The sequence below is a fragment of the Mesoplodon densirostris genome, chromosome 2 (genome assembly GCF_025265405.1).
Source record: "Mesoplodon densirostris isolate mMesDen1 chromosome 2, mMesDen1 primary haplotype, whole genome shotgun sequence".
Lineage (NCBI taxonomy): Eukaryota > Metazoa > Chordata > Mammalia > Artiodactyla > Ziphiidae > Mesoplodon > Mesoplodon densirostris.
Genome location: NC_082662.1, coordinates 168,240,982 through 168,385,160, shown reverse-complemented (window position 1 = coordinate 168,385,160; position 144,179 = coordinate 168,240,982). Strand labels below are relative to the sequence as shown.

The 144,179-nt window shown below is 43.2% G+C and overlaps 1 protein-coding gene and 1 non-coding gene across 3 annotated transcripts; one reads left to right on the top strand and one right to left on the bottom strand.

Annotated features, from left to right (window-relative positions):
• The first annotated feature begins 69,995 nt into the window (after positions 1-69,995).
• UCK2 (uridine-cytidine kinase 2) lies at positions 69,996-139,458 on the top strand. 2 transcript variants are annotated; one of them, XM_060091322.1, is made up of 7 exons: positions 69,996-70,370; positions 120,802-120,961; positions 121,795-121,891; positions 128,560-128,702; positions 134,997-135,094; positions 137,364-137,412; positions 139,023-139,458. In XM_060091322.1, the coding sequence occupies exons 1-7, from the start codon at positions 70,272-70,274 to the stop codon at positions 139,160-139,162; spliced, it is 786 nt and encodes a 261-aa protein (XP_059947305.1). In that variant the 5' UTR covers positions 69,996-70,271; the 3' UTR covers positions 139,163-139,458. The 2 variants fall into 2 exon arrangements, with proteins under 2 accessions (XP_059947305.1, XP_059947304.1); XM_060091321.1 differs by lacking the exon at positions 69,996-70,370 and adding an exon at positions 70,470-70,655.
• Positions 110,258-110,329, bottom strand: TRNAE-UUC (transfer RNA glutamic acid (anticodon UUC)). Its single transcript has one exon. It is a non-coding gene; the product is annotated as a tRNA-Glu (tRNA).
• Positions 139,459-144,179: the final 4,721 nt, after the last annotated feature.

The following is a 144,179-nucleotide window of genomic DNA, read 5'->3' as shown; positions in this document are numbered from 1 at the left end:
TGAGAACAGAAAGGAGGTGCGTTTAAAGGTAAAAAATGAGCTACCATATGATCTGCTAGGCCCACTACTGGCTCTATCACCTGAGAAGACCAGAATCAAACAGACACAGGCTGACAATCCTGCACTGCAGCACTATTTACCCTAGCCAAGACTTGGAACAACCAAACTGTCCATCAACAGATGAATGCACAAAAAAGAAGTGGCCCATGTACACAATGCAGTATTACTCCGATAAAAAATATAACTTAAATATTAAAAAATACACAACTAAGGAGACATAAGCTTTGTGTGTTTCTCCGGGCACATTCCAATCTAATTTACACCCAAGGAACACTACTTCCAGGAAGGTACTCTTTCCCCACGGACCAGAGTAGGGAATGTAGAAATGCTGCCGCCCTGTGGCCGTGGGCCGCAACAGCAGTTTTACAACCCGTGCTAAAGGTCCCTTCATATGCACAAGGACTGCAGGGCAATAAATGACACCTGCCAACAAAATGTGTTGAGGCAGGTAATGGCCAAAATATTCCAAATATGCCGCATACTTCAAGAAACTATTTGAATAGGTAAGCTGTACTCACTCTTTAAAAAACAATAAAATATACATGGCTAGAAGCTCAATGTAAGGAATTATTAAACATATGCAAATCCAGCCACAAAATGGTATCAGCTCACACCAGACAGAATGACCCTCAGCAAAGAAATACAAACAATAAATGCTGAAGACGTTGTGAGGAAATGCACTCTCAACTTTAAGTGGCTCGTAAACTGGTAAGTGCCACTAATGAAAACGGAATGGAGCAGCCTTTAAAAGGTAAACACTGAGATACCTTATGACCCCGCAGGCCCACTCCTTGGCCTATAACCTAGGAAGACACAAATGGAATGACACATTCAGGCAAACCTGCACTGCAGCAGTATTACAATAGCCAAGACATGGAAACAACCAAACAGTCCATCAAGAGACGAATGGACGAAGAAGAACTGGTACGTGTACACATGGAATAGGAGCCACGGAAGAAACATGAAACAATGCACTTTGCAGAACCCTAGATGGCTCTGGAGGTAATCACACAACTCGAAGTATGTCACAAAGCGAAAGACACACATCCTATGCTATCAATTATAGGTGTTACCTAAAAATTGATACCAATGAAGATATTTCCACAGATAACAGGAATCACAGATTTATTAAACAAACTGATGGTTAACCAACTGGAAAGTTGTCAAGACTGGATATGTTAGGATGTTGGGCTTAACAGAGATATACAAACACACGTGAAATATATAATCACCAAAGACCTACAGAATTCCAAGAGAAGACTACTCAATACTGTGTCATAACCTACATGGCAAATGGATCCCAAGAAGAATACATATATGTCTTGGTGTAAAAAACAAACACATCTTGCACACCTAGAACAAACCAAAGATTACAATCAAATTTGCTATCATAAAAGATAAAAATTATATTTAAAAAACGAACAAGAAATAATGGGGCATAAAATTATGGGGGTTCTTCCTGGCTCAAGCCATTCTAACTTCCAGCCTTGGAACACAGCTTCCAGGAAGGCTCTGTTGACCTAGTAACCAGATTTGAGAATGGAGAAATCCTGCAGCATTTTGGCCTCCCTCCAACAGCAGTTTTAAACCCAGTGATAATGGTCAGTTAAAATTCACCTTAATTGCAGGCCTGTAAAGGACACCTGCCCTCACAAAATATTCTGGGGTCGAAAATCGACCAAAAACTTCAAAAGAGGCAACCTTGCAAGAAGACAATTTCAAAAGGCATATTTTACACACATTTTGTCTTTTCTTTCTTTCTTTCTTTTCTTTTCTTTAAACAGAAAAGGGGCATGAAAAAATGCTCAACATCAGAAATTAATGAAGACATGCAAATCCAATCTGTGACAACGTTCACCTCACAACAGTCAGAATGATCATCAGCAAAACAGTCCACGAACAATACATGCTGAAGGGGTTTTAGAGAACTGTGTGTACCCCGTAGCTGCCGGTGGGATGTAAACTGGTAACAGCCAGTAGTTAGAACAGAAAGAACATGCGTTTCTAGGTAAAAATTGAGCTACCATATGATCTGGTAGACCCACTGCTGTGCCTATCACCTGAGAAGACCAGATTCCAAAAGACACAGGCTGGCAATCCTACACTGCAGTTATATTTACCACAGCCAAGACTTGGAAGCAACCAAAATATCCATCAACAGATGAACGCACCAAGAAGAACTGGTCCGTGTACACAATGGAATAGTAGCCATGGAAAAGCATGAAACAGTGCTGTTGGCACCACCATAGAAGGACCTAGAGATAATCACACACCTTGAAGAGAGAAAGAAACCGAAAGAAAGACATCCTATGATATCACTTAGACGTGTTACCTAAAACATCATACCCAAGACCTTATTTCGAAGAAAAGGACACTCATGGGTTGAGAAATCAAAATTATGTTTAACCAAATGGGAAGGTGGGAGGAATGGATAAATTAGGATATGGGGGCGTCAGACCTATACTAATACATATGAAACATATAATCACCAAAGACCTATGGAATACCAAGAGAGGTCCACTCAACACTCTGGAATAACGTCCATGGGAAAGGAGGCAAAGATGAATAGATAGATACCTAGATATAATGAACCAGATTCTGTACACCTAGAACATACACAACATTTTTATCTAAGTTGCTCTGAGAAAATAGAAAAATTAAATTAAAAAGCCAACAAGAAGTAAGGAGATATAAGCTGTTGGGGGTTTGCCTTGGCACATTCCACTCTAATTTACAGCCTACTAACACGATTTCCAGGAAGGCTCTGTTGCCCAAATACCCTGAGTTGTAAATGGAGAAATGCTGCCGCCTTGTGGCCGTTTCCCGCAAGAGCGGCTTTAAACCACGGCCAATGGTCACATAATACTCACAAGGACTCCGGGCTGTAAAGGACACCTGCCCTCAGAAAAATGTTCTGAGGTAGGGAGTGGCCAAAAAACTTAAAAGAGAGCAAAGTTTTCAAGAAGATCGTATGAGAGGTAAGTTTTACACACTCTTTACAAATGAAAAGGGAAATGGATAAAAGTTCACCATCAGGAATTATTAGACTCATGCCAATCTAATGTATGAAAAGGTTTCAACACACACCACTCGAATGACCCTCAGCAAAAAGTCTACAAACAATGAATGCTGAAGAGGTTTTAGAGAACTCTGTACCCTCTAGCTGCTGTTGAGGTGTAAAGAAGTAAGAGCCAATAATGAGAACACAAAGGAACTGTGTTTCAAAGTAAAAATTGAGGTACCATTCAATCCAGCAGGCCCACCGCTGGGCCCTGCACCTGAGAAGACCAGAGTCGAGAAGACACAGGATAGCAAAAGTGCACTGCAGCAATATTCACAAAAGCCAGGACATGGAAGCAAACAAAATGCCCATCAACAGATGAATGTTCAAAGAAGAAGTGATCCATGTACACAATGGAATATGAGCCGTGCAAAAGACTGAAACACTGCTCTTTGCAGCACCATAGATGATCCTAGAGGTAATCACAGAACATGAGGTAAGTCGGAAAGCAAAAGACAAATATCTTATGATATCATTTCTGGGTGTCATCTAACAACTGATACAAAGGAACTTATTTCCACAGAGAAAGACACACACTTCGAAAACAACTATGGGTATCCAAAACGAAAGGTGGGCGCAATGGGCAAATTAAGATTAGGGTTACCATACGAATACACATACATATTTAATACATATATATAAAACACTGACCATAGAGCAAGGGAGGTCTACTGAACACTCTGTATTAATTTATATGGGAAGAGGATCTGTACATGAGTATATATATGTATCTATATATATTATACATGTGTATATATTATTCATCTACCTATATAATGTACAAATGAATTAGATTGTGTACAGCTAGAACAAATAATATTCTAATCATTACCCTGATTTTAAAAAATTAAATTATAACAATGAAGAAGATGTACTGAGACATAAAGTTATGCGGTTCTTCCCTGGCACATTCCATTCTAATTTACAACCTAGGAACACGAGTTCCAGGAGCGCTCTGCTGCCCTAGTAACAAGATTTGGGAATGGAGAAACGCTGCCGCCGTGCAGCCGTTTCCCACAACAGCAGCTTTCAACCCAGTGCTAACGGTCACTAAATATTTACAGCAATTGCAAGCCTGTAGGTGACACACTCCTTCAAAAACAATCCTGGAATCGAAAGTCGACCAAAAATTTCAAAAGAGGGCAAGGTTTCATAAGACAATTTCAAGAGGTATATTTTACAGGCACCCTTTTTTCTTTTTAACAACAACAAAAAAACCGTGGAAAAATGCTCATGATTAGGAAATGTTAAATATATGCAAATCCAATCTTCAAAGTTGTGTCAACTCACACCGGTCAGAATGACCATCAGCAAAAATTCTGCAAACAATAAATGCTGAAGGGGCTGTGGAGAAATGCATACCCTCATCTCAAAGTGGGACGAAACTGGAAAGAGCCACTAATGAAAACAGAATGCAGGTGCCTTTAACAGGTACCCATTGAGGCACCGTATGATCCAGCAGCCACACTAATGAGCCTATGACCTAAGAAGACAGAATTACAAAGACACAGGCAGGCAAAACTGCGCTGCAACAGTATTACAATAGGCAAGACATGGAAGCTACCAAAAAGTCCATCCAAAGATGAATGGAAAAGAAGAACTGGTACATGTACAGATGGAATAGTAGCCAAGGAACAAAATGAAACAATGCCGTTTGCAGCACCATAGATGAGTTTGGAGGTAATCACAACATGAAGTAAGTCACAAAGCGAAGGAAACATATACTATGATATCACGTAATGGTGTTACCTAAAAATGGATACCAATGAAGATTTTTCACAGAGAAAGGCAATCAAATATTCGATCAACACACGTACGGTTAACCAAACGGAAAGGTTTGAGGACTGGATACATTAGCATATTGCGGGAAACAGAGCTATACCAACTCATGTGAAAGATATAAGCACCAAAGACCTACGGAATACCAAGAGAAGACTACTCAACATTGTGTCCCACCCAACATGGGAAATGGATCTGAAGGTGAACAGATAATATGTATATGTGTAAAAGAACCACATCTTGCACACCCAGAACAAACAGAACATTATAATCAAATTTGCTGTGATAACAAATTAAAATTAAATTAAGAAAACCCACAAGAAGTAATGAGACATAAACTTCTGGGGGTTTTTCCTGGCCCATTTAATTCTAACTTACGAGTTGGAACATTACACCTAGGAAGGCTCTTCTGCCCTAGTAACCAGGTTTGGGAATGGAGCAATGCCGCAGCTTTGTGACCGTCTCCTGCCAAAGCAGCTTTAAACACAGTGCTCAGGGTCACTTAATATTCACAAGAATTGCACCTCTGTAAATGACACCTGCCCTCAAAAAATCCTAGGTTCGAATATCGACGAAAAAACTCAAAAGAGGGCAATCTTTCAAGAAGACAATTTCAAGAGGCATATTTAACTCACATTCTTTTTTAAATTTTTCGTTTAACAAAAAAGGCCATGGAAAAAGCTCAACATCGGGAATTACTAAAGACATGCAAATCCAATCTACAAAAACGTTTACGTGACAACAGTCAGAATGATCATCAGCAAAAAACCTCTAAACAATAAATGCTCAAGGGGTTTCAGAGAACTGTATAGCCTCTAGCTGCTGCTGGGATGTCAAACAGTAACAGCCAGTGGTGAGAACAGAAAGGAGGTGCGTTTAAAGGTAAAAAATGAGCTACCATATGATCTGCTAGGCCCACTACTGGCTCTATCACCTGAGAAGACCAGAATCAAACAGACACAGGCTGACAATCCTGCACTGCAGCACTATTTACCCTAGCCAAGACTTGGAACAACCAAACTGTCCATCAACAGATGAATGCACAAAAAAGAAGTGGCCCATGTACACAATGCAGTATTACTCCGATAAAAAATATAACTTAAATATTAAAAAATACACAACTAAGGAGACATAAGCTTTGTGTGTTTCTCCGGGCACATTCCAATCTAATTTACACCCAAGGAACACTACTTCCAGGAAGGTACTCTTTCCCCACGGACCAGAGTAGGGAATGTAGAAATGCTGCCGCCCTGTGGCCGTGGGCCGCAACAGCAGTTTTACAACCCGTGCTAAAGGTCCCTTCATATGCACAAGGACTGCAGGGCAATAAATGACACCTGCCAACAAAATGTGTTGAGGCAGGTAATGGCCAAAATATTCCAAATATGCCGCATACTTCAAGAAACTATTTGAATAGGTAAGCTGTACTCACTCTTTAAAAAACAATAAAATATACATGGCTAGAAGCTCAATGTAAGGAATTATTAAACATATGCAAATCCAGCCACAAAATGGTATCAGCTCACACCAGACAGAATGACCCTCAGCAAAGAAATACAAACAATAAATGCTGAAGACGTTGTGAGGAAATGCACTCTCAACTTTAAGTGGCTCGTAAACTGGTAAGTGCCACTAATGAAAACGGAATGGAGCAGCCTTTAAAAGGTAAACACTGAGATACCTTATGACCCCGCAGGCCCACTCCTTGGCCTATAACCTAGGAAGACACAAATGGAATGACACATTCAGGCAAACCTGCACTGCAGCAGTATTACAATAGCCAAGACATGGAAACAACCAAACAGTCCATCAAGAGACGAATGGACGAAGAAGAACTGGTACGTGTACACATGGAATAGGAGCCACGGAAGAAACATGAAACAATGCACTTTGCAGAACCCTAGATGGCTCTGGAGGTAATCACACAACTCGAAGTATGTCACAAAGCGAAAGACACACATCCTATGCTATCAATTATAGGTGTTACCTAAAAATTGATACCAATGAAGATATTTCCACAGATAACAGGAATCACAGATTTATTAAACAAACTGATGGTTAACCAACTGGAAAGTTGTCAAGACTGGATATGTTAGGATGTTGGGCTTAACAGAGATATACAAACACACGTGAAATATATAATCACCAAAGACCTACAGAATTCCAAGAGAAGACTACTCAATACTGTGTCATAACCTACATGGCAAATGGATCCCAAGAAGAATACATATATGTCTTGGTGTAAAAAACAAACACATCTTGCACACCTAGAACAAACCAAAGATTACAATCAAATTTGCTATCATAAAAGATAAAAATTATATTTAAAAAACGAACAAGAAATAATGGGGCATAAAATTATGGGGGTTCTTCCTGGCTCAAGCCATTCTAACTTCCAGCCTTGGAACACAGCTTCCAGGAAGGCTCTGTTGACCTAGTAACCAGATTTGAGAATGGAGAAATCCTGCAGCATTTTGGCCTCCCTCCAACAGCAGTTTTAAACCCAGTGATAATGGTCAGTTAAAATTCACCTTAATTGCAGGCCTGTAAAGGACACCTGCCCTCACAAAATATTCTGGGGTCGAAAATCGACCAAAAACTTCAAAAGAGGCAACCTTGCAAGAAGACAATTTCAAAAGGCATATTTTACACACATTTTGTCTTTCCTTTCTTTTTTTCTTTTCTTTTCTTTAAACAGAAAAGGGGCATGAAAAAATGCTCAACATCAGAAATTAATGAAGACATGCAAATCCAATCTGTGACAACGTTCACCTCACAACAGTCAGAATGATCATCAGCAAAACAGTCCACGAACAATACATGCTGAAGGGGTTTTAGAGAACTGTGTGTACCCCGTAGCTGCCGGTGGGATGTAAACTGGTAACAGCCAGTAGTTAGAACAGAAAGAACATGCGTTTCTAGGTAAAAATTGAGCTACCATATGATCTGGTAGACCCACTGCTGTGCCTATCACCTGAGAAGACCAGATTCCAAAAGACACAGGCTGGCAATCCTACACTGCAGTTATATTTACCACAGCCAAGACTTGGAAGCAACCAAAATATCCATCAACAGATGAACGCACCAAGAAGAACTGGTCCGTGTACACAATGGAATAGTAGCCATGGAAAAGCATGAAACAGTGCTGTTGGCACCACCATAGAAGGACCTAGAGATAATCACACACCTTGAAGAGAGAAAGAAACCGAAAGAAAGACATCCTATGATATCACTTAGACGTGTTACCTAAAACATCATACCCAAGACCTTATTTCGAAGAAAAGGACACTCATGGGTTGAGAAATCAAAATTATGTTTAACCAAATGGGAAGGTGGGAGGAATGGATAAATTAGGATATGGGGGCGTCAGACCTATACTAATACATATGAAACATATAATCACCAAAGACCTATGGAATACCAAGAGAGGTCCACTCAACACTCTGGAATAACGTCCATGGGAAAGGAGGCAAAGATGAATAGATAGATACCTAGATATAATGAACCAGATTCTGTACACCTAGAACATACACAACATTTTTATCTAAGTTGCTCTGAGAAAATAGAAAAATTAAATTAAAAAGCCAACAAGAAGTAAGGAGATATAAGCTGTTGGGGGTTTGCCTTGGCACATTCCACTCTAATTTACAGCCTACTAACACGATTTCCAGGAAGGCTCTGTTGCCCAAATACCCTGAGTTGTAAATGGAGAAATGCTGCCGCCTTGTGGCCGTTTCCCGCAAGAGCGGCTTTAAACCACGGCCAATGGTCACATAATACTCACAAGGACTCCGGGCTGTAAAGGACACCTGCCCTCAGAAAAATGTTCTGAGGTAGGGAGTGGCCAAAAAACTTAAAAGAGAGCAAAGTTTTCAAGAAGATCGTATGAGAGGTAAGTTTTACACACTCTTTACAAATGAAAAGGGAAATGGATAAAAGTTCACCATCAGGAATTATTAGACTCATGCCAATCTAATGTATGAAAAGGTTTCAACACACACCACTCAAATGACCCTCAGCAAAAAGTCTACAAACAATGAATGCTGAAGAGGTTTTAGAGAACTCTGTACCCTCTAGCTGCTGTTGAGGTGTAAAGAAGTAAGAGCCAATAATGAGAACACAAAGGAACTGTGTTTCAAAGTAAAAATTGAGGTACCATTCAATCCAGCAGGCCCACCGCTGGGCCCTGCACCTGAGAAGACCAGAGTCGAGAAGACACAGGATAGCAAAAGTGCACTGCAGCAATATTCACAAAAGCCAGGACATGGAAGCAAACAAAATGCCCATCAACAGATGAATGTTCAAAGAAGAAGTGATCCATGTACACAATGGAATATGAGCCGTGCAAAAGACTGAAACACTGCTCTTTGCAGCACCATAGATGATCCTAGAGGTAATCACAGAACATGAGGTAAGTCGGAAAGCAAAAGACAAATATCTTATGATATCATTTCTGGGTGTCATCTAACAACTGATACAAAGGAACTTATTTCCACAGAGAAAGACACACACTTCGAAAACAACTATGGGTATCCAAAACGAAAGGTGGGCGCAATGGGCAAATTAAGATTAGGGTTACCATACGAATACACATACATATTTAATACATATATATAAAACACTGACCATAGAGCAAGGGAGGTCTACTGAACACTCTGTATTAATTTATATGGGAAGAGGATCTGTACATGAGTATATATATGTATCTATATATATTATACATGTGTATATATTATTCATCTACCTATATAATGTACAAATGAATTAGATTGTGTACAGCTAGAACAAATAATATTCTAATCATTACCCTGATTTTAAAAAATTAAATTATAACAATGAAGAAGATGTACTGAGACATAAAGTTATGCGGTTCTTCCCTGGCACATTCCATTCTAATTTACAACCTAGGAACACGAGTTCCAGGAGCGCTCTGCTGCCCTAGTAACAAGATTTGGGAATGGAGAAACGCTGCCGCCGTGCAGCCGTTTCCCACAACAGCAGCTTTCAACCCAGTGCTAACGGTCACTAAATATTTACAGCAATTGCAAGCCTGTAGGTGACACACTCCTTCAAAAACAATCCTGGAATCGAAAGTCGACCAAAAATTTCAAAAGAGGGCAAGGTTTCATAAGACAATTTCAAGAGGTATATTTTACAGGCACCCTTTTTTCTTTTTAACAACAACAAAAAAACCGTGGAAAAATGCTCATGATTAGGAAATGTTAAATATATGCAAATCCAATCTTCAAAGTTGTGTCAACTCACACCGGTCAGAATGACCATCAGCAAAAATTCTGCAAACAATAAATGCTGAAGGGGCTGTGGAGAAATGCATACCCTCATCTCAAAGTGGGACGAAACTGGAAAGAGCCACTAATGAAAACAGAATGCAGGTGCCTTTAACAGGTACCCATTGAGGCACCGTATGATCCAGCAGCCACACTAATGAGCCTATGACCTAAGAAGACAGAATTACAAAGACACAGGCAGGCAAAACTGCGCTGCAACAGTATTACAATAGGCAAGACATGGAAGCTACCAAAAAGTCCATCCAAAGATGAATGGAAAAGAAGAACTGGTACATGTACAGATGGAATAGTAGCCAAGGAACAAAATGAAACAATGCCGTTTGCAGCACCATAGATGAGTTTGGAGGTAATCACAACATGAAGTAAGTCACAAAGCGAAGGAAACATATACTATGATATCACGTAATGGTGTTACCTAAAAATGGATACCAATGAAGATTTTTCACAGAGAAAGGCAATCAAATATTCGATCAACACACGTACGGTTAACCAAACGGAAAGGTTTGAGGACTGGATACATTAGCATATTGCGGGAAACAGAGCTATACCAACTCATGTGAAAGATATAAGCACCAAAGACCTACGGAATACCAAGAGAAGACTACTCAACATTGTGTCCCACCCAACATGGGAAATGGATCTGAAGGTGAACAGATAATATGTATATGTGTAAAAGAACCACATCTTGCACACCCAGAACAAACAGAACATTATAATCAAATTTGCTGTGATAACAAATTAAAATTAAATTAAGAAAACCCACAAGAAGTAATGAGACATAAACTTCTGGGGGTTTTTCCTGGCCCATTTAATTCTAACTTACGAGTTGGAACATTACACCTAGGAAGGCTCTTCTGCCCTAGTAACCAGGTTTGGGAATGGAGCAATGCCGCAGCCTTGTGACCGTCTCCTGCCAAAGCAGCTTTAAACACAGTGCTCAGGGTCACTTAATATTCACAAGAATTGCACCTCTGTAAATGACACCTGCCCTCAAAAAATCCTAGGTTCGAATATCGACGAAAAAACTCAAAAGAGGGCAATCTTTCAAGAAGACAATTTCAAGAGGCATATTTAACTCACATTCTTTTTTAAATTTTTCGTTTAACAAAAAAGGCCATGGAAAAAGCTCAACATCGGGAATTACTAAAGACATGCAAATCCAATCTACAAAAACGTTTACGTGACAACAGTCAGAATGATCATCAGCAAAAAACCTCTAAACAATAAATGCTCAAGGGGTTTCAGAGAACTGTATAGCCTCTAGCTGCTGCTGGGATGTCAAACAGTAACAGCCAGTGGTGAGAACAGAAAGGAGGTGCGTTTAAAGGTAAAAAATGAGCTACCATATGATCTGCTAGGCCCACTACTGGCTCTATCACCTGAGAAGACCAGAATCAAACAGACACAGGCTGACAATCCTGCACTGCAGCACTATTTACCCTAGCCAAGACTTGGAACAACCAAACTGTCCATCAACAGATGAATGCACAAAAAAGAAGTGGCCCATGTACACAATGCAGTATTACTCCGATAAAAAATATAACTTAAATATTAAAAAATACACAACTAAGGAGACATAAGCTTTGTGTGTTTCTCCGGGCACATTCCAATCTAATTTACACCCAAGGAACACTACTTCCAGGAAGGTACTCTTTCCCCACGGACCAGAGTAGGGAATGTAGAAATGCTGCCGCCCTGTGGCCGTGGGCCGCAACAGCAGTTTTACAACCCGTGCTAAAGGTCCCTTCATATGCACAAGGACTGCAGGGCAATAAATGACACCTGCCAACAAAATGTGTTGAGGCAGGTAATGGCCAAAATATTCCAAATATGCCGCATACTTCAAGAAACTATTTGAATAGGTAAGCTGTACTCACTCTTTAAAAAACAATAAAATATACATGGCTAGAAGCTCAATGTAAGGAATTATTAAACATATGCAAATCCAGCCACAAAATGGTATCAGCTCACACCAGACAGAATGACCCTCAGCAAAGAAATACAAACAATAAATGCTGAAGACGTTGTGAGGAAATGCACTCTCAACTTTAAGTGGCTCGTAAACTGGTAAGTGCCACTAATGAAAACGGAATGGAGCAGCCTTTAAAAGGTAAACACTGAGATACCTTATGACCCCGCAGGCCCACTCCTTGGCCTATAACCTAGGAAGACACAAATGGAATGACACATTCAGGCAAACCTGCACTGCAGCAGTATTACAATAGCCAAGACATGGAAACAACCAAACAGTCCATCAAGAGACGAATGGACGAAGAAGAACTGGTACGTGTACACATGGAATAGGAGCCACGGAAGAAACATGAAACAATGCACTTTGCAGAACCCTAGATGGCTCTGGAGGTAATCACACAACTCGAAGTATGTCACAAAGCGAAAGACACACATCCTATGCTATCAATTATAGGTGTTACCTAAAAATTGATACCAATGAAGATATTTCCACAGATAACAGGAATCACAGATTTATTAAACAAACTGATGGTTAACCAACTGGAAAGTTGTCAAGACTGGATATGTTAGGATGTTGGGCTTAACAGAGATATACAAACACACGTGAAATATATAATCACCAAAGACCTACAGAATTCCAAGAGAAGACTACTCAATACTGTGTCATAACCTACATGGCAAATGGATCCCAAGAAGAATACATATATGTCTTGGTGTAAAAAACAAACACATCTTGCACACCTAGAACAAACCAAAGATTACAATCAAATTTGCTATCATAAAAGATAAAAATTATATTTAAAAAACGGACAAGAAATAATGGGGCATAAAATTATGGGGGTTCTTCCTGGCTCAAGCCATTCTAACTTCCAGCCTTGGAACACAGCTTCCAGGAAGGCTCTGTTGACCTAGTAACCAGATTTGAGAATGGAGAAATCCTGCAGCATTTTGGCCTCCCTCCAACAGCAGTTTTAAACCCAGTGATAATGGTCAGTTAAAATTCACCTTAATTGCAGGCCTGTAAAGGACACCTGCCCTCACAAAATATTCTGGGGTCGAAAATCGACCAAAAACTTCAAAAGAGGCAACCTTGCAAGAAGACAATTTCAAAAGGCATATTTTACACACATTTTGTCTTTCCTTTCTTTTTTTCTTTTCTTTTCTTTAAACAGAAAAGGGGCATGAAAAAATGCTCAACATCAGAAATTAATGAAGACATGCAAATCCAATCTGTGACAACGTTCACCTCACAACAGTCAGAATGATCATCAGCAAAACAGTCCACGAACAATACATGCTGAAGGGGTTTTAGAGAACTGTGTGTACCCCGTAGCTGCCGGTGGGATGTAAACTGGTAACAGCCAGTAGTTAGAACAGAAAGAACATGCGTTTCTAGGTAAAAATTGAGCTACCATATGATCTGGTAGACCCACTGCTGTGCCTATCACCTGAGAAGACCAGATTCCAAAAGACACAGGCTGGCAATCCTACACTGCAGTTATATTTACCACAGCCAAGACTTGGAAGCAACCAAAATATCCATCAACAGATGAACGCACCAAGAAGAACTGGTCCGTGTACACAATGGAATAGTAGCCATGGAAAAGCATGAAACAGTGCTGTTGGCACCACCATAGAAGGACCTAGAGATAATCACACACCTTGAAGAGAGAAAGAAACCGAAAGAAAGACATCCTATGATATCACTTAGACGTGTTACCTAAAACATCATACCCAAGACCTTATTTCGAAGAAAAGGACACTCATGGGTTGAGAAATCAAAATTATGTTTAACCAAATGGGAAGGTGGGAGGAATGGATAAATTAGGATATGGGGGCGTCAGACCTATACTAATACATATGAAACATATAATCACCAAAGACCTATGGAATACCAAGAGAGGTCCACTCAACACTCTGGAATAACGTCCATGGGAAAGGAGGCAAAGATGAATAGATAGATACCTAGATATAATGAACCAGATTCTGTACACCTAGAACATACACAACATTTTTATCTAAGTTGCTCTGAGAAAATAGAAAAATTAAATTAAAAAGCCAACAAGAAGTAAGGAGATATAAGCTGTTGGGGGTTTGCCTTGGCACATTCCACTCTAATTTACAGCCTACTAACACGATTTCCAGGAAGGCTCTGTTGCCCAAATACCCTGAGTTGTAAATGGAGAAATGCTGCCGCCTTGTGGCCGTTTCCCGCAAGAGCGGCTTTAAACCACGGCCAATGGTCACATAATACTCACAAGGACTCCGGGCTGTAAAGGACACCTGCCCTCAGAAAAATGTTCTGAGGTAGGGAGTGGCCAAAAAACTTAAAAGAGAGCAAAGTTTTCAAGAAGATCGTATGAGAGGTAAGTTTTACACACTCTTTACAAATGAAAAGGGAAATGGATAAAAGTTCACCATCAGGAATTATTAGACTCATGCCAATCTAATGTATGAAAAGGTTTCAACACACACCACTCGAATGACCCTCAGCAAAAAGTCTACAAACAATGAATGCTGAAGAGGTTTTAGAGAACTCTGTACCCTCTAGCTGCTGTTGAGGTGTAAAGAAGTAAGAGCCAATAATGAGAACACAAAGGAACTGTGTTTCAAAGTAAAAATTGAGGTACCATTCAATCCAGCAGGCCCACCGCTGGGCCCTGCACCTGAGAAGACCAGAGTCGAGAAGACACAGGATAGCAAAAGTGCACTGCAGCAATATTCACAAAAGCCAGGACATGGAAGCAAACAAAATGCCCATCAACAGATGAATGTTCAAAGAAGAAGTGATCCATGTACACAATGGAATATGAGCCGTGCAAAAGACTGAAACACTGCTCTTTGCAGCACCATAGATGATCCTAGAGGTAATCACAGAACATGAGGTAAGTCGGAAAGCAAAAGACAAATATCTTATGATATCATTTCTGGGTGTCATCTAACAACTGATACAAAGGAACTTATTTCCACAGAGAAAGACACACACTTCGAAAACAACTATGGGTATCCAAAACGAAAGGTGGGCGCAATGGGCAAATTAAGATTAGGGTTACCATACGAATACACATACATATTTAATACATATATATAAAACACTGACCATAGAGCAAGGGAGGTCTACTGAACACTCTGTATTAATTTATATGGGAAGAGGATCTGTACATGAGTATATATATGTATCTATATATATTATACATGTGTATATATTATTCATCTACCTATATAATGTACAAATGAATTAGATTGTGTACAGCTAGAACAAATAATATTCTAATCATTACCCTGATTTTAAAAAATTAAATTATAACAATGAAGAAGATGTACTGAGACATAAAGTTATGCGGTTCTTCCCTGGCACATTCCATTCTAATTTACAACCTAGGAACACGAGTTCCAGGAGCGCTCTGCTGCCCTAGTAACAAGATTTGGGAATGGAGAAACGCTGCCGCCGTGCAGCCGTTTCCCACAACAGCAGCTTTCAACCCAGTGCTAACGGTCACTAAATATTTACAGCAATTGCAAGCCTGTAGGTGACACACTCCTTCAAAAACAATCCTGGAATCGAAAGTCGACCAAAAATTTCAAAAGAGGGCAAGGTTTCATAAGACAATTTCAAGAGGTATATTTTACAGGCACCCTTTTTTCTTTTTAACAACAACAAAAAAACCGTGGAAAAATGCTCATGATTAGGAAATGTTAAATATATGCAAATCCAATCTTCAAAGTTGTGTCAACTCACACCGGTCAGAATGACCATCAGCAAAAATTCTGCAAACAATAAATGCTGAAGGGGCTGTGGAGAAATGCATACCCTCATCTCAAAGTGGGACGAAACTGGAAAGAGCCACTAATGAAAACAGAATGCAGGTGCCTTTAACAGGTACCCATTGAGGCACCGTATGATCCAGCAGCCACACTAATGAGCCTATGACCTAAGAAGACAGAATTACAAAGACACAGGCAGGCAAAACTGCGCTGCAACAGTATTACAATAGGCAAGACATGGAAGCTACCAAAAAGTCCATCCAAAGATGAATGGAAAAGAAGAACTGGTACATGTACAGATGGAATAGTAGCCAAGGAACAAAATGAAACAATGCCGTTTGCAGCACCATAGATGAGTTTGGAGGTAATCACAACATGAAGTAAGTCACAAAGCGAAGGAAACATATACTATGATATCACGTAATGGTGTTACCTAAAAATGGATACCAATGAAGATTTTTCACAGAGAAAGGCAATCAAATATTCGATCAACACACGTACGGTTAACCAAACGGAAAGGTTTGAGGACTGGATACATTAGCATATTGCGGGAAACAGAGCTATACCAACTCATGTGAAAGATATAAGCACCAAAGACCTACGGAATACCAAGAGAAGACTACTCAACATTGTGTCCCACCCAACATGGGAAATGGATCTGAAGGTGAACAGATAATATGTATATGTGTAAAAGAACCACATCTTGCACACCCAGAACAAACAGAACATTATAATCAAATTTGCTGTGATAACAAATTAAAATTAAATTAAGAAAACCCACAAGAAGTAATGAGACATAAACTTCTGGGGGTTTTTCCTGGCCCATTTAATTCTAACTTACGAGTTGGAACATTACACCTAGGAAGGCTCTTCTGCCCTAGTAACCAGGTTTGGGAATGGAGCAATGCCGCAGCCTTGTGACCGTCTCCTGCCAAAGCAGCTTTAAACACAGTGCTCAGGGTCACTTAATATTCACAAGAATTGCACCTCTGTAAATGACACCTGCCCTCAAAAAATCCTAGGTTCGAATATCGACGAAAAAACTCAAAAGAGGGCAATCTTTCAAGAAGACAATTTCAAGAGGCATATTTAACTCACATTCTTTTTTAAATTTTTCGTTTAACAAAAAAGGCCATGGAAAAAGCTCAACATCGGGAATTACTAAAGACATGCAAATCCAATCTACAAAAACGTTTACGTGACAACAGTCAGAATGATCATCAGCAAAAAACCTCTAAACAATAAATGCTCAAGGGGTTTCAGAGAACTGTATAGCCTCTAGCTGCTGCTGGGATGTCAAACAGTAACAGCCAGTGGTGAGAACAGAAAGGAGGTGCGTTTAAAGGTAAAAAATGAGCTACCATATGATCTGCTAGGCCCACTACTGGCTCTATCACCTGAGAAGACCAGAATCAAACAGACACAGGCTGACAATCCTGCACTGCAGCACTATTTACCCTAGCCAAGACTTGGAACAACCAAACTGTCCATCAACAGATGAATGCACAAAAAAGAAGTGGCCCATGTACACAATGCAGTATTACTCCGATAAAAAATATAACTTAAATATTAAAAAATACACAACTAAGGAGACATAAGCTTTGTGTGTTTCTCCGGGCACATTCCAATCTAATTTACACCCAAGGAACACTACTTCCAGGAAGGTACTCTTTCCCCACGGACCAGAGTAGGGAATGTAGAAATGCTGCCGCCCTGTGGCCGTGGGCCGCAACAGCAGTTTTACAACCCGTGCTAAAGGTCCCTTCATATGCACAAGGACTGCAGGGCAATAAATGACACCTGCCAACAAAATGTGTTGAGGCAGGTAATGGCCAAAATATTCCAAATATGCCGCATACTTCAAGAAACTATTTGAATAGGTAAGCTGTACTCACTCTTTAAAAAACAATAAAATATACATGGCTAGAAGCTCAATGTAAGGAATTATTAAACATATGCAAATCCAGCCACAAAATGGTATCAGCTCACACCAGACAGAATGACCCTCAGCAAAGAAATACAAACAATAAATGCTGAAGACGTTGTGAGGAAATGCACTCTCAACTTTAAGTGGCTCGTAAACTGGTAAGTGCCACTAATGAAAACGGAATGGAGCAGCCTTTAAAAGGTAAACACTGAGATACCTTATGACCCCGCAGGCCCACTCCTTGGCCTATAACCTAGGAAGACACAAATGGAATGACACATTCAGGCAAACCTGCACTGCAGCAGTATTACAATAGCCAAGACATGGAAACAACCAAACAGTCCATCAAGAGACGAATGGACGAAGAAGAACTGGTACGTGTACACATGGAATAGGAGCCACGGAAGAAACATGAAACAATGCACTTTGCAGAACCCTAGATGGCTCTGGAGGTAATCACACAACTCGAAGTATGTCACAAAGCGAAAGACACACATCCTATGCTATCAATTATAGGTGTTACCTAAAAATTGATACCAATGAAGATATTTCCACAGATAACAGGAATCACAGATTTATTAAACAAACTGATGGTTAACCAACTGGAAAGTTGTCAAGACTGGATATGTTAGGATGTTGGGCTTAACAGAGATATACAAACACACGTGAAATATATAATCACCAAAGACCTACAGAATTCCAAGAGAAGACTACTCAATACTGTGTCATAACCTACATGGCAAATGGATCCCAAGAAGAATACATATATGTCTTGGTGTAAAAAACAAACACATCTTGCACACCTAGAACAAACCAAAGATTACAATCAAATTTGCTATCATAAAAGATAAAAATTATATTTAAAAAACGAACAAGAAATAATGGGGCATAAAATTATGGGGGTTCTTCCTGGCTCAAGCCATTCTAACTTCCAGCCTTGGAACACAGCTTCCAGGAAGGCTCTGTTGACCTAGTAACCAGATTTGAGAATGGAGAAATCCTGCAGCATTTTGGCCTCCCTCCAACAGCAGTTTTAAACCCAGTGATAATGGTCAGTTAAAATTCACCTTAATTGCAGGCCTGTAAAGGACACCTGCCCTCACAAAATATTCTGGGGTCGAAAATCGACCAAAAACTTCAAAAGAGGCAACCTTGCAAGAAGACAATTTCAAAAGGCATATTTTACACACATTTTGTCTTTTCTTTCTTTCTTTTCTTTTCTTTAAACAGAAAAGGGGCATGAAAAAATGCTCAACATCAGAAATTAATGAAGACATGCAAATCCAATCTGTGACAACGTTCACCTCACAACAGTCAGAATGATCATCAGCAAAACAGTCCACGAACAATACATGCTGAAGGGGTTTTAGAGAACTGTGTGTACCCCGTAGCTGCCGGTGGGATGTAAACTGGTAACAGCCAGTAGTTAGAACAGAAAGAACATGCGTTTCTAGGTAAAAATTGAGCTACCATATGATCTGGTAGACCCACTGCTGTGCCTATCACCTGAGAAGACCAGATTCCAAAAGACACAGGCTGGCAATCCTACATTGCAGTTATATTTACCACAGCCAAGACTTGGAAGCAACCAAAATATCCATCAACAGATGAACGCACCAAGAAGAACTGGTCCGTGTACACAATGGAATAGTAGCCATGGAAAAGCATGAAACAGTGCTGTTGGCACCACCATAGAAGGACCTAGAGATAATCACACACCTTGAAGAGAGAAAGAAACCGAAAGAAAGACATCCTATGATATCACTTAGACGTGTTACCTAAAACATCATACCCAAGACCTTATTTCGAAGAAAAGGACACTCATGGGTTGAGAAATCAAAATTATGTTTAACCAAATGGGAAGGTGGGAGGAATGGATAAATTAGGATATGGGGGCGTCAGACCTATACTAATACATATGAAACATATAATCACCAAAGACCTATGGAATACCAAGAGAGGTCCACTCAACACTCTGGAATAACGTCCATGGGAAAGGAGGCAAAGATGAATAGATAGATACCTAGATATAATGAACCAGATTCTGTACACCTAGAACATACACAACATTTTTATCTAAGTTGCTCTGAGAAAATAGAAAAATTAAATTAAAAAGCCAACAAGAAGTAAGGAGATATAAGCTGTTGGGGGTTTGCCTTGGCACATTCCACTCTAATTTACAGCCTACTAACACGATTTCCAGGAAGGCTCTGTTGCCCAAATACCCTGAGTTGTAAATGGAGAAATGCTGCCGCCTTGTGGCCGTTTCCCGCAAGAGCGGCTTTAAACCACGGCCAATGGTCACATAATACTCACAAGGACTCCGGGCTGTAAAGGACACCTGCCCTCAGAAAAATGTTCTGAGGTAGGGAGTGGCCAAAAAACTTAAAAGAGAGCAAAGTTTTCAAGAAGATCGTATGAGAGGTAAGTTTTACACACTCTTTACAAATGAAAAGGGAAATGGATAAAAGTTCACCATCAGGAATTATTAGACTCATGCCAATCTAATGTATGAAAAGGTTTCAACACACACCACTCGAATGACCCTCAGCAAAAAGTCTACAAACAATGAATGCTGAAGAGGTTTTAGAGAACTCTGTACCCTCTAGCTGCTGTTGAGGTGTAAAGAAGTAAGAGCCAATAATGAGAACACAAAGGAACTGTGTTTCAAAGTAAAAATTGAGGTACCATTCAATCCAGCAGGCCCACCGCTGGGCCCTGCACCTGAGAAGACCAGAGTCGAGAAGACACAGGATAGCAAAAGTGCACTGCAGCAATATTCACAAAAGCCAGGACATGGAAGCAAACAAAATGCCCATCAACAGATGAATGTTCAAAGAAGAAGTGATCCATGTACACAGTGGAATATGAGCCGTGCAAAAGACTGAAACACTGCTCTTTGCAGCACCATAGATGATCCTAGAGGTAATCACAGAACATGAGGTAAGTCGGAAAGCAAAAGACAAATATCTTATGATATCATTTCTGGGTGTCATCTAACAACTGATACAAAGGAACTTATTTCCACAGAGAAAGACACACACTTCGAAAACAACTATGGGTATCCAAAACGAAAGGTGGGCGCAATGGGCAAATTAAGATTAGGGTTACCATACGAATACACATACATATTTAATACATATATATAAAACACTGACCATAGAGCAAGGGAGGTCTACTGAACACTCTGTATTAATTTATATGGGAAGAGGATCTGTACATGAGTATATATATGTATCTATATATATTATACATGTGTATATATTATACATCTACCTATATAATGTACAAATGAATTAGATTGTGTACAGCTAGAACAAATAATATTCTAATCATTACCCTGATTTTAAAAAATTAAATTATAACAATGAAGAAGATGTACTGAGACATAAAGTTATGCGGTTCTTCCCTGGCACATTCCATTCTAATTTACAACCTAGGAACACGAGTTCCAGGAGCGCTCTGCTGCCCTAGTAACAAGATTTGGGAATGGAGAAACGCTGCCGCCGCGCAGCCGTTTCCCACAACAGCAGCTTTCAACCCAGTGCTAACGGTCACTAAATATTTACAGCAATTGCAAGCCTGTAGGTGACACACTCCTTCAAAAACAATCCTGGAATCGAAAGTCGACCAAAAATTTCAAAAGAGGGTAAGGTTTCATAAGACAATTTCAAGAGGTATATTTTACATGCACCCTTTTTTCTTTTTAACAACAACCAAAAAAAGCGTGGAAAAATGCTCATGCTTAGGAAATGTTAAATATATGCAAATCCAATCTTCAAAGTTGTGTCAACTCACACCGGTCAGAATGACCATCAGCAAAAATTCTGCAAACAATAAATGCTGAAGGGGCTGTGGAGAAATGCATACCCTCATCTCAAAGTGGGACGAAACTGGAAAGAGCCACTAATGAAAACAGAATGCAGGTGCCTTTAACAGGTACCCATTGAGGCACCGTATGATCCAGCAGCCACACTAATGAGCCTATGACCTAAGAAGACAGAATTACAAAGACACAGGCAGGCAAAACTGCGCTGCAACAGTATTACAATAGGCAAGACATGGAAGCTACCAAAAAGTCCATCCAAAGATGAATGGAAAAGAAGAACTGGTACATGTACAGATGGAATAGTAGCCAAGGAACAAAATGAAACAATGCCGTTTGCAGCACCATAGATGAGTTTGGAGGTAATCACAACATGAAGTAAGTCACAAAGCGAAGGAAACATATACTATGATATCACGTAATGGTGTTACCTAAAAATGGATACCAATGAAGATTTTTCACAGAGAAAGGCAATCAAATATTCGATCAACACACGTACGGTTAACCAAACGGAAAGGTTTGAGGACTGGATACATTAGCATATTGCGGGAAACAGAGCTATACCAACTCATGTGAAAGATATAAGCACCAAAGACCTACGGAATACCAAGAGAAGACTACTCAACATTGTGTCCCACCCAACATGGGAAATGGATCTGAAGGTGAACAGATAATATGTATATGTGTAAAAGAACCACATCTTGCACACCCAGAACAAACAGAACATTATAATCAAATTTGCTGTGATAACAAATTAAAATTAAATTAAGAAAACCCACAAGAAGTAATGAGACATAAACTTCTGGGGGTTTTTCCTGGCCCATTTAATTCTAACTTACGAGTTGGAACATTACACCTAGGAAGGCTCTTCTGCCCTAGTAACCAGGTTTGGGAATGGAGCAATGCCGCAGCCTTGTGACCGTCTCCTGCCAAAGCAGCTTTAAACACAGTGCTCAGGGTCACTTAATACTCACAAGAATTGCACCTCTGTAAATGACACCTGCCCTCAAAAAATCCTAGGTTCGAATATCGACGAAAAAACTCAAAAGAGGGCAAATCTTTCAAGAAGACAATTTCAAGAGGCATATTTAACTCACATTCTTTTTTAAAATTTTCGTTTAACAAAAAAGGCCATGGAAAAAGCTCAACATCGGGAATTACTAAAGACATGCAAATCCAATCTACAAAAACGTTTACGTGACAACAGTCAGAATGATCATCAGCAAAAAATCTCTAAACAATAAATGCTCAAGGGGTTTCAGAGAACTGTATAGCCTCTAGCTGCTGCTGGGATGTCAAACAGTAACAGCCAGTGGTGAGAACAGAAAGGAGGTGCGTTTAAAGGTAAAAAATGAGCTACCATATGATCTGCTAGGCCCACTACTGGCTCTATCACCTGAGAAGACCAGAATCAAACAGACACAGGCTGACAATCCTGCACTGCAGCACTATTTACCCTAGCCAAGACTTGGAACAACCAAACTGTCCATCAACAGATGAATGCACAAAAAAGAAGTGGCCCATGTACACAATGCAGTATTACTCCGATAAAAAATATAACTTAAATATTAAAAAATACACAACTAAGGAGACATAAGCTTTGTGTGTTTCTCCGGGCACATTCCAATCTAATTTACACCCAAGGAACACTACTTCCAGGAAGGTACTCTTTCCCCACGGACCAGAGTAGGGAATGTAGAAATGCTGCCGCCCTGTGGCCGTGGACCGCAACAGCAGTTTTACAACCCGTGCTAAAGGTCCCTTCATATGCACAAGGACTGCAGGGCAATAAATGACACCTGCCAACAAAATGTGTTGAGGCAGGTAATGGCCAAAATATTCCAAATATGCCGCATACTTCAAGAAACTATTTGAATAGGTAAGCTGTACTCACTCTTTAAAAAACAATAAAATATACATGGCTAGAAGCTCAATGTAAGGAATTATTAAACATATGCAAATCCAGCCACAAAATGGTATCAGCTCACACCAGACAGAATGACCCTCAGCAAAGAAATACAAACAATAAATGCTGAAGACGTTGTGAGGAAATGCACTCTCAACTTTAAGTGGCTCGTAAACTGGTAAGTGCCACTAATGAAAACGAATGGAGCAGCCTTTAAAAGGTAAACACTGAGATACCTTATGACCCCGCAGGCCCACTCCTTGGCCTATAACCTAGGAAGACACAAATGGAATGACACATTCAGGCAAACCTGCACTGCAGCAGTATTACAATAGCCAAGACATGGAAACAACCAAACAGTCCATCAAGAGACGAATGGACGAAGAAGAACTGGTACGTGTACACATGGAATAGGAGCCACGGAAGAAACATGAAACAATGCACTTTGCAGAACCCTAGATGGCTCTGGAGGTAATCACACAACTCGAAGTATGTCACAAAGCGAAAGACACACATCCTATGCTATCAATTATAGGTGTTACCTAAAAATTGATACCAATGAAGATATTTCCACAGATAACAGGAATCACAGATTTATTAAACAAACTGATGGTTAACCAACTGGAAAGTTGTCAAGACTGGATATGTTAGGATGTTGGGCTTAACAGAGATATACAAACACACGTGAAATATATAATCACCAAAGACCTACAGAATTCCAAGAGAAGACTACTCAATACTGTGTCATAACCTACATGGCAAATGGATCCCAAGAAGAATACATATATGTCTTGGTGTAAAAAACAAACACATCTTGCACACCTAGAACAAACCAAAGATTACAATCAAATTTGCTATCATAAAAGATAAAAATTATATTTAAAAAACGAACAAGAAATAATGGGGCATAAAATTATGGGGGTTCTTCCTGGCTCAAGCCATTCTAACTTCCAGCCTTGGAACACAGCTTCCAGGAAGGCTCTGTTGACCTAGTAACCAGATTTGAGAATGGAGAAATCCTGCAGCATTTTGGCCTCCCTCCAACAGCAGTTTTAAACCCAGTGATAATGGTCAGTTAAAATTCACCTTAATTGCAGGCCTGTAAAGGACACCTGCCCTCACAAAATATTCTGGGGTCGAAAATCGACCAAAAACTTCAAAAGAGGCAACCTTGCAAGAAGACAATTTCAAAAGGCATATTTTACACACATTTTGTCTTTTCTTTCTTTCTTTTCTTTTCTTTAAACAGAAAAGGGGCATGAAAAAATGCTCAACATCAGAAATTAATGAAGACATGCAAATCCAATCTGTGACAACGTTCACCTCACAACAGTCAGAATGATCATCAGCAAAACAGTCCACGAACAATACATGCTGCAGGGGTTTTAGAGAACTGTGTGTACCCCGTAGCTGCCGGTGGGATGTAAACTGGTAACAGCCAGTAGTTAGAACAGAAAGAACATGCGTTTCTAGGTAAAAATTGAGCTACCATATGATCTGGTAGACCCACTGCTGTGCCTATCACCTGAGAAGACCAGATTCCAAAAGACACAGGCTGGCAATCCTACACTGCAGTTATATTTACCACAGCCAAGACTTGGAAGCAACCAAAATATCCATCAACAGATGAACGCACCAAGAAGAACTGGTCCGTGTACACAATGGAATAGTAGCCATGGAAAAGCATGAAACAGTGCTGTTGGCACCACCATAGAAGGACCTAGAGATAATCACACACCTTGAAGAGAGAAAGAAACCGAAAGAAAGACATCCTATGATATCACTTAGACGTGTTACCTAAAACATCATACCCAAGACCTTATTTCGAAGAAAAGGACACTCATGGGTTGAGAAATCAAAATTATGTTTAACCAAATGGGAAGGTGGGAGGAATGGATAAATTAGGATATGGGGGCGTCAGACCTATACTAATACATATGAAACATATAATCACCAAAGACCTATGGAATACCAAGAGAGGTCCACTCAACACTCTGGAATAACGTCCATGGGAAAGGAGGCAAAGATGAATAGATAGATACCTAGATATAATGAACCAGATTCTGTACACCTAGAACATACACAACATTTTTATCTAAGTTGCTCTGAGAAAATAGAAAAATTAAATTAAAAAGCCAACAAGAAGTAAGGAGATATAAGCTGTTGGGGGTTTGCCTTGGCACATTCCACTCTAATTTACAGCCTACTAACACGATTTCCAGGAAGGCTCTGTTGCCCAAATACCCTGAGTTGTAAATGGAGAAATGCTGCCGCCTTGTGGCCGTTTCCCGCAAGAGCGGCTTTAAACCACGGCCAATGGTCACATAATACTCACAAGGACTCCGGGCTGTAAAGGACACCTGCCCTCAGAAAAATGTTCTGAGGTAGGGAGTGGCCAAAAAACTTAAAAGAGAGCAAAGTTTTCAAGAAGATCGTATGAGAGGTAAGTTTTACACACTCTTTACAAATGAAAAGGGAAATGGATAAAAGTTCACCATCAGGAATTATTAGACTCATGCCAATCTAATGTATGAAAAGGTTTCAACACACACCACTCGAATGACCCTCAGCAAAAAGTCTACAAACAATGAATGCTGAAGAGGTTTTAGAGAACTCTGTACCCTCTAGCTGCTGTTGAGGTGTAAAGAAGTAAGAGCCAATAATGAGAACACAAAGGAACTGTGTTTCAAAGTAAAAATTGAGGTACCATTCAATCCAGCAGGCCCACCGCTGGGCCCTGCACCTGAGAAGACCAGAGTCGAGAAGACACAGGATAGCAAAAGTGCACTGCAGCAATATTCACAAAAGCCAGGACATGGAAGCAAACAAAATGCCCATCAACAGATGAATGTTCAAAGAAGAAGTGATCCATGTACACAGTGGAATATGAGCCATGCAAAAGACTGAAACACTGCTCTTTGCAGCACCATAGATGATCCTAGAGGTAATCACAGAACATGAGGTAAGTCGGAAAGCAAAAGACAAATATCTTATGATATCATTTCTGGGTGTCATCTAACAACTGATACAAAGGAACTTATTTCCACAGAGAAAGACACACACTTCGAAAACAACTATGGGTATCCAAAACGAAAGGTGGGCGCAATGGGCAAATTAAGATTAGGGTTACCATACGAATACACATACATATTTAATACATATATATAAAACACTGACCATAGAGCAAGGGAGGTCTACTGAACACTCTGTATTAATTTATATGGGAAGAGGATCTGTACATGAGTATATATATGTATCTATATATATTATACATGTGTATATATTATACATCTACCTATATAATGTACAAATGAATTAGATTGTGTACAGCTAGAACAAATAATATTCTAATCATTACCCTGATTTTAAAAAATTAAATTATAACAATGAAGAAGATGTACTGAGACATAAAGTTATGCGGTTCTTCCCTGGCACATTCCATTCTAATTTACAACCTAGGAACACGAGTTCCAGGAGCGCTCTGCTGCCCTAGTAACAAGATTTGGGAATGGAGAAACGCTGCCGCCGTGCAGCCGTTTCCCACAACAGCAGCTTTCAACCCAGTGCTAACGGTCACTAAATATTTACAGCAATTGCAAGCCTGTAGGTGACACACTCCTTCAAAAACAATCCTGGAATCGAAAGTCGACCAAAAATTTCAAAAGAGGGCAAGGTTTCATAAGACAATTTCAAGAGGTATATTTTACAGGCACCCTTTTTTCTTTTTAACAACAACAAAAAAAAGCGTGGAAAAATGCTCATGATTAGGAAATGTTAAATATATGCAAATCCAATCTTCAAAGTTGTGTCAACTCACACCGGTCAGAATGACCATCAGCAAAAATTCTGCAAACAATAAATGCTGAAGGGGCTGTGGAGAAATGCATACCCTCATCTCAAAGTGGGACGAAACTGGAAAGAGCCACTAATGAAAACAGAATGCAGGTGCCTTTAACAGGTACCCATTGAGGCACCATATGATCCAGCAGCCACACTAATGAGCCTATGACCTAAGAAGACAGAATTACAAAGACACAGGCAGGCAAAACTGCGCTGCAACAGTATTACAATAGGCAAGACATGGAAGCTACCAAAAAGTCCATCCAAAGATGAATGGAAAAGAAGAACTGGTACATGTACAGATGGAATAGTAGCCAAGGAACAAAATGAAACAATGCCGTTTGCAGCACCATAGATGAGTTTGGAGGTAATCACAACATGAAGTAAGTCACAAAGCGAAGGAAACATATACTATGATATCACGTAATGGTGTTACCTAAAAATGGATACCAATGAAGATTTTTCACAGAGAAAGGCAATCAAATATTCGATCAACACACGTAGGTTAACCAAACGGAAAGGTTTGAGGACTGGATACATTAGCATATTGCGGGAAACAGAGCTATACCAACTCATGTGAAAGATATAAGCACCAAAGACCTACGGAATACCAAGAGAAGACTACTCAACATTGTGTCCCACCCAACATGGGAAATGGATCTGAAGGTGAACAGATAATATGTATATGTGTAAAAGAACCACATCTTGCACACCCAGAACAAACAGAACATTATAATCAAATTTGCTGTGATAACAAATTAAAATTAAATTAAGAAAACCCACAAGAAGTAATGAGACATAAACTTCTGGGGGTTTTTCCTGGCCCATTTAATTCTAACTTACGAGTTGGAACATTACACCTAGGAAGGCTCTTCTGCCCTAGTAACCAGGTTTGGGAATGGAGCAATGCCGCAGCCTTGTGACCGTCTCCTGCCAAAGCAGCTTTAAACACAGTGCTCAGGGTCACTTAATACTCACAAGAATTGCACCTCTGTAAATGACACCTGCCCTCAAAAAATCCTAGGTTCGAATATCGACGAAAAAACTCAAAAGAGGGCAAATCTTTCAAGAAGACAATTTCAAGAGGCATATTTAACTCACATTCTTTTTTAAAATTTTCGTTTAACAAAAAAGGCCATGGAAAAAGCTCAACATCGGGAATTACTAAAGACATGCAAATCCAATCTACAAAAACGTTTACGTGACAACAGTCAGAATGATCATCAGCAAAAAACCTCTAAACAATAAATGCTCAAGGGGTTTCAGAGAACTGTATAGCCTCTAGCTGCTGCTGGGATGTCAAACAGTAACAGCCAGTGGTGAGAACAGAAAGGAGGTGCGTTTAAAGGTAAAAAATGAGCTACCATATGATCTGCTAGGCCCACTACTGGCTCTATCACCTGAGAAGACCAGAATCAAACAGACACAGGCTGACAATCCTGCACTGCAGCACTATTTACCCTAGCCAAGACTTGGAACAACCAAACTGTCCATCAACAGATGAATGCACAAAAAAGAAGTGGCCCATGTACACAATGCAGTATTACTCCGATAAAAAATATAACTTAAATATTAAAAAATACACAACTAAGGAGACATAAGCTTTGTGTGTTTCTCCGGGCACATTCCAATCTAATTTACACCCAAGGAACACTACTTCCAGGAAGGTACTCTTTCCCCACGGACCAGAGTAGGGAATGTAGAAATGCTGCCGCCCTGTGGCCGTGGGCCGCAACAGCAGTTTTACAACCCGTGCTAAAGGTCCCTTCATATGCACAAGGACTGCAGGGCAATAAATGACACCTGCCAACAAAATGTGTTGAGGCAGGTAATGGCCAAAATATTCCAAATATGCCGCATACTTCAAGAAACTATTTGAATAGGTAAGCTGTACTCACTCTTTAAAAAACAATAAAATATACATGGCTAGAAGCTCAATGTAAGGAATTATTAAACATATGCAAATCCAGCCACAAAATGGTATCAGCTCACACCAGACAGAATGACCCTCAGCAAAGAAATACAAACAATAAATGCTGAAGACGTTGTGAGGAAATGCACTCTCAACTTTAAGTGGCTCGTAAACTGGTAAGTGCCACTAATGAAAACGGAATGGAGCAGCCTTTAAAAGGTAAACACTGAGATACCTTATGACCCCGCAGGCCCACTCCTTGGCCTATAACCCAGGAAGACACAAATGGAATGACACATTCAGGCAAACCTGCACTGCAGCAGTATTACAATAGCCAAGACATGGAAACAACCAAACAGTCCATCAAGAGACGAATGGACGAAGAAGAACTGGTACGTGTACACATGGAATAGGAGCCACGGAAGAAACATGAAACAATGCACTTTGCAGAACCCTAGATGGCTCTGGAGGTAATCACACAACTCGAAGTATGTCACAAAGCGAAAGACACACATCCTATGCTATCAATTATAGGTGTTACCTAAAAATTGATACCAATGAAGATATTTCCACAGATAACAGGAATCACAGATTTATTAAACAAACTGATGGTTAACCAACTGGAAAGTTGTCAAGACTGGATATGTTAGGATGTTGGGCTTAACAGAGATATACAAACACACGTGAAATATATAATCACCAAAGACCTACAGAATTCCAAGAGAAGACTACTCAATACTGTGTCATAACCTACATGGCAAATGGATCCCAAGAAGAATACATATATGTCTTGGTGTAAAAAACAAACACATCTTGCACACCTAGAACAAACCAAAGATTACAATCAAATTTGCTATCATAAAAGATAAAAATTATATTTAAAAAACGAACAAGAAATAATGGGGCATAAAATTATGGGGGTTCTTCCTGGCTCAAGCCATTCTAACTTCCAGCCTTGGAACACAGCTTCCAGGAAGGCTCTGTTGACCTAGTAACCAGATTTGAGAATGGAGAAATCCTGCAGCATTTTGGCCTCCCTCCAACAGCAGTTTTAAACCCAGTGATAATGGTCAGTTAAAATTCACCTTAATTGCAGGCCTGTAAAGGACACCTGCCCTCACAAAATATTCTGGGGTCGAAAATCGACCAAAAACTTCAAAAGAGGCAACCTTGCAAGAAGACAATTTCAAAAGGCATATTTTACACACATTTTGTCTTTTCTTTCTTTCTTTCTTTTCTTTTCTTTAAACAGAAAAGGGGCATGAAAAAATGCTCAACATCAGAAATTAATGAAGACATGCAAATCCAATCTGTGACAACGTTCACCTCACAACAGTCAGAATGATCATCAGCAAAACAGTCCACGAACAATACATGCTGAAGGGGTTTTAGAGAACTGTGTGTACCCCGTAGCTGCCGGTGGGATGTAAACTGGTAACAGCCAGTAGTTAGAACAGAAAGAACATGCGTTTCTAGGTAAAAATTGAGCTACCATATGATCTGGTAGACCCACTGCTGTGCCTATCACCTGAGAAGACCAGATTCCAAAAGACACAGGCTGGCAATCCTACACTGCAGTTATATTTACCACAGCCAAGACTTGGAAGCAACCAAAATATCCATCAACAGATGAACGCACCAAGAAGAACTGGTCCGTGTACACAATGGAATAGTAGCCATGGAAAAGCATGAAACAGTGCTGTTGGCACCACCATAGAAGGACCTAGAGATAATCACACACCTTGAAGAGAGAAAGAAACCGAAAGAAAGACATCCTATGATATCACTTAGACGTGTTACCTAAAACATCATACCCAAGACCTTATTTCGAAGAAAAGGACACTCATGGGTTGAGAAATCAAAATTATGTTTAACCAAATGGGAAGGTGGGAGGAATGGATAAATTAGGATATGGGGGCGTCAGACCTATACTAATACATATGAAACATATAATCACCAAAGACCTATGGAATACCAAGAGAGGTCCACTCAACACTCTGGAATAACGTCCATGGGAAAGGAGGCAAAGATGAATAGATAGATACCTAGATATAATGAACCAGATTCTGTACACCTAGAACATACACAACATTTTTATCTAAGTTGCTCTGAGAAAATAGAAAAATTAAATTAAAAAGCCAACAAGAAGTAAGGAGATATAAGCTGTTGGGGGTTTGCCTTGGCACATTCCACTCTAATTTACAGCCTACTAACACGATTTCCAGGAAGGCTCTGTTGCCCAAATACCCTGAGTTGTAAATGGAGAAATGCTGCCGCCTTGTGGCCGTTTCCCGCAAGAGCGGCTTTAAACCACGGCCAATGGTCACATAATACTCACAAGGACTCCGGGCTGTAAAGGACACCTGCCCTCAGAAAAATGTTCTGAGGTAGGGAGTGGCCAAAAAACTTAAAAGAGAGCAAAGTTTTCAAGAAGATCGTATGAGAGGTAAGTTTTACACACTCTTTACAAATGAAAAGGGAAATGGATAAAAGTTCACCATCAGGAATTATTAGACTCATGCCAATCTAATGTATGAAAAGGTTTCAACACACACCACTCGAATGACCCTCAGCAAAAAGTCTACAAACAATGAATGCTGAAGAGGTTTTAGAGAACTCTGTACCCTCTAGCTGCTGTTGAGGTGTAAAGAAGTAAGAGCCAATAATGAGAACACAAAGGAACTGTGTTTCAAAGTAAAAATTGAGGTACCATTCAATCCAGCAGGCCCACCGCTGGGCCCTGCACCTGAGAAGACCAGAGTCGAGAAGACACAGGATAGCAAAAGTCTACTGCAGCAATATTCACAAAAGCCAGGACATGGAAGCAAACAAAATGCCCATCAACAGATGAACGTTCAAAGAAGAAGTGATCCATGTACACAGTGGAATATGAGCCGTGCAAAAGACTGAAACACTGCTCTTTGCAGCACCATAGATGATCCTAGAGGTAATCACAGAACATGAGGTAAGTCGGAAAGCAAAAGACAAATATCTTATGATATCATTTCTGGGTGTCATCTAACAACTGATACAAAGGAACTTATTTCCACAGAGAAAGACACACACTTCGAAAACAACTATGGGTATCCAAAACGAAAGGTGGGCGCAATGGGCAAATTAAGATTAGGGTTACCATACGAATACACATACATATTTAATACATATATATAAAACACTGACCATAGAGCAAGGGAGGTCTACTGAACACTCTGTATTAATTTATATGGGAAGAGGATCTGTACATGAGTATATATATGTATCTATATATATTATACATGTGTATATATTATACATCTACCTATATAATGTACAAATGAATTAGATTGTGTACAGCTAGAACAAATAATATTCTAATCATTACCCTGATTTTAAAAAATTAAATTATAACAATGAAGAAGATGTACTGAGACATAAAGTTATGCGGTTCTTCCCTGGCACATTCCATTCTAATTTACAACCTAGGAACACGAGTTCCAGGAGCGCTCTGCTGCCCTAGTAACAAGATTTGGGAATGGAGAAACGCTGCCGCCGTGCAGCCGTTTCCCACAACAGCAGCTTTCAACCCAGTGCTAACGGTCACTAAATATTTACAGCAATTGCAAGCCTGTAGGTGACACACTCCTTCAAAAACAATCCTGGAATCGAAAGTCGACCAAAAATTTCAAAAGAGGGCAAGGTTTCATAAGACAATTTCAAGAGGTATATTTTACAGGCACCCTTTTTTCTTTTTAACAACAACAAAAAAAAGCGTGGAAAAATGCTCATGATTAGGAAATGTTAAATATATGCAAATCCAATCTTCAAAGTTGTGTCAACTCACACCGGTCAGAATGACCATCAGCAAAAATTCTGCAAACAATAAATGCTGAAGGGGCTGTGGAGAAATGCATACCCTCATCTCAAAGTGGGACGAAACCGGAAAGAGCCACTAATGAAAACAGAATGCAGGTGCCTTTAACAGGTACCCATTGAGGCACCGTATGATCCAGCAGCCACACTAATGAGCCTATGACCTAAGAAGACAGAATTACAAAGACACAGGCAGGCAAAACTGCGCTGCAACAGTATTACAATAGGCAAGACATGGAAGCTACCAAAAAGTCCATCCAAAGATGAATGGAAAAGAAGAACTGGTACATGTACAGATGGAATAGTAGCCAAGGAACAAAATGAAACAATGCCGTTTGCAGCACCATAGATGAGTTTGGAGGTAATCACAACATGAAGTAAGTCACAAAGCGAAGGAAACATATACTATGATATCACGTAATGGTGTTACCTAAAAATGGATACCAATGAAGATTTTTCACAGAGAAAGGCAATCAAATATTCGATCAACACACGTACGGTTAACCAAACGGAAAGGTTTGAGGACTGGATACATTAGCATATTGCGGGAAACAGAGCTATACCAACTCATGTGAAAGATATAAGCACCAAAGACCTACGGAATACCAAGAGAAGACTACTCAACATTGTGTCCCACCCAACATGGGAAATGGATCTGAAGGTGAACAGATAATATGTATATGTGTAAAAGAACCACATCTTGCACACCCAGAACAAACAGAACATTATAATCAAATTTGCTGTGATAACAAATTAAAATTAAATTAAGAAAACCCACAAGAAGTAATGAGACATAAACTTCTGGGGGTTTTTCCTGGCCCATTTAATTCTAACTTACGAGTTGGAACATTACACCTAGGAAGGCTCTTCTGCCCTAGTAACCAGGTTTGGGAATGGAGCAATGCCGCAGCCTTGTGACCGTCTCCTGCCAAAGCAGCTTTAAACACAGTGCTCAGGGTCACTTAATATTCACAAGAATTGCACCTCTGTAAATGACACCTGCCCTCAAAAAATCCTAGGTTCGAATATCGACGAAAAAACTCAAAAGAGGGCAATCTTTCAAGAAGACAATTTCAAGAGGCATATTTAACTCACATTCTTTTTTAAAATTTTCGTTTAACAAAAAAGGCCATGGAAAAAGCTCAACATCGGGAATTACTAAAGACATGCAAATCCAATCTACAAAAACGTTTACGTGACAACAGTCAGAATGATCATCAGCAAAAAATCTCTAAACAATAAATGCTCAAGGGGTTTCAGAGAACTGTATAGCCTCTAGCTGCTGCTGGGATGTCAAACAGTAACAGCCAGTGGTGAGAACAGAAAGGAGGTGCGTTTAAAGGTAAAAAATGAGCTACCATATGATCTGCTAGGCCCACTACTGGCTCTATCACCTGAGAAGACCAGAATCAAACAGACACAGGCTGACAATCCTGCACTGCAGCACTATTTACCCTAGCCAAGACTTGGAACAACCAAACTGTCCATCAACAGATGAATGCACAAAAAAGAAGTGGCCCATGTACACAATGCAGTATTACTCCGATAAAAAATATAACTTAAATATTAAAAAATACACAACTAAGGAGACATAAGCTTTGTGTGTTTCTCCGGGCACATTCCAATCTAATTTACACCCAAGGAACACTACTTCCAGGAAGGTACTCTTTCCCCACGGACCAGAGTAGGGAATGTAGAAATGCTGCCGCCCTGTGGCCGTGGGCCGCAACAGCAGTTTTACAACCTGTGCTAAAGGTCCCTTCATATGCACAAGGACTGCAGGGCAATAAATGACACCTGCCAACAAAATGTGTTGAGGCAGGTAATGGCCAAAATATTCCAAATATGCCGCATACTTCAAGAAACTATTTGAATAGGTAAGCTGTACTCACTCTTTAAAAAACAATAAAATATACATGGCTAGAAGCTCAATGTAAGGAATTATTAAACATATGCAAATCCAGCCACAAAATGGTATCAGCTCACACCAGACAGAATGACCCTCAGCAAAGAAATACAAACAATAAATGCTGAAGACGTTGTGAGGAAATGCACTCTCAACTTTAAGTGGCTCGTAAACTGGTAAGTGCCACTAATGAAAACGGAATGGAGCAGCCTTTAAAAGGTAAACACTGAGATACCTTATGACCCCGCAGGCCCACTCCTTGGCCTATAACCCAGGAAGACACAAATGGAATGACACATTCAGGCAAACCTGCACTGCAGCAGTATTACAATAGCCAAGACATGGAAACAACCAAACAGTCCATCAAGAGACGAATGGACGAAGAAGAACTGGTACGTGTACACATGGAATAGGAGCCACGGAAGAAACATGAAACAATGCACTTTGCAGAACCCTAGATGGCTCTGGAGGTAATCACACAACTCGAAGTATGTCACAAAGCGAAAGACACACATCCTATGCTATCAATTATAGGTGTTACCTAAAAATTGATACCAATGAAGATATTTCCACAGATAACAGGAATCACAGATTTATTAAACAAACTGATGGTTAACCAATTGGAAAGTTGTCAAGACTGGATATATTAGGATGTTGGGCTTAACAGAGATATACAAACACACGTGAAATATATAATCACCAAAGACCTACAGAATTCCAAGAGAAGACTACTCAATACTGTGTCATAACCTACATGGCAAATGGATCCCAAGAAGAATACATATATGTCTTGGTGTAAAAAACAAACACATCTTGCACACCTAGAACAAACCAAAGATTACAATCAAATTTGCTATCATAAAAGATAAAAATTATATTTAAAAAACGAACAAGAAATAATGGGGCATAAAATTATGGGGGTTCTTCCTGGCTCAAGCCATTCTAACTTCCAGCCTTGGAACACAGCTTCCAGGAAGGCTCTGTTGACCTAGTAACCAGATTTGAGAATGGAGAAATCCTGCAGCATTTTGGCCTCCCTCCAACAGCAGTTTTAAACCCAGTGATAATGGTCAGTTAAAATTCACCTTAATTGCAGGCCTGTAAAGGACACCTGCCCTCACAAAATATTCTGGGGTCGAAAATCGACCAAAAACTTCAAAAGAGGCAACCTTGCAAGAAGACAATTTCAAAAGGCATATTTTACACACATTTTGTCTTTCCTTTCTTTTTTTCTTTTCTTTTCTTTAAACAGAAAAGGGGCATGAAAAAATGCTCAACATCAGAAATTAATGAAGACATGCAAATCCAATCTGTGACAACGTTCACCTCACAACAGTCAGAATGATCATCAGCAAAACAGTCCACGAACAATACATGCTGAAGGGGTTTTAGAGAACTGTGTGTACCCCGTAGCTGCCGGTGGGATGTAAACTGGTAACAGCCAGTAGTTAGAACAGAAAGAACATGCGTTTCTAGGTAAAAATTGAGCTACCATATGATCTGGTAGACCCACTGCTGTGCCTATCACCTGAGAAGACCAGATTCCAAAAGACACAGGCTGGCAATCCTACACTGCAGTTATATTTACCACAGCCAAGACTTGGAAGCAACCAAAATATCCATCAACAGATGAACGCACCAAGAAGAACTGGTCCGTGTACACAATGGAATAGTAGCCATGGAAAAGCATGAAACAGTGCTGTTGGCACCACCATAGAAGGACCTAGAGATAATCACACACCTTGAAGAGAGAAAGAAACCGAAAGAAAGACATCCTATGATATCACTTAGACGTGTTACCTAAAACATCATACCCAAGACCTTATTTCGAAGAAAAGGACACTCATGGGTTGAGAAATCAAAATTATGTTTAACCAAATGGGAAGGTGGGAGGAATGGATAAATTAGGATATGGGGGCGTCAGACCTATACTAATACATATGAAACATATAATCACCAAAGACCTATGGAATACCAAGAGAGGTCCACTCAACACTCTGGAATAACGTCCATGGGAAAGGAGGCAAAGATGAATAGATAGATACCTAGATATAATGAACCAGATTCTGTACACCTAGAACATACACAACATTTTTATCTAAGTTGCTCTGAGAAAATAGAAAAATTAAATTAAAAAGCCAACAAGAAGTAAGGAGATATAAGCTGTTGGGGGTTTGCCTTGGCACATTCCACTCTAATTTACAGCCTACTAACACGATTTCCAGGAAGGCTCTGTTGCCCAAATACCCTGAGTTGTAAATGGAGAAATGCTGCCGCCTTGTGGCCGTTTCCCGCAAGAGCGGCTTTAAACCACGGCCAATGGTCACATAATACTCACAAGGACTCCGGGCTGTAAAGGACACCTGCCCTCAGAAAAATGTTCTGAGGTAGGGAGTGGCCAAAAAACTTAAAAGAGAGCAAAGTTTTCAAGAAGATCGTATGAGAGGTAAGTTTTACACACTCTTTACAAATGAAAAGGGAAATGGATAAAAGTTCACCATCAGGAATTATTAGACTCATGCCAATCTAATGTATGAAAAGGTTTCAACACACACCACTCGAATGACCCTCAGCAAAAAGTCTACAAACAATGAATGCTGAAGAGGTTTTAGAGAACTCTGTACCCTCTAGCTGCTGTTGAGGTGTAAAGAAGTAAGAGCCAATAATGAGAACACAAAGGAACTGTGTTTCAAAGTAAAAATTGAGGTACCATTCAATCCAGCAGGCCCACCGCTGGGCCCTGCACCTGAGAAGACCAGAGTCGAGAAGACACAGGATAGCAAAAGTCTACTGCAGCAATATTCACAAAAGCCAGGACATGGAAGCAAACAAAATGCCCATCAACAGATGAACGTTCAAAGAAGAAGTGATCCATGTACACAGTGGAATATGAGCCGTGCAAAAGACTGAAACACTGCTCTTTGCAGCACCATAGATGATCCTAGAGGTAATCACAGAACATGAGGTAAGTCGGAAAGCAAAAGACAAATATCTTATGATATCATTTCTGGGTGTCATCTAACAACTGATACAAAGGAACTTATTTCCACAGAGAAAGACACACACTTCGAAAACAACTATGGGTATCCAAAACGAAAGGTGGGCGCAATGGGCAAATTAAGATTAGGGTTACCATACGAATACACATACATATTTAATACATATATATAAAACACTGACCATAGAGCAAGGGAGGTCTACTGAACACTCTGTATTAATTTATATGGGAAGAGGATCTGTACATGAGTATATATATGTATCTATATATATTATACATGTGTATATATTATACATCTACCTATATAATGTACAAATGAATTAGATTGTGTACAGCTAGAACAAATAATATTCTAATCATTACCCTGATTTTAAAAAATTAAATTATAACAATGAAGAAGATGTACTGAGACATAAAGTTATGCGGTTCTTCCCTGGCACATTCCATTCTAATTTACAACCTAGGAACACGAGTTCCAGGAGCGCTCTGCTGCCCTAGTAACAAGATTTGGGAATGGAGAAACGCTGCCGCCGTGCAGCCGTTTCCCACAACAGCAGCTTTCAACCCAGTGCTAACGGTCACTAAATATTTACAGCAATTGCAAGCCTGTAGGTGACACACTCCTTCAAAAACAATCCTGGAATCGAAAGTCGACCAAAAATTTCAAAAGAGGGCAAGGTTTCATAAGACAATTTCAAGAGGTATATTTTACAGGCACCCTTTTTTCTTTTTAACAACAACAAAAAAAAGCGTGGAAAAATGCTCATGATTAGGAATTGTTAAATATATGCAAATCCAATCTTCAAAGTTGTGTCAACTCACACCGGTCAGAATGACCATCAGCAAAAATTCTGCAAACAATAAATGCTGAAGGGGCTGTGGAGAAATGCATACCCTCATCTCAAAGTGGGACGAAACTGGAAAGAGCCACTAATGAAAACAGAATGCAGGTGCCTTTAACAGGTACCCATTGAGGCACCGTATGATCCAGCAGCCACACTAATGAGCCTATGACCTAAGAAGACAGAATTACAAAGACACAGGCAGGCAAAACTGCGCTGCAACAGTATTACAATAGGCAAGACATGGAAGCTACCAAAAAGTCCATCCAAAGATGAATGGAAAAGAAGAACTGGTACATGTACAGATGGAATAGTAGCCAAGGAACAAAATGAAACAATGCCGTTTGCAGCACCATAGATGAGTTTGGAGGTAATCACAACATGAAGTAAGTCACAAAGCGAAGGAAACATATACTATGATATCACGTAATGGTGTTACCTAAAAATGGATACCAATGAAGATTTTTCACAGAGAAAGGCAATCAAATATTCGATCAACACACGTACGGTTAACCAAACGGAAAGGTTTGAGGATTGGATACATTAGCATATTGCGGGAAACAGAGCTATACCAACTCATGTGAAAGATATAAGCACCAAAGACCTACGGAATACCAAGAGAAGACTACTCAACATTGTGTCCCACCCAACATGGGAAATGGATCTGAAGGTGAACAGATAATATGTATATGTGTAAAAGAACCACATCTTGCACACCCAGAACAAACAGAACATTATAATCAAATTTGCTGTGATAACAAATTAAAATTAAATTAAGAAAACCCACAAGAAGTAATGAGACATAAACTTCTGGGGGTTTTTCCTGGCCCATTTAATTCTAACTTACGAGTTGGAACATTACACCTAGGAAGGCTCTTCTGCCCTAGTAACCAGGTTTGGGAATGGAGCAATGCCGCAGCCTTGTGACCGTCTCCTGCCAAAGCAGCTTTAAACACAGTGCTCAGGGTCACTTAATACTCACAAGAATTGCACCTCTGTAAATGACACCTGCCCTCAAAAAATCCTAGGTTCGAATATCGACGAAAAAACTCAAAAGAGGGCAAATCTTTCAAGAAGACAATTTCAAGAGGCATATTTAACTCACATTCTTTTTTAAAATTTTCGTTTAACAAAAAAGGCCATGGAAAAAGCTCAACATCGGGAATTACTAAAGACATGCAAATCCAATCTACAAAAACGTTTACGTGACAACAGTCAGAATGATCATCAGCAAAAAACCTCTAAACAATAAATGCTCAAGGGGTTTCAGAGAACTGTATAGCCTCTAGCTGCTGCTGGGATGTCAAACAGTAACAGCCAGTGGTGAGAACAGAAAGGAGGTGCGTTTAAAGGTAAAAAATGAGCTACCATATGATCTGCTAGGCCCACTACTGGCTCTATCACCTGAGAAGACCAGAATCAAACAGACACAGGCTGACAATCCTGCACTGCAGCACTATTTACCCTAGCCAAGACTTGGAACAACCAAACTGTCCATCAACAGATGAATGCACAAAAAAGAAGTGGCCCATGTACACAATGCAGTATTACTCCGATAAAAAATATAACTTAAATATTAAAAAATACACAACTAAGGAGACATAAGCTTTGTGTGTTTCTCCGGGCACATTCCAATCTAATTTACACCCAAGGAACACTACTTCCAGGAAGGTACTCTTTCCCCACGGACCAGAGTAGGGAATGTAGAAATGCTGCCGCCCTGTGGCCGTGGGCCGCAACAGCAGTTTTACAACCCGTGCTAAAGGTCCCTTCATATGCACAAGGACTGCAGGGCAATAAATGACACCTGCCAACAAAATGTGTTGAGGCAGGTAATGGCCAAAATATTCCAAATATGCCGCATACTTCAAGAAACTATTTGAATAGGTAAGCTGTACTCACTCTTTAAAAAACAATAAAATATACATGGCTAGAAGCTCAATGTAAGGAATTATTAAACATATGCAAATCCAGCCACAAAATGGTATCAGCTCACACCAGACAGAATGACCCTCAGCAAAGAAATACAAACAATAAATGCTGAAGACGTTGTGAGGAAATGCACTCTCAACTTTAAGTGGCTCGTAAACTGGTAAGTGCCACTAATGAAAACGGAATGGAGCAGCCTTTAAAAGGTAAACACTGAGATACCTTATGACCCCGCAGGCCCACTCCTTGGCCTATAACCCAGGAAGACACAAATGGAATGACACATTCAGGCAAACCTGCACTGCAGCAGTATTACAATAGCCAAGACATGGAAACAACCAAACAGTCCATCAAGAGACGAATGGACGAAGAAGAACTGGTACGTGTACACATGGAATAGGAGCCACGGAAGAAACATGAAACAATGCACTTTGCAGAACCCTAGATGGCTCTGGAGGTAATCACACAACTCGAAGTATGTCACAAAGCGAAAGACACACATCCTATGCTATCAATTATAGGTGTTACCTAAAAATTGATACCAATGAAGATATTTCCACAGATAACAGGAATCACAGATTTATTAAACAAACTGATGGTTAACCAACTGGAAAGTTGTCAAGACTGGATATGTTAGGATGTTGGGCTTAACAGAGATATACAAACACACGTGAAATATATAATCACCAAAGACCTACAGAATTCCAAGAGAAGACTACTCAATACTGTGTCATAACCTACATGGCAAATGGATCCCAAGAAGAATACATATATGTCTTGGTGTAAAAAACAAACACATCTTGCACACCTAGAACAAACCAAAGATTACAATCAAATTTGCTATCATAAAAGATAAAAATTATATTTAAAAAACGAACAAGAAATAATGGGGCATAAAATTATGGGGGTTCTTCCTGGCTCAAGCCATTCTAACTTCCAGCCTTGGAACACAGCTTCCAGGAAGGCTCTGTTGACCTAGTAACCAGATTTGAGAATGGAGAAATCCTGCAGCATTTTGGCCTCCCTCCAACAGCAGTTTTAAACCCAGTGATAATGGTCAGTTAAAATTCACCTTAATTGCAGGCCTGTAAAGGACACCTGCCCTCACAAAATATTCTGGGGTCGAAAATCGACCAAAAACTTCAAAAGAGGCAACCTTGCAAGAAGACAATTTCAAAAGGCATATTTTACACACATTTTGTCTTTCCTTTCTTTTTTTCTTTTCTTTTCTTTAAACAGAAAAGGGGCATGAAAAAATGCTCAACATCAGAAATTAATGAAGACATGCAAATCCAATCTGTGACAACGTTCACCTCACAACAGTCAGAATGATCATCAGCAAAACAGTCCACGAACAATACATGCTGAAGGGGTTTTAGAGAACTGTGTGTACCCCGTAGCTGCCGGTGGGATGTAAACTGGTAACAGCCAGTAGTTAGAACAGAAAGAACATGCGTTTCTAGGTAAAAATTGAGCTACCATATGATCTGGTAGACCCACTGCTGTGCCTATCACCTGAGAAGACCAGATTCCAAAAGACACAGGCTGGCAATCCTACACTGCAGTTATATTTACCACAGCCAAGACTTGGAAGCAACCAAAATATCCATCAACAGATGAACGCACCAAGAAGAACTGGTCCGTGTACACAATGGAATAGTAGCCATGGAAAAGCATGAAACAGTGCTGTTGGCACCACCATAGAAGGACCTAGAGATAATCACACACCTTGAAGAGAGAAAGAAACCGAAAGAAAGACATCCTATGATATCACTTAGACGTGTTACCTAAAACATCATACCCAAGACCTTATTTCGAAGAAAAGGACACTCATGGGTTGAGAAATCAAAATTATGTTTAACCAAATGGGAAGGTGGGAGGAATGGATAAATTAGGATATGGGGGCGTCAGACCTATACTAATACATATGAAACATATAATCACCAAAGACCTATGGAATACCAAGAGAGGTCCACTCAACACTCTGGAATAACGTCCATGGGAAAGGAGGCAAAGATGAATAGATAGATACCTAGATATAATGAACCAGATTCTGTACACCTAGAACATACACAACATTTTTATCTAAGTTGCTCTGAGAAAATAGAAAAATTAAATTAAAAAGCCAACAAGAAGTAAGGAGATATAAGCTGTTGGGGGTTTGCCTTGGCACATTCCACTCTAATTTACAGCCTACTAACACGATTTCCAGGAAGGCTCTGTTGCCCAAATACCCTGAGTTGTAAATGGAGAAATGCTGCCGCCTTGTGGCCGTTTCCCGCAAGAGCGGCTTTAAACCACGGCCAATGGTCACATAATACTCACAAGGACTCCGGGCTGTAAAGGACACCTGCCCTCAGAAAAATGTTCTGAGGTAGGGAGTGGCCAAAAAACTTAAAAGAGAGCAAAGTTTTCAAGAAGATCGTATGAGAGGTAAGTTTTACACACTCTTTACAAATGAAAAGGGAAATGGATAAAAGTTCACCATCAGGAATTATTAGACTCATGCCAATCTAATGTATGAAAAGGTTTCAACACACACCACTCGAATGACCCTCAGCAAAAAGTCTACAAACAATGAATGCTGAAGAGGTTTTAGAGAACTCTGTACCCTCTAGCTGCTGTTGAGGTGTAAAGAAGTAAGAGCCAATAATGAGAACACAAAGGAACTGTGTTTCAAAGTAAAAATTGAGGTACCATTCAATCCAGCAGGCCCACCGCTGGGCCCTGCACCTGAGAAGACCAGAGTCGAGAAGACACAGGATAGCAAAAGTCTACTGCAGCAATATTCACAAAAGCCAGGACATGGAAGCAAACAAAATGCCCATCAACAGATGAACGTTCAAAGAAGAAGTGATCCATGTACACAGTGGAATATGAGCCGTGCAAAAGACTGAAACACTGCTCTTTGCAGCACCATAGATGATCCTAGAGGTAATCACAGAACATGAGGTAAGTCGGAAAGCAAAAGACAAATATCTTATGATATCATTTCTGGGTGTCATCTAACAACTGATACAAAGGAACTTATTTCCACAGAGAAAGACACACACTTCGAAAACAACTATGGGTATCCAAAACGAAAGGTGGGCGCAATGGGCAAATTAAGATTAGGGTTACCATACGAATACACATACATATTTAATACATATATATAAAACACTGACCATAGAGCAAGGGAGGTCTACTGAACACTCTGTATTAATTTATATGGGAAGAGGATCTGTACATGAGTATATATATGTATCTATATATATTATACATGTGTATATATTATACATCTACCTATATAATGTACAAATGAATTAGATTGTGTACAGCTAGAACAAATAATATTCTAATCATTACCCTGATTTTAAAAAATTAAATTATAACAATGAAGAAGATGTACTGAGACATAAAGTTATGCGGTTCTTCCCTGGCACATTCCATTCTAATTTACAACCTAGGAACACGAGTTCCAGGAGCGCTCTGCTGCCCTAGTAACAAGATTTGGGAATGGAGAAACGCTGCCGCCGTGCAGCCGTTTCCCACAACAGCAGCTTTCAACCCAGTGCTAACGGTCACTAAATATTTACAGCAATTGCAAGCCTGTAGGTGACACACTCCTTCAAAAACAATCCTGGAATCGAAAGTCGACCAAAAATTTCAAAAGAGGGCAAGGTTTCATAAGACAATTTCAAGAGGTATATTTTACAGGCACCCTTTTTTCTTTTTAACAACAACAAAAAAAAGCGTGGAAAAATGCTCATGATTAGGAAATGTTAAATATATGCAAATCCAATCTTCAAAGTTGTGTCAACTCACACCGGTCAGAATGACCATCAGCAAAAATTCTGCAAACAATAAATGCTGAAGGGGCTGTGGAGAAATGCATACCCTCATCTCAAAGTGGGACGAAACTGGAAAGAGCCACTAATGAAAACAGAATGCAGGTGCCTTTAACAGGTACCCATTGAGGCACCGTATGATCCAGCAGCCACACTAATGAGCCTATGACCTAAGAAGACAGAATTACAAAGACACAGGCAGGCAAAACTGCGCTGCAACAGTATTACAATAGGCAAGACATGGAAGCTACCAAAAAGTCCATCCAAAGATGAATGGAAAAGAAGAACTGGTACATGTACAGATGGAATAGTAGCCAAGGAACAAAATGAAACAATGCCGTTTGCAGCACCATAGATGAGTTTGGAGGTAATCACAACATGAAGTAAGTCACAAAGCGAAGGAAACATATACTATGATATCACGTAATGGTGTTACCTAAAAATGGATACCAATGAAGATTTTTCACAGAGAAAGGCAATCAAATATTCGATCAACACACGTAGGTTAACCAAACGGAAAGGTTTGAGGACTGGATACATTAGCATATTGCGGGAAACAGAGCTATACCAACTCATGTGAAAGATATAAGCACCAAAGACCTACGGAATACCAAGAGAAGACTACTCAACATTGTGTCCCACCCAACATGGGAAATGGATCTGAAGGTGAACAGATAATATGTATATGTGTAAAAGAACCACATCTTGCACACCCAGAACAAACAGAACATTATAATCAAATTTGCTGTGATAACAAATTAAAATTAAATTAAGAAAACCCACAAGAAGTAATGAGACATAAACTTCTGGGGGTTTTTCCTGGCCCATTTAATTCTAACTTACGAGTTGGAACATTACACCTAGGAAGGCTCTTCTGCCCTAGTAACCAGGTTTGGGAATGGAGCAATGCCGCAGCCTTGTGACCGTCTCCTGCCAAAGCAGCTTTAAACACAGTGCTCAGGGTCACTTAATACTCACAAGAATTGCACCTCTGTAAATGACACCTGCCCTCAAAAAATCCTAGGTTCGAATATCGACGAAAAAACTCAAAAGAGGGCAAATCTTTCAAGAAGACAATTTCAAGAGGCATATTTAACTCACATTCTTTTTTAAAATTTTCGTTTAACAAAAAAGGCCATGGAAAAAGCTCAACATCGGGAATTACTAAAGACATGCAAATCCAATCTACAAAAACGTTTACGTGACAACAGTCAGAATGATCATCAGCAAAAAACCTCTAAACAATAAATGCTCAAGCGGTTTCAGAGAACTGTATAGCCTCTAGCTGCTGCTGGGATGTCAAACAGTAACAGCCAGTGGTGAGAACAGAAAGGAGGTGCGTTTAAAGGTAAAAAATGAGCTACCATATGATCTGCTAGGCCCACTACTGGCTCTATCACCTGAGAAGACCAGAATCAAACAGACACAGGCTGACAATCCTGCACTGCAGCACTATTTACCCTAGCCAAGACTTGGAACAACCAAACTGTCCATCAACAGATGAATGCACAAAAAAGAAGTGGCCCATGTACACAATGCAGTATTACTCCGATAAAAAATATAACTTAAATATTAAAAAATACACAACTAAGGAGACATAAGCTTTGTGTGTTTCTCCGGGCACATTCCAATCTAATTTACACCCAAGGAACACTACTTCCAGGAAGGTACTCTTTCCCCACGGACCAGAGTAGGGAATGTAGAAATGCTGCCGCCCTGTGGCCGTGGGCCGCAACAGCAGTTTTACAACCCGTGCTAAAGGTCCCTTCATATGCACAAGGACTGCAGGGCAATAAATGACACCTGCCAACAAAATGTGTTGAGGCAGGTAATGGCCAAAATATTCCAAATATGCCGCATACTTCAAGAAACTATTTGAATAGGTAAGCTGTACTCACTCTTTAAAAAACAATAAAATATACATGGCTAGAAGCTCAATGTAAGGAATTATTAAACATATGCAAATCCAGCCACAAAATGGTATCAGCTCACACCAGACAGAATGACCCTCAGCAAAGAAATACAAACAATAAATGCTGAAGACGTTGTGAGGAAATGCACTCTCAACTTTAAGTGGCTCGTAAACTGGTAAGTGCCACTAATGAAAACGGAATGGAGCAGCCTTTAAAAGGTAAACACTGAGATACCTTATGACCCCGCAGGCCCACTCCTTGGCCTATAACCCAGGAAGACACAAATGGAATGACACATTCAGGCAAACCTGCACTGCAGCAGTATTACAATAGCCAAGACATGGAAACAACCAAACAGTCCATCAAGAGACGAATGGACGAAGAAGAACTGGTACGTGTACACATGGAATAGGAGCCACGGAAGAAACATGAAACAATGCACTTTGCAGAACCCTAGATGGCTCTGGAGGTAATCACACAACTCGAAGTATGTCACAAAGCGAAAGACACACATCCTATGCTATCAATTATAGGTGTTACCTAAAAATTGATACCAATGAAGATATTTCCACAGATAACAGGAATCACAGATTTATTAAACAAACTGATGGTTAACCAACTGGAAAGTTGTCAAGACTGGATATGTTAGGATGTTGGGCTTAACAGAGATATACAAACACACGTGAAATATATAATCACCAAAGACCTACAGAATTCCAAGAGAAGACTACTCAATACTGTGTCATAACCTACATGGCAAATGGATCCCAAGAAGAATACATATATGTCTTGGTGTAAAAAACAAACACATCTTGCACACCTAGAACAAACCAAAGATTACAATCAAATTTGCTATCATAAAAGATAAAAATTATATTTAAAAAACGAACAAGAAATAATGGGGCATAAAATTATGGGGGTTCTTCCTGGCTCAAGCCATTCTAACTTCCAGCCTTGGAACACAGCTTCCAGGAAGGCTCTGTTGACCTAGTAACCAGATTTGAGAATGGAGAAATCCTGCAGCATTTTGGCCTCCCTCCAACAGCAGTTTTAAACCCAGTGATAATGGTCAGTTAAAATTCACCTTAATTGCAGGCCTGTAAAGGACACCTGCCCTCACAAAATATTCTGGGGTCGAAAATCGACCAAAAACTTCAAAAGAGGCAACCTTGCAAGAAGACAATTTCAAAAGGCATATTTTACACACATTTTGTCTTTCCTTTCTTTTTTTCTTTTCTTTTCTTTAAACAGAAAAGGGGCATGAAAAAATGCTCAACATCAGAAATTAATGAAGACATGCAAATCCAATCTGTGACAACGTTCACCTCACAACAGTCAGAATGATCATCAGCAAAACAGTCCATGAACAATACATGCTGAAGGGGTTTTAGAGAACTGTGTGTACCCCGTAGCTGCCGGTGGGATGTAAACTGGTAACAGCCAGTAGTTAGAACAGAAAGAACATGCGTTTCTAGGTAAAAATTGAGCTACCATATGATCTGGTAGACCCACTGCTGTGCCTATCACCTGAGAAGACCAGATTCCAAAAGACACAGGCTGGCAATCCTACACTGCAGTAATATTTACCACAGCCAAGACTTGGAAGCAACCAAAATATCCATCAACTGATGAACGCACCGAGAAGAACTGGTCCATGTATACAATGGAATTGTAGCCACGGAAAAGCATGAAAAAGACATATTCACCGCAATGTTCACTGCAGCAGTATTCACAGTAGCCAGGTCATGGAAGTAACCTAAATGCCCATCGACAGACGAATGGATAAAAAGATGTGGTACATATATACAGTGGAATATTACTCAGCCATAAAAAGGAGCACAGTTGGGTCTTTTGTAGAGACGTGCATGGATCTAGAGACTGTCATACAGAGTGAAGTAATTCAGAAGGAGAAAAACAAATATCGCATATTAAGGCATTTGTGTGGGTCCTAGAAATATGGTACAGATGAACTGGTTTGCAGGGCAGAAATAGAGATACAGATGTAGAGAAAAAACGTATGGACACCAAGGGGGGAAAGTGGCCGGGTGGGGGGGATGAACTGGGAAACTGGGATTAACATATATACATTAATATGTATAAAATAGATAACTAATAAGATGCTGCTGTATAAAAAATAAATAAAATAAAATTTTTTTAAAAAGAAATATTTCTTCCCTTCCCATAGACGTATTTTTATGAATGAATTATTTCTATGCTTATATCTACAAATACAAAAAAAAAGGAATAAAACCTACCTTGAGGGCTTCCCTGGTGACGTAGTGGTTGAGAGTCCTCCAGCCAATGCAGGGGTCACGGGTTCGTGCCCCGGTTCACGAAGATCCCACATGCCGCGGAGCAGCTGGGCCCGTGAGCCGTGGCTGCTGAGCCTGCACGCCCGGAGCCTGTGCTCTGAAATGGGAGAGCCCACAATAGTGAGAGGCCCGCGTACCACACACACACAGAAAAAAAACTTACCTTGAAACAAAAAAAGAAAAAAAAAAAACAGAACCCACCAGTTATACAGAGGAAAACCCTATCAGGGCACTTGCTCCAGTGGTAAACAATTCTGAAGTTGGTCAGAGGTGGGGTATGGTCCTCCATGCAGCCAGCAGTCCCCAGGCAAGGAGCGTCCTCATTGCAAAGCTGGGGGACCATGAGGAGGCGTCTCTGAGTAAACATAAGCTGAGCCCCAGGCCAGCTGCTCCTGAACTGTTCCCACCCTTCCCAGGTAAAACACCTGAATGTGTGCAAGGACTCGAAAGCCTAGAGGAAGGGCCGTGGAGCCACACCAGTGACAGCACGCAGGCCGACTTGGTGCCTGCAGGCCAGCCAGGATGGTCCTGGCCCCGGGCGCTCTTCTGGAAGCTTTCCATTTCCCTGCCTGAGGTACCCCTTCTGTCCCGGCCCCCACTGCTTTTTTCCTTCCTCACCTCTGCCCGGGGAGAAATTCCAACGGCCGGTATGGGTGACACATCATCTTCTTTAGCAGGTAGCAGACTGGCAACTCCTGAAGAAAGTCCAGCAGAGCCCCACTCACACTGGGCCACCCACAAAGCCGTGGGCCCTCACTCCCTCCCACCAGCCTAGCACCGAGACTGCTGACGGGGAAGAGAATATGGCGTCAGGCACAGCTTCAGGGGCTCTCGCTGCCTGGAGGGGTGTTTATATAGACCTCAACCCAGGCACACCTGGGGAGGGCGGGCCGGCCGGGTCAGGCTGCCCAGGTCAGCCAATCCTCGCCCCTCAGGGGCTCACAGCTGAAAAAAATGGGCCTTGCCGCACTGGCCAGGTACAAGGAACAGGTGTGGGCTCCTGAGAGTCAGGATAAATAAGGGGCTGCAGCTACGGCTTGTTTTCTAATCATTTTATCTGGTCCATGAGTGGGAGACAACTTCAAGAAGACCCTCTCCTAATGAGAGGAACCCAGGAGTCAGGGAGAGGAGGGGTGGTGGGTGGAGACAGAGGCCTAGTGCCCCAGCTGCAGTGGAAGCCTCTGGAAGACCAGGTGGAGTGAGGCGGCCCAGAGTGAAGTCACAGACCTGTCGGAGCTGCTGTTTGGTAGTTCAAGTCCTGCTCTGAGGTGCTCTGGGTCAGCTCTGACCAACAGATGAGCTGGAGGTGCTCTCCAATGAGGGCTATGTGCACAGTTCCTGTGTGCCCAGCCCTGCCGGGTTACCTGACCAGGTGAGCTCCGTATCCTGCAAGGGGCCTGCCCATGAGAGCCCTGTGGGCTGCTGGGTGCCAGCCCAGGTGAGCTCCATATCCTGGGGGGGGGACCTGACCACGAGAGCCCCGTGGGTTGCTGGGTACCTGGTAAAGGGCGTCAGGACAGTCAGTGAAGCCACCGAGGATATACATTCAGTAGTTCCTAATTCCTACACACATCTCTTCATTCTACTATCCACTAGCACCTGGTATTCTGTATTAGACTTAAAAGATGCCTTCTTCTGTATTCCATTAGTCCCAGAGTCACAAGAAACTTTAGCTTTTGACTGGCAGGACTCAACATACAACAAAAAGAATACTGCTGGGCCGTCCTACCACAAGGGTTCAAAACTTCCCCCACCATCTTTGGGGAAACTTTAGCTAAAGACCTAAAAGATCTACCTCTGGAGAAGTGAACCCTCCTTCAATATGCAGACGACATTCTGATCGCCAGCCCTACTAAGGAGGTCTCTGAACTACCCAGCCAATAAAGGATAGAAGGTGTCCAAGAAAAAGGCTCAAATATCTCAGACTAAGGTGACTTGCTTGGGCTTCATTCTCACAGAAGGTCGGAGAAGCCCATCCCAGGAAAGGGAAGAAGCCATTTGCAGCCTTACCCCTCCTAAAACTAGAAGACAGCTTAAGGGTTCCTGGGGAGGCCAGGGTTTGCTGCATCTGGATCCCTAACTACAGTCTAATAGCTGGGCCTCTATATGAAACATTGAAAGGAAAAGATGATGATCCTTTTGAATAGAATCCAGAAGCGGCCTTTCAAGAATTGACAGAGCAGTTAATTCAGGCCCTGGCCCTCCCAAATTTAGCTAAACCCTTTGACCTACATTCCCAGTAGAAGGTGAATCGCCCTTGGAGTATTAGTGCAAAAGCTGGGACCACTTAAAATGGAGCAACGCAAGTATGCCATCCAGGTAGGAGAAACTACAGAAACCAAGGCCTGGGCCCGCTGCCCCATCCGGCCAGGATACTGGGGGTATCTAAAAACCTGGAAATCAGCAGCCTGCAAGGCCAGCTCCCTCCTAAGGGAAAAGAACCCCACTTGGTGATCCTAACCACCCACCATGCCCTGAAGTTTCAGGGATCGCTCCGTGGGCACACAGACCTCGAGTGAGGAGGCCCTCAAGCTCCAACCTCCAGTGAGACAACCTGGGGCAACCGGCCCCCATGACGACTCATGTGACCATCACTTGACCTGGAGCTTCTCTCAGAAAACAAGAGTGTGCCCCAGAAGAGCAGACTACTGCTTGCAGGACTTACTGCACCCACAGGGGAGCTAATAAGCTTGGCGGGGGAACCGTATATAACACTGTCACCATAGAAAAGCCAACAGCCACCGCGGTGACGGTGACCAATGAGACCGGCTGGACTCCAAGCTACTTCAAAAGGCCGTTGACTCAGTGGCCGTCATGGTCCTGGATCACCACCGGCCCTGGACTGTCTGGGAGTTGAGCGGGCAGGGCGCTGACACCTGGTGCTGTTTTTAAGTTAATTCAGTGGCCTAATTGAACAAAGGGCAGACTACTGGTCAGAGCATCTAGGCTGGCAGAAACTGTCAGCCTAAGGTGGCCAAACAACTGTGGGGTGGGGTAAAACCGGCCCCCCCAGTGTCTCTGCGCATCTCTTTTCTGGACCCTTAAAGGTCATTAGAATCTATAACACTTCCAATGCTGGTGCTCAGGCAGATGAGCAGTGAGTCAGGAGCCCGGGGGACAATCAACCTCACCTGGAGGCTGCTGGGGAGAAGTTCTGCCCCTCCCCCTGGCTATGAGGACTCCCAACTCAGCACGAAGCATTTACAGAAGAGGGGTCTGCATACTCAGCGCCCCAAGAATGAGGAATGGGACAAAAGGCAGGGGAGGGGGTTGTCACCAGTAAAGCCCATTAAAAATTCCTGGGAGATAAAAATAGAATCTGGGCAATAAAATAAAGTCTAACCTTTTTTTCCTTTGTGCTTTGTCTGATTTCACTTGCTCCTAGAGTTCCGCAGACAGAGGCCTCACACCCGGCACTGCAGACCCGATTTCCTAGTGCAAAGTGGCTGGACCGACACCTCAGCTCGCGGGGCCCCGTGCAGACTCCATGACATAGAGCCTGAGCTCCAGCCAACCTGGCCCTCAAGAGCTCCGCCCCCTCCCACCTGCTGACACTGACGGGATCCCTACACAGCAGCCCGGCCCACAGCCCACGGGGGAGCGCACGCTCTCACCTCTCCATTCTCTGATCATAATATAAGGTGTTCCTTTGCTTCTGAACCAAACTCAGTCTCGTTCTGTTGGCTCCAATGACACTGGGCAGGGGGACCCTTGTTGGGGCCCACTCTGGAGGATCAGTAACAGAAATTGAGAACATTGTAACTTCAGTGAACAGATGTGTGAGCCAAACTGTAATTAACATAGAGCAGTGTATAAGGCTCGAGTAAAATAAGATGTTTCTAACACTTCCATCTGATATTTCCATACTTTATTATAAGCAAGTTCAGTGGCAGGGTTTGTCTTATTAGTCAGGTCAACATTAGAGAAATGAAGTGATTTCTTTCCAAGGACGTACGTCTAATAATCTTGGCTGAAGCTTCAGTCTTGTTTTGAATGCTTTTCCATTGAAAATGATACCTCTCTTTCAGCTCCCCCATTTGTGAGAAGTATAAAATCTTATAATTTACTATTACCAAAGGGGAAAGGTGGGAGGAGGGAGAAATGAACAGTTTGGGATTAACACATACACACTGCTATGTATAAAATACATCATCAACGAGGAACTACTGTATAACACAAGGAATTACACTCAATATTTTGTAATAACCTATAAGGGGAAATAATCTGAAAAAGAATAGATATCTGTATCAACATCTTCTATCAACGACAGATAAAATGTAACCTAAGGGAGGCCGATGGTGAGCGCTTCTGACCGTGAAGACTTCAATCATCTAAAGCTCGGAATCTGACTACTGCCCAAGGCCCTTAATGAACAAACATGTACCCGTAGCTTAAAAATTTCCCAGTTTCTAGTTCGGGGAGACACTGATTTGAAAAATCCCTGGTGTTCTCCTTGTAAGGAGAACTTGCAGGGAACTCTTCCTACAGCTTAAACGTGCCTGTGACACCCAGAAGATGGTACACCGTTTGATCGGAAAGAATTTGGAAAAGACACGTCATCTCTTCATATTCTGGTAGTTGGGTTCACCCCTCCAGCCTCTTTCCTAACAAGCTCCCCACTTGAAGAATCAGCACCTGTAACCTCCTGTTTTGTACAGTTTGCAATTTTTCCGAGGATGAACGGGAAGAGGGGGAACCAATGAGAGACAACCTCTAGGTGTTTGGACCGGCACCTGTCACTCTAATTTCCAATCAGGAAGAATTAACCAAAGGCTCAGCTTGTTCCCCGTAACCAGAATAGGGCCTGAAGCAATCCTGCGGTTTTGTGGCCAGCTCCCAAAAAAGCGAGTTGAAAAATGGAGCTCAGGGGCACTGCAACTCACAAATCTGCGGAGTTATAAATGATAACTATCGTCCAAAAATATATTGAGGTAAGGCAACGAAAAGGATTTGAAAGCAAGGCAGAATTGCAGGAAACAGTTTTCAAGAGGTAGATTGAACTCACCTTGCAAGCACATGAAAAGTGGCAGAACTTCGCCAATGATGCAGTTGGCCAAAAAGGGAGTATGTGTTTTTCCTGAATAAAATGGTATATATATATACTATTTTAAAAATGTTTTACCATTTCTAAAACCTAAAATAAATGGTAAGCAGGAGGAATGGAATGAGGTGGGAATATTCTTAAATTACCAAATTCAGGTTAGAAAAGTATTTAAATATGTGTTTGTTACATGTATACATAGAAACATGTAACAGTTTAAAAATATTTTTTCTAGGTCTTCATCTACCTGAAGGTTTACATATTGTGCATTTCAAGTTGTCCTAAGGGTCACAGATACATAAAAATTGGATAGGATTGAACAGTTACCCTTTTTATTTTTTAAAATGATTTCCACATTCTTCATCATATAATTTGTCTTTTCTGATAGAAACTTGTACCTCTGGCCACACTAAATTTTGTTTCTGTGGCTTTTTTTCCATCGTGGGTTTTACTGTGCTGTTGCACACATAACCTAGAAATATGCTAAAATATCACAGATTAAATGCTCTGTATATGACTCCTTCCTAAAGCATAGCAGACTTTGTCAGTGCCCTACCTAACCTCAGGTCTGACTGTTGTACTTACTCCACCAACGTCCAGCTGCCTGAGGTTTTCTGGCATCAGGAGCTTCTGTTTCTCTAGTGAGGTCACTGGAACCTAAATTAGTTTAAATTTTAAAAGCAATTTAGTAGGATGCATCAAAGGGCTTAAAAACGTGCATACCCTTTGATCCAACAAGAGGAAATAATCAGATAGATGGGTCAAGAGGCATATTTAAGGATGTTTTCACATTCTTACCTAATTAAAAAAGCAGAATATCTAAATGTTAAAAAAAGAGGACCGTTAAACAAATTATAACAAATTTATGCAATGGAATACTGTTCAGTACTTAAAATGATATAAATGTATATTGATGGCGTTGAAAGTTCACAATATATCATGTGACTATATTGGTTCATTGGTAAATATATGTTAGGACAATCTTTGCTTTTTAGTGCAATCTCTTAACTGTGGGTACTTGGCTAATGAGATCTTGGCTAAAAAGGACCACTTTTTAAAAAGTTACATATATATATGCACACTCACATACCACATAGGAAAACATCGAGAATATTGACAATAACTTGTAATTTATTGTCAGTATTCTAGATCTTGCATAGGGTGGTAAATGTTTATTAGCTTATTAATAAATAATAAAGAGGGTCAATGATGAGAATGTGTTACAAAGTAAGGGTTATGATTATTTCAAATTTGTACAGTTGAAGTACATTAAAGAAAGGAAAGAAAGGAAAGGGGAAAAACATCTAGGACGTTATACTCTAAACTGTTAATGGGAGTTATATCTGACTGGAACTTTAAGGGTGATTGTTTTCTTTTTTACTCATTACAAGTTTCTAAATATGACTATAATTCTATATTATGTATATAATGGAGAAATAATAAAAGTCAAAACCATTAAATTTAAGACTAAAAATATACAACAATAGCAACAGTGAAGCTTTACTCTCTTAAATACACAAAAGACTATTGTGTGTGTTGGCCAATTATGTTCCTTTGTAGCAAATGCATTACACTGATTTGTGGGGCATCCCATATAGAATACAGACAAAACATTTCTGTAAACAATGCATAAAGTATATTGGATTTGATTCATTTCACCTATGTCCGGCCACTTTTCCACAATACTTGGAGAAAATGTCAGGTTGTTTATCAACTAACACAAAAAAGAAAAGAAGCTACTCGGAAATATAAAGACATTTGGAAAACACTCCCCTGGGTTGTAAGGTGTTATTGATATGAAGGTGCCTGAATGTAGCTACTTTTTTAGGGAAAGGAGAATTTCTAAATGTTACTACTTAAATTACCTTATCTTAAATAAAGGAGAACTGCAGATGTAATTTATTTAAACATTCATAGTTTCAAATAGTGAAGTCATTTTAAAAAATTGAGGTTGCTTTGGGACTTGGTTATATGTCTCTCCTAAATATTCCCTACTACTTTCCCTAGGATTACATTTTATTGTCTTGGAGTGTTCAAATACCTGTCTTTCTATATTGTAAGCGCAATAAGAATAGGAATGATATCTGTCTTACTGGCACATTAATAGGAACTTAATATTTTTTTAAAAATGAAAGAATGTATAAGTGAATGAGTGGATAGAGTTGTGATTTTTTAAAAAAAATTTATTGGGGGGCTTCCCTGGTGGCGCAGTGGTTGAGAGTCCGCCTGCTGATGCAGGGGACACGGGTTTGTGCCCCGGTCCGGGAAGATCCCACATGCCGTGGAGCGACTGGGCCCGTGAGCCATGGCCGCTGAGTCTGCGCATCCGGAGCCTGTGCTCCACAACAGGAGAGGCCACAACAGTGAAAGGCCCGCGTGCCGAAAAAAAAAAATTATTGGAGTATAGTTGATTTACACTGTTGTATTAGTTTCTGCTGTACAGCAAAGTGAATCAGTTATACATTACATATACAGTTATACATTACATCCACTCTTTTTTAGATTCTTTTCCCATATAGGTCATTACAGAGTATTGAGTAGAGTTCCCTGTGTATACAGTAGGTCCTTATTTGTTATCTATTTTATATATAGTAATGTGTATATGTCAATTCCAATCTCTCAGTTTATTTCCCCCCCCTTTCCCCCTTGGTAACCATAAGTTTGTTTTTTACATCTGTGACTCTATTTCTGTTTTGTAAATAAGTTCATTTGTACCATTTTTCTAGATTCCACATATAAGCAATATCAGATGATATTTGCCTTTCTCTGTCTGACTTACTTCACTCAGTATGACAATCTCTAGGTCCATCCATGTCGCTGCAAATGGCATTATTTCATTCTTTTTTATGCCTGAATAATATTCCATTGTATGTATGTACCACATCTTCTTTATCCATTCCTCTGTTGATGGACATTTACATTGCTTCCATGTTCTGGCTATTGTAAATAGTGCTGCAATGAACATTGGGGTGTACGTATCTTTTTGAATTATGGTTTCCTCCAGATATATGCCCAGGAGTGGGATTGCTGGATCATATGGTAGCTCTATTTTTAGTTTTTTAAGGAACCTCCATTCTGTTCTCCATAGTGGCTGTACCAATTTACATTCCCACCAACAGTGTAGCAGGGTTCTCTTTTCTCCCACCCTTTCCAGCATTTATTGTTTGTAGATTTTTTTGATGTTGGCTATTAGGGTTGTAATTTACAGCTAGGAAATAAAGGGTTGGGGTTTTAAAAAGCACAATAGAGATGGTTACTTACACACTGATGCAGAAGTGTATGTTACATTAAGATTTGAGAATTTAAGGTAAAATATTTACATCTGTAGTTGACACTAACCAACTGTAGTAAATGAAATGCCAAGATAGAAATATAGTGCTAAAAGTTCCTATGAGGTGTAAGAATGTAGAGAAAAATGGTAGATAAGCTACAATATCATAATTATATAAATTCAGAGCTGGGAGGGAACTTAAAGCACCTAAAAGTCAATGCTTTCATTTAATATATGAATAAATTAAATAACTTACAAGGTTACATAGCTCATTATTGATAATACCAGACCATGGGCAAGGACTCCTGACTTGCTGTTTCCACCAAACCTAAAGAAGGATTGACTATCATCTAAACCAAGGAAAGGGGGGTGGTCAGAGACAATCATCTTGTTCATTGAACATGCTGGTCCAGACTGGTTCTTCAGACACAAAGAGCAACAAAAATGTGGGGTCATTAGGAATGGCATTGTAAAGGAAACAGAAGAGTTCACATTCAGAATACAGTATGTAGTTCTGTGTCCACACTGGAGGAAAGATACATTAAAGCTAGAGAAAGAACCACAGGAGGAAATGAAACTGATCTGAGAGCTGGAAGAATAGGATAAAAACACTGACATTTCAGTCTGAGCCGTTAAAAGAAAATAATTGTTGGAACTGGACCTGAAACGTTTGAAGTTGTCAGCATAGAGGAAAATGAGACACTTCCACAAAATAGCCCTGGACGCCACTGTCAGACGTTGTCATGAATTAAATGACCCATAAGACTGATCCAGTATGATAATTACTATGGCCTTATTTACAAAACCCTTTTCCTTGTCATTTCAATTCCCACTTCATCCCTAGAAAGGCCACCAATGGAAAGGGGACAATGAATGCCTAGTTTCCCTTGGTGACAGTGGTGCTTCAGGTGTCAACAGGATGACACTTACTTGGAGTCCCTCCTCTGTTGACCTTCATTTCATTCCAAATCCTGGATTATTGTGAATGAGAGACATCTCCTCCCCATCAATCATAACTGTCAAGTACTGATGTCTTTTATTATTATTTTTTTTTTGCAGTACGCGGGCCTCCCACCACTGCGGTCCCTCCCTCCGTGGAGCACAGGCTCCGGACGCACAGGCCCAGCAGCCATGGCCCACGGGCCCAGCCGCTCCGTGGCACGCGGGATCCTCCCGGACCGGGGCACGAACCCGCGTCCCCTGAATCGGCAGGTGGACTCTCAACCACTGCGCCACCAGGGAAGCCCTACTGATGTCTTTTATCCATTTTCTCTTGTTGGCGTAAACAGTAATTTCATGCCTGTGAATATTTTCCTGTGTAAGTATGGCCTGATTTGTAATAGCCATAGTGAAAACTGTTTTTTACGAAACTGTCAGAGCATTCAAAAGATAAGTGTTTTGTGTATCCAGAAATAAATAAATTATCCCTTTGTTTCCCATCTTTGGTGTGTTCCATTTCTTGCTTCAAGTTAATCAGATGTCACAGTCATCGGCTTTCTTTTCCTAGGGATTTTTCCTTCTTTTATCTTCCCTTTTGTATTTAACTTTTAATGTTCATCTTTTGTATATAGTTTTTAAACTCTGATATTTTCATATTTATTTGAAAGCTTAGAGGTTTTAATGGTATTAATGTGTGCATTTTCATTAGATAGCAAAAACTGACCAAATTCTCTGCTAGTGAGCAATTATTGTAAAAAACTTTGCAAAAATTATGAATTTTAAAAACTGAATAATAATACTAAACTGCTAATAATGATGATCTCTAAAGGAGGGGGTTAAGGAGAACTTTAACATTCTATATCAAACTTTTCTGCATTGCTTGATTTTTATACACTAAACATCTATAACTTAAGTGAGAAAACAATTATAATAAATTATTAATAACTGAATATTAAACATGAGATATTGAGCTAACAGAAAGCTGAAGTCAATAAATATCTTTCTCAATGTAAATAGGTCTCTTAGGACCTCTTCCAAGCTAGCAAAATACTATTTAGTTCCTGGTAGGAGATAATTTGCTATATGGACCCTTGGTTACTATAGACAAGCATTTCTTAGGATGAGCTCCACAAAATACTAGCTCTGCCCCTTAGTAATAGGCATATAGGAAAAAAAAGGATTCTGTGCTTTGGTAACTTTGGTAAAACACTGGTTTAAACAAACATAAATAAGTTTCTTCACTGCAGTATTTCTCAGGATGTTTAATATGCTAATGCACAAGTGGGAACAGAGGGTATTACACAGGTTTTTCCAAACTTATTTGTTCCCAATACCTTTGTTCCTCCCAGAACTACTGTTCCAAGGCACATATTTTGGGAAACACTGCTGTAGGGTGTTCAAGAAAGAGTTCATTTCATAGTGATAGGTAACGAAGGACCCTACCCCTCCTTATTTATCACAGGATTTATCCATATATAAAGATACCCTTACTGAATGAAGTAAGTCAGACAGAGAAAGACAAATATCATATGATTGGCTTACATGTAGAATCTAAAAAAATGGCACAAGTGAACTTATTTACAAAACAGAAATAGAGTCACGGATGTAGAAACTAACTTATGGTTATCAAGGGAGAAAGGGGGCGGGAGGGATAAATTGGGAGATTGGGACTGACATATACAAACTACTATATATAAAATAAACAACTAATAAGAACCTACTGTATAGCACGGGGAACTCTACTCAATACTCTGTAATGACCTATATGGGAAAAGAATCTAAAAAAGAGTAGACATAGGTATATGTATAACTGATTCACTTGGCTGTACAGCAGAAACTAACACAATGTTGTAAATTAACTATACTCCAATAAAAATTAATTTAAAAATAAAGTTACCTTGTTTGTTGCATGTCATTTTTGAGCCAGATCTAGAATATTGAAGGTATAGATTTTTCCAATATTAAACTAATACATTTTTTTAAAATAAACAAAACTTGTTTGTGATGGATTGTCCTTTTTATGTATTGATGGATTTAAAATTGTGGTTTATGTTCAGGATTTTTACATATTACGCTTATAAGAGAGACTAACCTTTAATTTTCCATTCTTGTAACATGTCAGGTTTTGGTGTTAAAGTTCTGCTGGTCTCATAAAATGAGTTGTTTAGTGTTCCATCTTTTTTCTTCTCTCTGGTAGAGCCTGTGAAATCTTGTTATTAACTCTCCTTTGAATGTTTGGTATAATTCACTAATGAAAGTATCAGAGCCTGGAATTTTATCTTGCTGTGTTTTATTTCAGTCGATAGTTTTCAGTTTTGCAAGAGAATCTCACTTCTGCAAGAGAAGTCAGACCCCATTCAGTGTAGTGGCCACAGTCCCACAGCCTTGCCAGCAATAAGCAGTGGACTTATTTGGGCGCAAGGGAAATGCTTCAAGCAGCTCTGCCAGCTTGAAGATGAGGTTCAGGTTCAGAGCAAGTGGTGAAGCAGCCAGAAATTTAACAGGGTAATTCTGGAAATGAGACAGGCATAGAATAGCTGAGATAAGCTCCTCATACATCCTTGGCTGACTGAGACACTACACATGGTTAGAGAAGATCCAAGAGACCTCGGAGAGCCCAGCAAAAAGTAAAAGATGAGGGACACTTGAGCACAGGCTGAAACTTTGAATGCATTCCCCAGTCCACACACGTATCAGTCAGCAGAGGGTAGGAGCCTAATTGGCTCAAGATGTTTGAGTACAACCTCTGCCCAAAGCATTGACTGACCAGTAAGCTATGAAGTCACAGAGGAAATCACTAGGGAGCCAGTTTAAGCAAAATAACAAACTAACAAACAAATATAAAACAGCAGAGACATCAGTGGCTGCACGTCAGGGAGATAGATTCTGCAGTTTAAATCTAGGCATGTTATTAAACAAAAAAGCAAAAAATCCAACAACCCTCAAAAATATAAAATGGAACTCAGAGTGGCTACAATCTATTATCTAAAATGTCCATTTTTTTATCAAAAACTACTAGATATGCAAAAAAAACCAGAAAACTTCTACCCATACACAGAGAAAAAAGCAGTTAGAAGAAACTATGAGTGGGCCCAGCTTTTAGCTTTAGCAGGGAAGCACTCCAAAGCAGCTATTATAAATATGTTCAAATAATTTTAGAAATGCTAACAATGAATCAACACAAAGCAAATCTCAATAAGGAAACAGTATAAAAAAGAACCAAATGGAAATTCTAGATTTGAAAAGTATAATAACTCAAATGAAAAATTCACTAGATGGTCCCAGCAGCAGATTTGAGATGACAGAAGAAATAATCAGTGAATCTGAAGATAGACTAATAGAAATTATCCACTCCAAAGAACACAGAAAAAAGAGGATTGAAGAAAAATAAACAGCGTCTTAGAAAACTTGGAGTCAAGCATTCCAACTTAAATGTAATGGGAGTCCCAAAATGGGGAGAGAGAAAGGAGTAGAAAAAATATTCCAAGAAATAATGGCTGAAAACTTCCCATATTTAATGAAAAATTTTAACTTACACATCCAAAAGCTCAATGAAATTTGAATAGGATAAACTAAAAGAAAACCACACCTAGACATATGAGGCAAATTTCTGAAAGCCAGGGACAGAGAAAAATCTTGAAAGCAGCAAGAGAAAATGACTCATCATATATAGGGGGAAAACAACTAACTAACTAACTTCTAACTTTTCGCTAGAAATAATGAAGGCCAGAAAGACAGTGGAATGACTTATTAAAAGGGCTGGGGAAGACGTAGAGAATGGACTTGAGGACACGGGGAGGAGGAACGGTAAGCTGGGACGAAGTGAGAGAGTGGCATGGACATATATACACTACCAAATGTAAAACAGATAGCTAGTGGGAAGCAGCCACATAGCACAGGGAGATCAGCTCGGTGCTTTGTGACCACCTAGAGGGATGGGATAGGGAGGGTGGGAGGGAGATACAAGAGGGAGGAGATATGGGGGTATATGTATATGTATAGCTGATTCACTTTGTTATAAAGCAGAAACTAACACACCATTATAAAGCAACTATACTCCAATAAAGATGTTAAAAAAAAAGGGCTGGGGAAAAAATACCATCCTCTTAACCAAGAATTCTATATCCAGTAAAACCATTCTTTGAAAAAGAAATTGAAATAAAGATATTACCAGACAAGCAAAAGCTGAGAGAAGATGTTACTAGCAGACTTATATTATACTGTTAGATCTACTACAGATTGTCAGGCTATATAAAGAAGCAAGATCCAACTATATACTGTTCACAAGACACACACTTTAGATTCACAGACACAAAGAAGTTAAAACTAAAAGATGGAAAATGATATACCATGCAAACAGTAATCATAAGAGAGCTGGAGTTGCTTATTAATGTCAGACAAAATAGGCTTTAGGGCATAGAATATTCCTAGAGATAAATAGGGCCATTTCATAATGGAAAAGGATATGTATATCCTTTATATATATCTATATATATATATGACCACTCATAAATTTACATGTACTTAACAAAAGAGCCCCAACATACATGTAGCGAAAAGTGATATAACTGAAAAGAAAAATAGATACTTCAACAATTTTAGTTAGAGATTTCAACACTTCACTCTCCACATGTGGTGGCCAGGAGAAATGCCTCACAGAACTCCACCCACAAGGAACAGAACTGACCAAGAGCCTCAGCTAATGTGCTGCATTTGCTTCCTGACTGTGCTTCCCATAGGCTACTGCCAGCCAGCTGGAATACTCCATGTCACTGGAATACTAAGGCAGGTCCATTCCTAGGAGAGATGAGGCTCTTCTGATTGTTAACTTTAACTTGAGGACTCCCAACAGCTTGGCTGAACCTTTCTTAGTCTGCACAGTAGTCTGGCATGCTTCTGCCCAATCTTCCTTACCTCTCTCCTTCACTCAGAGCCAGGTCTGTATTGCAGTCTGAGGTCTCTTCCAAGTTTTTCCAGACCCCTCTTTCCTTTCACAGTCATTTCCCCTAATCTTCATGTGTTTAATCCCATCTTGGCATCTGCTTTTTAGAGGACCCAGATCAGCACCACTGGTACCAAGAGTGGTCCAAGAAAATAGGTGGTCAGACAGAGATTTGGACTGGCTCTCTTACTGCCCAGCAGAGGAAGAAGATGCTGTCCTGGTTGGGGAATGGGACATGGCACAAGATGGTGCCTCAGTTGCTAAAGGTTTCACTGGTGATGGCCTGTGAAAATGTCCTGGTGGTGGAGAAAGCCGTGGCAGGAGCAATATTTCAGGCCTTTCAAAAAATATGGGGGACCAATGCCTACAAAGACCGGAGTTGGCTGGTTGCTGCTAAGTTGTGACATGCTATTGTTAGCAAGCAGTTAATGGTTAAGTGTGAGAGTCAGAGAACCTCTGGTAGCTTACAAAGAGGTCCTGATCTTTTGCAGTAGAAGTGCAGGCACATTTGAGCAGCAGGCTGAAGACCTAATTGTTAGAGGCTTAGAGCTCAATAGTTGTTTACACTGGTCAGCCAAGGCAGGACTGGTAGGAAAATGTCAGGGCCTTGGTGATAAAAACCTAGGATCCTAAAATATGGGTGGGGACATCTGGATGGGTGCCTTTGAGGATATTTCCTCGGCAACCACCATGCCCCTGGGCCCTCTGTGCTCGCAGAGGTGGCCCATATTCCTTAAAAAGAGATTAATACTTCCATTGTGCTGGCAATAGGCGCTCTCCTCAGAAGCTGTCCTCACCCCCACCACCTCCCCTGGCCACCAGGATGAAAACTGGGGCTATGTCAGGCCTGAGTAAATTATACTCAGAATTCTACTTGTGTGTGTATGTGTGTGTGTTCCTGGGGAATCGCCTGCTTTTTTTAGTTTTCTCAGTCTCTGACTAAAAATATTTCTGAAACACTAGGTTCCATCTCTCAAAGCCTTAGGCCACTTTGCCACCAGAAACAGCTGTAATTTCATTATGAAGCAGATTTGAACTAATTTTCTCTCCTAATGATCTGGGGAGAGGTTGCTTCGAGATACCAAAGTAACTTTTCAGCAACATACCATTTGAACTCTGAGCAAAAACTAACCTGCTAAATCTGCAATCTCATTTAGCCTCCAACACCAATTAGCACCTCAGTCCATCACCCTGAGGACAGTGAAACCTGCCATCCTTGGCCACCAGTCTAAATACAAGCCAAGCCACCAGACTAAATGTAGCTACTGCTCTGAGGTTGATGCCATTAGCTGTAATGTCCTCTGCTTCTCCTGTTGACAATTACCAGGGCCGGGACTCGGGTGAGGCCAGGAAGGGGTCTAGAGCAAACACGTAAAGAAGACTTCTCTTTAAGGCCCATCCTACGCTAGCACTTCCTCCATCCAAGAGTCAGAGCCTCCTTACATTTTGCACCCTAGGGATCTCCCTTGTGTCATGCTAGTCCCCAGCCCTGTACATCACCCACCACGATGCATCCATTACCGTGTAATGGACAGAGCATCAGCCCCAGGGTGGAGGGGGAAGGGTAGAAGTAGAAGTAGATTAATTACAGAGAAAGTGACCTTGTAGCTAATTGAGGAAGGTGAAGGAATTCATTGTAGAAAAGTGGGATGGGCAGGGTGGTGATCTGGTGATAGGAAAAGAAGCAAAGGGTCAGAGGCAGGTCTGGGATAAGACCTGGGAACAAAATGAAGCTAAATGGCTTAGAACAAGGAGAGTGAACAAAATAGTGATGCTGGGAGCTGGCTGGGCAAGACAACTGAACTCCTTATTTTATTTCAAGTCTTATTTTCATAGAATCACACTAGAAAATCCTGTTATAAGGCAGGGAGAGAAAATCAGAAAATCCCTGTAGAACTAAAATCTATATGTTAATGTTTTCAAAGTCTGGGAAGACTTCTGTGGGCATGTGGGATTTCTGAAGTTGGGCCAGCTAAAATTTAAGGGCCCTTGTATGACTGTTATCTTTCTGAGGAAAGGGAAGAGCATATGTGCAAAAATCAATACATATTGAATTTAACAAAATTAACGACTTGCATTTGGGTACTGTTTTATAGGTTACAAAGTCCTCTGACCATTGTCTTTTTAGTTCTCAGTCTTTTTTCTGTGCCTTTGCCATTTCTGTTCCCAATTCTGAAAAATCTCTTCCCCCTCCTAGACTGCAGTTTGAGACCTAATTTTTGAAACTGCTTTGAGATATAATTTACATACCATACAACTCACCAACTTAATGATTCAATGTTTCTTAGGCAAAAGTTGTGCAACCATCATGACAATTAATTTTAGAACATTTCCATTACCCTAAGAAAGAGATCCTGGACCCATTAGTCGCCACTCCCTATTTATCCCCCAACTTCTCTAGTTGTAGGCAAGCTCTACTTGTAGTTACCTATTCTGGACATTATATTTCATTTTTAGTTTAAAGTGTCCTTGGGAATTAGGAGTCCTTACATTTGGAATTCCTAATCTCTAAATGGTATGACTCTTGCAATAATCAGGGACCTGTGACAGAAATAGGAGGGAAAGAGAAATAATATTTAACAACCACTATATGCATACCAATATAGATTCATTATTTTCACAACCATCCTATGAGCCAGGTACCATTTAACAGTTGAAGAAACCAAGGATTATAGAAAGTAAGTAACTTGCCAAAGGTTACCAAGTTAGTAACAAAGCAAGGATGTAAAGCTTGTTTTTCTGACTAGAGCTCACACTGTCTTTGTTCCACTAAATCAGTAGTTCTCAAACTTTGGTGGGCACTAGAGTCAAGTGGAGGGTTTATGAAAGACAAATTGCTTGGCCCCTTCCACACAGAGTTTCAGGTTTACTACCTCTGGGGTGGGGCCCATGGATTTGCCTTCAGAGGCTGCTGATGCTGCTCTTTCTGAGACTGTGCTATATCCTGTTCCTTAACAGTATCCCAGAACGGGATTGATTAAGGTCACAGAGCCAGATGTTGAAGTAGTTTTATATCATCTGGTCATCTTTTCAGAACAGTACTTATTTTGTCAAAGTACTTATTTTGTCAATTGTCAAAGCAATTGCTGACTGATAAAAGGCAGGAGGTAGTTGGAAAGGCAAAACAGGGAACTAACATGCTGCAGAAGACATACTGAAGTGTGAGAATATTTTTTTCTGGTTGGGAAATGTGATAAGCAATTAGAGAGTTAGCTATGGTGCATGAAGCACCTAGAGGTAGCATTTGTCAGTTTGAGGCAAAATGTACGGTTGCTTGTCTGGTTCAGAACTATAGCTGCTTTAAGGAGAGAAGGCAGGCAGATAGAGGACTGTCAACAGCAAGGTCTTTCCTCCTTCTTTGGCTACAGCTATAGTTGCACACTCATGCTGACTTCATTCCCAAATGTTAACTAGGCCAGAGCTTGATCAGACTGAAATCTGAATTTGTATTAAAAAAATTCTCACAGATACTGAGAAAATGTGTTCCCTTGAATCTGTTCTAGCTCTGGATTTTATTGAAAATGTTTGATTTTTTTTCTTAGTGGGAGGGGAAGGAGGGCATCTGGAAATCACTTAATCCAGAATCTGCAGTGTAATTGCTAGAGGAGGCTCAAACATGTTTTGAACATCCCTAGCTGTGGGATCTGGTGACCAGGCTCCCAAGAGAGGATGACACAGCACAGGGAATAGCACAGACAGCCTGCCTTGCTTTTTAGAGAGCAAAGATGCAAAAGTCCTTGCTCAGGTCACCAGTGCTGAGAATACTCTTAATAATTTAAATGGACGAGGGGAACTTCCTTATGTGTAGGTGAGCCTGCCCTAGAGACAGAATAGAGAAAAAACAGCAAAGTGAAAACAGGGAGTGCAGAGTGCAGCTGGATTAGGCCTTTATATAGATAGCTTTTGGTTTTTTTTGAGCACTTTTTTAAAAAAGTTATTTATTTATTTATTTTTGGCTGCGTTGGGTCTTCGATCCTGCACTCGGGCTTTCTCTAGTGGTGAGCGGGGGCTACTCTTCATTGTGGTGTGCAGTGGCTTCTCTTGTTGCAGAGCACAGGCTCTAGGCACGCGGTCTTAAAGTAGTTGTGGCTCGCGGGCTCTAGAGCTCAGGCTCTGTAGCTGTGGTGCACAGGCTTAGTTGCTCCGTGGCATGTGGGATCTTCCCGGACCAGGGATGGAACCTGTGTCCCCTGCATTGGCAGGCAGATTCTTAACCACTGTGCCACCAGGGAAGTCCCCAGAGCACTTTTATGTATATTAATTCATGTCAAATATTATTATTATTAAACAGGGTGCAGACAAGTGTAATGAGTTAGCTCAGTTAATGAGTTAGTTTAACTAGTTAATAGATGCATGTACTAGGATTAGAGGTAGACAGTTACTTGGAATGCCAGGAAAACAAAACATTCAGAAATAACAGTAACCACATAAATGCAATCTAGGGAAAACCACATTTCCTTCCAAAGTGGTGGAAGTAAAGTTTACTTGTTGGTATTTTCTTACCTCTTTCATATTTGTTCATTCATTCATTCATCCATTCATTCAACAAACATGTATTGAGTGCTTCCTATTTCCAATTATTCTGCTCTGTGGGCCTTAGGAATGTAGAAATGAGATATGGTGTCCATTCATTCAACAAATATTTATGAAGGTCCTACTATGTCTCAGAAACTGTTTTAGGTGCTAGGGATATAGTAGTTAAAAACAGACAAACAGGGGCTTCCCTGGTGGCACAGTGGTTAAGAATCCACCTGCCAATGCAGGGGACATGGGTTCGAGCCCTGGTTGGGGAAGATCCCACATGCCGCCGAGCAACTAAGCCCGTGTGCCACAACTACAGAGCCTGCGCTCTAGAGCCCGCGAACCACAACTACTGAAGCCCTCGTGCCTAGAGCCCGTGTTCTGCAGCAAGAGAAGACACCGCAAAGAGAAGCCCGCTCACCGAAGCGAAGAGTGGCCCCCGCTCAGCAACAAAGACCCAACACAGCCAAAAATAAATAAATAGAATAAATAAATTAAAAAAGAAAAGATTAAAAAAAACTAGACAGACAAAGCAAGAAATGTATAAACCAGTTTGGAGTAACAAAGGGAAACAAACTATAATAAAAATAATAAAAATGTGATAGAGGATGGGTAGACAACTAGTGTGATAAAACAAGTATAGTACAATGTTAACAGCAGAATCTAGGTGGTGGCTATATCAGTGTTTACTGTAAAATCTTTCAACTGTATGTCTGAAAATTCTTATGATAAAATATTGTAGAAAAAAGTTATAGGAATGATAAAAAAAAAAAGGCAGAGATTTGGGGAAAGTTCATGGAGGTCATGGCAGTGTTTTATCCTCTTCTTCCTTTCAGCTACCTAATACCCCTTTAACTATGAGTCCATCAACCTCCAAATTCCAATAGGCTGTATCTTGGGCTGTGAAGAGCTCTGCAAAAGTCCTGGAAGATCTTATCTTTTTAGTGGAGAAACAGTTGGAGGAGGAGAAGCAGACACATGAATCAGCTAAAACTCACCCACCCCACAGGCATTTGATAAGGCACCCTTCTAGCTAACCTCTCCCAAATGCCTGCCTCTGGGTACCAGGTAGCTGCTCTCCCCAGCTTAGTTTCCTGTCTGAGCTTCTGTGGAGTTTGGTTTTGGATGGTTACCTGAAATATTTAAAAGGTGAAATGAACATTTGTTTTTTCTAATACTCAATTTTCTTTAGTATTTTTTTTTCAAAATAATTCTGAAGTTTAGGTAACTTACTAAGTTTTGAAAGAGAATGCTATAGACGTAACTTCTCCTTTAGACTGTAGGACCCCCATCAGCTCATTTATACCAGTCCCAGGTTCACAGGGGCAGCGGCTGTAAGTGACTAGTCTAGTCCTCCCTCTCTCCCCAGTGCCCAAACGAAGCTTCCCTTTCCAGTTTCAGCCCTTTAGGGGCTTTTCCTCATAGATCATTTATAATAAGGTCTTGTACCTGTGCAGGGTACTACGTTAAGTACTTTAAATACAATAGTTCATTTAATATAATAATCCTAGCATGTAACTGCCATTATTATTCCCACTTAACAGATGAGAACATTGAGCAAGGGAGATTAAGTAACTTGCTCAGGGAACTGCACGTCAATGCAGAAATCTGGCTCCAGAGGTGGCGCTGTTCTGAGTCATCAGCAGCTACTGCCTTTGTAACCAAGCGCCTAATTCCCCATCTCTGAAAAACCAGTTCACTTAAAGGTATTAATAAGTCAACGTGACATTAAGAATTATTTTAACGTTTCCACAGCCCTAACTCCACAGGAACCTCAGTGTTTGGGATTTCAAACTATGGTTAGAAAGGGCGTTGATGTTAGGAGGGAGGGCTTCCCTCAGATGAGCTCCTCAAATTACCTTTCTCTAGGAAGGACTCCAGAGAGTCGCCGTTTAAGGAGGATGGTGCTTGGGGGTTTCCAAGAGAGGAAATATTCAAAGCCAGTAGCTGACTTATTATTTTGGCAAACGGGAGGGGAAAAAGAAATCTCATTTTCGGAACACAAGTTTTCAGTCTGGCTAATGGGTAAATGAAATTAACTCTTTGTTTCATCTTAACCTTCCAAGCTTGTTCTAATTTTGCTTCTCAAACCTGAGGCATCTCCTCCATTATTTGATCTGTCCTTTTAGCTTTTTATCCCTTTTGAAATAGGTGGGAGCATACCCAATTAAAACGCAGAAGGCTCCTTTCTTTTCCCTTGGTCCCGCCGCAGGTCGGAAAGGGTTAACCAGGCGGGCTGGGAGAAGGGTCGGGCTCACACCTTTCCCAGAGACCCCAGGCGGCGGCGGCGGCGGGGCCCGGGAGGGGCGGAGGCTGGGGCAGACGCCTCGCTGCCGCTGCCTCGGCGAATAGCAGTGCGCTGTCCGCCCGGATTGGAGCAGCAGCATCACGCTGACCTCTGCCTGGGATGTAAACCGGGGCGGCCGCAGCGGGCAGAGGAAGGCTCTCGGCGCCTCCAGGAAAGCCAGCTCCAGCACCGGGATCCGAGCGGTGCGCAGGGAGCCGCGTCAGCCTCGACCTGGGCAGCGCCCAGCGGAGGCTGCGGGAAGCGGAGGGAGCCCGGCGCGGGCGGGGAGCGTGCGTCCGTTCGCACAGGCAGCGGGAGGAGGGGCGGCGCGAGCCATGGCCGGGGACAGCGAGCAGACCCTGCAGAACCATCAGCAGCCCAACGGCGGCGAGCCCTTCCTGATCGGCGTTAGCGGGGGCACGGCCAGCGGCAAGGTACGGCGGGGTCCCGGGGCCGCGCTCTCTCCTCCTCCCCACCTCTCCCCACCCCGGCCCGGGCCCGGCGGCGCCGCATGTGGCCGGCGGCCGTGGGCCATGTCAGTTCCTGCAGCCACCGCGTGGCCCGCGCGCCTCCGCTGCTGGCCGCGCTCCAGTGCAGAGTCTTCCCCGCGCAGACTCCGGGCGCCGCGGCAGGGGATGGGCGGCCGGGGACTCGGGCCATCTGAGGTTCCAGGGGTACTCCGGCCACCGATCACAGGGCTGGCACGCTCCCCGGCGGCGGTAATTCGTGGCCGGGGTCCTATGGGGGAGGGGCAGAGAAAGCGGATGCTTATTGTTTTGCAAGTCCGTCGTGGGGGGAGAGGGCTTTAAGCGGGGTCCTCTACGAACCCCCAGTACACCCGTCTTCCCTCGGCCTGGCGTTGATGTGCTCTCCCGGCGACGCAACCCCGGTGCCAGGGGCGGAGCGAGCCGGGTAGCCCGACCGGGAGGGCTGCGAGAACGTGCGAGGTGGCGTCCCGGGGAAGGGGAGCCCCACTTGGGCTGGACGCCGGTGCCGGGGACTGCAGAGGTTTTCGGGTAAAATCCTGAGAGCCAAATAGGCGAGGTGACATCAGTGAAATGATCATAGTCGGGGCTTCTCTTTTTTGGGGGTTTTAAGAGGAAACGCGGTCGGCTTCAATGAGAAAGTTGTGCTGGCCGCATGCTCTTAGATGTCTGGGGCCGTACGCGTCTTGCATCCGCGGAAGGGGCTCGTTCTCTGGGTGTCTGACTCCTCTAGGAGCCTGCTTTCTTTGTTTTTTCAGCAAGGCAAGGAGAGACTAGGGATATGCTTTTCTAGCTTTGCCCGCGGCTTTTTCTGCAGGTGGAGAAGGGTGGAGTCCTCTCAGATGTTTTTCTTTGCTCCCCTGCCTTTAAGATGTGGCTACTTGTTTACCCTACTGTTTAACAAGTTCATTTGGTGTCCGGGCTCCTCAAGGGGAGCCTGCGAGAAATAGGTGCTGCGCGCTGGGTTTGGCGAGGTGGGATGATGCCTCCTAGGGTCAGGGAGAGCGGAGCAGGAAGGCTGGTTGGCGCCATGAGAAGCGAGCCACGAGGTTTTTGCTCCGGAGCTGACTCTGCCGTAGCCCCTCCTCCATTTTGGTTTTACATTTTCCCCTCCAGGTCTGGACTACTTTGGCGCACGGGGTCCAGGCACGGCAGCTGGCGCTATGGAACTTCTTTATTGATTAGTTAATCTCGACTGTAGCTCCCAGGGCTTGGGATCTGCCTGCTTTATGTCCCAGAAGTTTATGTTGAATTTGCCCCTGGTTGAATGCCTTTTTTAATTTTTAAAAATTTTACATGTTTTTTATTGGAACTATTACTAGTAAGTCAAAGCAAAACCAGGATGCCAGCTCTTTTAGGAAATGTACCTGTTATATTAGAATTTTCTCAGTCCCCCTCCACACACACACCCCCGCCCTTTCCATAGTATATTCGTGTTATCTGGGACCTTTTTTGTTGTTGATGGCCGTATTCAAAGCGCTCCTAGCACGATGCCTGGCACATAGTTGGACCCAAATATTAACTTGAGATCCAGCCCTCCTAGGGGGAAGGAGACCGAAACTGGCAGATGAGTGTAGCATTTAGAAACAAAATGACCTTGGTAATCTAAATAATTTAGTCACTACAGAGGTGGAAACTAAGATCCTAAAAGGTGAACTAACTCGCTTCTTATTCTTGTGTGTTCCTCAATCATCATTTTTCTCAGTGGATAATCAGTATAAATGTGTTATTTCGGTAACGTGTCAAGTAGGAGCGAAGAATGAGCCATTAAGGGAACTCTTAACTCTGCTGTCCCTATTTCTCATCAAGGAGGAAGATACTCCTAAGAAAGGCTCTATTTTCATGCAGTTTTTAAAGCATGTTGTATCTTTTAGGCATTAACAAATACTTTGTCATTGTAAGATTTTATAATTTTTTTGTTACTAAAAAAAGTCCAAAGGAGCATTGGACTTCAAAAATTCTTTACTGCAGTCAGTTTGCTGCAATTATGTCTTGATTCTTTAGTCCAGTCCCTAGTGCCTTTTCTCCAAGGAATTTGAAGTTTTTGTTTTTGTTTTTGTTTTAAAGGATGGTCAGCATTAACAAACTGGACCTCCTTTGGAAGCCTCAAGTCTGAACATTGTGGTACAGGAGGGCCTGGAAGCAAAGTCGATACTCTTCCCCCTGCATATTTGCTCTGTGCCTGTTAAAGGAATTTGGGAGAAGGCAAAGGGCCCAAGGACATCAATAAAAAAGGACAGTTTTAGAGCTAGAAGGAACCCCAGAGGCCCTGGAGTCCAACACTTCATCTCATCACTTACGGATGAGAAAAATAATGAATTCAGATCATATATTCGTCCCAGCTATTGGCCTTGTTTAAGAAGAATTGACTAAGGCATGCCCAGAGAACACAAGTTTACACCTTCAACCTGGAAAGGGGCTACTTGGAAATGGCTACAGAATGGTTTCAGAGGTACTTGACCCAAAAGGAAATGGAAATGCAGGTTGCTCTGTACTCAGGGGCCTGGCAATATAGATCTTGATTGCTTTCTCCCCTCCTTTATAAGAGAAAACAACTCCCTGTTCAGCTTCTCTTGAGAGCTCTAATTTGTCTCAAAGTTGTTGCTGCCCTGCGTTAACAAGTATTTTATCTTAGCCTAAATTATTTTGGTTGTAGAAGGCAAAAATAGCGATTGTGGTCCATATATTACATTTTTTTTGTTTGTTTTGGCCATGCCACACAGCATGTGGGATCTTAGTTCCCCCACCAGGGATCGAACGCACACCCCTGCATTGGAAGCGCAGGGTCTTAACCACTGGACCGCCAGGGAAGTCCCATACATCGCATTAAAGTTTGTTTTATACATAAAGATTAATTAGAACTCTAGAGTAAGCTTTGCTAGGCTGACATGGCAAATCATTGTTAAAAACATCTTAAAATTGTAGTGGGTTGAGAAAGTAATTCTGATCTATGTTAAAAATCACATTCTCGTATTTCCTCCTAAAGGACAGGTCTAGAGAGAGCAAGAAGTAACACTGGATGGGGAAAAAAAAACAGTTTAAACTTCTTTACCTGAATATATATCCATGACTTTAGGTGCCATTCCCTCTCCTTTTTACTTTTGCTGTTTACTGCGCTGTGACTTCTTCGCCAATTAAAATAGCTTCTCAGTCTGCACTGCCATCAGAGTGGTCTTCCTTAGTGTAGCTCTGACTGTGTCATTCTCCTTTTTGGGAACCTTGGATGCCTCTCCATTGCCCAGGCTATAGGTCAGATATTTCAGCACAGTGAACATCCCCCTGGCCCCCAAATGTGGTCCCTGACTATTTATTTATTTACTTAAAAATTTTTTTAAAATAAATTTATTTATTTATTTATCTGTGGCTGTGTTGGGTCTTCCTTGCTGCGCGTGGGCTTTCTTTAGTTGCAGCGAGCGGGGTCTACTCTTTGTTGCAGTGTGTCAGGTTCTCATTGCGGTGGCTTCTCTTGTTGCAGAGCACAGGCTGTAGGCGCGCAGGCTTCAGTAGTTGTGGCTCGCGGGCTGACAGAGCACAGGCTCAGTAGTTGTGACGCATGGGTTTAGTTGCTCCGCGGCATGTGGGATCTTCCCGGACCAGGGCTCAAATCCCGTGTCCCCTGCATTGGCAGGCAGATTTCTAACCACTGCGCCACCAGGGAAGTTCCACCAGACTATTTTTCCACTCTTGTCCCCCTTCCCCACACCCAAATGCACACACACACATCTGTGGAACTGCTTTCATTTATAATTTTGCTCCTGGTCTTCTCTCTGGAATGGCCTCTAATCCTTTCAAGGTTTCAGTTTTGTTAATACTTCCCCCAGGGAACTTTGTTATCCATTTTCTTAATCAGAATTATTTTTTGTCTCTAATGCTTCCATAGTTTCACTACATTTTGCCTAGTGCTGGGGTTATTTGTTGACTGCTTCCCCCGCTATAGTAAAAGTTCTGTAAGAGCGTCTCATTTATTTCTGCCTTAATGCCCATTACAGTGTTTGATACAGCGTTTGTTGAACTGAGTTAGGCAGACCATCATTTGTAATTATCCTTTTATTCTTTTAATTCATAAGACTATTTGAATTAGGCCTTGAAGCCACAGTTGAAACCATATTTAACTGTGCTATTCGTGTTGCAGTGACTAGGCAGTAAAAAACCCCCCTGAACCCTAATACTGTACATTGGTATTGCTTATTCAGAGCCTAGCATTTAATTAGTATGTACTAAATGAATATTTGTTGAATGTCATTGTGAAGCATACTGTATTAAGAGGAAGTCAGGTTATAAGGAAATATGAGAGAAAGTCTTTGTCAGTATTTTATAGTTACAAGCTGCTTAAACAGCTCATCAAGCCAATTTATCATTAAAGCATTTCCTTATCTCTTCCTTTTGAAGTGGGGCAGGTGGCTTCCCCATTGATGGATAACACTGGAAGGTGTTAGGAGAATTTTTGACTTGCCTGAGGTCATGTAGCTAGTAAGTGATAGAACTTGGATTGGAATCCAGGTTTTTCCTTTACTAAATCTATGCCTGTTTTGAACTTTCTCCACAAGCAGGGACCAGCCCTCGGACGTATTTTGAGGGAGGTCAGTCGGACAGTGTATGAATAATACAGACCAAGACAGAACATTGCCGTCCCCTCAGAGGTGGGGGCCGTCACCTCAGCTCGGCCTGACCATGAGTCAGCATCTGCTTTTGGAGCGCTCTGGAATGCTCCCTGGACCTCCGGCTCCGACTCCCATTGCTGGGCTCCTGGAACCTCGGCAGCCATCCCCATCCGGCCAGATCACTCATCCCGCACCCTCCCTCCATCAGGTGCTCCCAAAACCACGGGACTGCTTTGGTTCTTTTGCTGTTTTTTTTCGGAGCATTGTCTGCTTTGTACTGCCTCAAGCTGCTGCCTGGGAGTCTGACGTGATCTGGCCCTGCTGACCTCCTGCCACTCTCCCCTTTGCTCTCGATTCCAGCCACATCCCAGCTTGGCCCATCATGCTTCCCCCCTGCCCAGGGCTCTTCACACTTGCTGTTTGCTCTGCCTGAAATTCCCCTCTTGTTCCCTGTGCCAGTGCCTAGCACACGCCTGCTAGAATGAAGCCCAAGCGGCAGGTCTTGCTGCTGCTGCCTTTCCTCAGCTGCTGCCTCATTTCTTTTTTTTTTTTTTTTGCGGTACGCGGGCCTCTCCCGTTGCGGAGCACAGGCTCCAGACGCGCAGGCTCAGCGGCCACTGCTCACGGGCCCAGCCGCCCCGCGGCATGTGGGATCCTCCCGGACCGGGGCACGAACCCGTGTCTCCTGCATCGGCAGGCGGACTCTCAACCCCTGCGCCACCAGGGAAGCCCCTGCCTCATTTCTTGTTGGAAAGTCTTTGAAGTGTGTTTCTGATGCACACTGTCTGTGGTCACCTAACTCCAGCTCACTGTACCTATAGCATTTGCTTAGGTCTTCTGCCTGATACTATTTCTTTCTTATTTTTTTTAATCATTCCCACCCACAGTGTAGGAGGGTTCCCTTTTCTTCAGCATTTGTTGTTTGTAGACTTTTTGATGATGGCCATTCTGACCAATGTGAGGTGTGATACCTCATTGTAGTTTTGATGTACATTTCTCTAATAATTAGTGACGTTGAGCATCTTTTCATGTGCCTGTTGGCTATCGGTAAGTCTTCTTTGGAGAAACGTCTATTTAGGTTTTCTGCCCATGTTTTGATTTTTTTTTTTTATATTGAGCTGTATGAGCTGTTTATATAATTTTAGAAATGAATCCCTTGTCAGTTGCATCATCTGCAAATATTTTCTCCCATTCTGTAGGTTGTCTTTTCTTTTTTCTTAAAATTATCTTTTGAGTTATGTTGCTTTATTTATATAGATATATATTTATTTATTTATTTTAAATTTAAATTTTATTTATTTTTGGCTGCATTGTGTCTTCGTTGCTGTGCGCGGGCTTTCTCTAGGTGTGGCGAGCGGGGGCTACTCTTGGTTGGGTGCGCAGGCTTCTCATTGCGGTGGCTTCTCTTGTTGCAGAGCATGGGCTCTAGGCACACGGGCTTCAGTAGTTGTGGCATGCGGGCTTCAGTAGTTGTGGTTCGCGGGTTTTAGGGTGCAGGCTCAGCAGTTGTGACGCACGGGCTTAGTTGCTCCGCGGCATGTGGGATCTTCCTGGACCAGGGCTCGAACCCGTGTCACCTGCATTGGCAGGGGGATTCTTATCCACTGCACCACCAGGGAAGTCCTGGAGGTTGTCTTTTCATTGATATTATTTCTTTGTTGAGTCTTGCTCTCATGAGGTCCTGTGATGGAGACAGGTTGTGTTTGGGAATTTCATGGCTGAAGACCTGACCTTTTTTGCTAGTGGGATCTGAGATGGTGCTGTTGGAATTGCTTAAGATTTCTAAGGTCTTTTAGATGTGTGTCTCAATTTTTTAAATCAATCAAGACGTTTGAATGTATATTCTGTGTGTGTGTGTGTGTGTGTGTGTTTATGTGCTTTCTTGTCCATTAAACTTTTTATCATTAAACCAATTTATCATTAAAGCATTTGATCATCTTGTTATTGTAATGTGTCATGTATCTGAATATGCAAATTATGTAAGTATAATCAATATAATTAAAAACAAAAATAGGGATTATGAAAGGATAAGAAAAATGACATCAACACTTAAAAATTGTGGTTTCTTTAGCAGTATAAAGACTTTTGGTTCTTACTGAATGTTTTATTTTTAAAAATCTTATTTCAAATGTGGTGATTCATGAATCTTGGATGATCTTGGTGATATTACTCTTAGTGATAATATAAGGCTGAAAATTTGGTTCTAAGTTAAGTATCATGAATCTTGATTTCATGACTGTATTTAAAAAAGTTATTCCCCCAAATGATCCAAGTACAAGAAACTCATCCTTTGCAGTATTTATAAAATCATGAGAGTCCCATCCCCCAATTATGCAGCTAGAAAATTTTCATCTTCATTGTTGTCCATCAGCTGTTTTTGCAAACCAAGATGCTCCATTTAATGTTTTCTTTTTTGCTGTTGTTTTTTTTATACAGCAGGTTCTTATTAGTTATCCATTTTATATTAGTGTATATGTCAATCCCAGTCTCCCAATTCATCACACCGCCACCATCCCGTGTGATCCCACATTTCATTTTGGTGGAGCATTCATTTTCACAATAATAGTGACAGAAGATTCTACCACTTGCTTTTTGTATGACTTGTGGCACATTATTGTAGAGCTTTTGTAAGGTAAGAATTTTGCCTGGTACATACATGGTAGAAGCATAAGAATTCTGTGTGTGTGTTGTTGAAGTTGAGTTGTGCTTCTTTATTGCTTTAATCAGGCTGGAAGTATGCTGTCTGGTCTGATATCCATACCTCCCTTCCCCTCAGCTGAAGAGCTGTTTTGTCATATCTCAGCAAACATCCTCTGTTTGTTTGCCTGTCCTGTAGGAAGTCCAGAGTTCTGCAGTTGTCTGTAGGATTGCCTCCTCCCGCATGGTGGAGGATGAGCTCTGTCTCTCTGCAGGTTGGTAGTCTCTCTCAGGCTCTACACAGAGCTTGTAGTAGAATGGGATGCTAAGGGTGCTGACCTGTGATTTTGGACCATGGTCTTTAAACATGTTTGCATCCATTTCTGCTAAGAGAATTTTGGAGAATTCTTTATCCCTGTCACATGGTTTTGACATCAGTTTTTTTCATCACATGAGTAAAGAGTAGCAAAATATGCAATTTCTGATATATTGTAAATGTTGACTTTTTTTTAATGTTGACGTTTTAAAATAATTGTTTCCTCCTCTTAAATGTGTTCTAAATACTGTAATAATTTGACCTATCACCATCCATTTAAGAAATACATGAATAAGCTCTTCATTGAATCAGAAATGTTAATTTTTCATTTTGTTCTCCTTGAAATCTTATTTCAATTCCACTTCCTCCACAAAATGTTAATTTATTTTTATGCTTGAAAATTTTTTATCGATCACTCTGTCATCCTTCTGCAACAAAAATATGTACGTACATTGGAATTATCTTCATTTCCTGTTCTCATAAGTCTCTTCAGTGTTAATTTCCTTTGGATTGCATCAGTATAGTTATTAGCATAAATTAATCAGATCAAGTACATATACATTTTGGTAAGTAATTAGACACAAAAGGTAGAATTATGACGGAAAGCAACATGATGAGACAGGTGGAGCTCCCCCACCCAATTACTTCATGTATTGGGGGATGATTCCTACTTAATGCTAGAATAAGATTTTTTGCTTGTTTAGATGTAAATTTTGAGAAACCTTGTTGACGTAAGTAGATGGGAATGGAAGAACTTTTGTTATATCAAGGTCACCCAGTTTTCATCTTTCTATTTATATGTCAGAACCTGATGTGTATTTATGAATCAGCCAGCTTGCCACTCACCTCCCTTTAATTTTGTTGAAAGCAGAAAACTGGAAACCTTCAGAATTGTAAAACCATTTGTTACCCACTCATTGGGTCATTCACTTTTTAGCATCGGCACTAGTATTTCAAATCAGTGTATGGCCACTGATTTAGGAAACTTGCATTCCGGTCCCACTTTGCCAGTTACTTATTAGGTATATTCATCTATAGAAGAGGGTCCTTTCAGCTCTTAGCGTTTCACAATTCCACAGCTTGCCTTGAGTATCCTATAATTGTTTTCTCACTACCGGTCACACAGATCAAGTACTTTTCCAATGTTCAACTCAAAACCTCTATGACGCAGTTGGCATTTGTAATCTTTTGGTGGGGTTCTGGGGCGCTGTCATCTCTTGGCCCTTGCCAGCATCCACCTGAACTGGATTTCTCATAGGTCCTGGGGCCCTGTGTGCTTCCTCTCACAGACAGATGTTGCTTCTTTTCCCTAGAGTTCCTTCCTCCCTGCATCCTCCTTCTTTTTCCTTACCCGGATAGCCCCTGCTCATCTTTCGGTTGGTGTCTCTGTCTCCTAGGCAGTCCTCCTAGGCTGCCATGATTGAGTGTCCCTCTGCTGTGCTGCTAAAGTGTCCTACCAGACCTCCGTTGTAGAAGTCTCCCCCACCCAGGGCGGTCCTTGCTTCTTTAGTCTGTCTTCCTCTCTAGACAGAGCTGTCAGCATCCGGGACTATGTTTACCTCACTGTTGCCTGAGTGAGGCTCACACATGGGCTAAAAACAGTCTATGTGAGTTCTCAATAAGTGTTTGTTAAATAACCAAACATTAAGGACTCTTCTCTAACTCCCTGACATCTTCACTTAGATGTATAACAGGAATCTCAATACGTCCAATACTTAAGTCCTGTGCTTCCCTCAAATGTGCTCAACCTGCAGCCTTCCCCATCTCAGTTGGTGACATTTTCAGCCTTCTAGTTGCTCAGGCCTAAGACTTTGGAGCCACTCTTGACTCCTCTTGTGTTCACTTGTATCCAATCCATTAAGGAATCTTGTTGACCCTGCCTCCTTACCTACATGTCCACAATCTGACCACTTTTCATTTCCACTGCTTCCACTCTGGTCCAAGCCACCAGCATCTCTCAGCTGGGTCATTGCAGTAGAATCCTGACTCATCTCCCTGATCTACTCTTGTCTTCCTTCTATACTCTGTTCTCATCGTAGCAGCCAGAGTGATTCTGTTAAAATGAAGGAAGGTTGGATAGCAGTTTCCCTGCTTCTGCTCACAACCTTGCAGTAGCTTCCCATTTTACTCTCAATAAAAGCCAAAGTCCTTTCAAAGATCCACAGGGTCTTACAAATGGGCCTTTGCATTGGCTGTTCATTCTGCGGGGACAGCACTTCCTTCAGACATCTGAAGAGTTAACTCTCTCACCTCCTTGGTCACCTTATTTAGAATTGCACCCAGTAGGCACTCAAATATTTGTTGAATCAATGGATGAAGAGTGCATTATTTCCTTGCTCAGTTATCCCTTCTAATACTAGTTTTCAGCACTTTAACCCAGTTGCTTTGGCTGTTGCTGGGAGATCACTGTCCCTTTGCTGGTCACATTTGTACTTCCTCTTGGACATCACTTCACCAGGATAGGATCGTGGGCACATTGCCAACCACAGAGCTCGGCGTCAGTGTACATTCTAGATGGCTTAGGTACCTGTTTAATGGCGCATTTAAAAAATATATAATGAACTTTAATATCTTGCTGTCAGATTCATATTAGGGATGCCGCCTAATTTTGTTTAATGAAATGCTTGTTGATATGAGCTAGATTTTTACTTTAACTCAAGAAATGCTAGAAGAGTAGATCTTTTAAACCAAAACGATTATCTTCTCTTAGAGGAAGGTAGATGCATCATCTTTTGAGAAAAACTATCTCTGCTTTGGGCAGCTTGCATTCCTCTGAATATAGGCCTTTCATAACATGGATTGGAGTTGCAGAAGTGCTGAGCAGAGCCATAGGGTGGGAAAACATGGTAGCTTTTTAGGTTCTTTTGCGTTTAGTGTGGCTTGTAGGCAACAGAGTATGTCCTTACTGAATTAGAGAGATTTGACATGACAGACACTGTCCGAAGCTATGTGTGTAATTTTGTATTGTCCCGTTGGGGTTATTAGTGTTCTTCCTTTCATCGACACAGATGAGACATAATTATATGTATTACAAACTTTAGTTTCTGCTGTAAAACAGCAGTGTTAAGATCTGAGATGCTACTATTTAAAATGTTTGCTTTTTTTTCGACAAAAGAAATGCAGATACTTTGTAAACTGAAACAGGGTCTTCACTGCTCTAGTAAATTTATGATAGGACTGATAATAAGTAGTTCTGCTCAGGAATAGAACTTGGAACCCAGGGCAAATACCCAGGAGCCATGGGTAGCCTGCCTCATCTGTGCAGCTCATGAGTTATCACCTCTGCCAACAGGTGCATTGGAATCAGCCTGGCATTTATCAAAGCAGCTGTGGTATGACTGCCCTTTGTCTCAGTGGAAGGTTTCTTTTTGGGTTTTTGTTTTGTTTTGTTTTGTTTTGGCTGTGTTGGGTCTTCGTTGCTGCGCAGGGTCTTTCTCTAGGTGCAGCGGGTGGGGGCTACTCTTCCTTGTAGTGCACGGGCTTCTCATTGCGGTGGCTTCTCTTGTTCCAGAGCACGGGCTCTAGGCGCAAAGGCTTCAGTAGTTGCAGCACATAGGCTCAGTAGTTGCAGCATGTGTGCCCTAGAGCACACGGGCTTCACTAGTTGTGACATGTGGGCTCCGTGGTTGTGGCTCATGGGCTGTAGAGCGCAGGCTCAGTAGTTGCGGCGCACGGGCTTAGTTGCTCCGCGGCATGTGAGATCTTCCCGGACTAGGGATCAAACCCGTGTCCCCTGCATTGGCGGGCAGATTCTTAACCACTGCACCAACAGGAAAGTCCCAGTGGAGGGTTTCTGAGGACCTGTTTCTGTTGCATGGTGTATTGGTTGTCTGCGCAAACTTTCTCCAGAATTTCTCCAGTAGTTGAGTTTGGTGAGGAGATTGGTTAAGAGCCCTGCTGTTTCAGGTGGGCTGCATTCCTTGGGGACCTGTTGATTTTTCTAATGAGATAAAACATGCGTTAAAAATTTATTTTATTTTATTTTATTGAAGTACAGTTGATTCACAATGTTGTGTTAATTTCTGCTGTACAGCAAAGTGATTCAGTTATACATATATATACATCCTTTTTCATATTGTTTTCCGTTATGGTTTATCACAGGATATTGAATAGATTTCCCTGTGCTATACAGTCAGACCTTGTTGTTTATTCATTCTATATATAATAGTTTGCATCTGCTGATCTCAACCTCCCAATCTGTCCTTCCCCCCACCCTCCTTGGCAACCACAGGTCTATTCTCTGTGTCTTTGAGTCTGTTTCTGTTTCATAGATAAGTTCATTTGTGTCATATTTTAGATTCCACATGTAAGTGATATCATATGGTATTTGTCTTTGTCTGACTTCACTTAGCATGATAATCTCTAGGTCCATCCATGTTGCTGCAAATGGCATCATTTCATTCTTTTTCATGGATGAGTAGTATTCCATTGTATGTTCGTACCACATCTTCTTTATCCATTCATATGTCGATAGACATTTAGGTTGTAAAACATGCTATTTTAATTAGTCAGTGGTTTCATTTTCCTCTACCCCCCTTGTAGAGAAAGTAATTTTTTAAATATTTACTTATTAATTAATTTATTTTGGTTGTGCTGGGTCTTAGTTGCGGCTCCTTAGTTGCCACACATGGACTCCTTAGCTGTGGCATGCATGTGGGATCTAGTTCGCTGGCCAGGACCAGGCCCCCTGCATTGGGAGCATGCACCACCAGGGAAGTCCTGAGAAAGTAAACCTCTGAAAGCATAAGTAGCAGACGACAGAGTGACACATAGCAGTTGAATAAGGGGCAGTGAGTACTCTTCTGAAGGCATTGCAGGCAGAGCCCTCCTTGTCTGACTCTGGAGGACACAAGCTAGAGGCTGTCCTGGATTGACCATTTGGGTTCTGGAGGGACACGATCACGGGACGTCATGCTGGAAGTGGAAAAGCTTGTGTTTTGTACATCTGAGAAGAGCTAATCCCCAGCCTGCCATGAGGCTCCTTTTGCAGGTCTTTGTGGGGTTCAAGGTCTTGGTGTGATAGAATCAAAGCTTTTTGATGTCTCTCCTTGCAGCAGGGATTGCAGTAGATCTCCAGGAGGTCCAGACAGCTCAACGGGCTTTGGAGTCAGTGTGCTTGTGTTAACGTCCCAGTTCCACCACTCTTCATCTGTTTCTTCTGAACCCCTTTCTCCATCTGTGGAAAGGAGATCATGTCTCGTTTGGAGAGTTGCTAGGATTTCATGAGAAGGAGCAGAAATACATACATCGCAGGGAGTCTACAGGGGACCTGTTTGCCTGCACCGTGGTTCCTGCTCTGCAGCAGCCATGCTGTCACTGCAGGCTCTTTGGCCATCCTGCTGACACTTCTGACCAGCACGGCTCCCTGAGCACATGAGCCTGGCGCTGTCCAGGCGTTGCAGTGTTGATAGTGATGAGGACCCATTAGGGCATTGTGATTCCCACTTGCTAACCGTCATACTGTCTCCTTGAGGCCATGGCCTGTCCTCTTTGCTGATAAGGCCATGACTAGTCAGATGTTGACTTCTCAGTGTTCTTTTTCTCATCTCCAACTTGCTGGAGGCCTTAGCGATCCTGTTCTGTAGCTGTTAAGATGGACTTGTTTTATAAAGTGTAGTTATGGGGGGAAAAAGCAATTAATTAACATTCCTTTTTTTTTTTTTTTTTTTTTTGGTTGTGCCACGTGGCTTGTGGGAACTTAGTTCCCTGACCAGGGATCAAACCTGCGCCCCCTGAAATAGAAGCATGGAGTCCTAACTGCTGGACTGCCCACCAGGGAATTCCCTAACATTACTTTCTTAAAAAAAAAAAAAAAAAAAAAAAAAACCCTTTTAATTAAAAATAGAACATACAGGAATGGGTGTAAATTACAAGTGTGTGGTTCAGTGAATTAATCACAGTGACTGCACCTGTGTAGGTACTCGCCCAAGTTAAGAAATATACTGTGACCAGCATCACTGCAAGTCCCTTGCCATCAGTACCCTCCTCTCAATTGTCTCTTGATTGTCTGCTAGATGCGAAGCAGTGTTTCATAGCCGTAGAGTTACCATGTATGACTTGTGGGACTCTAGGAACTTGGTCTTGTATAGGAGATACATACATATGAAAATAAAGCCACTGAAGCTTTCACCCTTGTCTGCCTCTGAGAGAAAAGGTCGTGTCTTCCATTCATTGGTTCATTCTGTAAATATTTATTGATTTCTGACAAAGTGCCAGACACGCTGTTAAGTACTGGGACTACAACAATGATTAGATAAGGCCCTGACCTCATGGAGCTCACATGTCTAGGTCTGACTCACGGGTGCTAACCTACTACCCAACCACGTGGCAGGTGTTTAATAAATGTCTTCCAAACCCAACTAAATATAATCCCTTAACTCTTCTCCTATGGCATTTACCCTTTTGTAGTACTGTGCTCAGCTGTTAGACCTCTGACTTTTTTCCCCCGTATTTTAAAACATTTTTATTTATTTATTTTTGAGATATAGTTGACTTATGGTATTATATTAGTTCAGGTGTACAATATAGCAATTCAAAATTTTTGTAGATTATACTCCATTTATAGTTACTGTAAAATATTGGCTATAATCCCTGTGCTGTACAATATATCCTCGAAGCTCATTTATTCTATTCATAGCAGTTGGTACCTCTTAATCCTCTACCCCTATCTTAGCCCTCCCCGCTTCCCTCTCCCCACTGGTAACCACTAGTTTGTTCTCTATGTCTGTGAGTTGGGTTTTTGTTGTTGTTGTTGTTGTTGTTATATTCACTAGTTTGTCTTATTTTTTAGATTCGACATATAAGTGATAACATACAGTACTTGTCTTTCTCTGACTTATTTCACTAAGCATGATACCCTCCAGGTCCATCCAAGACCTCTGACTTCCAGACTCCAGGATCCTGGAATGCAGGTTGTCCATCTTTGTATTCCTAGTCGCTTGCATAGGAAGGACTTCGGTCTGATTATTGAAGGTGTGACAAGTGCCAAGTAAATGGTACAGTCAGCAAGTGTTGTCAGAAGTTAAGAGGAGTTGGAGAATGTTAATGGCTATGGTAAAGCTTTTCTTGCTAAAGTCACCAATAATCACCTAGTCCCTAAGGCCCGTTAAAGCTGTTGATTCCTTAGTTTACTTTTCTGTAACAATTGACAATGACCAATTCCTCTGACGAAAATTTCTTTTTTTAATTAATTTATTTTTTTTTACTTTTGGCTGCGATGGGTCTTTGTTGCTGCACGCAGGCTTTCTCTAGTTGCCGCGAGCGGGGGCTGCTCTTGGTTGCGGTGAGCAGGCTTATCACTGATTGAGGTGGCTTGTCTTGTTGCAGAGCACGGGCCCTAGGCGTGTGGGCTCAGTAGTCGTGGCTCCCGGGCTCTAGAGCGCAGGCTCAGTAGTTGTGGCGCACCAGCATAGTTGCTCTGCGGCATGTGGGATCTTCCCAGACCAGGGCATGAACCCGTGTCCCCTGCATTGGCAGGCGGATTCTTAACCACTGCGCCACCAAGGAAGTCCCTGGGGAAAGTTTTTTGATTTCACCACTCTAGGCTGACTTTCTCCCCGTCTCATGGTTCTTCCACCTCTGAGGGTTTTTGCTGCCTGTGAATGTGTCATGCCTCAGAACCCCCTCCTTGGCTCACTGGTTTGTAACCTCTGCATACTCTGTATCCTCCATTTATTGGTGACTCCCAGGTGATTTCTTGCCCTGAGCCTGTTCCTGGGTTCCTTTCCCACTTATCCAGCTGTCTCCTGGGCATTGCCCTTTGATGTTCATGAACTAAGTTTATTCAGAACTAGACGCCTAGTCCCTAGTACCCAGTCTCAACTGCTTCCAGCCACAGGTGCTGCACCACCCGTATTTTCCCTCCGCACAAATGCACGGGAAAGAAACCTCAAGTCATCTCTCTCCAGCGCTCCTCCATCCTCCCACACCCTTCCTGGCTCCCGGGGTCCCACCAGTTCTACTTGCTGAATTTCCCTTGGAATTACCCCCACCCTCCCTCACCTGCATCCATTATTTCTTGCCTGGATAACTCTCCAGTGGCTGACTTCCCAGCTGCCAATCTGGACTTCTTTCAAGACATTCTCCACACTGTTGCTAGAGTGATCATGCCTGTCACTCCCCAAAAATGCTTTAGTGGCTCTTCTTTGCCTTCAGTCTTGTGGTCAGCATTGCCTCCCTCCTAAGCAATGGTTTAGTCTCTCCAGGCTTACTTCCTGTTTCTCCCCATACATACACGATGCCTGTCCTTTCCAACCCAGATGTCAGCTTCCAGTTCCCAGATCTTGGAGGGCTCACCTCCACAACTCTGGACGTGTGGCTGCTTCTTCTTCACATGTTGCCTCTCCCCTTTTGTCCGGTCCCTTCAAAGCCCTGGGAGGTGTTCTCTGGCTGTCCACTGTGCTCTGAATTGAGGTTCCCATCCTGTGTTCTCCTTCCTCTAGCACGCTGTTCGCTGTTTGCTTATTTTTCTTCCCAGCAGACTGAGTTTTAAGAGCAATGTCTTTCATCTCTACTATGCCTAGAATATCATAGGTATGAGGGTTTTCTTTGTTTTTGTTTTGTTTTGTTTTTTGCTTTTTGTTTTGCTACGAGTGTGGGATTGAGTTATGTATGGGTTCACCTGGATAAATTTTTTTTTCATTCTAACGTCAGAATTTGAGATCTGAAAAGTTCATCTCACATATATATAGTTCTTGGTTGGTGTGACACAGATGTTCATGGCAGTTGCTCTCTGCAGAGCTGAACATTAAACTAGTGTTGGTATGAAGTATACTAGCAGGAGGCACACTTGTTGATTTTTTAAAAAATAATTTATAGGCAGGCCTTTTTAAAAAAATTAATTAATTTTCGGCTGCATTGGGTCTTCATTGCTGCGTGCGGGCTTTCTCTAGTTGAGGTGAGCTGGGGGCTACTATTCGTTGTGGTGTGTGGGCTTCTCATTGCGGTGGCTTCTCTTGTTGCGGAGCACGGGCTCTAGGCATGTGGGCTCAGTAGTTGTGGCTCACAGGCTCTAGAGCACAGGCTCAGTAGTTGTGCACGGCCTTAATCACTCTGCGGCATGTGGGATCTTCCCAGACCAATTTATCGACCCCTTGTCCCCTGTATTGCCAGGTGGATTCTTAACCACTGCACCACCTGGGAAGTCCCACACTTGTTGATGTTGCATCTGGTTTACCCTCTGCCGTGCCTGTCATGTGTGTGTAGGTGTGTGAAAGGAGAGGAGCAGGCATGGGGATGGCAGATGGACTGGGCACTGATGTTTTAGAACATGGGACTAGTTCAGAAAACTTTGATCTCATGAATTTATAAACTGCTAGTTCATGTCAAAAGTTATTATAGGGCTTCCCAGGTGGCGCAGTGGTTGAGAGTCCGCCTTCCGATGCAGGGGAGACGGGTTCGTGCCCCAGTCCGGGAAGATCCCACATGCCGCAGAGCAGCTGGGCCCGTGAGCCATCGCTGCTGAGCCTGCGTGTCCGGAGCCTGTGCTCTGCAACGGGAGAGGCCACAACAGTGAGAGGCACGCGTACCGCAAAAAAAAAAAAAAAAAAAAAAGTTATTATACATGAGTGTGAAAAAAAAGTCAGCTTTAAATGAACCCTGTATTTATAGGAAAAACCATTGCTTTTCTATTGAGTTCCTAGGTAGATATTTCAATTTCAAGAAGTTGTTGGGTCACTGGTGTTTTGAGGGGTGGCACAGTCTTTTTTTTAATTATTTTATTTTATTTTTTTCCAGCCACGCCCCATGGCTTGCAGGATCTTAGTTCCCTGACCAGGGGTCAAACCCATGCCCCTTGCCATAAAAGCATGGAGTCCTAACCACTGGACTGCCAGGGAATTCCCTGACCGCCAGTGAATTGCCAGGCACAGTCTTCTAATTTATTAGAAAGTACAACTTTTATCATCTTCTGCCACTTCTTTTTTTTCTTAATCAGAAGTAACACATGCTCTTGTGAAACAGCAGCATGACATGTTGGAGTGCCTTCAGTCTCTCTATTCCACTGCCTTATTTTATTTTCCTTGCATCGCTTTCTGAAGTTATTTGTACGTACGTTGATTTTCTATTTCTTTTCAAAATACTTTTACAAATAATAGCTAATATTTTTCTTAGCACTGACTGTGTACTGTTCCAAGTGTTATATATTTATTAACTCCTTAAATCCTTCTAAGAACCCCGAGAGATACGTTACTGTAATTATCCCCGATTTCCAGATGAGGAGATTGTAGTACAGAGAAGTTAAGTAACTGTCTCAAGTCCGTAAGCACTATGAGGTAGTAATGGAATTTAAATCCAAGCAGTTTGGCCCCAGAGTCCAAAACCCCACTCTGTTCTGCTGAGTCTTAGTGTAAGCTGGATAGGACAGGTGGCTTGCTTCCTGCAGCTCCCCATGTGCTGCTCTGCCCTGGGTGTGTGGAATGAACATGAAATATACCAAGCAAAAAGTGGAAATGAAGTCCTCCTTCAGCACCCTTCTGCAGTACAATTTGGTTGGTTTCCTCAGAAAGCTTTTTTCAGTTACAAGCATACACTTATTCACAGATAAGAGTCCTTTTACATAAATGTTAACCCTCTTGGGAAACATTTCTTTTCCTCCTTGACTCCTTGGGGACATGTCCCTTGAGCTATGACATTATCTTAGCTGTGCAACAATGAACGGCACTGAAATTGTTTTATGTTACCTAAATGTCAGTCTTCTTGAGATTTGGGGAACATTTTAGCTTCATCAGCGATATCCTGGGGAGAGGGGTGCTCCTCCAGATGGCTGCTGCCATCTATTTTCTGTTGATTCTTACTAGAAGATGTCATCCCTGTAAAGAAAGTTAATGTTGCTAAATTCTAAGGATATACCTTATTAGGAGGTTTGAGCATCCTGGTTACTGACTGTGGTCTTTTCCTAGTTCCTCTAATTGTGCTGATGAGAAAAAAAAAAAAGACTGCTTAAAATTTTCTTTGTGTAATAACAGCCTTTTATAATAATGTTTGGGAAGTGGTTAAGTCATATCTTTCCTTCTTTTCCCCTCCAGTGAGAGCAGAGGCTTTCCCTGAAGGGCAGGGGCTCTTAGGTTAGCCTGGGGCCCTAGGATGGTGTTCCAGAAGGGCCATCAATTTCTTAAACTATGTAGAATCTTGTTAAGTGTGCACATTTTGCTGGAGGAGCTTTCCATCCCAGAATGGAGCATGAGGACACAAAGAGCCCTTTTTAATACGGGTATTAACCCACTCTCATTCTCAGGCTACAGTGGTCCTGGAGGCTGACTTGATTTAGAGATTGGAAATACTTTTTTCTAGTCTGAGGAAATGAGGTGGGTGTGAGTAAAACTCTAGAGAGGGCAGTTTGGACATTTCCTCATTAGGGCACAGAGGTTCTCACTAATTGAGGAGAATGTGTGGGCTCAGCCTGTATACAGGGGGCACCTGTTCAGATTAAATAAACATTTTGGTGTGACACCACCGCCATGTCCACTTTCATCCCCATCTGAGCCTTTTATCATGTAGTTTGGAAATAGCTCACACCCTCATATTTAACTGCCTGTTTTTATTTCCAAATGCTGCTGCTTTTGTGCAGGTACCTGATTAAAAATTTAAGCTGTATGTTATTACTTGGTAAAAGTTAAAAAAAATGTATTTGGTATAAAAAGACAAATAGTTCTGCCTTTGCTACTGCCTAGTGCAGTGGGCTTGAGGAAAGTTGCTTGCTGTGCCTCGTTTTCCTCATCTGTAAAATGGGTACCAAAATGTACCTCTCAAAAGAGGTGAAATAATACAGAGATGGCAGTTGAAATGTTACCTGGTATATAGTAAACAGCCACTAGACGTTGGCTTTTAGGAAGATGATGATGACAATAAGGATAGCTACCTCTGCAGAAAGGCTTATAATCCTAAATAAGGAGTCCTTTCTCCTTCACTCCATCCCATTTCCCAGGGACAAACACTTTCAATTCTTTGGATTATTTCACTATTTCCGAATTTCAGAAAATCACATTTTCACTGCTATTTTCTGATTTTTCCTCTCCCAATATTAAACATTCTTTATTAACTCCCTGTTGTAGATGATGAGGTTTTAACTAACACCTCTTCCCTGCATCTCCTCTTCTAATATAATTATATCAAGTTTCAGTTAGAGCGACATTTATGTATTTATTTATTTGTTTGTTTATTTATTTATTTATTCTTGTTAAAAAATAAATTTTCTTTTTTTAAAAATTTTTATTTATTGATTGATTGATTTTTGGCTGCATTGGGTCTTCGTTGCCGTGCGCAGGTTTTCTCTAGTTGCAGCGAGCGGGGTCTACGCTTCGTTGCGGTGCGTGGGCTTCTTATTGCTGTGGTTTCTCTAGTTGCGGAGCACGGGCTCTAGGCGCCGCAGGCTTCAGTAGTTGCAGCACGTGGGCTCAGTAGTTGTGGCTCACGGGTTCTAGAGCGCAGGCTTGGTATTTGTGGCACACAGGCTTAGCTGCTCCGCGGCATGTGGGATCTTCCCGGACCAGGGATCAAACCCATGTCCCCTGCATTGGCAGGTGGATTCTTAAGCACTGTGCCACCAGGGAAGTCCCATAAATTTTCTTTTTTATTAATTAATTTTTATTGGAGTATAGTTGATTTACAATATTGTGTTAGTTTCTGCTGTACAACAAAGTGAATCAGTTTTTTTTTTTTTTTTTTGCGGTATGCGGGCCTCTCACTGTTGTGGCCTCTCCCATTGCGGAGCACAGGCTCCGGACGCGCAGGCTCAGTGGCCATGGCTCACGGGCCCAGCTGCTCCGCGGCATGTGGGATCTTCCCGGACCGGGGCACGAACCCACGTCCCCTGCATTGGCAGGCGGACTTCGAACAACTGCGCCGCCAGGGAAGCCCCAGTTTTGGGTTTTGTTTTACATCTTTATTGGAGTATAATTGCTTTACGATGTTGTGTTAGTTTCTGCTGTATCAGTGAATCAGCTATATGTATACATATATCCCCATATCCCCTCCCTCTTGAGCCTCCCTCCCACCCTCCCTATCCCACCCCTCTAGGTGGTCACAAAGCACCGAGCTGATTCCCTGTGCTCTGCAGCTGCTTCCCACTAGCTATCTATTTTTCATTTGGTAGTGTATATATGCAGAGCGACATTTAGTGTTTTACATTATTATGATCATATAAACTTTGTTCATAGCTGCGTTGTGGGATAGTGTTGGGTGTTACTGAATATTTCAACTGCTATTTTGAATTGAAAAAAAAATGAAGGGGGTATTGTTGATTTGCTCTCAGTTATGAAGTTAAAGGTTGTCATGCGGTTGCTAACTGCTTAGATGTATTTTGTGACCCGCTGATTTTTCTCCTCGGCTGTTCAGTTTTACCTCATTCGTTCGTATAACCATACAGGAATCTTAGAATTGCTAGAGGTTGAATTTCTAGAAGAAACATCGGGCTTCAGATAGACCGGGAGTTTGGAGCAGACATGGATGTCTGTGAGTCTGTTAGCTTTTGGCACTAGCTGGCCTTCAGGTCCTTATCCTTAGGCTTCAGAAAATATGCCAGGTTTCAGGGAGGCACAAGGTGGGACTGCCTAGGTGGGTGTGGAACGAAATGAGCCCAATGTGGGAAAAGGCAAACTGCTAATATGATTATGAAAAGGAAATACAAATGACAGTAGGGAAGAGCAGAGTCTTCAAAGTGCGCTCAACAGAAGGACTAGGCAGATGCTCACAGATGGAATGTCAGTGTTGATTTACTTCCATAATACGCGGTACAGTTTACCCAGCCTGGGGGGAGGGGCGAAGATAAGGACAAAGGAGGAGTTGTGGTTTTGTGGGTCTCAAGTGTTTACCAACGAACCAGACAGGAGGTCAGGTGGTGCGGTGCCTCTGCTCTGAGAATCCTAACTGGAGACCAAACATTGTCTTTGTGTAGTTCATGGTGAAAGTGTGGGTTCTGGATTTGGGACAGGGGTTGGGGAAAACCAGACCCAAAGCAGAATTTCTCTCTGGAGCTGCAGTTAATGAAGTAGTCCTGAAGGGATCCTGGTCTGGGACTTGCTGGCCTCAGAGATGTAGCGGGAAAGGGGCAGGGCAGGGCCGGAGTGGGGGGAGGGTGGGGAGAGAGGAGGAAGCCGGTGCTCAGGTACTAATGATTGTTTTATACAGAATGATCAGATGCAGCATTGAGAGAGAAACACAAGATTAATTCCTGCTTAAGACAAAGTTCCTTTTCTCATCTTTGGCTCTAACCTTTTTTTTTTTTTTTTTTTTTTTTTTTTTTTTTTTTTTGCAGTATAATTGCTTTACAATGTTGTGTTAGTTTCTGCTGTACGACAAAGTGAATCAGCTATATGTATACAGATATCGCCTCCCTCTTGGCTCTTTTTGTGTAGTGGGTTAGTGACCAGTTTTGTAGGGTAATTGTAGTGAGGGTTTATACACACTGGAAAAGCGGGTTTTAGCTGGGAAAGCATGTCTCTTGGAGTGAGCAGCAGAGGGTTTTCTTGTTCACAGTACTTCTCCCTTTCTGTTCTTGGTGTGGTGCCTTCCTCCACATTTTTCATTCAGCCTTTACCAGGTTTTGCTGAATAGTTAACAGTAAGTCATAAGCCTCTGTAACTTGGTCATTTTCTGTATCAAGAAGGTATAATTACTAACACTCATTACTCAGAGAGATGGACTGGATTAGCAGGTAAGAGGTTTGACTGGGGTGACCCCGAAATGGTAAGGAATAGCCAGGAAAAGAACCCAAGATTGCTCCATATGCCGGAACAGACACCTTCTTTAGGTCTACGTTGAGGGGAACTGGATTAGCCAGCCTTGAAATTCTCTTCCAGGTCACATAGTCTGAATCTTGGGGAAGCTAAACACAAGATTCTTTTCCCTCTGTGATCTGTCTCATCTTTGGAGCTGACCTAGCACACCTGGGTATCTCTGAGATCCGGTTGTGGCCGTCAACCCCCAGGGGGAACATTGTGAAAGGTGCATTGTGCTGATGGTTCTTCTCTCTGGTTTATTCTTTTGTCTTCTGGCTTCATTCATAAGCACACAGATTCTCAGGCTCTTTCCTTTGTCTTAGTTTCCTTTTGAATGTTTGGAAGGAAGCTTTCATTTTGTGCCCCAGTTTTTTTTTTTTTTTTTTTTTTTAACTGGGTCTGGGTGAGGTTCTTAGGAGTGACATCAGTGCCCAGCGTGGATACCTGCTACCGTCTGGCTTAACTGGGACATTCTGAAAACTCCTGTTATAGAGCGATGAGAATCAAACTCAAGCCAGTACAGCTCTTGTTGTGACTTTGAGTCAAACATCTCTCAAGTATCAAAGCAAGGTCTCCCTCGCCAAGGCTCTTGTCCCCCAGGCTGTGCCCCTCTCAGGGCCCTGGCTCTGGTTTCTTTTCTTCTAAGTTGTCCCTTTCGTTGAGAGTTATGTGTCTTGTGAATATCAGGGTTCCAGCCTGGCGTCTGTGAGCTCGGAGGGGCCACCTTCCCACAGAGTTTTGCAGAACCACAAGAATCATAGAGAACAGACTTTAAAGCTATGGATTGCCATTAGGCTTTCGGATTAGCGCCTGGAGGCACCAGAAAGAGCCCAACCTACTGACAGTTTTTCTCTCCTGGATCTGGTCAGAGATGGGAGGGTGGGATGGGAAAATTTGGGTGCTGGGGAGCAACTCAGTGTAGAGCAGACCATCTCAGTCAGTGATTTTAATGCCCATCTGTTTTTGCATAGTCAAAGGAGAAGGATATTCCCTTATTGCATCTCCAACACTGAACTTGTCAGGCATATTTATGAGAATTTTTTTGTCTCCATGAAAAAAAAACCAAGCATGCCAGTATACCAAATAGTTATATCTTTTTTTTTTTTTTTTTTTTGCGGTACCCGGGCCTCTCACTGCTGTGGCCTCTCCCGTTGCGGAGCACAGGCTCCGGACGCGCAGGCTCAGCGGCCGTGGCTCATGGGCCCAGCCGCTCCGCGGCATGTGGGATCTTCCCAGACCAGGGCACGTACCCGTGTCCCCTGCATCAGCAGGCAGACTCTCAACCACTGCACCACCAGGGAAGCCCACAACCTGTATTTTTTTCTGCCTGTTCTGAACGGTTTTACCTTGGATAGTTGGACACTTGTAAAACAAAGGAAAAGGACATTCTTCATCTCTGGAATGCTATAGATCGTAATCGGCAGGGTCCAACTAGCTCTCTTCAGGACCTCTTTCCCCTTGTTGTAGGCCTTAGTGTGTGAAGGTTAGTTCCAAGGAGTCAGGCTTTCTGAATTCATTCTATAAATGCCTATTCCTGGTCTCTCTGAATCTCCATGTACTTTGCAGTAAAGATGTCCCCCAATAAGTCACTTATATATAGCAACAGATCCTACTTCCTTGCATCTTGTTTCAGAACAGCTCACAGTTGAACACATTTCAGCTGGCACACAGTCCACCACGGTAGGAAGTAAAACTGTTTTCACATGTGGGTTCAGTCACTTCCCAGTTTTTGCATTTTCTGTCACAAGCTCCTTCTGTCTTGTCTAACTGGGACCCACGTGACCTCTGTCCACCTGCGCATCCCAAGGTTTTCGTAGATGTCCGAACACAGGTTGGGTGGTGGAACGCGTACTGTTTGAACCTTGCTTTGGGTGGTGCACTGGAGTCGCCGTGTCTGAGGCTGTGGCACGTGGAGGCAGGGCTACCTGTGATGTAGAACGTGGTGGCAGAGGTGAAGAGAGGGGCCAGCCTGGCCCTGGGAGACTTGGAGCTCTGTTTCCCTGCCCTGGCCAGCATGGCCCCCGGGAAGAGCCGCAGAGTAGAGAAGTCAAAATACTCTGAATCTGCGCTCTGCTTGGCCTCTGGGTGTGTCCTGGTGCAGGTCGACTAACTTCCAGGATGTTTGATCATCTCTATAAAGTAGAAAGGAATCTGCCCTATCTGTGGCACTCAGGTGTTATGAGAATAAAAGGTGAAAATAGGTATGAAAATGTTTTTAAACCCTAAAGAACTCTCCATGATAAGGCGATATGCGTTTTCCAGGGTAGAAGGTATTATGTATTCTAAGCAGTATGTTACATTTTATATAAAATAGATACGCCATCCCACTTACTATAGATGATAAAACTAACGCTCAGAAATGTGTCTTCCCCAAGCTCATACAACTAGTGAATGACACAGCCAGCACTTGAATCTTCTTTTTTTGAAACCTGGTTTTTACTAAGCTAATCAAGGTCCATCAAAGCAGTAGGCAACTTATAGTACTAGGTACCATCTGATGGGTTAATTTGTTTGGCAAACATTAAGTGACTGCTGTAGGCCTAATACCTGGCATTTTAGGTGTTAAGTGAGTTTTGTTTGCTGTCATTTCAGTTTTTTCCTCTAAGTAACTTGTAATGATCTTTAAAAGCGTTGGGCTTAAAAATTGTTTTCCTCTTTTAACTACTCCAACCTTGGTTCTCAGTCTTAATTTCTTTCTTTTTTTTTTTTTTTTTTTTTTTTTTGCGGTATGCAGGCCTCTCACTGATGTGGCTTCTCCCGTTGTGGAGCACAGGCTCCGGACGCTTAAGCTCAGTGGCCATGGCTCACGGGCCCAGCCGCTCCACGGCATGTGGGATCTGCCCAGACTGGGGCACGAACCCGTGTCCCCTGCATCGGCAAGCGGACTCTCAACCACTGCGCCACCAGGGAAGCCCTCAGTCTTAATTTCTTAGTTGACATTCCTGTGTGTATATACCCTGCAACTGGCCAGAGGTGTGTCTCCTAGGAAGAGAAACTTGGCATGACTTCAGTAAGTGAACTAGGAGTTGTGACATGTGATTGTGTCAGCTTTGCTTGTGTTTAGTTGGCCAGGTGGTGATTTAACTGTTAACCTTCCTAACTCTTCAGCTTTGGGCTCACCTAGGGGGAGCTGGAAAGCTTTGGTAGATAAATTAATTGGAAAACACTTCCAGAGTCAAATGTCACTCCTTTGGCAGTTTCAGATGTCACCTGGGACCAGCATTTAGAGCCTGAGAATGAAGAATATGCATTAAATGCAACCTTCATGGGCTCCGGGGCTTTCTTTTTAACATTTGGCAACCTGTCTACAGAGATGAGACTGAGAAGGCCTCCTACAGGTGATGCGGCTTCATTCTCTGCGGAGAGGACATTTTTCAGGGGCTTGGGAAAGCGTTTGCCTGAACAGTTCGCAGAGTTCTCTTCTACCTGCTTTCTCGAGATCCTGAGGTCAATCACAGTCATGTAAGGTGGACGGTATTGTTCATCCCTCCTTTTAATACATGAAAAACTGATGTTCAGAAATGAGTGTCTCCCCAAGTGTCTTCCCCGGTCACATACGGCTAGCAGATGGTAGAGCTGGTACTTGAACCCTCATCTCGCTGAATCCTGGTTTCCACTAAGCTGATGAGACTCCGTCAGAGCAGGAGGCAAGCTATGGTACTGAATACCACCTGAGTCATCAATTTATTCAGCCAACGTTGAGTGCCTGTTGAGTCCCTAGTACCTGGCATACAAAGATGAGTAAAGCAATAGGAGAAGACAGATAACTGATACAAGCGATGGCCGTGCAGTTGGGTAAGTGACATAATGTGGGAACACCCAGAGGGAGATGTCATCGCAGGGGTGGGGAGCTGGAGAAGGCGGAGACGGCGACTGAGCTGCAGTAGGAAAGATGAGCAGGAGTTTGCCAGATTGGAAAGGTGGGTGGGGACACTCACAGGGTGGCATTCCAGACAGAGCGGGAGGGCTGGGAACAGCAGTGTGTGCTCACACCGGGAGCGAGAGGCAGGAGCAGCCAGTAGAGGCCAGCTTGGCAGCTCTGTGTGCCAAGCGGAGGCATTTGAATGATGTCCCATTGCCACTGTACCGCACATGTCCTTTACGTGCTGCTCTGGCTGTCACCTGACTGTCGTTCTGGCCACCCTCCCTCCCCTTCCTTTCTCCTTTTTTTTTTTTTTTTACCCCTCCCAGCTCTTTCCTTAGGCTGTCAGTGTCAGCCTCGCACATTAAAGGGATACAGGCTCTCACCAGGACAGCTGTGTCCTCTCAGAGTGATTTCCCTATGTTGTTTCCCCGTGTCTGTGTCTCCTGGAGGGATGGAGAGAGCGGTACAGGAGGAGTTCTGAGGATCTTGCATCTTGGCCTCTAGCATCAGCACTCTGAGAAAGTGAGGGAGGTGAATGGTAGGAGGACTAGAGAAAGGTTTGTTTTCCAGACCATTACAAAAAATCTCAAGTCAGGGTACATGAGGTATGTGCATGAGGTTGGTTTGTGAGACCACAAGCATTATTGAGTGTTCTAGCCACTGTGCAGGGTGCACCTAAAGATAGAAAGCTGCCCATTTACTTCTATCCTGAGGTGAGGTTCTGGTCCTCCGTTTCAGGGGAGGGAGTGGAGACTCACAGAGGTTAAGTAACCTGCCCAAGGTTGCTCAGCCAATAAGGGATGGACCCGGGGATTCACACGTGTGTCTGTCCAGCTCTTCCTGCTTGCCCTGTGCCTGCTGCAGGTGTCAGTGGGTCTGGTGGTGCTGCCCTGGGTGCCATGCAGAAAGTGGCTGCCTGCCCCCTTGGCAGCCTTGCCTACGTTAGCTCGATTTTTGCTGACAGATGAGCAAGCCAGCAGCGGCTGCTCTGATAGACCTGGGAACTTGTCCCTGGAGGGAAAGGCTGAGTCCAGGAAGGTTATACCAGGCCTTGCAGCAGAAGTGTCTGGACATGTCACAGAATCTACTGAACTAGCTGTTGTCCCGTTTCAAATCCCATTCTACAGATTTACAGGTGACGCTGGCACTGACTCCCTGCAGTTTGATTTGAAGACTGAGAAAGATAAGACAGTTCACTGGGTGGTGACATTTTATGACACAGGGAATGGAAGACTGTAATAAAATCCATATAAATTTATGTATACAAACCTTCCCCTGCATTTCAGACTCAAACAGCACCCTGTTAGCAGGTTCAACTGGAGTGAAGAGAAAGTCCCTTCCCAAACTCGAATCCCGGGGGAGGGTCCCTCAGCCTCGCTGGTGAACACTCCGTCCTCCCTGCCCACCTTGCCTCCCCTTGACAGTAGCCCTCCCATCCCACTGCAGTGCCCTCCCCCTTTCCCCAGCCTCCTTGTAGGTTGCTGTGTGCCGGGGCTGTCTGTATTCATCGCTCCCAGCTTTGAATCAGCTCACATCACCATCGCATTTGCAGTAGGACAGACCCCTCCCGTCCCACGGGAGCTCTGGACTTTCATATGTACCTTTCATCTGAAGCCCATCTGTACCTTAACTCCAAGCATGCCTGGTGTGCTGCAGGGCAGGTTTGAGATGTTTGCCCTGTTTTTAGTGTTAACCACCTGCCTTTCAGGATCCACTTCTTTTTTTTTTAAACTGTTTTTTTTTTTAATTAATTAATTTTTAGCTGTGTTGGTCTTTGTTGCTGTGCATGGGCTTTCTCTAGTTGTGGCTAGCAGGGGCTACTCTTCATTACGGTGTGCGGGCTGTAGGAGCGTGGGCTTCAGTACTTGTGGCACGTGGGCTCAGTAGTTGTGGCTTGGGGGCTCTAGAGCGCAGGCTCACTAGTTGTGGCGCATTGGCTTGGCTGCTTTGCGGCATGTGAGATCTTCCCGGACCAGGGCTCGAACCCGTGTCCCCTGCATTGACAAGCGGATTCTTAACCACTGCGCCACCAAGGAAGTCCAGGATCCACTTCTTAGTTGTTCTTTTCCCCCACCTTTGTCCCCCTCCTTCCTTGAAGTTGTTGCTAAGGCTGCAACACCACCACCGTTGAGCTGCCTTTTTCTCTGTTGAAGTCTTTTCACTATTGTTAAAAAGAGAGAGTACTCTGACCGCAGGACTCTAGCTCACCTCCCTGCAATTATGCGTGACGTTTATACAGAGTAAATTCTTCATCTTATCTAATATCTAATCTAATATCCCTTGTTTGTTAGTATCCTTGGGATTGTGATGATAAACTCCAAGAGAGTAGGGCTTAAGTCTACACGATTTTCCATAAATGCCCCATACTTTACCAGGCATAAATAAGTGCTTGAAACCGCTTTTTGATTTGAAAAAGAAAAGAAAGCAACTTGTCAAATATAATTTGTGTCTTAGCGCCAGTAAAACGAATTAGCTCTGGTTTATTGAATGCTTGTACATTCCTATAAGATGGGTGTCCGCTACCTGGCCATCTTGTGGATGAAGGAACTGAGGCTAAAGGAGATGAATCACTTTGCTCAAGGTCACCCATCCACATCCAGATTCAAGCACAGATCTGTGTAACGCAAGCCTGTTTTGTCTTCACCATGCTCTTCTGCCTCCAGGGGAATACATGCCAATTTCACGAAGCCACTTTTAAATTTCAGTAAATTATATTATCATTTTCAGTAAACTGATTGAGACTTATTGGGTGACCCTCGGGAGAGAAGAGTTCTGATAGGAGACCCCCATCATTTTTTTTTTATTATTCTTTAATGATTCCCACTTGGAAGTCCTTGCTTATTGAAAAGAAAGCCATCAGTCCTCTTATGAGCCTTGGTAGAAATCCTTACTAAATACTTGACTGAAAACATTCAAGTCCCCAGGTATGTGCTCTCATCGGTCTCTTTATTCCTATGCAGAGTCTCATTTTCGATTTTCCCTTCCTTTTGAGTGGTCTCAGATGGTACTATTCTCGGAAGCTAATCCTGTCACCTGTGCTCTGAAGTGTCTCTTCCTGCTGCTTCAAAAGCACTCAGGGAAGCGTGAGGTTGCCCTTGCTAAGGCAGCCAGGGCCAGGACAGGGCCGCATCCGCATCAGAAAACATCCGTAGGGTTGTAGTCTGGCCACATCTCTGCTGCTCAGGGAATGGCAGCCGGAGATGCCTGGAAGGCATGAGGTGCTGGGGAGTAAAAACCCCATCCCGCCCCCGGAACCTCGAGGGTGGCACATTTCAGAGAGCCCCAACATTTGGGAAAACTTAATTTTAGGGAGAAGTGATCGAAAAACATCCCAAACACCCCTTTGTTTCCACAGCGAGCAGTTAGTGAATGGAGCTGCTGCAGTCTGAGGCTTTTGTCAGCTTTTTTTTTTTTTTTTTTTCTTACCATAATAGTGCACTCAGCCTGTTGCTGGCTGCTGACTCCTGGCATTGACTGCTTCCAGGGACTTCAGATCCACCAGGTGGGGTCTAGTTTCAGGTCACAGGTCCGATGTTATTGCTGCGTGGCCTTGACAAGACACTTAGACCCTTAAATGAGAATAAAATAGTGCCACACAGAGGCACTCAACAATTACTGTTAGTTACTGTCCCTTTGACTTGAAACCTGGAAGGGAAGCTTCTTAGATTTGTGGGCAAAAATAAAGAGTAACCTATAATTGAGGATCTCCCTGTGTAGAAAAAGTAGAGCTTTATCTAAATCAGGGGGGCATTTGGCTACTTAGTGATAATTTTACTGTCTGGTTCTCAACTGTCCCCAGCCAGATCTGGAACTTAGGATACATGTAATTACGTGTGAGCCTTTGGGCCCCAAGACAACAGATGCACAGCTCTTGCGACCTCCATTTAGAGGCTGCTGCCTTCTCCTCTGCCTGGTTCCCAGCTATGCTAAAGATGTGCTTTGCAGGTTGACCCTAAGGGGGTTTTATGCACTTGAGGGCTCGTCTCTGGAGACACACAGAAAACTAGTGAGGCCAAGAGGTTTGGAGTAGAGACTTCCGGAGAGATGGTGGACAGGTTATGTGTTGAAGAACCAGCCACGCTGGCCATTTTCTGTGAGTAGCATGAAGAGAAAAGGTTTAGAAGCATAAGTCTATGTCCTCAAGCACCAGCATTTACTCAGTTGTACTGGTGTTCTTCTCTACTTAAATTTTAGAAACGCAGCAGTATTGCTTTCTCTTGTTTTGTAGACTGATCGTCAATATGGGTTAAATGACATTAGAAGCTATGCTGGGAACCTAATCCTTATGTGGAAAAATGTGTCCCATTTTTGCACAGCCAGTGAACTTTTGGGTGGCAGTGTGTTTGTAAGTTGGGGACTGCTTGTAGGGTATTTTGTAAAGAAGGAAACATTCTTTTCAAGTCAGGTCCTTCTGTGGGTTAAAGGGGAGTCACTGGAACCAGATGCTAAAAAAGCATGCTTGAAATGAGTTTTGGACTTGACTGGAGTATGGTTGAAGCTGAATAACTTCCAACAGGGTGTTTAGAAATTCAGAATATTAGTAGTGGAGTCATAGAGATGATCTAGTGCTTCCTAATTGCTGGTTTGCAAACTGGTTTGTCTGTAATAAAGAATTAAGTTGTCTGCAACGTCTATAGAAAGCACATATGGTTTCTATCAATTACATTATGTATTTGTGAAATACGGCAATCACCTTACATGTATTATAAAAAGTCATGTCATTTATTTTTTAATAGTTCCCCCCCCTTATTTTTCCAACAACTAGGTAAGTGACCCTTCATATCAGGGTCCTGGATCTGCCACCTGTTTTTGTGCATTCTTTGTTCTTTTGTAATGGTCAGAGTCAGTGTGCCAAATGAGAATAGGAAACCACAGAATTTTTTCCATCTCTACCTGTTCTAATGATAATGGGTTGTAAACCTTACCTGAGTGCACAGCTTTTCCTCTTAGCAGTCTTTTTAAAATAAACAGACTGATTTTAAAAATAACATTTCAGAAACAAATGTCATTTTTATTATTTTTATGAGTTTCAGCATCTTGTGTATGGGGTTTTGGATTGGACCTCTTTCTGTTTGAACTTTATCATTTGGTGTGTAAAACATAAGTAAAATAGTATAAGGAGGAAGAAAAATGATTTATACTTGATTCACCCAGACCTAACCATTGTTAAAACTATTAAATTTCTTTCTGAACTGTAATATATATACATCCATGGACCTTATTTTGTTTTCGGACAAAACTGAGAAAAACATAGTTTTTTTTTTTAGAAAAACATAGCTTTTTAAAACAATATATCCCGAGCATTTTCCCATATCACCCAAATTGATTTGCAAACATGGCCTGGTACCTGTGTTATATTTTAATATGCAATGTACAAGAATTTACTTAACAAACCCACTCCCCTCATTGTTGACTATGTAGGTTGTCATTAACTTTTTTTTTTTTTTTTTTTTTTTTTTTTTTGCGGTACGCGGGCCTCTCACTGTTGTGGCCTCTCCCGTTGCGGAGCACAGGCTCCGGATGCGCAGGCTCAGCGGCCATTGCTCACGGGCCCAGTCGCTCCGCGGCATGTGGGATCCTCCCAGACTGGGGCACGAACCCGCGTCCCCCGCATCGGCAGGCGGACTCTCAACCACTGCGCCACCAGGGAAGCCCGTCAGTAACTTTTTTGCATTGATGAACATCTTCATAAATTTTTTGTTCCTTTTTAATTATTTCCTTAGAATAAATTCCTAGAAGTCTAATTATAGGTTAAAAGGATGAACGTTTTTCATGCTCTTGCCAAGCGGGGAACAAAATCCTCAGTGCATGCCATTGGCAGCATTGTGAGTAGTTTCCCAGGACAGCTGGGCCCCAGATGCAGTGTGTCGCCGCCGGGGCGGCAGTGCAGTAAGGGTCTCCCCCACCCGCTGCCGCAGGCCTGGTGAGCTCAGCAGTGCAAGCCGTAGAAAAAAAACATGAGAAAACCGGTTGTAACTAGCATTTTTTGCTCTTGCTTCTTTTGGGAGTGGGGCGGGGTGAGTTCCTTCTCGAAAACTCAGCCCTATTTATATATTTCTTATTTTTTCATGTAAAAATAGAGAACTATATTATATTGCCTTTATCTATCTATTTATTTATTTAATATACATGTATCTATTCTTTCTCGAATTCTTTTCCCATTTAGGTTGTTAGAGAATATTGAGCAGAGTTCCCTGTGCTATATACAGTGGGTCCTTGTTGGTTATCTATTTTAAATACAGCAGGATTATCATACTAAGTGAAATCAAGTCAGACAGACAAAAGACAAATATCATGATATGGCTCTATGTGGAATCTTAAAAAAATGATAAAAATGAACTTATTTACAAAACAGAAACAGACTCACAGACTTAGAGAAAGAACTTAAGGTTATGGCGGGGGAGGGATAGATTGGGAGTTTGGGATTGACATGTACACACTAGATTGTCTTTTTTTTTTTTTTTAAACCTCTCCCATACACGAAAAAGCGAGCCACTGACTGTTCATTCCATTTCAGAGTGTCCACCATGAGAAGACGGTAGAGGTGATCTGAAAGGAGCAGACCTCCCATCATAGCCGAGGACCCCATGAGAGAGCTTGGAAAAGCCAGGGGGTGGTTAACTAGGGTGACCACAGCCGTGATAACTAATCACAGAACACGTGTGTCATCAGACTTGACTTCCACCAGTGATGGCAGGACTCACATCAGGATTCTTGCTTCCGTGTAGGTGTGAGACCGAGCCTGATCTAATTCTCTTTTCACTGACCTGGGCTTTCTTCTTAGCAGTTAGTTGGGGTGTGGCTGGAAACGGAAGAAGGGCTGTAGAAAACTGAGTGGTTGGCCAGTGTGGGGAGTAGGGAGAGGAAGAAAAGGAGGAGGAGGGGGGAGCAAAGATACTTTCAAGGAGCAATCTTTTAAGTCTTCTTGGAAGAGGACGTTAACTCTGGGAGATTAGAGTATATGCTGTGCTTTTGGCATATACCGGGAAGAAAGCACCTTTTAAGAGCTTGGCTTGAAGTTGGTAACTAGTAATGCAAACTATTGATTTTTAAATTTTTTTGGTTAAGTATTTGTTAATGAGCAAATTGATTTCTGTAACTGAGAAAAGGGTTATAAGACATGGTGTGTGTCTCGCCCCTCCCCACAAATCACGGCTTCAGGGGCTGCTTTTCAGTACTCTGAACCTGAAGCTGGAAGACACCTTGGTTTTAGACTCTACTTGAGAAATGTGACTTTGGCTCAATATACTTTTATTGAGGGCTTGGCACTGGGATAGGTGTACAAAGATGAAAGATCAGACCCTTGCCCGTCGTTTGGTGATACAAGGTTAGTAATATAAATAATAGATAAGTTTTTACTGTGGCATAATATACATAACATAAAATTTACCGTTTGAACCATTTTAAAGTGTACAGTTCTGTGGCATTAAATCGTTGTGAATGTATTTACCATCATTCATTTCCAGAACTTTTCCATCTTCTCCAACTTAAAACTCTGTACTTATTAAACAATGACTCCTCATTTCCCTCTCCCCCCAGCCCCTGGAAACCACCATTCTACTTTCTGTGAATTTGATTATTCTAGGTACCTCATAAGCAAATCATACAGTATTGATCCTTTTGTGATTGGCTTATTTCACTTGGCTCAATTCTTCCAAGAATTAAGTTTCATCCACGTTGTAGCGTGTGTCAGAATTTGCTTCCTTTTTCAGGGTGAATAGATATTCCATTGTATGGTTATATACCACATTTTGTTTATCCATTCATACATCAATAGACACTTGGATTGCTTCCATCTTTTGGCTATTGTGAGTAATGCTGCTTTGAACATGGGTGTGCAAATATCTGTTCCTTGCTTTTAGTTCTTTTGGGTATGTATCTAGAACTGGAATTGTTGGAGCTTATGGTAATTCTATCTTTAGTGTTTTGAGGAATCACTGTACTGTCTTCTACAGTGGTTGCACCATTTTACAGTCCCACCAGCAGTGCACAGGGTTCCTGTTTCTCTACATCCTTGCCATCACTTGTTATTTTCTTCTGCTAATAGCCATCCTAATGGATGTGAAGAGGCATCTCACATGGTATTGGTTTTCATTTCCCTAATGATTAGTGATGTTGAACATCTTTTCATGTGCTTATCGGCCACTCATATATTCTTAAGAGAAGTGTCTGTTCAAGTCTTGATCATTTTTTAATCCGTTTTTTGTTGTTGTTGTTGTTGTTATAAAAGTTCTTTGTGTATTCTGGGTACCAATCCCTTATCAGATATGTGATTTGCAAATATTTTCTCCCATTCCTTAGGTTGCTTTTTTACTCTGTTGATAGTGTCCTTTGATGGTCAAAAGGTTTTACTTTTGGGCTTCCATGGCCGCTGAGCCTATGCGTCCGGAGCCTGTGCTCCGCAACGGGAGAGGCCACAACAGTGAGAGGCCCGCATACTGCCCCCCCAAAAAAGGTTTTACTTTTGATGAAGTCCATTTTATATTTTTCTCTTGTTGCCTGTGCCTTTGTTTTCACATCCAAACAAAAAATCATTGTCTAATCCAACATCATGATGCTTTCCTCCTGTGTTTTCTTCTAAGAGTTTTGTGGTTTCAAATCTTACGTTTAGGCCTTTGGTCCATTTAGAGTTAATTTTTGTATATTGTATAAGATACGGTTCCCGTTCTTTTTTCCTTTCCCTCCCTCCTTCCCTCACTCTTCCTCCCTCCCTCCCTCCTTCCCTCACTCTTCCTCCCTCCCTCCCTCCTTCCTTCCTTCCTTCTTTCTTTCCTCCCTCCCTCCCTCTTCCTTCCTTCCTGCCTCACTCCCTCCCTCCCTTCCTGTGGATATTCAGTTTTCCTAATACAATATGTTGAAAGACAACTTTAATATATGAAAGAAGATGCTTAGCTGCAACTCACAGGAGTTATTGAGCCACAGTCTCTGGCAAGAGGGTTCTGTTTGAATGATATAGGAGGAAGGGATTCAAGCCTCTCCCTGCGTTATGGAGAGACAGCACACTGCAGGGAGCTTCCCTGTGGGTACTTCCTGTGCAACACAAGTCTGGGAATTCCCACAACACAAGTCTGGGAATCTGCAGGATCCATTTCAAGTGAGAAGGGGGGAAAGAGAAGGACATTATCAAGGTAAGATGAGAAACCCTTGGTATATACTGTGCTTCTTAGTCTGTTATCTTTAGTTATATATGTATTCTTTATAGGAGGCTTGTTTGGACTGGAATTCCCCGTTAGTCTTTAGTTTGTGGGGGGTTTTCAGTGAGGATGTGTGCGCTTACTTTAGCTATTCGGCACGGTAGAGAAGAAACAGGATTTCATGTTGGTGGGAAGATATTACCTTGTTTGAAAGAAACATAACTTTGCACATGGCCTTCATCTGTGATGGACTCTAAACCTGCTGCAGATTTCTCCCCTAAAAGTGGTGCCACAACACAAGCCTGATCTCAACATGTGTGCAGCTGTGGACCAGAGGGTTGAAAGCAGATCCTGTGTCTCTTTCCGGATGAATTCCAGGGGGACACAGCTGCAGGTTTTTCTGTAACTCTTTGCATGTGCACAGGAAGTTCCTTACAACCCACTCTGTTAGATCTTATTTCCTTTCAGTTTTTTGCCCTCGGTGCTCCCTGGGTGTCTGGCCTATAGGTTCAGGGTTCAGAGAGCCTCTGAATTGGTGCCCTCTTGTGGTCCTCCTTTGATCTGGTTGGGATATTGGGAGTTGAAGGCCAAGAAAGGGTCCCTAAGAAGAAGAAAACTTGGGGGAATTGATTATACATTTCTGCATGAGGAAGTCTTTTTAAAATATAACATGATAAAAGCATTACAAAGTTAATCAATTTAACTATACAAATAAAATTTTTCTTCAAGAAACATCCCTTTTTTAAGGGTGAGAGACAGTTCACTGGAAAGGATATTTGTAATACAAATGAGAAATTCTCAGTTTTCTTAATGGATATCAAGAGCTTTTCAATAAAGAAAAGATCAGTAACTCAACAGAGAAGTGAGGATAGGATATCAACAGACTGGTTTCAGAAAAAGAGAAACAAAGGCTTTTAGGCATATAAAAGATGTTTAGCCTCACTTAAAATAGAAACGTAAATTAAATAGGTAGATAGCATTAAGTTAGATACTAAGAGTATGAGGAAATAGATGTGTGTAAATCACTGACGCTGGGGGATATCTGGGCTTATGTATGGAAATTTTTAAAAATACAGATTCTTTGCCCTAGCAGATCTACTACTAGAAATTTATCTGACAGGTGTATACATTTGCCCATACGTGATGCTTGTTTTAGAAAAAGTAGGGCACGATTAAAATGTTTATCAGTGGAAGACCAGCTGCGGTTCCATTCATACAATGGAATGTATGCACTTGTAAAGGAAGAGGTCTTAAATGCGCTGATGAGAAAATCTTCAAAATATATGAGTGAATGAAGGTACAGCATTGTGTTAGTGTTTGTTTGAAAAGTTTGTACACGCTTCTGTTTTTTATATGCCGTGACCGCCTCTCAAAGGATGTACATGAAAACTGAAAACAGCACCTGCAAGAAAGTCAGAAAGGTGGTTGGGATGTGGGGTGGGAAGAAGGCAGACTTCACACGTTGTGCTGTTTCATACCTTTTAGATTTTGTACCATGTTTCAGATATTGCCTCTTAAAAAGCTAACTGCCTTGAAAAGGGTAATAGAGATAAGTAAGTAGAAAAACCAAGATAATAACTAAAAAAAAACCCAGAAAAACCCAGAAAAACCCAAAAAAAACCCAAAACAACCTAGAATTTCAGCTTAGGTTTTAGATCACCAAGGTTTAACAATGAAGCAGAGACAAATGACAGAATTCTGAGCTAGAGAGAGAACGTAGTCCTGTACGGTTTCATAGATGTGAAGAAAATAAAACGAATGGGCATGAATCAGGATGAAGTCTTCAACTGAGTTACAAAATAAAAAGTTTCCCAATAGACTGTTTCCAGGAAATATTTGTATAAATGAAAATTTAAGGGGTTTTAGAGACGAGAATAATTTTTATTGAGCATGTATTTTGTGTTAGCCACTGTCTTGTATATATTGACCTATTAACACTTAGAGCCCATTTGTGGAATGGCTGTCATTCCTACCATTTGCAACAAGGACAGTTAATGGTCTGAGAGGTTGAGTTGTCTGACACATAACTGGTGTGGGTGTGGTAAAGTCAGGAATCAAGCCAGGTCCCATGTTCCCAGCCTGATTCCAAAGGACCCATTTTTCACCTTTTAGAACTTTGTGGTAAGTGGGTAGTTTTTGTCCATCTCGGCCTCTTTTTTATTTTTTTTAAATCTATCTTGCTCAGAAGCTTAGGGCATTTCTATCACGATACAAAATGGCACTTTTTACACATCTGCAGCCTAATAATTGGTACTCATTTTGAAGACCCTGAAGCACATTGCTGGATCTAAAAGCAACTTCTTAGTTACCAAGGAAACAGTAGATTTAGCCTAGTGCTCAGTCTAGTTTCTTTTAAGTGTAGTTGAAATCTTTTAAAAGAGGTTGAGTCTGTTTAGCATGTATGATAATTATTAACCAGGATATTTGATGAAGTAGACACTCCTATATGCCAGCTAGTAATAGTTTACACTTAGAGCAAACGGAAAACATCAGGAAAAATTCTGCAGGAAAAGATTATAGAATGAAATGATACATATCCTATGGCATATATCCTCTGGAAGAAGAAAAAAAAATTGTGTCCAAGAGTAGACATTAATAGAAGTTGAAGAACGTGCTCATATTCTCTGTGATTTAAAAAAAGAGAGAAATTGAACCCAGCCATTGAAAAATGACAGGTGTATTAGCTTTCTAGGGCTGCAGTAACAAATTATCACAAACTTGGTGGTTTAAAACAATAGAAATTTATTCTCTTACATTTCTGGAGGCCAGAAGTCCAAAATATAGATGTTCGGTAGCATTGGTTTCTTCCGAAGGCTCTGAAGGAGAATCTGTTCTGTGCTCCTCCCCTAGCTTCTGGTGGAGTTCCTTGGCTTATAGATACATCACTCCCATCTCTGCCTTCATCTTCACGTGGTGTTCCCTCATGTCTCTGTGTTTCCTCCTTTTCTGTTTCCTACAAGGACGCTTGTCATTGGGTTTAGGGCCCATCCATTGCAAGGATGGTCTCATCTCGAGATCCTCAACCTTAGTTACATTTGCAAAGACCTTTATGCTAAATAAGGTCACATTCTGAGGTTCCAGGGTTTAGGACATGGTCATATCTTTTGGGGGGACCACAATTCAACCCACGAGAGAAGTTGAATCACAAAAGATGGATGGTCATTGATCTTTTTTTCAGATAAACTTTTTTGGGAGATAATTGTAGATTCACATACAGTTGTAAGAAATAAAGCAGAGAGATCCCATGTACCCTTTACTCAGTTTCCCCAGTCGTAATATCTTACAGGGCACTGACCTCAATAAAGTGAAGATATAGAACATTTCATCCCCACAGGATCCCTCCTTCATGTTGCCCTTTATTAGCCACCCCTGCCTTCTTCCACCACTGAGATCCCCCATCGTCCCTCATCTCTGTCAACCAGTAACCTCTTCTGCATTTCCATCATTTTGTCATTGCTAGGTTACATAAAAGGAATCATACATTACCCCCCTCCCCCGCGCCTTTAGCATAATTCTCTGGAGATTCCTGCAGGTAGGTTAGTTCATTCGTTTTCATTGCTCACCTAGTGCTCCATGGTGTGTGTCACCAGTTTGTTTAAGCATTCACCCACTGGAGAACTTCTGGGTGATTTCCAGTTTTTGCCTGTTATGACTAAAGCTTCTGTGAACATATGGGTACAAGCCTCTGTGTGAACATGTTTTCATTTCTCTGGGCTATATAAATGCCCAGGAAGGAGTACAATTGCAGGATCATATCGTACTTGCATGTTTAGTTTTGAAAGTGCCGAATTGTTTTCCTGAGGATGTGAGCCATTTACATGTCTCCCAGCAGTGTATGAGTGATCGCTTTCCTTCCCGTCACCAACATTTGGTGTGGTCACTATTTTTTATTTTAGCTGTGCTGATAGGTATGTAGTGAAATGTCATCCTGTTTTGTTTTTTTTTTTTTTTTTTTTTTTTTTGCGGTACGCAGGCCTCTCACTGTTGTGGCCTCTCCTGTTGCGGAACACAGGCTCCGGACGCGCAGGCTCAGCGGCCATGGCTCACGGGCCCAGCCGCTCCGCGGCATGTGGGATCCTCCCGGACCCGGGCATGAACCCGTGTTCCCTGCATCGGCAGGCGGACTCTCAACCACTGCGCCACCAGGGAAGCCCTCATCCTGGTTTAAATTTACATTTCCCTAACGGCTAAATGATATTGAGCATCTTTTCATGTGTGTATTTGCCATCTCTATACCCTCTTGGGTGAAATTCTTCTTCATGTCTTTTGCCTGTGTTCTGGTAGGAGTATTTTACTGTTGAATTTTGAGAATTTTTTATATAAGATACTAGTCCTTCGTTTGACATGTGCTTTGTGAGTATTTTCTCCCAGTCTGTAGCTTGTCTTTTCATCCTCTTAAGAGAGGTTTCAGAGAGCAAGGTTTACTTTTGACAAAATTCAGTTTATCAGCTTTCCCTTTTATGGGTCATGCTTATGGTGTCAAGTCTAAGAAATCTTTGCCAAGCACTAGATCCTGAAGACTTTCTTTTTTTTTTTTTTGGCCGTGCCACGTGGCTTGCAGGATCTTAGTTCCCCCACCGGGGATTGAACCCGGGCCCTGGCAGTGAAAGTGCCAAGTCTTAACCACTGGACCATCAGGGAATTACCCCAAACAAGTTTTCTGTTTTACATAAGCCTGTTATACATTTTGAGTTAATTTGTATATAAGGTATGAGGTCTAGGTCAAGGTTCATTTTTTTTTGCCAATGAATGTCCAGTTGGTCCAGCACCATTTCTGGAAAAGACTGTCCTTCCTCTGTCAAGCAGGTGGACTTATTTGTGTGAGTCTAAAACAAAAGTTTGGCCTGTGTCTACTGATAGTTGCTTCAGTTTCACAAATTAATAAGAGAAAATCATTCTCTGCAAAAGATATGTGCTTTAATGCCTCTTATCTGCCAACAGTAGATTAGCCCTGATGATTTATGATGATTTACATTGTGGTAAACTTACCATACTTTATAGAGTAACATGGTGTGTAGCTTTGGGAATTCTTTTATTTATTTATTTTTGGACTCCAGAGGAGTTTGGGGGCCAAGGAGGTAGTTGATGAATGATGAATCCATCAAAATCTGGAAGGGATAACTTGAGGCAATTGAATCTCTTAATAGAGGATTTGAACCCCTTTCTTCAGATGCTATGAGGAATAAATGGGAAGTTGGGTTTTCAAGGACAGTGAAAGAGACCTTCCAAAAGGACGGGGAAGTGGGTGCGTGGCACACGCTTTCGGTTTCCTCTCCCTGCTGTGCTGCAGTTAGACACAGGTGCTAGAGGAACCCTAAAGAGAAAATCAAAAAAAAAAAAAAAAATCCTTTGACCTCCAGATAGTCTAACTTCTGGTTTTCCACAATTTAGATACGGATTACTGGAAAGGAAGGGTTAACTCAAATACGCTTTGTACAACAAAGCAGTGTTGTGCTGTTAAGTCCACGTTAAACGTTTACCCATGTGTGGCCTTCAGTTTGCAAAGATTCAGCCAAGGATCCAACTGGCACATTGTGCTCGCCTTTTTATCCATTCATTTTTTAAAAACAGGGGGGAGTCAGCTTTCCTTTTTGTGCCTCTCTCCAGAGGGACTTCAAGTCCTGGGCCATAATTTCTGTAATAGGCATATTATCCTTGCTTCGTAAACCAAACTGTACGAAGTGGGTGTGTTTTGGCACCCCTTGTCCAAAGACGTGCTCATCTTTTCCTCGGACAGGGGGCTTGGTTGGCTGAGTCTTACCATCTCAGCTTGCCTCCTGCCCCTCAAGTAAAAGGGGAAGAAGAGAGATCCAGCCTCACTTGCACCCCTGAGGCAGTGAGCATTGACCCTCCAGCATGCCTCTTGCTTCTGCCTTTTGCAGAGGGCTTCATAAGGAGCAAATTCATCAAAGCTAGCAATAAGCCTAGATGCATTCCATTTTTTTAGGAGTGGGGAGAGTTGTGGTGGTGCCTTTTGTGTTTGTCCTGTGGGGAGTACAAAGAAGTGTCCACAGATTCCATATTCAGGCTCAGAATCAGCAAGAGGGGGCTGAAATCAATCACCGTTTTATACTGAATAATTGTAACCCGGTGGTGAGGCCCGCATCGCCCCTTGAGCACAAGCACAGTCCTGTCTTGCCTTATGTTTTGCCTGAGTTTGGTGGCAGGTGTTAACCAGGCTGTGGCTGAGACTGGAACTCGGCTTCACATAAGGAACATGGGTACCCGCCCCCCCTTTTTAACTGAAGTATAGTTATTTTACAGTGTTGTGTTAGTTTCAAGTATACAGCAAAGTAGGGGATCAGAAGTGACTTGTCTTGCTCTTTTCCTAGTAAAATATTTCTCAGGAAAACTAACTTCTAAGGAAGTCCAGCAAGCCTGTGCTCTGGAGCCTGAGGGGAGGAAATTACACAGCCGTGCTGAGAGTGTTCTATTCCTAGCAGCTCCTGTATTATTTGTTGTGGACACTGCACCCGTGTTGTAGGGTCACTGTGGCTCTCGGGAAGAGAAGAGGTTTCTGTCCCCTTCTGATGCAGTGGCAAGGCAGGCAGCGTGTGTGGTTGTTAAGAGCCGGCGTCCTGAAGCCAGCCTGCCTGAATGTGAAGACCGGGGCAGCTTCTCTCTCGCTGTGTGATCTTGCCAAGTCACTTAATCTACCTCTGTACCTCCATTTCCTGTATGTCAGATGGGCACAGTAAGACCACGCACCTCATAGAGTTGGTTGAGGATTAAATAACATAGTAAATGTGAAGTCCTTAGAACAGTTCCTGGCGTCTGTGTGTTAGCTCTTGTTCATCATCCCTCAGTTGATTCTAAACAAGTTTAATGTCATGAGTGAGTGTTCTTTGAGGGGGTTTCTCTGCAGGGCCTCGTGACTCCAAAGAGAACAGAGCCAACTAGGTAATTTTACAAACCCAGAAGTGCATTATTTTAAATGTCTTTGCTAGGAATAGAGCTTAGATGGACAATTCACTGAAAAGTCCTGGGAATATGTTTATATTGGTGACTGTTGATCAACTAGAATTTTTCTCAGCTGCAGGCTAATACCTGGTATTTTCTAGGCTGGACTACCTTTGCAGTACCAACACGGATGAGGAATTAAAACTGTGCTCTGTGATGACCTAGATGGGTGGGATGCGGCGGGGGAAGGAGGTCCAAGAGGGAGAGGACATATGTATACATATAGCTGATTCATTTTGTTGTACAGCAGAAACTAATACAACATCGTAAAGCAATTATACTCCAATTTAAACACACACACACACACACACACACCTGACAGCTTCCATTGTGGGGCGTTTTCATCTAGTACTGTTTATAATCTGGTTTCCCCCCTCCCAGCTGCAGCTTCCTCTATGGAGTGCTTGGCCTGCAGCACAAGTAATGTGCTAAAAGATGGGGAGGATGTTCAACTCCACTCTGACACATCAGGGTAAATACAGAGAGAGAGGCTGGCAGGTGGCACAGAGGTACCCAGTGGTCTGGGGACATTGGTCCAGGCAAAATGCTCCACACCTCACCTTTTAAAACTCACAACTCCCCTTGGCTGAGGGGATGCCTGTGGCACCTGTGATGAATAAGGCAGCCTCTTGGCCCAGGACAGGAGAATTATTGCAGCTTTCAAAAGGACATTTACACTAAGGTATACTGGGTATGTGGGTGTTGACGTTAGGATTATTTAAGTTGAAAGAGACAGAAAACTTCAAACAACAGGGTTTAAACAAGATAGTTTACCTCATTCCTCTCTTAGTTCTATGATCCTCTGAGGCTCCTTTATTTAGCTGCTTCACTACCCTTAGTTAGCATGGTATAAATCCTACAGTGTGGCTGCTTGAGCTCCAGCCATCAAGTTTTCATTCCAGCCAACAGAAAGGAGAAAGTTAAAAGGGGACCCTTATCCTTTTAGGAGATTCTAGAAGCTTCCATTTCACAATTGGTCTAATTGGTCAGAACTTAGTACAATCACAAGCTGTAAGGGAGGCTGGGAAATGTAGTCATGTGCCCAGCTAAAACTCGGGGGCTGAGATTTGGGTACACAACTAGTTGTCTCTACCTGAGTATGTGACATGCTTTAGGATGGAATCAAGGTTGATGCTAAGGATGAGCAGGGCAAACTATATTTTTGAAATTCCAGGTCTGAAGAAAAAAGAACACTGTTGGGCCATCAATTCAGACATTTCCTGTGGTCATCCATTTAACCACATTTGAGTGAGCCCCCCAGGTGCCAAGGCCTGCCAGGCCCTGGGAATAAAAGGTGAGTCGTAACTGGTTCCTGTGTTCCAGGAGCTCTTAGTTGTTGTAAGGCAGCTATGCTCACCAACGCTTCTTAGTGATTGGATCGACCTGTGGCTACCTCTTGATGTCTAAGAGCCTTTTTATCACATAACAACTTAGTGAGTTTCTGATTTAGATCTTATTTACTTGTGTGTGTATGTGTATGTGGTGGTGGTATTGTAGTTGTAGCTAGGAGAACCCATTTAGCAGTGCCTGGGTTCTGGGGTCATCTATGGACCCAAGGCTGGTTGGCCTTACAGATATTCCCAGGGAAGCATTGAGTGACACCTCCCTATTGCTTCCATATAGTTGGCTTGACCAGGAATTGAGTCAGCAGATTTGAGCTCTCTTCTGTCTCAGGGCAAATTACTAGGGCTTTGGTTTTCTCATACTTGTAAATTAGAGTTTCTGAGCTGCATGGGGAGCAACCCCAGCCCCCAAAGGTATGATGTAATGTCTGGGGGCCGTGCTGAGCACCATATAAGGTAGTGCTGTGTTTCTTTTTTCTTTTTTTTTAAAATTAATTTATTTATTTTGGGCTGTGTTGGGTCTTCGTTGCAGTGTGCAGACTTCTCATTGCGGTGGCTTCTCTCGTTACAGAGCACAGGCTCTAGGCGCGTGGGCTTCAGTAGTTGTGGCACACGGGCTTAGTTGCTCCGCGGCATGTGGGATCTTCCCAGACCAGGGCTTGAACCCATGTCCCCTGCATTGGCAGGCGGAATCTTAACCACTGCGCCACCAGGGAAGTTCCAGTGGTGTGTTTCTTACTTGATGACGGTGACAGGGAAAGCTACTTTTAAGAGTTATCGAGGTGACTTGTAGGCAGTCCCAGAGTGACGGAGTTAGATGGGGTCTTCCTGCCTGAGGAGGCTAAGCATCTGGCCTTCTTGCACTCTTAGCTGCTGGGTGGTGCCTTCAGGGCAGGTGTTAACTGATGCCCACAACCCATTCTGAGGGTGGGGAGGGAGTGATGAGTCGGGTGCCTCACCTGGAGCTGACTGACTATTTTAAGCTGTGGGCTGTGTGGTTGCTAGGTTTTCCTCCATCTCAGCAGTGCTCCCTCTGATAATGAAGCAGCTCACTCTGAGCAGGACAGACAGCTTGATGTGATTCTTGCATGTTGGGCAGCATAGCCCTCAGCCTGTACTCTTCTGAAGGTTGCGCATGAGAAATACCAACCCCGTCCCCTGGGGACACACCCAGCCTGAAGCCCTCTGTAGGGCTGAGCTATGTTGCTCTCAGCTGACCAGCTTGGGCTCCATCCAGGTTATGTGTTGGGGTGGTTGGTGGTTCACCCAACAAAGAGGCCACCAGAGCTCATTTGCTCTGTTTGTTTCATTTGTTTTCCTCATTTGGCAATATTGGGATTGGACAAGAGGATCTTAAGGAAGATCTTGGAAGACACACACACACTAGAAATGGCACACTAAGATGGTGTCTAGGCTGTCTGAGCCACCTTCTATGTGAGAATCAATTTAGGGAATTGCTGTACTTCCTAAAACAATGGGAAGTGTCCCCGAGAAGGGAGTCCACCATATTGGTTAGCACATCTGGTGGACTGGCCTAATGATGAAGTCCAGTGTTGGCATGTTCTCGGAATTACAATGTGGGAAGGAATCTTAAAGTCATTGTGAGTTGTTCTCCATCACTGTAGTTGTTTGTGAGATTTAGTCCTACAGATTTTTCTTCAGAGAATTTTCTGGGCCCTCCAAATTTCTGGCTCCTAACAGCTGGATTCATTGAACATAATCGAAATTTAGGTTCCAAATACCTTGAGAGTGTGTGTGTGTGTGTGTGTGTGTGTGTGTGTGTGTGTACTTTTAGCTTCTTTTTGATATACAAATCACTTGCCTGCCTTGAGTCACATGAAATTCTATGAAAGTTGACTTTAATGATACAGTGGGACAAAACAGTATTACGTTTCTAACCAGTTCCCTCCCTGCTCTCTGGAAGTGGAGTAAATTTTTTTTTTAAAGGAATTTTGCCTTTTTTTAAAAAAAAAAATTTATTTATTTATTTATGGCTGTGTTGGTTCTTCGTTTTTGTGCGAGGGCTTTCTCTAGTTGCGGCAAGTGGGGGCCACTCCTCATTGCAGTGCGCAGGCCTCTGACTATCGCGGCCTTTCTTGTTGCGGAGCACAGGCTCCAGACGCGCAGGCTCAGTAATTGTGGCTTACGGGGCTAGTTGCTCCGCGGCATGTGGGATCTTCCCAGACCAGGGCTCGAACCCCTGTCCCCTGCATTGGCAGGCAGATTCTCAACCACTGTGCCACCAGGGAAGCCCCTGTGGAGTAAATTTATAGAGAGTATTGGGGCTGATGCCAAAGCTGCTTCAGTTTGGAATAGTGAAAAGAATTGTGCCTTTGCAGTTAGAAGATCTGTGGCTTGAGATTCGGCTCCATGACCTTGAGCAAGTCATTTAGCTTGATTGAAATCTCTAAGCTTCAGTTTTCTCATTAAGAAAAAAAAAAGATAAAATAGAATCTTGTTATAAAAGAATTGAGATAATATCTTCAAAATGGCACAGGAGTGAAGAAATTGTAAATCACCTTCCCTGAGTCTTCCATATGATTTCTTTTTTTCCTTTTCTAAAGCTAACCTCATTGATCTTAACTTTGTATTCAGACAGCAACCCTAGCTGGCTTGTCGCTGTGTGTCCTGTCCCCCACCCCCCCTTCTTTTAAAATAGTGTAGTAGAAGTGGCAGGGACAGAAGACATTCTGGATACATCGCGCTACGTGTGGAGATACCATGCAAAACTGAGTTTACCTCCAGCCCCACGGGTGGTACCAGTTTGCCTGGGAGGTGCAGCTGGAAGGAGGGTGGGCTCTGGGGTTGGACTCCTCGCGTTGGAATCCTGGCTCCATTGCCACTTGACTTGGGCAAGTCACTTCACCTCAGGCTTCACCGTAAGTAGAGTGGGTATAATAATAATGGCCAGCACTCAAGGTTGTAATAAGTAAATGGGATGATTTAAAAATGTTGAGCCCAGTATCAGCACATAGCGAGAAACTTCCCCTTAAATGTGGACTCTTCTTATAATAATTATTATTATTTTTAATTGTGGTAAAATATACATAACATAAAATTTACCATCTTAAACCATGTTTAAGTGTATGTTTCAGTAGTGTTAAGTATACTCACATTGTTGGAAACCCAATCTCCAGAACTTTTTCATCATGTAACACTGCAACTATATCGGTTACATGGCTCCCCACTACCCTGCCTCCCCCAGCCCCTGGCAACCTCCATTCTACCTTCTGTTTCTATGAGTTTGACTACTCTACATACCTCCTGAGTGGGATCATATGGTACTTGTGGTTTTGTGACTATAATTATTTAATAAGTCTTAGCTCACCACAGCAATTGCGCTCTCTCCCATTTTTAGCATTCTACAAGCTCATGATTGTCTGCCTTCTTCTCAAACCCTAGTCATTAGTGACTTACTTCCTTTCTTGAGGGAACAAGACACCTTGCAGCTCTATTGCATCCTTTTGAAAAGGGTAGGACTAGAGAAAAGGGAAATTAAAGTGAAGGACACATAAAAGGAGGGCCTTCAGTAAGGAAAAAACCATTCACTCATTGCAGACGTCCTCTGTAGGACTTCTTCCTTCTGATTGTGTGAAGATTCAAACCTAAGCACCAGTAGAGGCAATGAACCCCTCCCCAAGTATCTGTCGCCCCCATTTGACAGTTTTAACAAGTTCCAGAAAGAAGAAAATACTAGAAAAATCTAAATTAACCTAGAGGCAAGTGTTTCTTTGCTTGTTCATGCAGTGGTGTTTATCTCCTGAGTGATAAAAGGGTTTCTTCTGCTTGGAACTTCTGACTACCCTTTTTTTTTTTTTTCTTTTGAAGCATAGTTGACTTACAGTGTTGTGTTAGTTCCAGGTGTGCAGCAAAGTGATTCACTTATACATATATCTATATCTATTTTTCAGATTCTTTTCCATTATAGGTATTGCAAGATACTGAATATATATAGTTGCTTGTGCTATACAGTAAATCCTTGTCATTTGTCTATTTTATATGTAGTAGTGTATATATGTTAATCCCAAACTCCAAATTTATCCCACCCCCCACTTCTGACTACTTTTTTTAAAAATAAATTTATTTATATTTATTTTGGGCTGCATTGGGCCTTTGTTGCGCGTAGGCTTTCTCTAGTTGTGGCGAGTGGGAACTACTCTTCATTGCGTATGCGGGCTTCTCATTGTGGTGGCTTCTCTTGTTGCAGAGCATGGGCTCTAGGCACACGGGCTTCAGTAGTTGTGGCATGCGGGCTCAGTAGTTGTGGCTCACAGGCTCTAGAGCGCAGGCTCAGTAGTTGTGGCTCACGGGCTTAGTTGCTCCACAGCATGTGGGATCTTCCCGGATCAGGGATCAAACCCGTGTCCCCTTCATTGGCAGGCGGATTCTTAACCACTGCGCCACCAGGGAAGTCCCTGACTCCTTTTAAGTTGAAGAGGAAAGGAACCAGGATTGTATGACTGTAGCCAAGTCCTTTAATTTGGTGTCCACATCTGTGAAGGGTAACACTTGTGACTTCTGGGGGTAGCTGTAATGGAGCACTTGGCCTAGGGCCTGACACCTAACCAATGATCAGTTAAAATGTTAGCAGTTGGCGGTGGTGGTATGTTTGTGGAAAGAACGGTCACCAGCTCAGTCCTTGAAAACATAGAGCCGAGACAAGCAGCTGTGGACCAACAAAACAGCCATCTTTACCCTCTTTTTTTTTGTTTGTTTGCTTTGTTTTGGCCACACCACATGGCTTTCAGGATCTTAGTTCCCCGACCAGGGATCGAACCCAGGCCCTGGCAGTGAAAGTGCTGAGTCCTAACTGCTGGACAACCAGGAAATTCCCCAGCCATCCTTACTCTTGATAGACAGTGTGATGAGAACTGACATTCTAGAATTGTACCTATTGTATGTTCATTAACCAGTTTTATTGGCCATTGGATAGTTTCTGTCCTAGGTTGTGTCTGGGTTAAGGGAAATGATGGTTTATCTGTGAAATTAAGTAGTGTAACTTCCTTATATGCTTTTCTGGCAGTGGTGGGATTACTATTCTTCGTAAAGAAACACACATTTAATGTGTTTTAGCTACAAATAAAAAAAACACCATTATTTGAATAACCTGATGGATTATATATATCTGGCTCCATGAATCCCTCTTTTCATTTTTGTTCTTTGGACTTCCGGAAGGAATTCTATCTACTAGTGAAGGCTGTAGGTATAAAAGTTGCCCTCTCATAGCCTTGAGCTAGGAAAAGGAAATTATGGGCCTATACATGTTTAAAAACTTAGAGGTTTTGATTGCATAGAACCTTTGATTCTGTTGTAGCATTTTCACTTTTGAATGTAGTTTAAGTCATGTGCAAGCTTTATACCTTCCTGTGATTCTTTTTTTTTTTTCTTTTGGCACATCTGTAGTTCCAAAAATCCTAAGTAGTTTTAAATGCTTTTTTGTGTGTTAATAGGCAAAAGTGTCATAAAAGTAAAATAATTTTCTAACAATTAACAGTTGAGTCAAAATATTTTTCCCCCACAGATCCTTATAAAATGGCAGTGTGTTTCACTGCGTGTACAACAGGACATATTGTGCAAAATAGTTTTTTTTTTAACAACTTTATTGGAGTATAATTCAAAATAGTTTTAGTTTGCACTGGCTAGTACAACAAGAGTGACCAGTTTTCCTTATGCTTGGACAAATCAAATACATTCTTCATAAGAAAACTTTTAAAAGTTTCCTGGTTTTTCCCTGTAAAATCAGTTGGTAAAATAAGTTCAATAGTAAGGCTTCTAAGGCTGAGCCCAAGAAACCTCTAACTGCTCATTTTTTCATCGCTTGTAATTAGGTCAACCAGTTCCATAGGGGGCTTGAGTTACAGCTTCTAGAGGTTTTGTAATGTAGACATTCTTATTTTTCAATTAATCTTTGTATCAAATGAAAAAAAAAGAAAAGAGTTATTTGGTAAATACAATCTTTCACTATCTCATTCTTTGGAATGCACTTGGTTTTATACTTTTCCTTTTACAAAAAGCGTATGTTATTGGAGAGAAAAGGAGTCAGATATGTGTATTACTAGCAACACAACACAAAGCATGTAGGTTTGAGTTCATCTGGAACTGGCGTCCCTACTCTTAGTTGGGATATCCCTAGGTTGTTTCAGGTATTGGTGATGTTTATGTCTCCAGCTCTAAAAGCGGGGGCACACATCTGTGACAAGGCTGGCTGGGGTACTGTGAGGGCGATCATGTCCACGGCTCTAGACCAGAGCAAAAGAAACCAACAGAAGTAGGATGGAAGCCATGACCTTGGCCTTACCGCCAACCAGCCAAGCTCTCTGTTATGAGATTCCTTTGACATAAAGAGATGTGCAGGGGCTGTGAGATGTCTAGTAAATGCCCAGTCACTTCATGACCCAGAGGCCCTTTGGCCCATCAGCACAGCCTCAATGTGCCCTTTCCCCACTTTCTGCTGTCTTTTTTGTGTATCTCTACCAGGGTGCAAGCAAGGAAGAATAAAATAGTGTCACCTTTTATTAGTAGCTTTGGGGAAGGCTTTATGGAAGAGGAGTTAGAGATTACGGCCGTCCTTCCCCCTGCCTTCACTGTGGATACCTGAGCGTAGTAAATTGTGTTAAGGAAAGAGAGGAAGAGACTTCTGGGGCCCCCGAATTCCTTCTCAGCAGACATTTCCTCCCTTCCCCTAATGCATCATCCAAGGTATGGTAGCCTTTGGGTTCTCCCTTCCAAAGGCCTCCTTGCTCAGGGCGCACACATCAGCTCAGTGACTGGACCTCCCTTATTCCGTGGTGTTCCCTTCTTTCCTTACAGTCTTCCGTTTGTGCTAAGATTGTGCAGCTCCTGGGACAGAATGAGGTGGACTATCACCAGAAGCAGGTGGTCATCCTGAGCCAGGATAGCTTCTACCGTGTCCTCACTTCAGAGCAGAAGGCCAAAGCCTTGAAGGGCCAGTTCAATTTTGATCACCCTGGTGAGTCGGGGCATTGAAGGGGTGTGTGTGTGTGTGGTGGGGGGATTGGTTGAAGAAGTTGCTTAACCTCTTTGTTTCCCATCCATAAAATGGAGGACTGATAGGTACCTTGCAGGGTTGCCGCGGGGCTTATAGGAAAGAAGCACTTTGCGTCACATCCTCTGGTGCTTGGCGCCTTAAATACTGATCGAATCTGTGTCTGAACAAGGGTGACTCTTGGAGAAGCCTGGGCCAGACACAGGCTAGCGCACACGCAGCTGGTTCTCCCGCCTCCTGCTCTGCAGCAGCCTGTGTCACACCCTCCCGCCAGCACCCAGCACGTGCGTGTACGTGGCTCATGTGTTAAACTCACCGACTGGCAGAGAGTCGGGTGGAGGGTCCAGGATGGCTGCCTGAATGTTTTTTGCCCTGACAGTCCCAGATGAGCACACTGCCCCTTTAGCTGGTTTGGAGTTCTTATAACTGTGGGAGTCAAAACTTGGTGTGGTGCCTGCTGCAGTCCCCTAGTTGTGAGTATGCTTTCCAGGTTATCATATGCTGCTGGATTTAGAGAGAGGAGAGAGATGTCCAAGGCCAGAGATGGAATGGCAAGACAAAAAAAAAAAAAAAAAAAGAATCCACTTTTCAGAACTCCTTTATACACTTTGGTTTGAGGTGCAGGGAATTCGCATTCTGCTTTGGGTAGAAATCTGGCTTTTTTGTGGGGAGGGGATGCTTCTCTAGGGCGTGATACACATATGTGAAATAATAGGTTTATAGGGATGCCCTGCTCATTATTATAGGAGAAATCATTTTACAATTAAAAAACATCTTAATAGTTTGATTTCCTTCAGATGCCTTTGACAATGAACTCATCTTCAAGACACTCAAAGAAATCACCGAAGGGAAAACAGTCCAGATTCCTGTGTATGACTTTGTCTCCCATTCCCGGTAAGTGAGCTGCTCTGGGCTAGGGATTGTTACCTGTTGCTCCCCAGAGCGTCCCCAGAAGTTCCAGGCTTCTTCCCGCCCCGCCCATGTGCCTGGTGCCCACTGTAGCCTGTCAGTGACAGGGTGGTGGCGTTAGCATTGCCTGTAGGTGCACGGGGTCAGGAATTCATCCAGGTGCTTCCTGGAACAGTCCAATTGTGATCATCATGCTTTGTTAACTCTGAAGGGATAGATTTGTGAATTTGGACTCAGGTGAGGGACTGCACATTCGTCCTCATCCACATGCCCAAGCTGTTGTCCCTGGAACAAATGCAAGGGGGTGTAGTAGAGGAAAAACAGGAAGAAGAAGAAAGGAAGCTGTTCTTTCTGCTCTCCTGGTTTACTTGGGATCGAGCTGTGTGGGGAGGTGTGAGGGCACTGGGGTCACCAAAGACTAGACCCACCAGAGAGCTTCTCAATCACGTCAGACCTGTCCTTTCCATTTGTCGATTCTCATGCTCCTAATAAGGAATAGCAGAGTGGCTTGACCTCCATCACAGCCTCCTTCCCTCTTGAGTGGTGGGAAGGGGCTTCTGCAGGACTTCCCTCCTGCTAGCCAGACCCAAAGCTCCTTCAGAGCTACACAGAGCTCTCTGCTCACTTTGTCTCCTTCGGGGGACCTCCCAGGCACACTCGACACTCGTAAATGGTGTGTCACACCACGTGTAGCTCCTTAGTAGTGGCTCAGTAAGTGTTGTTTTTAGCTCTGGGCTCTTTTGAAAGTTTCTCCCTCCCACTTTTCATTTTCCTTCTTGGTTTCTTTATCCCATTCTCTCTTGAGTTGATTTTTTTTTAATGGGAAATTAGATTTCATACCAAATATTTCTATAATTAAAAACAAATGTTTCTATCATTAAAATGTTTCTACTACCAAATGTTTACTACCAAATGTTTCTATAATTAAAAGCCCAATCTTCATCTCCCTGTGTGCTCCTTTAGGACACATCTCAGCCTTTAATGCAGTTAGCTCACATGTTCTGTGCTCTTCTCATGAACTTTCTCAGAACTTGAGGGTGTGGCAAAGATTGGGTTGGAGGAGGAGAAAAGAGCACATTGTGATGGAAAGCCGGGCTGCTTTGGTTCTCGCCTTCATCCCTCACCAGTAGCTCTTGAAGTACTTCCTATTATGGACCCGATGCTGCTGTGCAGGACATTCAAAGAACAAGATATGCCTCCTATATCAGACCTCTACAGACTATGCAGGAATAAAGGGGTGCTTAGAATAGGGAACTGGAGCTAACATGAATAATGAGGGGGCTGGGAGAGTAGAGATCTGGGAGTCCACAGCTGGAGAATCAGAGAAATTCGTCTCCAATGATGGCACCCTGAGCTGCCATCTGGAGAAGAAGCTAGGTTCATGCAAAGTCCAAGAATCTGCTGCATCCATCCGGGCCCACAGCCTCTGAATGGGAACTTATGGAGTGTCTGCAGTTTCCTTGTCTAGCTATTATGGTCTCCTAAAAATTACAGATTTTGTTTCACTTTCACCTTCTTTTTTAATTTAATTTTAAACATTTATTTTATTCAAGTATAGTTGATTTACAGTGTTGTGGTAATCACTTTCATCTTCTAAGTTTCCCATTGGCAAAGTAGCTGGGACCATGTAGGGAAAGGGATTCTGGGAATTGTAGTTTCTAGCCTTGGGGGAGTGGTGGTGATGTCAAGTTGACAAGAGACAGTCTAGCCCACCACCTCTCAGGCCCTGGGCGGGGTACTGCTACAGAATTACAGTACAGCCTGACGACTGAGGCAAGGGGATGTGGAGCAGTAGGAGGGAGGAAGGGCTGGAGTATTTAGTGCAGGTTGTGTAAAGGAGATGATATTTAAGCTGTGCATTGGAAAGCATGAGAAGCTGTTGGGAAAGGGATTTCCGAGGTGATGGGTAGGTAGGCATTTCAGGGGCCAGCTTGGTGGGGGATTGCAGTAGGTTAGGTGTGGAGGGATGGGGGTCAGTGTGTTGGGGGAGCGGCAGGAGGTGGGGAGGCTGGGAGGCAGGCAGGCCTCAGATCAGGAAGGACCATGGACCCCAGGGCCAGAGGACAAACGTGTTGGCAGTAGGAGCCATAGATGGCAGTTATGTAGGAATGGAGAGGTCAGTCTTGTGGCAGGAACGAGGATTCACAATGCTGTTTGGGAAGCCCTTGGAGTGGCCCAGGTGAGAGACTGATACGGGCCCGATGGAAGGGAGTGGAGTGAGGGCAGTTGGCAGGAGTCAGGGCCTGACCAGTGTAGTCGGGGGGCGGGAGGTGAAGATGAGTATCTCGCGCAGCACGAGCTCCGTCAAGTTCACGTATTAACAAAAAAAAAAAACCCTGCAGAGTTGCCCGTCCAGATGTGTTTCACTTTTTTCTCCAGATTCCCCTCTCAAACCTTTTATTTTAAAATCCTGTTCTTGAGCTTCCCTGGTGGCGCAGTGGTTGAGAGTCCGCCTGCCGATGCAGGGGACACGGGTTCGTGCCCCGGTCTGGGAGGATCCCACATGCCGTGGAGCGGCTGGGCCCGTGAGCCGTGGCCGCTGAGCCTGCGTGTCCGGAGCCTGTGCTCCGCAACGGGAGAGGCCACAGCAGTGAGAGGCCTGCGTACCGCAAAAAAAAAAAAAAAAAAATCCTGTTCTTTAGTGGCCCAGAGCCCATCTCTTGCATGAAGCTTTGTGACCACCTAAGACGACAGCAGTCCCCCCCCAACTCTTAAGAGCCACTTGTGAGGGACCCAGCTGTCCAGGGTTAACTGAGCCCATCCCACCCATGGGTCTTTCATGGTAACCACAAACAAATGTTGGGCTAAAACTGAGAAGTCACCTTTTCTCTGTAAATACCTTTCTCTGGCCTTCCCCTTCTTTATCGTAAGGAATGATTGTCAAATGAGAGGATTGGGCTAGGTAGTCCCAAATGCTCTAATACTCCAGGTTTCTTATGTGAACCTCCCAGCCCATGTCTAAACTCCTAAACAGAATATTGCACCATAGGTTCCTGGCACATCCTGGGCTAGTGGGTGCTCAATAAATGTTGTTTTTAGCTCTAGGCTATTTCTAAATTTTCTCCCACCTAGACCTACATGTGGACTTGGGAAGTGATTGATTTCAACTTTTTGGGGCACCACCCACAGAGCAGGCAGTTTGTTCTCCTTACTGTCCCAGGATTGAAGAGGCATGACTGTTGAGTTGGAAAACTACCTGTTCCTTTTTAGTGTTTATCAGTTAGGCAAGCTGATCAGCACTGCCAGACAGTGTCAGTCTGGGTAAGTTAGCACGGTCATTGCCCTCACTCTGTGTATTCCAAATGGAACCCTAGGAATCCCACACACATGTTTTGTTTCCCAGCAGAGCCTTTCTGCCCTCCTCTTGGCCCAGGGCAGCTGCCGAGAGTGACTCATTATTTCACTCACTCATTGATCCTTTTTTCTATCCATCTTGCTTCTGAACTCTGCCCAGTTTGGTTCCTTATCCTAAACCACAATGAGCACCCTGTTTTCCAGTACCTGACATTCTTCTAGGGTTGGCGTGTCTCAACCCTGGCTGCACAGTAGATATACCTGGGGAGCTTTTTTTAAAAAGGGCTGAAATCTTGTCATTTGCGACAACGTGGGTGGACTTAGAGGGTATTATGCTAAGTGAAATCAGTCAGACAGAGAAAGACAAATACTGTATGATTTCATGTATTATGTGGAATCTAAAAACAAATGAACAAACAAGAAAACAGAAACAGCGTCATAGATACAGAGAACAAACGGGTGGTTGCCAGAGGGGAAGGGGGTAAGGGAAGAAGAAACGGTGAGGGAGATTAGGAGGTACAGACTTCCAGCTACGAAATAAATGAATCACAGGTATGAAGTGTTCGGTGTGGGGAATATACTCAATAATAATAATGTAATATCTTTGTATGGTGACAGATGACAACTAGACTTACCATGGTAATGATTTGGAAATGTATAGAAATATGAAATCACTGTGTTGTGTACCAGCAACTAACGTAGTATTGTATGTCAATCATACTTCAAAATACAGACTCATAGAAAAAGAGATCAAACTTATCGATACCAGTGTGGGGAGTTTGGGGAGGTGGGGAAATGGGGGGTGGGCTTGCAGGGGGAGGGAGAACTAGATAGTCAAAAGGTACGTACTCTAGTTATAAGATAAATAAGTACTAGGGATGTAAGGTACAACATGATAAAGATAATTATCACATTGTACATTATATATGAAAGTTGTTAAGAGACTAAATCCTGAGTTCCTTCACAAAAAAATTTTTCTATTTCTTTTAATGTTTCTTTAAATATTTCATTTATATAAGATGACAGGTGTTCACTAAACATTATTACCATTATTGTGGTAATCATTTCATGATGTATGTAAGTCAAATCATTATGTCGTACATCTTAAACTTATACAGTGCTTTATGTCAATTATATCTCAATGAAACTGGGAGAAGAAAATGTAAATTAAAAAAAAGAAAAAATTAAAAATAATGTGTCAAATATGGAAAAAGAACATTGTTTCTAGAAACGGAAAACACAACGGCACATTTTTAAAACTCAGTAGACATATTTAGCAGCAAAATGGACCTAAAAAAACCCAATTCAAACACTAGGGGATTGATCTGAAGAAATCATTCATTAATGCATTAAGGAAAGAAAAAGACAGAAAAAAAACAGAAAAGAGATTAAGAGACATGAAAGACAGTGAAAAGACCTGAAAAATATTTAATCAGAAGGAAAGGAAAGAGAATAGAGGCAATATCTGAAGAGACAGTAGCTTAATTTTCCCCAGAACTAATGAAACTCACTAAATCCATAGATTCAAGAAGCCCAACAAATCCCAAGCAGGATAAATAAAAAGAAATACAGAAGTGAGTTCTACGTTTTGGAACTGGTTAACATTCCATTGTGTCCTAACAGTTCATTTTTGTGCCTGCTGCAGTTGTATTTCAAAGTTATGTACAAAGTTGTGTGCACGCACAAACATGTACATGGTTGCTAATTGTGTTATTCATCCTTTCCATTTCCTTCTTTATTGCTACTTCATCTGTCAGTTTCTAAAATCCAGAAGTTAGGCATCTCTCCAATACCAACGTGGATGCAGTTTCTCCTGGTATTTTTATCCGCTCAATATACTTCGAACCTCTGCTGTTAAGTAAATAAAGTTTCATGACTTTAAAAAAAAAAAAAAAAAAGAAGAAATACCTGGGGAGCTTTTAAAAGATATCGATGCTCTAGCTCCACCCCAGACTAATGAAGTCAGAACCCCAGGGGAGTAGGGTCCAGGTATAAATATTTTTAAAGGCTCCCCAGATGATTCTTTGTGCATCCAGAGTTAATACCGCCATCCTAGAGAGTCTCCTAATTGCACTAACCTGGTGCTTTTCTGCTGTCTTTTATGTTTCATATTCTGCCACCTTGGTAGTTGCTCCAACAGTGGTGCCTTAGAATTTAGACAGGAACCCAAGGGACTGAGCCAGTAAAGAATCAAAGCATGTTTATGGGAAGGAAGTCCCTCCTTAGTAGCCAACTGCTGCTGACTTTGCTGTGTCTGCACAGGTAAAACCTATCATCTTAAGGAACTTTTGAAATAACTGTTTGGTTTTCTTCACAAATGTCTGCTAGTTAGGGTGAGTGGTAAACCTTGCAGTGGCGTCATTACTTCCCTTTTAGTGAATTTTGAGGTGAAGTGCAAAGTGGTTTTCCGACAGAAGCAAAAGGTAAGATTGCAGTGAAAGTTGAGACAGGGCAGAGCTGGACCCCAACAGGCCCCAGTTATCCATTTGGTTTCACTCCCCTGGCTTTTGAAAAGGCGTGTTTACAGTAGTATCTGCCTTGGGCTTCCCAATCCTGTGGGGAGATGGATGAGGTAATGTATGTCCCTGCTTTACCGATAAGGAAGACAGTTGTAGGAGGTGGGCAGGGCCAAACCTGGCAGGACTGGGACTCTTTCCTTCCACAGAAATCCTTTCCCCTTCCCACCCTCTTACCTAGAGCTTTCTTTTCCCCTCCCTCCATCTTTCCCTTCCTTCTTCCTCCCAGTTGCCTCAGCACTGGGGGAGGGGGTGGAGTTGTTGGGAGAAAACTGTGAGTTTCTGTTTTTGAAAGTTCACAGTGTTAGGTTCCATAAATGCCAGGACTGAGAGCATTCCTGGAGACGCCTTCGGAGGGGAAAAAGAAAAAGTGATCACATCTTCTTTTGTCTGTCTTTATGCTTCATTCAACAGCAGGGGTTTTTTTGTTTGTTTGTTTGTTTGTTTTTTTGACTGCGCTGTGTGGCATGTAGGATCTTAGTTCCCCGACCAGGGACCGAACCTGCGTGTCCTGCATTGGAAGCGCAGAGTCTTAACCACTGGACCGCCAGGGAGGTCCCAACAGCAGGTTTTTGATTCCAAGGAGAAGGCTGTCTACCCATCTGTTTATGGCGGAAGCTCAGAAGAACTGGTCACAGGAGGCCTTTGCTGCAGCCGTTCTGGCCCTCATTCTTGGGTCTTCCGTGGTGGTCTGAGGGCTCTGTAAGGCTGTGTTAGCTAAACCCTCTCAGCACCCTTTCAGTCAAGGGGCTAGGACCCCAGACTCCCAGACAACTTCTCTTGTTTCCTCCTCCCGGGCTCCCCCCACCTGGCTCGGCCCATCATCTGCTCTGTGCTTTGCAGGAAGGAGGAGACGGTTACTGTCTACCCCGCGGACGTGGTGCTCTTCGAAGGGATCCTGGCCTTCTACTCCCAGGAAGTGCGAGACCTGTTCCAGATGAAGCTTTTCGTGGACACAGATGCGGACACCCGGCTCTCCCGCAGAGGTGCGTTCCAAAAGCCTCTGATGGCTCTGTCGGTGGCCTGTGACAGGCCCCTGCCCTCCCCGATTCTGGGGCCCGTGCCTTCCCCGAGGCAGCCTTGTGGTTGCCTCGTGGCTGCGTGGCCCAGCCCAACTGAGTCAGTCTAGCCCCAGGGATGTCCTGTTGCCCAAACATTTGGTGACATTTGAGAAGGGATTAGTCACTTACTGTTTCAGCTAACGAAAGGCTTGAGAGGTCACAGAGATGACATAAGAAGTTCACGTTTTGGTTTTGCTGGGGAAAAGTTTGGTTAAATGCTCAGTTCCTTATGATTTCCCCACAGGTGTCATAATCAAGATGGGAACTCACTGTAGGACATCTGGGGTGGGGGGGCAGGAACCCCTCTGCCTGCAGCTCTGGGCAGCTGGTCCCGCCTGCCCGCTTCTCTCGCCCTTTGCTTTCCGGAAAGTTCTGTGGAGGTTTGGTCACTCTGTCCACCCAGCTCGGGAGCAAAGTCAGTTGTTCTCTCTGCAGGCCTTCCTTCCACGAGTGCTGAAGACACCAAACTGCTTGCTGGCGGGAGAGCGGAGCCTGTGAATTCAGCTCTGCGGCACCCGAAGCAGAGGGCTTGCTTCCACCAGAGAGCTTGGGAGGCTTTGTGGGGAAAGTGGGTTATGGACTTGGATGTGGCGGGGTGATGGCCTAGGCAGCCCAGGAAGGCATATACCGCAAACAGAGACACCATGGCTCGTTAGGACTGTCTTGCTGATCTGGACAACAGGTAGGGCTGTCGCCCGTGGGTGGTGTGAGGGGGAATGGAGAGTTGGGGAGAGATGAGAAAGGTTCCTAGCAGAGTTAGAGCTGACCGGACCCCAGCCAAGGCAGCGGGGTGTGGGTGACTGAGGAGAGGGATGAAAGCTGACTTAAGGTTGAGTCCCCATCATGCGGAAGAGGAGTGACACAGGAAATGCCAGGGTTAGCTCCTAGTCGCAGAGCCAGTCGTTGGCAGAGTCAAATTTCATAAGCTCCAGCGCAGAGCCTTCTGACCTCAGAGTCTGTGAAGTTTCCTCTTTTCCGGTTCATGAAACAGATTTTTAGTTTATCCAGTTCAGTGCTCTTGTCACAAGAACTATAAGTGGAAATGGCAGAATCTAGAGAAATGACTCCCTGGGTTTTACCCTCCTAAGAAGTAATAGGAGTCACACTCTTTTAAGTCAGGGGAGCTGTACTTCCCCTCCCCGGTGGTGTCGGGCAGTGGGCGTAACCTGATGGAAAAAAGGAGAATTCTACTCCCAGCAGAGCCCCTTGCTAGCTTTGTGACTTTGGTGCCTCTTGTGACCTCCCAGGCATGGGTGTTTTTATTTAAATGGGTAATATGAAGGAGACAGGCCTGTTTTTTAGGTTACACAGGCCAGGTAAGAATTGCATGATCTTTTTTGACAGATAATTGAGGCTTGAGCCTGACAATCGCTTATGCATCTGCCCCAGGGTCTGGTTTATCACCTTCATCCACAAACCCAGGTCCTACCCAGGCTGATCTGCTCAGTTGCCTATATTAGCTTGCCACATTTGGGAGGCATCACTGGGGGTAAATTTGGAGTCAGATGAACTGGACATTATTTAAATCCTGCTTTCACCATTGAGTAGATGTGTGACCTTGGGCAGATCATGTTTTTTTTTTTACATCTTTACTGGAGTATAATTGCTTTACAATGGTGTGTTAGTTTCTGCTTTATAACAAAGTGAATCAGTTATACATATACATATGTTCCCATATCTCTTCCCCAGATTATGTTTTAATCTCTTTGTACCTTATTTTCCTATTGGTTGATCATGTAAGGATTAGTTAGTACTCCTGGGATAGTTGTGCCGATCAGAGGTAATGCAGGTAAAATGCCTGCATTTGGTGGTGGCATTAGTCGATAAATATCAATGTGGCAGATCAGAAACCTGCTTCACCTGAGATGATGATGTTATGTTTTCCGAGTGTTCTCTCAGGACTTGTCAGAACCTCTGAGTACTCATGTCCTCAGGAGATGGTGACACCTGGGCTGGTAGCATCATTAGTCCAGCAGGTGGTACTAAAGTCCCAGGGGATGGAGTGATGCCTGAGGGTGGAGCGAGTGCAAGAAATTGCATAGGAAATTAGAACCACGTTTTGTGGAGGGGCAACATCCTTGGACTCTGATTCATTCAAACAAGTAATCCTAGGGTAGATTAAACAGAAACTTCTCCCTCCTTTTCTTGTACTGAGGTCCTTATGTGAAATGGGGGAGAGACCTGAGGTGATGGTGGCCTTCTCTGGGGATTTCTTAGAGTCAGTTCTCTTCACCCCCTGCCTTCCCTGGTGCCCCTGGGGCAGGTCGCTGCCTCCTTTCCGTTCTGCTGTCTTGTCACGTCACCCACTGCTTAGTCACTCTCAGCAAAAGCTGTTTCTACAAATTCAGTCTCTGTCCACCTAGGACAAAAAATATGCCTGGCATGTGCTTTGTGGGTAAGGGAGAGGGAGGGAGGGTTAGTCGGGAGCTGTGGGGCAAAAGAACATTCCTGGAGACTTGAGTAAGTGCTACGATTTCACCTGTGTGTGGGTTACATCCTCCTGGGCACATTCCACGCTGACCCTTATGTGGGAGGGAGGTCTGCACGAAGTCTCATAGCCTTGGAAGGACTTCCTTCCTTCCCAGGGACCCCCTTGTATTTCTAGGGAATTGGTTTCCTCCCAGCAAAGCTTGCCTTTGCCTTCCCTCTCTATGTGAATTTAACCAACCCTTGAATTAGGGACAGGGGAGGCGTGAGGCAGGGGCCCTGAGACTGCTGACCCCTAGTCTCTCCCGCCATGGCTCTCTGTGCCCAGTTTACACGGAATTAGGGCTGCAGTGAGCCTTGACATAGTAAGTGCGTTCGTTTACTAGAGTAACACATCTCCTCAACGAATTTTTTTTTAATTAATTAATGTATTTATTGTTTATTTTTGGCTGCGTTGGGTCTTTGTTGCTGCGCACGGGCTTTCTCTAGTTGCGGCGAGCGGGGGCTACTCTTCGTTGCGGTGCACGGGTTTCTCATGGCGGTGGCTTCTCTTGTCGCGGAGCACGGGCTCTAGGCACGTGGACTCGGTAGTCGTGGCTCACGGGCTCTAGAGCGCAGGCTCAGTAGTTGTGGCGCACTGACTTAGTTGCTCCGCGGCATGTGGGATCTTCCCGGACCAGGGCTCGAACCCGTGTCCCCTGCATCGGCAGGCGGATTCTTAACCACTGTACCACCAGGGAAGTCCCCTCAATGAATATTTAAAGTGAATTGACAACCATGGAGGAATTGTGTTTATTCTGGGTCCTTCTACATTTGGTTCTCGGCTTTGGCTGATGTGAAGCAGCAACTAGCTGATCTGGAAGGGCTGAGTGGAGGCCAAGCAGGGAAGGGTAGACCTGTCGTTTCCTGCCCTTTACCCTGCAGGGCCCCTCTGAGAGGGCCGGTCCCAGCCCAGCAAATGTGCCAGGGCCAGAATGATGACGAGGAAGCTGGTTTTAAGTCCCTGGAGTTTCTGGTTTGTGCCAAGACCTTGTTCTGACTTAGTTGTTGGCTTGGCCCCGTTTCCTGATGGAGGAGGAGGGTGTTTCAGTGCAGTGAACTGGCTGGCCCCGAGCTGTCCTTGGCTTAAGGAGGGGGCCCGTCTGTTTAAGGTAATAATTCGATGGAAGGCTCTTGGGAGCAGAGGTGGGCGATGCCTTCTGGTTTTGCGTGTTCCCAGCGTCTGGGCAACGTGCCGACCCACTGCCATCTCCTTTTCCAGGGTGGAAGCTGGAGGATGCCTCCTGCCTATCTTCCTGTTTCTCCCTCTCCATCCTGTCTTTCCACGTGTCCGCCCCCCACCTCCTGCACTGCAGCACCATCACCCCCCACCCCGCCTTCCCAGCTGCTCTGAGGGACTCGCACCCCCACTGGGTCCAGCCTGCTCACCTGAGTTCACAGTTCCCATCCTCCCGATACGATAGTCTGCCGTCTCAGGGAGCCACCCCCCAGAGCTTCCTCAGGTCCTGTTGTCTTCATAGAAACTTAGGCTTATTGAATACACACCGTGTGCCAGCCACGGTGCTGAAGAGTTTTATGGATATCTCCCTGTCTTCCTAAGTGACCGCTTTGTGAGAAAGTTGCTATTACGGGCTCTGCTTTACAGTCAAGGAAAATGAGCTCCAAAGATGTTAAGTAACTTGTCTAAGGCCACAGAGGTAGTAGTTAATGGGGTCAGGATTCAAACTGGGTCAGTTTTGCCCCCATCGCTGTAGCTGATGGGGCAAGAAGTGGCTTTGGGCTTCAGCAGTCGCAGGTGTGACTCACCTGCGTCCATTGCTTTCTCCCTGGTACGTTCCTCTCTCCCGTGGCATGACAGGTGATGCTCTCGGGTCTGCAAGACACAGGAGAGCTGCAGGCCTGGGCCGAGGGCAGTGGCAGAGCGATGTGAAAGGGGAGTGTGTGTGTGTGTGTGTGTGTGTGTGTGTGTGTGTGTGTGTGTGTGTGTGTGTTCTGGGGGAAGGACAGAGGTTCCCACAGTGCTGAAGCTGTCAGCAGTTGTGTGAAATGCGCGTCTTGTGAAACAAACCCAGCATCAGGCATTTGCCGGGCTTTTGAGTCAAAGCTGCTTAATAAGTGCGGGCGTGTGTTTGCTTTTTTCCCCCCCGGCTCTGATACCCTTTTGGTCTGGCTTCCTTTTTCCTTTGGACCTTATCTGGAGACGTGTGAAGAGCTGGAGGCCGCATGGGCTGTGTGTTTGGGTGAGCTCGGCCCGTTGGCCTGAGTGCCCGAGCTCTTGGAGGCCCGTGGGGCTGAGCCACGTGGCACCTGTTGGGGCTCCTACTTGGCCGAGCGTCCCTGGCAGAGCAGCGGCGGTGGCAGCTGGAGCAGGGCCCGTGTCCAAATGCCTGAGAAGACCATTTCCTGGCTGGGCTGGGTGCACAGGTGGCAGGGTTTGTGAGGCAAATCCTGACGATGTAGGGACCAACCAACCGTTTTATTGCCAGGGCTCCTGCGGGGGGAAAACTCCTTGTGATTTGAGGAGCTGGTAGAGAAGTCAATGGCGACAGCAGTATATTTATTCCCCGGGTTTCTGGAATGGGGTCTTCCTGACAGTTTTCTAGCCATCTGATCGTGCAGACTTCAGCCAGCCTGGACCATAACCACAGGCTCTCCCTGTTACCTGCGCTTCCCCACGTGCATGCGTTCCTGTGTGCATGCCTGCGTGTAAACACAGAACTACTTACAGACGTGGCTTTCCAGAAATTCACTTACACTTATTCCCTATGTTTGTTTAGAGTTTCATCCCACACTGAAACGATTACCTGAGAAATGATTGAGGGGAGCTGAGAGCCCATTGCAAATGACTGTAGACGGATTTGATACCCTTTTGGGGTGGGTGGGAAAGAGTTAATAGCCAAGATTGAAAACATCTGTAGGGAGGGGCTGTTTTTGATTATGGGACTCAAGCTCACTTGCTGAGTTTGGGAGAAGCTCAGGCCCAGGGAGGTTAGTGCACAGTGGCGGAATGAGGATTCTGGACGCTTTTCCGTGTTTTGATGAAAGACTGTATTACAAGCAGTGTTTGTTGCAAGTCCCCGAATAACAGCCCCCCCAGGAGGAAGAAGGTAGAAGATTGTGTTTGGGTCCATCTGGGCAGCTTCACAGCTCCGGCCCACGGTTTCTTACACCATGGTTTTCTCATCTTTCACTAAGAGGTCTTCCCTTTGCAGACCTCTGTGCTTGGGGTGGGCAGGAGTGGCTGACCACAGCTGGGCCCTCTGCCCACTTCTGCCCCCTGTAGGGGCTCGAGTGTGGGTGGGAGCCGGGCAGGTGGAGGTGGCACATCGGCAGAGGGCTGCCGTCCTGAACACAGGTAAGTGTAAGGGTACAGGATCAGGGTGGGCAAAGGAGAAGTCTCCGGGCAACCCACACCCTTTTCCAGGAAGCCCCACCACCTTGCTGGGCCCAGTCCACTTCTTATTATGAGTTTGTCCTGCCTTTTTCTGGGGTTCGCAATGAAGTTTTATTTGGGTCAAATGTTGCTTGAAACTAGAAGACTATTGGCTTTTCCTGGAAAACCTTTTGCTTTGGAGAGCATAGCTGGATTTGACTGTAGCAAGACGTGAAAATGCAACTTGTTTTTCCCAAAGCTGCTGCTGACTGGCTCTCAGTCAAGTCTCTTAGGAATCCGGCTTGTGAATCATCCAGAGTCATTGTGAAGCCTGTGTGATCCTGGTCGTCCTCGTGAAAGGCGGACATGTATTGACTCATGCACCGTTTTCTTGATTCTTGTTTTTCCTTCTCTTCTAGTATTAAGGGACATCAGCGAAAGAGGGAGGGACCTTGAGCAGATTTTATCTCAGTACATTACATTCGTCAAGCCTGCCTTTGAGGAATTCTGCTTGCCAGTGAGTTGTGTTCTTGTTTTTCATTGAATTTAGTCTTTAAAATGTAATCAAACAAATAAAGGTCTGTAAGTTGAGCTCCCTGGCTGGGATTTCACTCATTCCCTCCTCTATCCTCAAGTCCCAAGAAAGGGCAGCCTATGCTGCTTTGTTTCCTATCACTGTGTTCTCCAAGACCTCTGTCCTGCCACTCTTTTTCTGGGGTACCCCTTCAGGATCCTGCTGTCTGATTCCAGCAAGCTGTACACTTCTTGCTTGGTAGGCTTATGGTGTGAGACGACCTTTGAGACTCCCTCATGGTGTGAGACCCTTTTATCGAGGGTGCATCAGTATCTAAGGATATACTCAGCCACTTGGGTCTTCAGAAGGTCTGTGATGGTTGGAGTACTGGTGTAGGAGGCCTCAGCTACAAGGTATTCCCTTCTGAATCTCTTCTGCCACTACGTCTGAGCCCCATTTCGAGCTTGTCGATGGTCCCTGTGTGAGTTCCCATTTGGGAGGTTCGCCATATTGGAACAGGCTTCTGTACTTCTGCCCTAGGCTCTGTCAGGCCTCCCCACGGCAGCTGGGAACTCTCTAGTGAGGTGGCTTTCAGAGAAGGAAGGGGGAGGACGGGGGAATTCTCAGCTTTTAGCGAATCAGCCCTCAGCCTAGGAAACACCCCAGCTTCTTCATGAAAGACAGGTGAACGTTGAGGGAAGACCTCAGGGACATGGGGTTTGGAGTGGTGGGGTTAAGTTCTGAGAGAAAGCAAGAGAGGTTGGGTCTTCGTCTTGTCTTGGGGAATACCTTCAGGGAGATGAGAGGTGTAGAGTGTGGCTGAGTGTGGGGATTTCTCTGCTTCGCCTAATAATTAACTTCTTTTTCCTCCCGTGGAAAAATATGATCCCAAACCATCTTTCTTTCTCTCTTTTTAAATTTTTATTGGAGTATAATTGCCTTACAATGTCGTGTTAGTGTCTGCTGTACAATGAAGTGAATCAGCTATACGTGTACCTATAATCCCCTCCCTCTTAGACCTCCCTGCCATCCCACCCATCTAGGTCACCACCTAGAGCACCGAGGTGAGCTCCCTGTGCCATGCAGCAGCTTCTCACTAGCTCTCTAGTTTACACATGGTAGTGTATATATGTCAGTCCCAATCTCCCAATTCATCCACCGCACCCCACCCCTGCCAATCCCCCACACCCCGGGGGCCCTCTTTGTTTCTTCAAGTCTGTTAGTAGGTTTTGCATCAAAACAGACTTGACATTTGTTTCAGTCGGGAACCAGGCGGACTTTGAGTCAGCCTGAGTAACGCTGATGCCCTGTTCATTCCCCTGGAGAGGATTGGGTCACAGGATTAGGTTTCTGGGAAGAGGGCAGAAGTGGCTGTGGGGCTGTGAAATTCTATCCATCCATCTGAGGACGTCTCCTGCTCTTTTTAACTTAATAATAAGAAGACTAAGTAAACTGATTACTGAACATACATTAGAGTTTACTGCCAACTTTCTGCTGTTTAACTTAGCTGTAATGGAGCTCAGAATTTTACGTAAATATTTTCTGGGTGGTTCTACCTGTTCCTCCTGTCCAGCCACTCAGTTCAGGGAAGAGAGCAGCTCATTCCCACGTCAACCAGGAACTTGGGCTTGATAAATTGTCTGCCTGGCTCAAGTTGGGCCTCAGTTGCAATTCAACAGTTGTAGCGTGGAAGCTGCCCAGAGTAAAGATGCCCATGTCCTAAGGCATCGTTTATGTGGTCTCACCAGGACACAAGTTATTTGTAAAATGGTCCACGAAATGTCAGTCAACTTTACAAACAAAAAGAGAGCCTGTGGGCTTTTTCTTCTTTCCTTCTTTCTTTTTGTTAAGGCTGTGTCATAACAGAGCTAGGGAAAGTGGTCATCAATGGCGATTACTTTTTTTTGGGTTTACCCTCGTGCTAGATAAACTGTGTGTAGAAATCCAAGGTAAATTGCTCCCCTTTAAGTTTGGTTTTCCTAGTGGTGAAGAGGCAATTATATATTTGGTTTCAAAGACCATGTTCTCTGTGCAGATTGTAAGCTGAAACAATGTTACATGCTAATGAGAACTCAGGGAAAAGCCGATTTATTATAAATTAGATAATGTGGATAAAATGTATTATGTTTAAAGCCACAAGCTCCTGCTCTCTGGGATTGGTAGGAGAAGGCAGGCCCTTTCCCCACATTCCCTTAGAAGAGGGGCTTGGTCCAGCTTCTCTCTTTAATGCATTGTAATGCATTTAATGCATTGTAAATATCTTTCTCCACAGACAAAGAAATATGCTGATGTGATCATTCCTAGAGGTGCAGATAATCTAGGTGAGTCCTCATGGGGTGCCATCCCGTGGGGCATAACTTCTACCCTTTGTCAGTTATACTTTGGGGTAGGATGTGGTAACCAAACAAGGCTCTATAGATGTGGTTGAGCCACTGGCTGCTGCTGTGAGCCAGAAAGGTATTTATACCTATGTGTCTGGCCTCGGGGACAGGCCCCTGTGAATATGCACGTATATAAATGGGGACAGACGTGAACTTGTGCTTCTCTGGCAACAATCAGAGGGCAATAGATTACCTTCTACTGTCATTCCCAGTGATGATACCTGGCTGCCTTGTATCTGAGGCCATTTTTTAGCAAAAGCAGATTTCCTTCTTAATCTAATTTAGAATGACCTGCCACTAAGGTAGCCTTTCCTAAAGGGAAAGGGATTTCTACCACTAGTGCATTTATGGGTTAGCTTTGACTTGTCTAGAAAGTAGGACTATCCCTGGACTTAGGCATAATGGGGCAGAGTTGAATTGTGAGAACACCCTGTCTTCTCATTCTCTTTATCATTTATTTCAATTTTCCTCTGTTTAAAAAGTAAATTTTTTGCTGAGCCTTTTGGGAGTTAGTGACAGCAGTGAAAATTTCACTGTATATTTCTTTTTCTTTTTTTTTTTTTTTTTTTTTTTTTTCGCGGTACACGGGCCTCTCACTGTTGTGGCCTCTCCCGCTGCGGAGCACAGGCTCCGGACGCACAGGCTCAGAGGCCACGGCTCACGGGCCCAGCCGCTCTGCAGCATGTGGGATCCTCCCGGACCGGGGCACAAACCCGTGTCCCCTGCATCGGCAGGCGGACTCTCAACCACTGTGCCACCAGGGAAGCCCTCAGTGTATATTTCTTAAGGACAAGGCCATCTTCATTTACATAGCCACAGTGCACTCATCACATCCAGGACAATTAATACTGACTTAATCTCCTTTAACTTTCCTCAGCCTTTCTTTGTTTTTTTATGACACTAACATATTTTAGGAGTACAGGCCCATTGTTTTGTAGAATGGCACTCAGCTTGGGTTTGCCTTTGTGTCCTCATGATTAGCTTCAGTTAATATAGTCTGGAGAATACCCTGGGGGAGGGGTGTTCTTGGGGCATCACCTCAGAGAGCACTTGATTTTTATCCCATTTTTGGTGATGTTAACATTGATCATTTGCTTGAAGCATATGATTTATTTCCAAGGCTAAGGAAAGAGAGTCCCATTTGACCTTTGGAGGAGAAGGGGGCCTTCTGTGGGGTCCCTGTCCTTGAGATGGGGAGCTGCATGGGATGGGGACCCAGTGGAAGGGTCTCAAAGCTAATTGATGGTGTCAGAGTGAAGGCCAGACCTCATGTCTACAGAATGTGGGTCGATTGCTTTCGTCCAGTCTGTGCCTCTGATCGTGTCTTACGTTGTCCTAGTCCGAGAATGCCCCTGCGGGGGTCATATTATCCCTGATGGAGGCTTGGGGAGGTGGCGTGACCTGCTCACAAGCAGCAGAGCCAGTTTTTATCTGGAACAGTTTTTAGCCTTTGGTTCCTGAGTGCCGTCCACCCAAACAGACACACAGCCCCACAGACGTGCTCCCACCGTCCCCGTGTCCCTAACACTCTGTTGGTCTCTGCCCCACAGTGGCCATCAACCTCATCGTGCAGCACATCCAGGACATCCTGAATGGAGGACTCTCCAAACGGCAGACCAACGGCTATCTCAATGGCTACACCCCTTCACGCAAGAGGCAGGCCTCGGAGTCCAGCAGCCGGCCGCACTGACCCCCGTCTCCTCAGACCCTGGCCCCGTTCCTCAAGGGACAGGAGGAGGGGGCAGGAGGCGCTGTGCATCTATACATATGGTTTCCTATGACATTGCTATATTTAAGAAAACACCATGGAGATGAAATGCCTTTTTTTTTTTTTTTTTTTTTTTTGGTACTTCGGAGCAGCGAAATGAAACAGAACTTGACCCTGAGCTTAAATGACAAACTGTGCCAACTACTACTGGTGATGCCTAATTATGACTTCAACGTGTAACCAGTTATAAATACATACATATATATATATATAGAAAAGGATCTATTTTTGTGTAAATGTACAAATACTGTACAGCTGTTTGCCGTAAGTATTCTGCAGGAGGGCCTGTACTTGAGTGTTTCGGGGGCTGGAGCTGGAGTTTCACCAAAGGGAAGTTGCCTGGTGGCTTCCAGGTGGGGCAGGCTCAGGCATCTGGGAGGGAGGCTCATGGCTCGCGGCTCTCGGTGTCTGTGGGACTCTTTGGAAGTGGAGTTTGGAACTTTTGATCGCTTCCCCTGCCAGATGCCACCTTCTTGGTGCTGGAGCTTTAGGATAATGTTGATGAGAGATCCTCTTTTCTTTTTTATTTTTTTATTTTTTTGAGTTGAAATTAGGCAAGACCTCAACTCAAAACTCAAACTCAGGGAAGGGGCCCACTGAGGGGAGCGAGTCTTCTGCGTTTTCTTCTCGCCCCTGCCCACTTCTGGCTGCTCGGGTAGCTCCACGCTTCCTTCCTTACTCACCCGCTTCTCAGTCTCTCCGAAAGCCAGAGAGCTGCCTCGCTCTCCTTCCCTGGTGGGGATGTGATGGGGTCGCTTCCTGACTGAGTGGGGAAGGAAGGAGTGGGACTATGCCCGTCGTATCGTCTGAGATGCTGCTGCTTCCCAGAGAAGTCACCCGTGAGATTCCTTGGGCTGTCCCCCAAGCTGTGGAGTGCACAGTGGACCCTTGCAGTCTGGGCTTCGGTTGAGGACCTCTGCTGGCAGCCTCCCCCTCACAGGGTGGCAAGAGAGCTCTGCCGTGTAGGGAGCCTGTAGCTTTTGTTCCCCGAGGCGTGGGGATTTGCAGCGAGGTGAGGATAACAGGGGCCGTCACTGGCAGCATCACAGCCACATTGATTGACTTAGTTACCATGCTGCGCGTCACATGGCAGCTGCCGGGCAGGAGGGGCGGGGAAGGGGAGTGGCTTTTTTGTTTGTTTGGGTTTTTTTTTTTTTTTTGCGGTACGCAGGCCTCTCACTGTTGTGGCCTCTCCCGTTGCGGAGCACAGGCTCCGGACGCGCAGGCTCAGCGGCCATGGCTCACGGGCCCAGCCGCTCCACGGCATGTGGGATCCTCCCGGACCGGGGCATGAACCCGTGTCCCCTGCATCGGCAGGTGGACTCTCAACCACTGCGCCACCAGGGAAGCCCGGGAGTGCAGTTTTTAAGTCACAAGTTGGAGTCTTAGGCTGAAAACATTTGGGGTGGAGAATTCCAGCTTTTCCGAGGGCTCCCTCTTGGTGAAAACTTCCTTCTTTGCAAGAAGTACGGATTCCTGAAGATTCCTGGTGGGGAGGGGTGGAGGAAGCAGGGGACCAAGCGAGAAGGAGGAGGTGTGATTATAGAGGCCTAAAGCGTCACCTTTTAACTGCAGAAGAGCCAGAACTTTTCACATCAGTATGTACCATCTCAGTGCTCGGTAGGCTATGCCCTCAGTTATTCCCTTGTGACTGCCGCAGCCTGAAACATTTTGGGGAACGCTTCTCCTTCCATTGCTTTCATAGCCCCTCGAGCCATTCAGATAAACTGATGCCGTTAACTCTAGTCACATGGAAGCAAACAGCACCATGCAGTTTGCTTCCCCTTTTCTGGACTCCATTTAAAAAGTCAAACCTAATCCCCAACAGGGCTTTGCCACCCCCTGAGACCTTCAGGAGACTGTGCTGCAGGCTCTGAGGGAGCCCCCCAAGGGCAGCAGCTGCCTGGGTGGAGAAGGGGAGGGTCCCGAGGTGCCTGCTCTGCAGGCCGGTACCTGGTGGGACGGCCAAGTTCTGGAGTGCGTGTTTCCGAGTCAGTATTAATTCTTTCCAGTCATGCCTTGTGTGGTTCTGAGATGAAGGGTAGGTGGCAGGATCCTGAGGGCCCAAGGGTCTCCTGCCTTGCTGGGTGGGGCCTGTCTGTGCTCAGGGGAAGCCCGTCCCTGTCTGGGAGAGCTTCGGCCCTTTGGTGGTAGCATGGTCAACTTTACTTGAAGCTCCCAGGTGCCAAACCATTCAGTGCCTTGGCTGTCTATCCCACTGCCTTGGAAGATGGATTCTTTTCATCTCTGAGCCTTGACTTACTTAGCCGCTTCCTCATCTACTCATGGTGTTGGGACCAAGCCTCCAAGTGTCTCCGAGTAGCCCTGTCCTCGCTGGAAGCAGCTCTAGGACTGCCCTGCCTCTGGGTAAAACCATCACCAATTCTTGGTGTCTCGGTTGGGGGCTCACTGGGCCGTGCTGACGACTCCTCTGGTTCTGTGACATAGTACGTCTGGGGCCAGGAGGGGACAGGGAGCTCTGCCTTTGTGTGGTGACCCCAGCGTTTAGCCCAGCGTTTAGCCAACTGAGTATCTGAATTTGAGCTTTCTATGTGGCAAATCCCGGACTTGGTATTTTAAGAGTCACTGGATCTCTGATTCCATTGGAGAGTCATTAGGCCAGAAATCATGACATGAGTCATCTGGGTACTTGCTGTCCAGGGAGGCGACATGGATGAGCAGAGTGGGGCAATGTTGGTTGTGTGTACATGGGAGTCTCTTGTCTTCAGGGATACCCGGTGGTGCTTGCTTCTCCCAGCTGCGCAGGTGTTGTCCGAGGACCATGTGTTTAGGGAACAGGCATTGTGTCATGGGAAGGCCTGGTCCCATGCTCCTTCACCCTAGTGGAGCTTCTGCTGCCCTGGGTTTCTTGTTCTTGGGCAGCCTGAGACCAATAGGGGCAGAGAGATGGCAGTGTGTATACGGAAGATGCAGTGTTGTGACCTCAGGTGTCCTTTGATTTGGAATGGATAGGGTAGGCTCTCAAAGAGGCAGCGGTCTCTGAAGAACAGGCTGGGGAGGGTGGCAGGGAAAGGTCTCCGGTTCACCCTTCAGAATCTGTTGTCTCTGCAACAACCACACTGTGGTCTTGGCTGCTGGGCAGTCGAGGACACTGGCTTCTTGCCTCTCCTGGGCTGGCTTGGACACTTGTCTCTGTGTCCAGGGTGGGTTGCCAGTCTCATGAGGCCACTAGGTCAGGCTAAGGCTTGTGTGCAGGAGGGACTGGAGCCCAGCTCGTTTGTGTATCACCTCCTTTGCTGTCCTTGTGAGGCTTCCCTGATTTGACATCCTTGACCTGCACTAGGGCCCAAGGCTATTGGAGGGAAGTAGTAGCCTCTTGCAGGGAAGTGTTCTCCTCTGCCCTGGAGTCTCCCACCTGTCTGTCCACAACCGTGTGGGTGAGGCAGGCTAGGGAGGTTCTGGGTCCCAGGGCTGGGCTTCTGAGAAGGGCTGACTGGACCTCTCTGCCACTCCTCTCCTTCACCCTGGCCTCAGGGTGGAGTGAGGGATGTCTCGGTGGCCGAGCAAACGAAAGGGAGAGCAGGCTGAGGAAACCGAAAGGGAGAGCAGGCTGAGGAAACCGTCGGGGTGAGCCTGGAGCCGAGTCCCCTTTGATCTTGGTCTCTGGGCCTTCTTCGGCCCTCCCGGGGCAGGGGGCAGGGGGCTGGTTACAGGTCAGCATCTGGCCACCCTTAGAGGCAGTGAGTGCCTAGCCAGTCCTGCCTTAGGAACAGAGTGAGCAGGTAAATAAAGACGTAGGCTTTTTTTTTTTTTTTTTTTTTTTTTTTTTGTCTTTTAGATGCTTGCGCTTCCCCCTTTTCTTTCTACTGTCCTGCCTTTATTGTTAGCAGTTACATAAATGACCACATACTCTGTACTTTGCTGTAAATAAAGACTGAACAGAAAAGAACCCACTCTTGCCTTCTTTGTGGTGCTTGGGCAGGAGGAACAGTGGCTGAGGCCAGCGAGCTGATGGGAAAGCAGCGCCTCCAGGCCTTCGCTGTGTGGATGCGGGCACCAGCCTGCTGTCACTATGCCTCCCCTCCTGGGCTGCACCCAGGCCACCCTGTGTGCACTTGTGCGTTTCTGCTCTGCTTCTGAAGCCAGGTCCAGGTCCCTGGGAGGCTTCTCTTCACTGGCTCTGGCTGGCTCTGCTACCTCTGAGGTCATCCGGTTTGTGCAGTCTCCTCCCTCCCTGCCCTCCCTTCCCCATCCCTTCCTCAACTTTCACAATAAAAGCCAGAACAAAACCTTCTAACTAAAGAAAACTTTATTGGGGTTGGATGGAGGAAAGTGGACATTAGGACAATGTGAACAACTTCAAGTTGAATACACATACATATATGTGTGTGTGATTACCCTGGATGACTGTATCTATTTAGTTTATAGTCATACATCAGTCAAATGCAGATAATCATCTATCTCTTGTTACTGAAAGATCTAGGTCACCCACCACCGAGGATTTTAAAATAATTAAAGTAATTGGCTTTTGTGCTCTTTGTAGCACCCCAGCTCTTCCCCCCGGCCCCCCCTTTTCTCAGCTTCCCTTTCATCCCTTCACCTGCCGCCTCCCAGGCACCAAATGACCCTCATTGATGTGTGGAGTTGCCCTGCTATTTCCAGCCACTTGTTCCAAGGACAGAGGCAAACCCTTCAAGGAATTCAGATCCAAAAGAACTTGCATTTAAGAGGAATCCATCCTCAGGAGGCCGCTGTGTTTTTACATAACACTTAGGTGTGTATTATCAAGCTCGATTATTACCTGCAGGCAGATGAAGACGTGAGTCGTGGTTGTGCAAGCCGCTTTAGCTGTGATCCAGTTTGCTCTGTGCATTGCTCTCACATTTCCCCTATCTGTGGACCACGTCTGGAGTCCAAGCTTTGCTTGGGACTCTGCTCATTTCTCAGAATTCAGTTCTGCTTCCTTGTTGTAATTTGA

Bases quoted from the DNA above. Each gene is read 5' to 3' on its own strand.
- UCK2 (XM_060091321.1), top strand. From the start codon at position 70,470: ATGTCAGTTCCTGCAGCCACCGCGTGGCCCGCGCGCCTCCGCTGCTGG. The intron at 120,962-121,794 runs GTGAGTCGGGGC...GATTTCCTTCAG, and splicing joins GTTCAATTTTGATCACCCTG to ATGCCTTTGACAATGAACTC. The intron at 137,413-139,022 runs GTGAGTCCTCAT...TCTGCCCCACAG, and splicing joins TAGAGGTGCAGATAATCTAG to TGGCCATCAACCTCATCGTG.